The 115,970-nt window shown below is 42.7% G+C and overlaps 1 protein-coding gene and 1 non-coding gene across 6 annotated transcripts; both read right to left on the bottom strand.

Moving 5' to 3' along the window:
- Window positions 1-1,868: 1,868 nt before the first annotated feature.
- On the bottom strand, window positions 1,869-2,086 carry LOC148684535 (small nucleolar RNA U3). The gene has a single exon (XR_015945956.1). It is a non-coding gene; the product is annotated as a small nucleolar RNA U3 (small nucleolar RNA).
- Window positions 2,087-6,027: 3,941 nt separating this feature from the next.
- LRRK2 (leucine rich repeat kinase 2) lies at window positions 6,028-86,896 on the bottom strand. 5 transcript variants are annotated; one of them, XM_088676688.1, is made up of 52 exons: window positions 86,223-86,896; window positions 85,959-86,044; window positions 79,193-79,302; window positions 71,671-71,759; window positions 69,393-69,527; window positions 66,810-66,944; window positions 65,492-65,623; window positions 64,374-64,493; window positions 62,522-62,637; window positions 61,543-61,622; window positions 59,869-59,975; window positions 58,832-58,961; window positions 57,438-57,562; window positions 55,311-55,438; window positions 54,515-54,659; window positions 53,341-53,480; window positions 48,095-48,223; window positions 47,801-47,971; window positions 46,442-46,697; window positions 43,097-43,285; window positions 41,977-42,095; window positions 40,571-40,637; window positions 37,796-37,995; window positions 37,427-37,677; window positions 36,681-36,829; window positions 35,334-35,427; window positions 34,058-34,244; window positions 32,467-32,648; window positions 31,216-31,445; window positions 29,922-30,049; window positions 29,069-29,287; window positions 26,209-26,410; window positions 25,164-25,252; window positions 24,860-25,047; window positions 24,479-24,633; window positions 23,571-23,717; window positions 23,269-23,460; window positions 21,600-21,746; window positions 21,104-21,204; window positions 20,365-20,555; window positions 19,956-20,116; window positions 18,754-18,924; window positions 17,732-17,832; window positions 17,279-17,473; window positions 15,740-15,933; window positions 15,238-15,307; window positions 14,207-14,391; window positions 12,593-12,745; window positions 11,766-11,974; window positions 11,379-11,405; window positions 10,697-10,771; window positions 6,028-9,092 (listed from the first exon to the last, which is right to left on the bottom strand). In XM_088676688.1, exons 1-52 carry the CDS (start codon window positions 86,419-86,421, stop codon window positions 8,971-8,973), a joined length of 7,623 nt encoding a protein of 2,540 aa, XP_088532814.1. In that variant the 5' UTR covers window positions 86,422-86,896; the 3' UTR covers window positions 6,028-8,970. The 5 variants fall into 5 exon arrangements, with proteins under 5 accessions (XP_088532814.1, XP_034982364.3, XP_088532816.1 ...); XM_035126473.3 differs by lacking the exon at window positions 11,379-11,405; XM_088676690.1 differs by lacking the exons at window positions 79,193-79,302; window positions 85,959-86,044; window positions 86,223-86,896 and adding an exon at window positions 74,726-75,656.
- Between the last annotated feature and the right edge of the window lie 29,074 nt (window positions 86,897-115,970).

The following is a 115,970-nucleotide window of genomic DNA, read 5'->3' on the forward strand; positions in this document are numbered from 1 at the left end:
CAGATCACAACCACAAATACTCTCCTCCTCCTCCTCCTCCTCCTCCTCCTCCTCCTCCTCCTCCTCCTCCTCCTCCTCCTCCTCCTCCTCCTCCTCCTCCTCCTCCTCCATGAATAGGTGTGACCCCCTCTTTCCAACCTTGCAAGGCAGTCGTCCTTTGCACATCTTTTGACTGCCAATTTCACAAATCAATTAAGTGTTATGCGAAGAAGTGCCTGTGGCGTTTGCCCATTCCTGGGGAAATAAGACTGTGCAGGAGGGGGAAAAGGGTTAACAGGCTGACCAATAGGAAACAAGAGGCGGAGCTTAGGCGCTTTAAGACACAGCCCAAGGGAGCAGTTTGGCAGTTTAGAGTTGGCAGTGGGAGTTGGTGGTTGTGAGGGTTGGTGTGTGGAAGTTGGTGGTGGTGGGGTAGAGGAGTTATGTTATGAAGTCCTACAGTTCATTCAACTGCAGAAAGAGGGAAGGAATTGGTAGGGATGTGCCGGCAATTCTCTATTAGGCTAGACATATTTCTGTTCTGCATCATCTCTTCTAGGCTCAGCCAACAGACGTTTCGTGCAGCTTGAAAAGAGCAATGAAGTGGCCCCGCTCGAGTGCCAAGAGCAGCCTGTGACACCAAGTGAGGAAGTGACCCCCCCCCCGCACCATTTTTGGAAGGGAAGGGCAGGAATAGGCTAGGGTGGCAGCTCGGGGTATAGGATTTGTGGTGGAGGGGAAGCTAGTAAGAAAAAAAATTAAAAGAGCCAGACTACTGGATCCGACCCAAGGCTCATCTGGTCCAGCATCTGGAAACCCACCCCAGTGGCCAGCCAGTTTTGTGGGGTTGATGAAGATGCTATTGACTGAGAGAGGAGAGGAAGCATTTCTAGTGGAAGCAGGAGGCAGAGACAGCTGATAGGACAGGGCTGGGGACAGTGGGCAGCTAGGGGGCCACATTCTCTTGTGAGCCACATTTGGGGGGCTGCAGGCCAAGATTGCCCCCCAAGGCCTGGGGTTTGCCACCCCTGTAATAGGAGTGTAGAAGCAGGGAAATAAAGGAGATTATTGGAACAATCTTGGAAGCTGCTAAGGGACGAACTAACCCAGGGGTCCCCCAAACTAAGGCCCGGGGGCCGGATGCGGCCCAATCGCCTTCTAAATCTGGCCCGCGGACTGTCCAGGAATCAGTATGTTTTTACATGAGTAGAATGTGTGGTTTTATTTAAAATGCATTCGTTCATATATATTTTTTTCAAAATATAGTCTGGCCCCTCACAAGGTCTGATGAAAAAGTTTGCTGACCCCTGCTCTAGAACATATATCTCTCCCCTAAACAAAGTCCTCTGTATTTGTAACAGAGGCTAACAGCTGTTGAGAAACTGGGATAAAATTATGTGCAAAACGTTTTCTAAGGATATGCAACTTGAGATTGTATCAGTACAGTACTGCTATTTGTGAATATAATTAGAATTTTAAAGAGATTATTTTGTGTGCTATCCCAGTAATCTTCACTCAGAAAGGACAATACTGTGTATACAAATACCCATCCAGCAAACAATGGAAGAATTAACCTGGGTCATTTTGCAAAGCAAAGCAGAATGCTTGCTCTGCCATTGAGCTCCTACACCCCCAGAAATCTGTATTACAGTATATTTATATTTGATGGACCAACACTGGCAGAATGTAGGAATAATAAATATAACCTATAAACAGAAACAAGACCAGAGCCTGGCATGCTCTGGTCAATGGAGTCAAGAAGAGTCAGTCACTAGTAAACAACATAAATAGAAAAAACAGAAATCCTCCTGTACTAGAACATATCAGGTTTAAAAACACAAACAAAGATCTTAAGGCTATTTTTAATACATTCTTTAAAAAGGGAGCGCGCCACTCAGTCCGTGTTCTCTCCCTCCAACCTCCTTAATGAAAAGGAGGCGGAACGGTCATCAATAACAGGCAGCAGCTGCAAAATGCAACACTGCCTGCTCGCTTCGCGCTCAGAAGAGAACACTTCGACTCCTCCTCGTGGTTTGCGCGTCCAATCACTTTCGAGTACACTTCTCTAGTTGCAAACTATAGAAATGATCCCTGAAAGTATAGTCTTAACTTTGCACTCCGCACTTCAAAAGCCAGGCGGCGGCTCTCCGCTTTCCAAGTCACGGTAGCGCAACAGCCTCCGATCGGTTCTTTCCCCCTCCCCGCCCACGTCCCCGACACTCTCCCCCCAAAGTTGCACCCGGAGGCAGCAAGGCTGCTATTCCCGCCCACGTCCGCCGCTCTGGCTCCATTCCGGGCGAAATAACCGAGTTTCAATTATATTCCCAGCAAAACCCATCGGAAGCAGGACGCGGGGCCACGCCTCCTATTTGCATAGTCACCGCCCCTCAGAATAGGGCACGCGTTTTCGTCTCTCCTTTAACCTTGATCCAAGCAAGATTTATTATTCTACTTCATAATTTACGTTATTTACTATTGTTGCTTTTATATACAGTAATGTACAGATGCCCTAGACTAAGAGAAAGCAAGTCCACATATTTCCCAGAGCTCAAGGGGGAAATGCTATCAGGAATCAATTACACTTTTTGTGTTTACATAGATATTTATCTACAGCTGCTCTCTATCCTATACACACTTGCCAAGGAGTAAGTATCATTACAGAGGCATCCTCCTCAGTATGCATATTACAGTATTGCAGCGTGCAAGGGTTTCTCACAGGCTTAGCAAACTAGCTACCCTTCAAAAGGAGCAGGACCATTTGTTTCCTATGCAGCTTACCCATGCGCGTAGCCAGGATTTGGGGGGGGGGCAGGCTTCTGTTAGGGCGGGGCAGAACCTCAGATCTGTATTGATATGTATTGATTTAGGGGGAGTAGCTCCCCCCCCCGCTACACCTGTGAGCTTACCACCAAGTAAGCATGCATTGTGTCACTAACAGCAAGTAGTAAATACTGTAACAAGATTTCCTTCTAAAAGGTACATCATGGAGAGTGAAAACATCATAGCTGCCAAGTTATCCCTTTTTTACAGGGATTTTCCCTTATGCTGAATAGGCTTCCTCGCGAGAAAAGTGAAAACTTGGCAGCTATGGAAAACATTTTCCTCAGAATTGAGTCCAACTGTGTTTAAGGGAAATAAAAAAATTCCTTCAGTAGCACCTTAAAGTGTGTTTAAGGGGATTTTCTTCCCCTGCATAGGATCCCAGCCTTAATCAGACATCCTGTTTCAAAACCTTTCACATCCACAAACTTTGCAAGCATGGAAGGGATTGATCCCCCCGCCCACTTATTTTACCACAATGCATTTAGAAATAGGTAGCTCCTCCATATGAAGGGTGCATTTTGCTACCATAGCTAATGTAAAAATGGTAATAATAATTTATAATAATTTATTATTTATACCCCGCCCATCTGGCCGGGTTCCCCTGACAGTTAAGTTCAGTCACAAACAACTCTGGGGTTGCAGCGCTCCTCTCGCTTTACTGGCCAAGGGACCCGACATTTGTCCGCAGACAGTTTTTCTAGGTCATGTGGCCAGCATGACTAAGCCGCTTCTGCCAAAACCAGAGCAGCGCACAGAAACGCCATTTACCTTCCCGCCGGAATGGTACCGTACGTATTTATCTACTTGCACTTTGATGTGCTTTCGAACTGCTAGGTGGGCAGGAGCTGGGACCGAGCAACGGGAGCTCACCCCGTCGTGGGATTCGAACCACCAACCTTCTGATCGGCAAGCCCTAGGCCAGGCATCCCCAAACTAAGGCCCGGGGGCCAGATGTGGCCCAATCGCCTTTTAAATCCAGGCCACAGATGGTCCAGGAATCAGCATGTTTTTACATGAGCATAATGTGTCCTTTTATTTAAAATGCATCTTTGGGTTATTTGTGGGCATAGGAATTTGTTCATATTTTTTTAAAAAAATATAGTCTGGCCCCCCACAAGGTCTGAGGGACAGTGGACCGGCCCCCTGCTGAAAAAGTTTGCTGACCCCGGAACTAACCTGTCCCCATGTCCTTTTCTTGTTACATTTCTGCAACAGCTGTTCAAGGTTTTACCGGAGCCGGAGGTTAGTTCTGGGGAAAACAAAAGACCCTCTGCCCACTTCCACCCCCACCCTCCAATAGGTTCCCAAAGCAACTAATGCAACTAATGCAGCGTGTGTCCCTGGGGTGTCAGGATGATGCCAGAGGCATGTCCTGCCCTCTCCCCTGGTGCTGCCCTTCCACCTCTGCCCAGGAGGCTGCAGGGCCCATGGAGGTCCTCTGGGGCAAGGGATTGGGCCCAAGCCTGAGGGAGGCCAGTCTTTCCTGGCTTGGGCCTGCTTGTGGGCTCTCTTGCACCCGTAAATTGTGGGTTTTGTAATGTCACAAAAGGCGTCTGTTCCAGCTTTCTCTTTCCTCTGCAAAAGGCATAGCCCAATGACACCGGGCACGAGTAGAATCTCTCATTTGTGAGAACAGGTAAGACTCATGATTGCCTTATACTTTGTAAGCATCAACATCTAAAGGGTGGAAAAAGAAAAATGAAGCACCCTCCCAAAATGCCTTAATGAAATTTCCTTACCTTTGACATACCGGTAAATGTTGAACATCAGAATTTGGTACAACACTGTCAATTTCATAATGGTCATTTATGGTTGCCACTCAAGACTAATATTTCCATCTTCATTTGGCTTTTTATAATCTACTACTTCCCCTTGTTTTTCTATCTTATTTCCTTGATATGCTGATATCCACAATGGTGATAGCTGAATAAACAGCTAATTTGCCTAAAGGAAAAACTGGTATTTTCCCCACAAAGTTCAACTAGAACTTGTAAGGTTGGCGCTGTTACTTCTTGGGATAATCTCAATGAGTGCACAGCTGCTTCTGATTCATCACTGTTCTGTCACAAGTTGGCAAAATACTATTGCCAGTGTCCCTTTGTTCCTGTTCCATTATTTTGAGCATCAACGTTCTAGGAAGTCCAATAAACAAGTACAAAATAAAAATGCCAATCAGAACATGGGTTTGTCACTTTCCAGAACTTGTCCTGGCCAGGAGAGCACTTTTTAAAGCTCTTTTTCAAGTACTGAACCTCTGTGTGACCATATGAAGCTTGCTTGTGGGTAGTTAGATTAATCCACTTTCCATTACTTTCAATGGGAAAGTTCACTTCAGTTAAGTACACTTCAGGTTAAGTACAGACTTCCGGAACCAATTGTGTACTTAAACCGAGGTACCACTGTACTGTCCAGCAACTTCTTTAAATGTTTGATGTAATCATTGCTTGACCTACAACAAAAAATTTAGTGGGAGATGTTGAGAATTAAAGCAAAGACCCTCTGTATCCAATATATACACAGTGCCCTCCAGATATTCTGACTCCAACCCCCATTAGCCCAGCCAGCATGGCCAATGAGGGGTTATATCTGGAGAACCATATTGGCTACCCCTGTAGTCCCTTCCAAATTCCTGAAGCCCTTTCATAGGAGCTCTTGGCAGTTTCAAAGGAACTTGTACGTATTTGCCAAGATAATTAGAATACAGTCAGTAGGCCATTTTGCGTATGCTATTTTCACTAATTTATGTGTTTCAGGCACACTTTACCCTAACATATTTATTTTGTACACATTACTTGACTGGAGTTTAATCTTTTGTATTTCATCTTCCTGTACACCATGCAAGCAGCTTCTAGCTGTAAGGCAGTTTATAAATCTGTAAAAAGAATCTGTGGTGAGAGCAGTTTAGGGGAGAAGCAAGGCTTCCTGTCTGTGCTTCCATCATCAGAGTTCCCCAAAGGAAGCAGCTGTATGTGTGGCTTTGTGGAGGTCCTGATCTTATTTGGGGGAGGGGATTACTGGCATCATAATTTGATAGCTCCAATTCACCTCATTTCAGATACATCATACGTAATGAATAAAAATTTATACGAATTTCAAGTGATATACACACACACAATATCTCATTAATATAACTGATTAATTACTAAGAACAATTTGATTTTGATAGAAAACTTCACTCAACTTACAATTATGTGTGGTATCTGTCAAAAGACTTATAAAATGAAATTTGTGTGAAAGTTTAAAAAATGTTTATTTTTATTACATAAAGGTCATGTACAGTCTGCAAATTATACATTCATATATACACAGAAAATTTGTGGTATATCAACAAGAATGTGTTAAAGCAGAGAATCTGTATGTAGCCATAACATTACAAATAGACAAAAAACAGAAAATGGTAGCACATTATTTTATTTAAAGAGAAAGGCAGTTTTAAAGTATAAGATATGAGAAAGGACAATTGGTCTTACCCGAATTGGCGCTTTAATAGGTTGCTGATGAGTCGAATGGGGAACATCCTGAACTTCTTGTAAACTATCCAGCAATTGGGGAATTTGAAATCCAACACTGGCCTCCTCTTCTTGTGGCTTTTTTTGGGAACCACAAAGATTGAGTAAAGTCCTTGAAATCACTGCTCTGCTGGCCCCCATGTTTAGTAGGTGAGACATGTGAGCCTCAACTGCCTCTCAACTCTCTGGGTGCTTTGGAATTGGAGATGGAATGAAGCTGGACAGGGAACTTGCATTAAGTTTTATGCCGGGGGGGGGGGGACGGGGACGGATGGAGTGACAAACTGCTCCATCAAGGCAGGAGGGAAAAAACTGACGAGATTCAGGCTGCCTCCCACAATTCTTTGCTCCTGCCTCAGTCACGTGGTGAGAAATTACCCAATCCAGTGGCTTCATCATCCACCATAGTAAATTAGTCTTCAGCACCCATGTCATTCTTGCTCAATCCCTAACAAAAACTGGATGGCGTCCCAATCCTCATCCTACTTATTATGCCAATAACCCATCTATCAAAACAACGCACCTACTGCTAGCACCACTATTCCAGATACTATTTTGACTTTTAATCTCAGACACCTTCATTTTAACATGAATTGGTGTTCCAACCCGTAGAACACCAATTCATTATTATTGGCCAATTAGCTTCAACATTCTACTTCACAATCTTTCTTCTCCTCATACCTATAGCCGCTATAATAAAAAACAAACTCCTTAATGATAACCAGCTCAATAGCTTAAATAACCTAAAGCACTGGTCTTGTCAGAAATGAGAACCCACCATCCTAGGACATCAAAAGAGAAGACCACAACCCCTCATCGCCAGCCCTCAAAACTAGCATTTTTATTAAACTATCTTCTGTCCCATTCCACCCAGTCACCCCAAGTGGCTTTTTTGCCTCCACTACCCAAGCAGGAATACATTTTTGCAGTCAACCCCCCACCTGGCTGGCTGTCCCACCATTGGTTATGGTTTTTGGGGGACTTTTTTTTTTGAACCAGCAGCGCTTGGAAAACACTGGGAACCCTGTCTAGCTTAGAATCTAGTAGCTACGTAAGTTTTTCTTTATTTCTTTTCTTATGTAACTGTTTATTCCTAGGTGTCGTTCGAATTAAGGATGGGAAATGTACTTTTATCTTTAGATGCAATAAGCACATGCTTCAGGGACCCATCCCCAAACAAGTGACTCCCCTCAGAAATGGGACAGTGGCCAAATTGACTTCTGATGCTGCATCTGCCTACCAATTTTTAAACCATGTGCCACGACTTGAGCTGACATTGCCCTGGCAGAAAACTGAGTCACACCCAAGGTGGCATGAGTCATAAAGGCTTGTGCCTTTAGTGATTTATTTAAGGTCAGCCTTACAATATCCTGCGGTGGATTTGCAGTAAGTCCTCCAATCAAACCATGCATGCCTTTGCACAAAAGGCAGCTGGGCAAGCCGCCTACATAGACAATGCTGTGGCCTCATGTACCTTATGCAAGGCAAAATCCAAATGCCTATTCATCATATTCTTCAGTTGCGCATCAACTTCCTGAGGCAATAAATTGCAAGAGAAAAGAATGGCAACCGGACAGTCCACAGAGTCTTAATATAAGCCATGAAATCTGTCTCCAGAAAATAAATATTATCTGCCAAATTGGTGCCCTTTCTAAACTGCAGAGGAACATCCAGCTCAGTCTTAGCCACCCTCTTTAATATAAATGGCCTGTGATCGGCTATCAGTCAGTAAAGAAATATCACTAGTAGTTGAGGCCTCAGCAGACTTGTCTTTCTGCAAAGCCAAACCTAAAGTAGACATGACCTTGTGGAACAGAGTTGTAAAGTTAAGATTCTGGACACATTCAAGTGGCAACTTACTCATCCTGTAAGGAGCCATCACTCCATTCATGGAGTTTTTCCTCTCCTGCCTCCGTCGTGTGAAGAGGGTTCTAACCAAACCCATTCGGGTCATCAGCAACCGTCTTATATCCTGACTAAGTTATAGTCAGAGCAGACCCACAGAAATCAGTGGAAGCATCCATCAATTTGAATGAGTGTACTTCGAGTACGACTTACTTGGATTCCACCCTATATATATAGGAAAAGCAAAGAGCTAAGTTCCATTGCAGGATTATACTGCAAGGTACTTAATATCTGAATATTTAACATAATGCCTGAAACAGCAATCAAACAGGACCTGGACCTCAGCATTCAGGTATGCAAATGAATAACAAAACCGTATATTTAGATGAGTAGGGTTTTTTTTAATCAAAAGCAAAGGCAGACTGTTTGACTTCCTATATTTAAATAGATGCATTGTTCTATAACATGCCTTTATTTATATCATAATGCTTCAAAAAGTTACAAAGTATAAAAACATCACTTGATTAAATATACATACATAAATACAGCATGGGATAGTGGAATTACTCTAAACATGGAGTGGTATAAAAGACATTGAAAACCAGATGAAAGGAGTTCAGGTTACATGTTACAGCTGGGCTTCCTACCTACCTTTCACCACTGGAAAATTAAGGCACTGCCCAGTCAATAATATTCTCCGTATTTTCAACAAAACTGACGCTGATGCATTCTGAGAAATATTGACACTGCATATTTCAATGGAGCTAGCACACAACCCTCCCATATGAGCATAGTGAGATAAGTGTTTTCATAGTTAATCCAAAGAAATGCTCTTCATTTTTTCTGCTAACTCTTGTCTCAGCTCAATATGTTTTCTCAGGTTTTGTACTTCATGTGGCAGATTAATGTCCCATACAGTCAGACATGACTGTATTCCTGTGAACAAATTGAGGGAAATATGGTTGAAGATATTAAATAAGAAAAATATCTCAAGCATTTTTTCAGCTGTTGGGCAACTTTTTTTTTTTTATAAAGAAAATAGGAGCGGAAACCATCACTTGGGCGGAAATCCTATGCACACAACTGGGGGAAAAGTGCCATCAAACTCAGTAAGACTTACTCCTGAGTAAACAGGCATAGGATTGCTCTGCTAATGGCTAGCAATATGTGCTTTAAATGTACGGTGTGTACACAGCCTCAGTCTTGTAAACATTCCTGGATACAGTAGTTTGCAAAGGGTGCTGGGAAATGTAGATAGGCAAACCACAGTTCCCAGGATTCTTTGGGAGAATTCATGAGCTTCAAATATATGGTGTATATGTAGCCCAAGTGTGAGAAAGGGACAAGCCAGCCATAATGACAGCAGATTCATGTGGGCAAAATTTATCTCCAAGCTTATTTTTCATCAGTCTGCTTAAGAAAGGAAAACCTTGCATATACAAGACCCACACGTGAGTGTGATTCCTGATCTCAGAGTTCTATGTTATCTGTAAGTGAAATAGTTCTCATGGTTGCCTCACATGAGAAAAGTCCTGTCTTTTAACCAAGAAGATCCAGCCTTTTACGTGGTTGCATGCAGAAGGTAGGAAAGACCTCTGCCTCCTGAGGCCTGGGAGCAGCAATGGGCAAATCTGCATTTCTGGCCTGTATCACTTTTGCGTGCTTTTACCCACAATTCCATTTGATTTTCGCATTAATTTATGAACATTTAAATTAAAATCTTCTCAAAGCAATTATTTAAATGTGCATTTTGCATGCTTACATGAACTGCATCACAATATTCAGACAAGGGCAAGCCAAGTTCTGATCTGCACTAGTCCAAGAGGTGCATAGCCGGTCATTTTGTGAAGGAATTTGCCAAGTTGTGGGCTGGACGGACCTACAGCCTGACGGGAGCTTTATACTGTAGGTGGTTCTTTATTCAAACATAATGGAAAACCACAGTCTCCTTTGTTTATAAACAAAGTCTGAATTTGGACATAATCAAGAACTGAGATAAGTTTCAAAGCAGAATTGAGAGCTTTAGATCCCGTTTTTTTATTCATCGAAGAGCAGGGAAACATGTATGAAGAGCCCTGAACAATTGTGCTTCACAACAGAAAACCAAGGTTTCCCATTACCTCTGAACTGGACCTTGGTCTTTGACTGGTGGACCTAACAATAGCCATCAGTCAGAATGCTTTAGTCAGCAAGTTAAGCAATAAACTGCAATCCTACACACTTATCTGGAAATAAGTCCCATGGAACTTACTTCTGGGTAAGTCTGCAAAGGACTGCACTCCTAGTTAATCAGCATGCTATGTGGCACATTTAAACTTGGGGTAGACGGAAATGGTCCCCGGAAAGACTATGTGGGGCTTTCTATTGTGTATTATAGCATTCTGTTGTGTACGATTGACGCTGTGTAACATAAACCTGCCAAGAGTCAGCAGGAACAGAAGACTGAATAAACAGCGATGAAAATATTATCATGGCATGATCTCATAAAAGCTGTACAGATTCCCTTTAAAATGTTTAATACAGAAGGCACTAATCCTTACCTGTGGAGTATTTGCTGTCTTTGCTTTCACCTTTATGACAGTAGCCCAACACCAGAACTACATTCTTCAGGCTCCCTTTTATCAAACAAACAAAAGAAAGATATAATCCAGTATTCAAAGTTAAACTTTAATTTGGAACGAAACAGTTTCAGTATTAAAAGTACATCGGCTTGGATCCAGCCCCACCCTCTGTGTGCAAATGGAAAGTACCTCAATGCATGCATTGGCGGCAGCAGCAGCAGGCAGGGATTGTCCTATCCCTTTGACTGTAGTCTCTAATGCTACCCCCAAACCTTTGGCAGGGTTTTTGGAGGAAAGCAGGAAAGTTTCTTTGTGTAAGTAGAAGCTAACTGAGGCTTCTTTATATTCAGACCCTGTACTTTGATGATGTATTATAATTTAAGGCTGCACTTGAGGAAGGTTGTCAAGAAAATAAACAATCAGGAAAGTGCAGAGGGCAAAAATAAACTACAGCACATATTATAGAATTATGACAATTAGTACTATTGCTCTAAATTCCATACTCAAATTTTTACAATCAAGAGGAGGAGACTTTGGAGCTCGACTTTCAGCTCATGCAGCAAGCCATAGTAAGCCTTACCAACTGCAGTTAATGTTCAGATTTTTCGTTTTGAATCTAAACACTTACCCGGGAGTAAGTTCCACTGAAAACAATACTTACTTTCGAAGAGACATGTATAGGATGACACTGTAGGAATCATGTGGGTAGAGCAATGAAAAAGGTTTTTATTAATATCTAACTTGGGAACTGAATACTACAGATGTGTTTCCCACAAGCAACGTGGTCTTGCTCAACTAACACATATTAATTTTAATAATAGAGGTTAGTGGAAAAGGTATATCTGAGGGTAGATTTGCTTCGATATTTTTGAAATGGTTCAATATGGTCATGGATCAGATGTTAAAAACTACACACATATGTGTGTAAAGTACAAATGAAAATGGTAAACATGTGTGCTCAGTTCCTTGAAGGGCGCACAGGATAAGCCATACATAAATACATTTCATTCCTGGGACCATGATGATTTCCTGTGAAGCCTTCACTTACCGAATTGGGCTGTCATCATGAATCTAACAGAATCACAGAAATCCCTTATTATTCTTATGGGCCGACGAGTTGAGAGGTCAAGCAGTAAGATATGTCCTCCCCCTGTGCCAATCCAAAGGGCTGTATTCTTCTGCAGGCAGATGCTCTTCACTCTTCCCAAAATAGCAACTTCTTGTTTTGATTCTTTATTCAGGTTTGGCACCTCCTCTCTAAAACAATATGATACCATTGTATGTTAAAGTTGCAATGGATCATGCCTTTCCTTTTGTTTCCCCGTATATTTTCACATAAACATCTCATTAAGTGGCCATTTGTTTAACTGAAGGACAGAAAGAAATGCTTTAAGCTACACCAACTTCCTATTCTCTCTTTGCACTATCTTTTATAATACTAAAAGCAGACACCTAGCAATCTCTGGTCACTTCCTGCCTGTCAGAACAACTGCCCAGTTTGAGTAGTTGCCAACATATGTGCTTCCTGCAATAAAGTGTACCTTCATAATAAACCTACACGAAAAGTTTGTGCATTGTAATACATAGCAAAATCTCTACTGCACTACAAATCCACTTTAAATGGGCAAATATATTACAGTAAAAAAATGATGGGGAAAAGCATAGGAATGTATCAAATAACTACCACACTGTATAACCTCTGTGCAATCAGGACAAACAGGTCATCTAGAAGCCTTTTTATTTATTTATTTATTTATTTATTTATTTATTTCTATTAAAGCTTTGCTTGTGGAATGCATTTTAAAAATCAGCTTAACCACCCATGATATCCCTGATTTCTCTGTGACAGCTGTACACAAAATATCAAACACTTACTTTAGAAAATGCATGCAATCGATTAGTTCACAAAGCTTCTCTGTCTTTTTATCCCAAATTTCCACAAAATAGCTATTTTTCTTTGCCAGGTAGATGGATTTGTCTACTGCTATTGAAATGATATTGGCATCACTGTGAGCCTTATGGCATAATCTGAGGGGTAGAAAAGAAAAATCAGTATGATGTATGATGGTACAGAACATATAACATGTGTTTGCAAAGATGGGAAGTTAACAGTAGACACCTCTGAAAAGCTCAGTGGACTCCTCCCATCCCCGCAATAACCTAGATCCAAAGGCCTACCTGCCTTCAAAAAAATGTGTGCCACAGTGGGAGAGGATCCCAGCAGCAGCTCACACAGGTAAGTACTTTCTGCTCCTACACAGAAATCTCTGGGTACTGGCCAATATTCGCAGTTATCCTCAGTGGCTACATGCTTGAATTTAATCTGTGTCCAAACTAAAAGCCTTCTCTGTGGTGGCACTTCAAATGTGGAATGCCCTCCTCCTACAAGTCTGTCTGGCATCAATATTGTCATCACTCTAGTGCCAAATTAACCCCCCCCCAAAAGTTGATGGTTAAGCTGATGGCTGTTTAGCCTCCTCTGCTTTTTGAGCTGCCTTTGCTCTGAATTTCATTGCTCTGTTGTGGTGTACTTGATGTTCTATGCCAGTGGTTCCCAACCTTTTATTGGCCATGCCACACCTAAGCATTTCTAAAATCCTGATGCCCCCCTGTGACATATAATTACTGTATTATTATTATTCAAAAAGTGAACTCCTATTCACATGAGGGAAGCCTAAAAGGCCATTAACTGTTAATAACTCATTCTCAAATTGCCCCCTTAAAAATCAAATTGCCCCCCTGTGGGGCATGTGCCCCATGTTGGAAACCATGGTTCTATACCCAGCCTAGTATCTGTACGTTGAAGGGTATGCAACTCCTATAATCCTTTCACACTGAAAATGCTGGCTGGGGCCAATGAGAGTTAAGAGTTCAACAACATCTGGAGGGTATCACATGACCACCTCTGATGTAGATAGGTGCAGATAATGTGCAAACATTTATACATGCTCAATGAGGGCTTGGTTTATTGCCAAATGACGTCACTCCATGACATCCAAGGATTTGTTCAGATCAGCTTCTGAGCATCCAAAGATCACAAGGAAAAAGCAGTGGGAGTTCACACCAAGATGTATTCCAGGGCGTTTATAAGAAATACACATGGATCAGCATGATAGAAATAAGTGGAAACAAATACACCTGAAAAAGGTGTGTAGTATTTATGCAAGCGTGAAAGTACTTGGGACTCCCTGACCCTCAGTCATATGAATGTAAGACACTCAGCATTTGTTTGGAAACTGTAAACAGTTTGGTTAACCTTATCACACAATTTATATTTTACAAGTGATAAGGCCAAATAAGGTTTCTCATGATTGGTCGAGGAGAATCTTATTCTCCTCATTCCACCAAAAAGATGCAGATAAGGTAACTGTAAAGAGAAGTACCAGTCAAAAAGAAAAGCAAGATACTTAAAGAATAAATGATGTATTTTAAAGAACACAACCAGAAGAGACAAAGGCATGTAGTTAAAATTAAAACAAATGAACTTACATTTGGCTTGTTTTTGTCTCAATGATTTTTTGGATGCAGAAGTCATTAGAAAATGATATAATCTTTGTTCCACAGCCTCCCCAGATTGTATTTTTTTCACATGAATAAACAGATTCTCTTAAGCACATAAGTGGGGTGCTGCGGTTTCCAAGTTGTAAAATCTTCAAAGGTGCAGCATCTTTGCACTGGAAATATAGCAAAAAACATTGGTGAGAAAATCTCCAGGCATGAATAAAACACCAGTACCTGCTGATATACATAACTTTAAATGTTGTTGCATGGTCATTCAACACTAACAACAATAATAAAATACCCTTTCCCCCTGGTAGTACTCAAAGCAGCTTACAAATAAAATTAAGAACTGCTAAAAATATAGGGGGAACAATCATTAAAAACAATTAAACACTGATAAAATTAAAACTACATACATATATAAAATCTGTTTGAAACCTAAAAATAATTACATTTTAAAAAATACTGGGATACCATTTACATGATATGCAGAATCTAAAATATCTAAGCATAAAAAACTTAAATATAAACCAAGGTGCATTCATAAGCCTTATGGAAAATGAGAAAATATGAGGAGACACAATTGTTGAAGAGGGAAACATGACTAGTGAAGGAATGAAACTCATTGTGTATGATCCACAATTCTTCTGTAATGCTATAAATGAATTTAACATTGTTTATAAAATGGATTTTGATTAAAATGAATCATAAATCCTGTAGAGTTTACTATATTTATAAGCAAAGAGAAGAGCAGGTTGGCCATGATTTGATCATGGTGCACCAGCCCACTGCTCATTTGTGGTAACCCATAATTTGTTTTAGGCTATGGCTTACCATAATGTGTGAAAGGGGCCTTTATGTAGCTTCCCTGTTCAGTGATATTTCAATAACATCTACTGTCAGAGAGTTTTAGAAAGACCTCTAACCTTTCAGCACAAATGAAAAGGGGGAAGTGCATCAAAAACTATGTATGTGTTTCATTGCTGCAGAATTATTGGAAGATAGTGCTGCAGATGTACCTTTATTGCTGTGTCTTTAAAAACCGCTAGCTGTCCATCAGCTGTACCAGCACAAAAATAGTTCTGTTTGCTGAAATGAAACAGGGAATTTTGCAAGAATATCATTGAAATAAACTGATCATATATATATATCTTACTAAACCACTGCATGATTCTTATAGAAATAACTGTTCACTGCATACTAAATGAACCATTACACATGCATAATTTTTAGTGAGATGCACCAATATACGTGTGCAGTATTATGATTGGAAGCACAAATCAAAATGCATTCAACTTCATTTTTTAAAAGTCTACCCTTCAAGTAATATTGCAATTAGACACCTGCACAAAGGCGATAATAATTCTCACAACACCCATTTAAGCCATTTGAATATGTAGGTATGAGTTGCACAGGTATGTAAAATTATTTCCGGGTGGATTTTTTTTTCCTAACAGACTGTCCTAAAACTATAAATCAATTATGAAATTTCATCTATACTTAGATACAACCATACTGTACTTTTGCTTTGCATGAGAGTAGCAGTAAAGACATGTGACAGAATCCGACATCTTCTGAAGTTGGTGCCTGGGCTTCTCCTCTTCTGCGTGAAAGACCCACAAACAACCAGAATGAGTTCCTGCTACTATCCAGTTCTCCTCCTCTGCAGAAAGTGTTACCAAGGCCATATACAATACTCTGTTATCTGCAATTTCCTGATGGGGAACAATATATATAGTAAACCTCTGGACACAATTCCATAAACACATGTTAATACTATTATGATCTTTTTATTATACCAATTCCCTTGAACTGAAACTTCTAGAAAAAGATCCATCCGACTGACTACTTTATCTTTCCAAAATTAGTAGCTACCATGGGGCTATGGAACATGTAAATGCTTCGTTTTCTCTAAGGACAACTGGTCGGGTGCACTTTCCCTTTCTCTGAACATTACATTTTTGTAAGCAGCAGTACACTAAGGAGCAAAGATTAAGTTACCAGTTCCCTGCTGCCCTTCCTCTACTCATAGTAGTAATGAACCTGGATTCCTGAGTGTCCAAGGGGGAAATGAATCCACTCACTGGGACCATCCTGAGTAAGCCTACAAAGCACCAGATTCTACATACAGCCTTCAGAGGTATAATAATAATAATAATAATAATAATAATAATAATAATAATAATTTGTACCCCACCCATCTGGCTGAGTCTCTCCAGCCACTAAGGGGGGCTCCCAATCGAGTATTAAAACAATACAGCATTAAATATTAAAAACTTCCATAAACAGGGCTGCCTTCAGATGTCTCTTAAAAATAGGATAACTGCTTATTTCCTTGACATCTGATGGAAGGGTCTCCTCTGAGGAGCAAGAGAGCCCTGCACAGCTTCCGCTAGCCAAGTCCCAGCAGCGTGAAAAGGCTACCACCTGAATATAGTACTAGGCTCTCCTGCATGACTGCTGACCGTGGTCCTGAAACACTCCTCCTTTTATTTTGAACCAAAACCCTTGTTCCTGTTCAGGGCCCTGACCTCATTCCAGCGAAAAGCCATATGGGGCCTGCCTCCTATCATCTCATTTGGGCTGCCCTTTTTCTCTCCTCAACAATTAAAAAACACACCCCAAAGGCTGAAGCCTCTTAATGTTGCATTTTATTATTCTTTTTTCTAAAGTCAGGGTTCCTTCCATACATTTTTATTTAATGTTTTATTTACCTGTAAGATTATAGCACTTATTTACACATAAAGAGGTTTAAAAGATAGGACTCACTGTTGCTAGGCTAACATTGAAAACTGTAACAGCTATGGTAACAATTATTGTTCCTCTACCAATTGAGTATGTAATTGAATGCTATTATGAGACTGATAGATCTGAGATGTAAAAGAAATCTCTATTACAAAATGCAAAACAAAACAAACCTTTCTATGGCATGCAGGTATATATACAGGCTGAATTAATTGCCCTTTGGGATTCTACTAATTAAAGCATGAAGTTTATTATATAAGTACTGCATCTACCAGGACTGAAGCATTTGTATTAAGCACCAGCTTTTACACCTACCTGACACCTGTGTCCATCTGTATTTAAATCAATAAATGAGATCTGTGCTGCTTCTAAGTTTCCACTACCTATCCAGATTCCTGTCTTCTTACAACTTGGATTTGTAGCAACCATGCAATCTGCTCCAAAAGGAGAGGGTACTGAGATGTATCTCATCAAGCAGACAAGTTCTGCAGAATTCAAAATATCATAAACCTGCAGAAATACCACATTAGTAGCAACAGTGAGTAATGGCTCCTTCTGAATTCCTTTATACATTAAGTTCCTTACACCACAGAATGTAAAAATTAATCGTATAGTAATAAAATGCACTGCCAATACTGCATATATTGTTTAGAAAGGCATTTAATGACACATTCATTTATGCAGCAGATCAGATGGTCTTTTCCATTAATAATGTAATTGAGAGACAGATGGAAACTTATAAACACATAATCCACAGCAAATGCCTACCTGAGCAGATGTAGGTCTTTCCTGAGGATTTTCTTTCAAACACTTCTTAATTAAATCTTCAACTTCTGGCCAGGGGGTGCAGCTATATTCTTTGACAGGATCTAGAATTTAAGTTTTTGAGTTTCAGATGAAGAAAAAGAACTACATAGACCAGTGTTCAGTATACAGTCCTCTGAGCACTAGAAGTGGTTTAGTCATGCTGGCCACATGACCCGGAAAGCTTTCTGTGGACAAACACCAGCTCTCTCGGCCTGAAAAGCCGTCCAAGGGTCCTTTACCTTTTTAATAGTAAAATCAATTGCTTTTAAATTCTTGCTTACTGCAAGAATTCCTTCAGTCAAAATGGGTTTGAAAAGAATGTCCATCTCTCCCATGTACCATATTTTTCTGTGTATAAGACGAGGTTGTGTTTCTTTTTGCTAAGTCTTGGTTCTTTCACAGAAGAGCCCAAAATTTACTCTCAGCATCAAGACACAGAGAATTAAACCAAATTACAAATTTTAAAATATTGGCCCTGACTCATGAACTCCAAGCAGTGGATGGTACACTGTTATTTAACAGTGTTATGTAACCTTGTTCTCTTCAGTGTAAATATTTGTTGCTAACACAAGTATTTCCTTAACTTTGCTTTAATGTTAAAATGGACCACCCACACCCATGCAGAATTGTGTGCACACATAATACACATAATGTCCTACATACCATCTTATATGAGGAGGACATTAAATAATGAAAAATAAACTACCAGTGAACAACCTGATTATATCAACATAACTAAGGAGGCACTGTGTATTCTGTAAACCTACACGGCAGGGGTTGAGCCAGATAATATTAGCTGCCCTGAATTTCTGTTGGTTTTAATAGAACACTGTGCACTGAATATTTGCAGTGCCTCCAGTTTCCAGGCCACTTGATATCTTTATTCCAAACCTTTCCCCTTCTGCCTTTTTGGCTTTCAGTACTGTCTACTGCTCATGCAACAACCACTGTACAGTACTGAACACTAGGAAAAGTAAACATACCTGGCAATTTTCCATGGATAGCTAAGTCATCAAATTCATTAGGAAATTTCATGCCTTCTGATATTCTCCCACCAGCTGTTAAAATGTCATACAGGAGCAAGCCAAATGAATAAACATCAGCTTGCTGATTGTAAATAACATTTCCTCTTGCAACTTCTGGCGCTCTGAAGCCTAAAAAATAATATCCAAGTCATTAATTGTTATGCTTCTTACCATGCAGTTGCTGTATTTGTTGTTTTAATTTAGAAATCTCATGTTAAGCGGCATAAGAAACTTCACACGAACACCAACTATTTTGGGCCTAAAATGAGCCAAGAGCTTTCAGAAAGCAATCATGAACGTTAATAAGAAAAACCATCTCTTACACTCAGTCCATCTCTCTTTCCACAGAAGCATAATATACAAAGGAGAATAAGAAAGTCACTGAAAGACTTTATACACAGGCTCTCATACCCAGCTGGCTATGGAGTCAACAAGCAACAACCCCAAAAAGGTAAATTGAAACCTTTGGCCACGAGAGGCTGTCCCATACTAATGCAATATGGAAATCTTATACCAAGTCAGACCATTAGTCTATCTAGCTCAGTAGTGTTTACACTGAATGGCTCTCAAGTCAGGGGATTCCCCCAGCCAAATCAGGATATGCATGGGATTAAACATGGGACCTTCTGCATGCAAAGCATATCTTTTTTCAAATTCAATAAAGATTCTGTGCCTGTTTTAAGCTGCAACCCCACCACTACTTACCCGAGAGTAAGCACCACTTAACCCAATGGAACTTATTTATGAGTAGACATGACTAGGATTGTACTCCAAGCAATCTTATTAAAATAACGCATGTTGAAACATCTTATTCTGTATCTCTGTATCCTGACATAGGATACAGAAACATATTCTGACATAGGAAAAGAAGCAATCGTGTATGTTCAAGGAAAGGATTATGAAGATGAAAAATTGCCATCACTACCTGCAGGACCCTGACAGAGTTCTAGGAAGCAGGAGGTAACCCTGTGTTCCCAAATGGAAAAGAGTAATCGTTTACTTTAAAGCCATTTCCCCTTAGGATGGGGAGAGTCAGGCTGGTCACTGGCTTTGGAAAATTTAGTTCTTCTAACTTGCATTTCTCAAATGATGTTAACCTTGTTACACTACAACAGATTCATGCGATACCTTGATTTGATTAAACATGAAGTCCTTCATACCTGGTGTGCCCTCAGACGTTTTTATCCCCATTCTACAGCAATACTGGGCGATACCATAATCGGCAATCTTTGCAATGACTGCTGAATTGGGATACAGTGTAAAGAGAAGCACATTGTGGGGCTTTAGATCACGGTAGATTATCATTGCTGAATGCAGATACCTGTAAAAAAAAATGTATTGGAAATATTGAAAATGAGAGGTAGTGCCAGTCAAGGCAGTTTCAAAACATCTACTCATAGATGTTTTGTCAGAGTGCACAACACTTCAGATTTATCAAATTTAAGAAATCCATTAGAATAAGTGAAAATTATTTAGCAGAAATAGAATATTCAGAAACATGTATTCCAATGGGGAAAAAATCCATTTTGATTTTTTTGTGCTGAAACAAACATTTAAAGATAGTTTTACCTTAAGCCATCGGCTACATGTAGAGCTATCCTGTGCTGGAGTGTTCTAGTTAGACTGGCATTGTCTTGTTGAAGCAATCGATCTAGAGACCCTTTTGGTGCTAATTCCATGACAAGCATTCGGGGACGCACTGCGGCAGCCAGCAAGAGCACTAAACTAGGGTGATGAAGATGGCAAAGCACTGCAAGTTCCTAGAAACAGTAAAATTAAAATGAAACAACAGAAGCACAAGCACTGGTTTTTCAGTGGCAGTTCTATGCTCAGGTGGGTGGGAGGTCAAATAGATTATTGGAGCCAGCTCTATCTTGTATGCACAAAGTGTCAGAAAACAATTTGGGAAGGGCTTCTAAATCTCTACCTTGCCAACATTATATGACAAGTTATTGTGTTAACTTGTAATAACTTCCCCATAAGCCAGAAACACAAATTCTTAAAAGTTAAGATAATTCAAATATTAATAGCCCCCATTTCTTTTACAAAGGAAATCCAATATGGCCAAGCACAAGCAATTAAAATATAAACATAAAAAACACAAAAATAACCCTGGGACACAAAAACCTGGGGATAACCAGTTTCCCCAACTACCAGTACTGTCTTATCTGGATTTAAATTGTTAACCCAGTCCCCCAAAGCATTCAAAAAGTGGTTCACAATATTTAGAAAGTAAGTTTTTCTTCTTTTAAGCTGCTGAAACCTTCGGAATGGGTGCTTCTCCCGAACAAGCTCTTCAAAGACTTACTTGTCTTAGAAGTCTAAGAGATGTGTGCTTATTAAAAATCTTTACAGCTGCCTCATTTCCACTGTAAAAAGCACGGTATACAGATCCAAATCCACCATCACCTTTCCCGAAAGAAAACAGAACACAATGTTAAAAATATATAAACTGTAATCCATCCCTAATTTGCCAGGGCCCGTTCTTTAAAATATACAAAAAAAATCATTTTTGTATTTTCTACAATATAGGTGCTCCCTATACTTTTCGAGAACTGGTCAATGAACAAGTTAAATTAGGCCTCATATAATTTATCAATCAATTTGCACAGTTAATCTATTTTATTCAACTCAGAATAAAATAGGATGTTAATGGATGTTAAAATGTTATGTACAAGGTTACATCAGGGTGTTCAGTGCCAATAGCCCCGCTCTCATAAAAGTTCCTGATTCAAGGAATGTATACCAATTTGGAAAATTATACAAGCTGGCAGTCTCACAGCTATAGCAACAATAATAGTTACCTAGAAGAAATTCTGGTGTTTGGCAAAATACTAGTTCCTCATTTTTCAACATTATATTTCTAGGTAAATCGGCCAGTATCAGGTCTGGAGCGATTTGGGCAATTGCAATGGTACATTTTGGCTGATCTGGATTCACCAAGAGGTCACCTATATGGATAAAGAGAAACAGAAATACAAAAGATTGAACAAAGAGATTGTCACGGTCTGGGTCGTTGGCAGCAGCAGTCCAGACCTGACACGCCGGGACCAGGGTATAAATGGTAACAATGGTAGCAGTTCAATGAAGGGTGGAAACTTGATGGAACAGAAACTGGAGGAGAAGGAACTGGAGCAAGGCCAGGAACGCTGAAGCAGGATCAGGAACTAGATCAGGAAATGAAGCAGGATCAGGAGCAAAAGCAGGAACTGGCAACAGCTGGGAATAAACCACGTTGCTGTGGCAAAGAACCAGGGGAAAATGCAGCTCCTGATCTGGCCACACCTGCCAGGCTGCACCCAACTCCCCCAAATCAAGCACAGCAAGGGCCTGGTTCTGCAACTCCTTGCTGTGCTCAGGGCCTGGCCCCTGCAAATACTCATGGTACTTCTTACAGAAATAAAACAGTGTATCCATTATTCCATGCATCACTACTCCTAATACATATTAAATTCTATGTACCTTTGAATAATAAATGCCATGTATTTAAAGTAAGGTTACCAGACGTCCCCGTTTCCCGGGGACAGTCCCCATATTTACAAATCAGTCCCCTGACAAAATCCATCTATTTAGTAGGAAGTTGAAAAGTGTCCCCGGATTCATTGAAAAAAATCTGGTAACCTTAATTTAAAGAGGTTAAATGGCAGCATTTGTTGTGAAGCATAAAACGAAAACACTGATCTGTTGTTAAAGGTCCTCTGGACAGGTTTCTGTAACTAGAAAGATCAACTCAAACTGCTTATTACCACTGTGAAACTTCTGTTATTTTGGAAGATGCAAAATCTTGGCTTATAGCTGTAGGTATACCGTATGTATTTGTGTAATGCAACACTGTACATCATGGGAGCTGAGAGCTTCTCTGCCAACAGGTATACAGTATACAGAAACCACTGAAGTGATAAATCTAATGATATCCAGAGCTGCAGTACGTATTATATTTGTACTGGCAGTTAACAGAAGCTGTTTGGAGTTTACCATCCAGGATGAAGTTGATCAGGAGTTCCTGAGTGCAGCTGATCTCAGTGGTGTTTGCATTCGGTGCTGAATTTAAATTCAGTACAAAAACGAAGTTGTGCCACTGATGGATTGGCGGCACTTGGGAGGCTCCTGAGTGGAACCAATCGCAGTGTGCCTTGTATTTGGCACCCAATGCAAGTTTTGCTTGCAGAGGAGCAATTGGGAGTGCACTGTTATGTTCACAATAGTTCTTTTGCAGCCATGGCTGCATAAACTCCATGCCTGATATCAAACAATGTCAGGCGTGGGGCATCTGGGTGGGACTTGGGGAAAACAGCCTCATGACCAAATTGGGATCCTTGGTGGTCCTAAATCATGCCTCCCAGGCTGAAGGACCCCCACCTGTGAATTAGGCTATCTGTGTTAAAAATACGAGTATATTGATGAGAACAGATATACATTTATTTGCACACTGAAAAGGTATTTTAGGACAGCTTTGTTAAAGTACTAGGATACCTTCTTCTGCTCTTTTCAGAAGCTCATCAAGTAATATTTGCTGGTGCTCCTCACCATCCTCAAAGCTATACAAAGCCCATTTTTTCAAGAGTGTTTCTCCTTCACCACAAACATCCACTTCTAACAAGCCCGGAAACCATTCTTCCATAAGAGAATCAATGTGATCAACAACTTGCCCCAAGAGGATGCAACCTGAATGAGAGTCAAGAAAATGTTATTCGGACCATGGCGTGCTACAGCTGCAAAGTGCAAACCCAACAGCATTCTCCTCCCCAAAATATTCACTCTGATATAAGTTTAACCTTTTCTGCAAGAAGGCACAGTAATTTTGAGGAAACTGTTTGGGTTGTTTTCAAAAACTGCTGATTCCACCAGGCAATAGGCTTCAGGTGACCAGTTCAGATATATGCCTTGCCTCCAATACATCCTGTTAGGACGAAGAGCTCGTTCTGCAGAGAAAGAAAAAAAGGCTTTGCAAAACTATTTTCCTGCTGTGAGTCTGCACAAGTTATTTTACAAAGCACGCCACCTCTTACCCTATGCATTGCCATGATTTTATATCACTGCATGAAAGTGTAAAGCATAAACACATAAGTAACTGCATATTTGCATGTTAGTATGGCCTCAGAACATGTATAACAACATGTATAACATCTCATGAATCAGTTGAGAAAGCTAAACTGAAATAATGAAATATTGATTCAGCAAAGACTAGGGTTCAACTATAACACAATAAAAATTAGTAAGCAAAAGAAGTAGCTCCACCAGTTATTTCAACCTTTCCTCCCCCGTGTCCACTCCAATTTGTAATTTTTTTAAATAACATACTATCAGGAATCTGATTTATACCAGTTCAGAATACTGATTTATACTGGATCAGACTACCACTTAATTCCTTATTGTTTATTCCTGACAAAGGCATTTCTGTTAAATAGAGATCCTAGGGATTGAACCTGGGGCTTTCTGTATAGGCTTACTTCCCCCTTACTAACGCCATGTTAAAATAATAGAAATCAAACAGAAAATACAAAAACCCCAACAGATTTTTTTAAAGGAAACAAAAAGAAGTCAGCAATTTCAATATTAAGAGTTCTGAGTTACTTTCAACATTGCATTGGGATACTGTCCCCTCTCCCACTCAATACTCTCTATGTTTAATAACGTTTTAGCCAAGGAGAGCAATAATGGAGCCATGTGAAAATTAATGTACCTCTTCCTGAAAGAATAAACGGCGACACTTCAAGCAACCTGTTGATTAGCCTGGACCAGAATCCCATGGGAAAGTAGGGCATTTCATACAGCCTAATGATAATTTCAGAGTTTTCACAGTGTGGTAGCTCTATCACAGGCCTATTATCTGACAAGCTGGAAGAAAAAGTAAAGTTGTTCTTAATATTTCTTATTTTATTTTTTTCCCTATAGTGACAGCAGGAGTTAGAAGTAGCCAGAATGTGCAAAGAGTCTCTTTCTCAGGTGTTCTTCATAGTTCCAATTAATGGGCAAGTCTAAAAACACCAAAGATAAAACAAGTCACGAAGCTCTAACACTACATTTCCTTAACACAGCACCTGCTTTCAAGCATTTTGTTTACCTGCTTGGAACAAGGAGCTGATCTTCTCCTAGTGGCAGTGCTATCTGAAACTTCTCCAGAAGCCTGAAGTATTTACACATGTAAACCTTAGGAAATTTGCTTTTCTTTAGCAGGAAGTTCTCTACATCGGAACGCTTTATGATTCCCTTTGGGTACTTAGGAAAGCCTTCAACCTTCACTGTCAAGATCTAGGGAAAAGAAACAAAACTCAAAGTTCTTGAAAAAAAAGTGGGGCCTGAAGCAGGAAGGCAAAAGGTCGATGTGAACTCAGTTGGTCACAAAAAAAAACCATCTGAAAACTCACCTGTGCCATGATTTTACATAGCCATTTAGGGTCCACAAAATACAAGTCGCTTAGCTGAAGTGCCGGATCTTGAAAATGGAGCAGAACACCTGGGTGAAGAGCAGCACAAATTAATATTTTAATCAACACATATTGTACTTGTAGATATTAGTGCTGCTTGGTTCTTATGGTAGGTTAGACTCAGAATGGCAGGTTAGACTCAGAGAAAAGACTCCACTGAATCTTAAAGGAAGAAGGCAATTTTGATGGAACAGTGCATTTGGATTAGGGATGGGGAAATGTGTCAGTTTGGTTTCTATTTTTTCCAATCTTATGTTCACTTCTTTACATTTCCACATCAGCTTGTGATTTTATTTTCTTCAAAGGATCTTCAATAAGATTCAACAGCATTTTAGTGCAAATTTCTCCTAATATACCCGTTTTTGCAAAACAATTTTCACTAATGCAACAATACTAATCTCAGCAGTTGTCTATTTTTTAAAGAGGAGAATGAAGACATTCTACTTCAGATCAATATCAAAACTTTTATACCTAGAAGTGTGTTGTTCTTAGCAGAAATAAATAAACAGAAAGGTACATAGTACATTTTCATAGTTCTAGTTACAGGTAGGTAGCCGCACTGGAAGGATTTTTTTTGTTTTGTTTTGAGTAAATTTTCAGTCATGGATAGATTGTTTAAAATCTTGGGGCACTACTGCACATTTCCAAGGTAAGCAAGGGGCTTCCAACCATTAAAAAATTGTCTTGAAAAAGTCTCTTGCACCAAAACTATGCTAGAGCAAAGACAGAAATATATATTGTTGCAACAAACACATTTCTACTTGCTAAAATGCAAGGAGAGGCATTTGCAGAGAAGCAGTGATGGGTGGAATCTTTACCTTTTTTCTTGCCTATCTATTCTCCCTACAAATACCTTCCTCAGGGTAGTCTCTCTCCTAGTTAAGGGAATGAGTCTACAGGAATCTAGCTATAAGAAAAAATGGAGGGGGAGGGAGGGTGGAAAGGATGCAAAAGCTAAGAACATTATTATGGTGCTGCATGTTACCTGATTCATTTAGAAAGTGAACAGCATGTGGGAGCTCATTTTCATCCAACTGCAATTGGTTTTCTTGCACCAATTCTAACAACCGCTTGTGGTCAATCACAGGAAATTCAGCTGGAACATTTTTGCATTCCCCTAAAATTCTCTTCTGAAGTTCCAAGTAGCTGTCTGGGATTAGCTGCCCAACAACGGGCTGGTCTCCAATCTGTAGAACGAACACGCTTTAGACCACGGGTGTCAAACACAAGGCCCGGGGGCCTAATCCGGCCCGCCAGACCTCGTCATGTGGCCCGCGTAGCCGCCACCGACATTAGCCGCTGACAGTAGTTCTGGAGCCTGCGATTGGCCGAGGGTCAAAACCGGGGACGGGGCTGCAGGCGGAGGCCGGGGCGCTGTATCCGTGCTGACGGCCTTGGCCAGGGAATTTCAATTTCGAATGAGGCTGAGGGAGGCGGTGGCACAGCGGCCAGACGGGGAAGTGAGATGCAGGAGGAGTAGGAGGAAGCCCGCCGAGGAGGTAGGAAAGCCCTACAGGCACCGCCGGCAAAGTTGGTGCCGGGACGGAGCAGCGCTGGAATTTTTTTTGGCGGGCTTTGCTGTTGTCTCCGAGAGTGAGTGAGGTGGCACTGGGGAGCCGCCGCCCGCCGCTTCCCTTCCTCTCCTCGGCTGCATCCGGGAGGTGGGCGAGCGAGTGGGCGAAAGGGACGCGGAGTGAGCCTGAGGGGGAAGTAGGCGAAGCACAACAGCCGCTCTCTTGATGGAGCCGGGTTTCTCTTCCCTCTTCCCCCGTTTTCTCCTCATAGACACTCGGGAGGGTGCCTGGCTTTTGCTCTGCCCCCCCACCCCCGAGCCGCCCTTTGGCTTCTCAGTTCCGGCGGAGCTGCTCCCCGGGGGGCGGCCGGGAGGGAGGCGGCGACAACGGCACGGGTTCCTGCTCTTCCCGCTCTGCCGCCTCCTCCTCTCAGCCCCTCGTGATGTAGGGCTCCAGATGGAGTCGCCTCGCGGTTTGAGTAGGTGGGAGGGGAATTTTTTTGGGGGGGGAGGTTTTCAAGCCTCCTCTGCCTGCAGTCCTGGTAGGGAGAGGCGGCGGCGAAGACGACAACAGCGCGGGTGGGGGGAAGAGCAGCTCTGAGGCGAAGATGCACGTCCGCTGAGGCTGCCGCCGCCTTCCTCCTCGGGAAATCCGCTGCCCTCCCTCAGCGCGAGGGGAAGGGACTCTGGCGCTGAGGAGGGAGGATGCAAAAGCAAAGCAGGGAGTTGGCGCTGCACCGCATGTTCCTGCCCCTCTCCAAAGCATGGGGTGGGTTGCAGCGTGTGGCATCCTGCCTAGCGGGGTTTGGGTGTGCGCAGGGCGGGAGAGGGAAGCCCTCTTTCCATCTGCAGGTTTTTAATCCCAGCAGTGGCTTTCTCCTTCCTGCCGAAGGTTTAGTTGAGCGCCCCCCCCCGGAAGCCGTCAATCCCCACCTTTTGTTCAAATTTCCCTCGTTTACATCTCCTCCCACACACGCGCCACGACGCAGGAATGTGATCCGCGTGGGGGCGGGAATGAGCTTACATTATTACAAAAAACAGTAATAATTGAATGCAATGACAATAATTTATGATAATAAAGAGTGGACACATAGTCCTACAGACACAACCGGCCCTTTGAGTGTGACCAAACTGCTGATGCGGCCCCCGATGAATTTGAGTTTGACACCCCTGCTTTAGACCTTTTTAATGAATTCTTTAGTGATGGGTCAAACCTCCCTACTCAGGTTTGGAAAACTAAACGATTTATCCTAAGACTTGGGGGACAGTTTGGTCAAGTCTGAGCCCATGTCTAGGCTAAACTGGACCCCATCACAACCATGATGTCATGGGAAATGGAACTCCAAATCCTGACTGGCCGGCCTCCACTCTGCCCATTCAGGAGCCTGGGCAGCTGCTGTGGTGGAAGAAGGAGGGAAGTTTTTCACTCCCTGCTCTTGTGCCCTGTTAAAGCAGGGGGTGGTTTTCCCAATGCTACCTACCTCAGCAGTGCTGGGTCAGTCAAAGTAGTGTGCTAAAACAGTGGAGGAATGAAACCTCCTTCTATTATTCCACAGCCAAAACATATTGTCCTTCTGCTAGCAGGTGAAGACAGTTTTATTCCAACAGGCCATTTGGAACTGACAGCTTTTAAGCAGAGGGCTTTTAATAGTGCTGTGCTATTTTTATTACCAGTATTTTAACAGATTTGTTTTCATATTGTTTAAATTCTATTAGAATTTGATTACTTTTAAACTATTGTCTTTTTTATCTTTTTACCTTTTTGTATTTTTTCATGTTAATTTGTGCAAGCCACCTTGAGTCCCACTCTGGGAAAAAGGCAAGCAAAAACAACTACAACAAATCTTAACAGAAAACAAGAGAGGGTGTTTTAAGACATAGAAATTTAACAATGTATAAATCCATGTGATTTATCTCTACTGCTCTGACAGACAATTCACATGCACAATACTTGGCTCCTAGTTCCAAATCTCTTCTCCCTTCTCCTGATGATTAGATTTATGCCCCACACCTTCCAACAAAGGAGCCCAACGGTGGCTTTCCTGGGATACTTTGCATTACAGTATTTACAATTTCTCTGAAGCCTTTACAGTTACTGTCTATGCAATGAGAATAACTTATGAACTACTTTTTGTTGTAAGGTTATGAGATAAGGATTGGTAAAAATTTTTTTGCACATTAAGGAGACATCACACTGCAGATTGTGTAGTAGTTCCGATTAATGGCACCATAAGCTTTGATACAACTGTGCAAGCCTTAAAGAACAAAGTGCTACAGTAAACTTTCCTGCATGTGAACGTGAATGTGTATCTATATGAATGGCATGGCTTACTTTGAAATTCAGACTCTCCTCTATTATAGTTTTTCTAAGTTTGATCATAGCATCAGACTCTTCAGTAGCATTCACAAAATGGTAATCTCGGATTGCTGGAAATCCCCTCTGATTCATCAGTTCCTTGGTAATTTTGCTGACACAAGTTCTACGCTGTTTGTCATTAGAAATGTCTAAATGAGTACCAATGAGAATCACAGGTGAAGAGGAAGCTCGGGCCTGTAAAGAACATATAATCACAGTGCATGATTAAGATTCTCATCCAGTACAAAATATACAGCTTTTAGGATGGTTTTGCCCCTACACTTTGGAGTAAATTTCCCATAAAGTGCATCACATATAGTTTAGATATTCAACAGTCAATGCACCACTTCAAGGTTTGTTCTAGGTTTATGGTTTCTCTGAACTGAGGCAAACTATGAGCCCAGGATTGGACATAATGCCAAACCAAATGAAGACTTAGCCTCAGGTAGATTAGGAGAAGAGCACTGTGCAACCATGAACTTTGGTCTGGAATCTTGACTGTTTGAGCTAAATCATGGTTTGGCTTAGCATTACATGCAAACTGGGAAACTATGTAATGTTATATGCAGACTTCAAAAACGAATATAGAAAATTTCTCCATCTATGATCTTACATAACATTTTATGAGCATAGCACAAAACATGTTATTGTTACTATATCTATTAAATCTATAATTTAATAAACTCTAAAGAAAATATGAAGAAAAAACAACAATATCTAAGACAGGCCAATAACACTGTCAGGAAAAGCCTGAGCAAACAAATGTGTTTTCAACAAACTTTGGAACCACCTTACTGGGGATACCTCCAGTATGATAAAGTTACAGTACCTTGATATTAAACAGCCACGGCTTCATAGCATCCACTTCAGCCTCTCCTTTGCTAAGGTCATAAACAGTAAGGTATAGAGCTCTCTGGGTCATAAAGTGAGGGTGAGCACTGTAGAATTCCTCCTGGCCTAAATAACAACATCATTTTTGTGTGTGTTATGCGCTTGCTTTTTCTCTCTCCTCTAGGTCACAAAAAACCACAATAACATTCCTATACTGTAATCTGCACAACCTCCAATTCTTACAGAAAAAACCCAGAGTTCAAATCTTTTTAGGCTAAGAAAAAAATAACATTGCACAGCTTGAGAGGCACCTTGTTCTGAAAAGCTCCCCCCCCACACACCAGGAGAGTCCAAATTAGGTAACCACACTCCCAGGAATCCTGAAATTTGGAAGCAGTATTCATATTCTTATGCTTGACAGGATCCAGAGAAGAGTTCCAGTTTCTTTCTTCTCTGCAACAATTTCCACTGCTTTTAATATTGGAAGGATATTATACGTTTTGCAGCAAAACTAACTAAAGGGAAAGGTCCAGAGAGTGGCAACCCCAGAACAGGCTTTTCTGCAGTGGCTTCCTGTTTGTGGAATGCTCTCCCCAGGGAGGCTTGCCTGGTGCCTTCATTAGGTGCCAGGTGAAAACATTCCTTTTCTCTCAGACCTTTGAACAATCTAAGGCCTTTTAAACTATGTGTGTGTGTGTCCAGGGGTGAGGGAGGTATTTTTTTGTTTTTTATTGTGCTATTTATTGTGTTTTTATACTGTAAACAACCCTGTGATCCTTGAATGAAGGGTGGTAAATAAATTGAATAAATAAATAAATAAGCAGGCTGCAGGTTGTGCACAGAGTTCTCTTGCGTCTCTATGCTTAAGTCTTTGAAACCTAGCAATTATCTCTATTTCTATGACTACTAAACCAGACCGAACACCTTACCTATCAAGCCTGACAACACACTTTCATTGCGTATGTTCAATGACCACTTGCATTTTCATACTGCTAAAAAGTTATGAGCCACCCAATATTAACTATGTAACCTAAAATTGTTTTGATGAATCATTGCAAGCTGTTAACTTTCATAGGCTGCCTTGTGCATAGGTCTGAACCAAGTAGACTAAGGCTATGCAATTATTAACCTACATAAAATATAGGAAACAACAACTATGCCATTTGGGACTACACAACTGGACCTTAAAAAAACATGTAATGGGGGCACAACTGATAAGGAAGTAGCTGTGATTCCATTTCCCCACTGTGCATAAGCCAAGCTTGATGTTAAATGTAAATATGACAAGATACCTCCAAAATCCCAGACACTTAATACAAGCTCTTTCTTTGTTTTACTCTTCACTGTAACCCTCCAGTCAATCACATCAATGCCAACTGTCGCATTCGAAATTTCAATGTCTTGTCGCTTGCATTTCATTAATTGTTGTAACAGTGTAGTTTTACCGCTGCCTGTATTGCCAACTATCATGAGCTTCATCCGGTTATAAGGGACAGCTTTCTTTAAACGCTGTTGAAGAAACCTTGAGTAAGGGAAGGAACCTTTGTAAGAAAATTGTAATAATAATAATAAAAAACTCCTTCATATATACAGTAAAGATATATGAACCAGGCAGACCAAGTTAGATATTGCAAAACATTAATGTTAGCATTATGTATAGTTTATTGCTATGAGAAGGAGGCAGGAAAGTCCCAGGCTGGTGTACTCCTTCACTCCCCATCAGAACAGCAGGAGGTTGTGACCAAAAGTTTTCATTTCCGACCAACCACAGCGTAGTGTTTTGTTTGAACGTGGACAACCTGTGGCTAATCTTACCTATAGTTAGTTGAAAAAAGCCAACTTCAAACTAATGGATTCAAGTTACAAGAAAGGAGATTCTGACTAAACATCAGGAATGACTTTCTGAGAGTAAAAGCTCTTTGATAGTGGAACAGTTTCCCTCAGAAAGTTGTGGACTCTCCTTCCTTGGAAAATTTTAGGCAGAGGTTGGATGGCCATCTGTCATGTATGATCTAGTTGAGACTCCTGCATTGTCCCGAGGGGTTGGAGTTGATGACACTCAGGGTCCCAACTCTACAATTCTGTGATTCTATGGCTTGTTTCAATTAACCATTAGTTAAGACTAATTACTTTACGTTACATTACATTACAGCTCAGTTCAGTTATTTCTTTAAAGCCAGTGACCATCATGGGGGTGGGGAGAGCATCAGAAAGCCCATGGTCCCACTTAGTTTTACTTATGTAAAAATTTGTCCTCATTTTTTTCAAGGTCCAATTGCATACAGATTTGTTTTGCAGCTTGGCAGTTTTACCTGTTAAGGCAGATCCTGTTGATACCACCAAATTCTAAAACAGTAACAAAAAAGCAGCCAAATTTATTCTTACAAATTTGCCACTTCAGCCTCCTGTTTTGAACAATTTGTCCATTTTTAAAACATATAAATTAAATTAACTTGATACTGTTGGTATTGTTTTGCTTTGTCTTGTTTTTGCTTTTAAACAGTCAATACATACCCACCCATAAGAATGTTGAGATAACTAACCTTATAATGTCCCTCGCTTTCCATCCCACATACTTGAAGTCAAAGCTAAGATTTAAGCCTTCCAAAGGAAGGTCCCATATTCTGGATAACTTTCCCATTTCATCAGGAAAGCTTCTTAATTCTGGATTGTAACTTACATCAAAAGATGTTAAGTTTTCAAGGAACCCAATTTGAGGAGGAATCTAGAGAGGGAGAGGAAGCATATTAACAAAAATCCTTTTGGGGGGGAGGGATAGAGTATTTATCTGTGCAAGATCAAGCATGTCAACAGCTAAAATGAACAAATCATAATTAATATAGAAAATCCCTTGTTTCATTTACTATTATCTATTTCACCCAGGGCTGTGGGTTAAACCACTGAGCCTAGGGCTTGCCGATCAGAAGGTCGGCGGTTCGAATCCCCGCGACGGGGCGAGCTTCCGTTGCTCAGTCCCAGCTCCTGCCAACCTAGCAGCTCGAAAGCACGTCAAAGTGCAAGTAGATAAATAGGTACTCCTCCAAGCGGGAAGGTAAATGGTGTTTCCGTGCGCTGCTCTGGCTCGTCAGAAGCAGCTTTGTCATGCTGGCCACATGACCTGGAAGCTGTACGCCAGCTCCTTCGGCCAATAATGCGAGATGAGCACCGCAACCCCAGAGTCGGTCACGATTGGACCTAATGGTCAGGGGTCCCTTTATTTCACCCAGTGTTCTACAATATCTGCAATGTAGACAACGTATTTTATCTACAGCGGATAGCTCGCAATTTGGAACAAATGATTAATTTAGAATAAATCATTTTTCTCCAGTAGCAATGCATCCTTCTACAGCAATGCTATATTACTCCTTTGCAAAACTGATTTTAGGCATTTTGATACCCTTGGAGAGCTGTTTAAAAATGGTGTTCTGTTTCTCCTCAGACATCACCCTACAGATCCTAGACCTAGTGACTCATTCTTAGTGATCCTTCTGAAAATATTTATGGACCAAAGAAATATGAATCAAAATTGCACTCCTCACCATTTGAGGATCTTTGAGCAGGTGTCCCTCTCCTTCCCACTTCTTAAGAGTCTCACCAAACTGATTGTGTTCTCTGGCTTGCTAAGCTTAAGCAGAGCTTTCTATAACTCTTTTCTCATAACTAGGCGAGTAAACAGACGCCTTCTAGGACAACTACAGGGTCTTATTAGTGCGCCACTGCCCACCCACCACACACAGCTGTTGGCATAATGAAATACAGCCCGATCCTCTTTAAACTGTTTTTGGGAACTCTTTTGCCTGTTGCTTCAGTCTTCATTGCATACTTATAGTATCAAGTTTATGGCTCTTCTTTTGTCTTCTTGTGGTTATTTAACAGCACAATGTGACATTGGGTTCTGTGGCAGAAGTGCTACCCTATGTAGTTGTTTAGTGATAAGGCCACCTTGCTACTCAGGCATCCAAAGAAATTGGTGTTGAAAGAGTAATTTTGAAAGTAAAGCAACAACGGCAAGAAATCACAGGAAAAACCTTGTCCCTATCAAACAGTTTTTTTTTTATAGAACTGTGTTGTGGTGAAGTAAGAATATCATTCTCAAGAGCAACCACCCTATTAATAGTGAAGCTCACAGCTTACCTCTTTTAAGTTGTTGTGGGAGAGGTGAAGCTTTTCAAGCCGAGACCACAAGAAAGCTTTTGCATTCAGATCCAGGATGCTTATTTGATTATGATTAAACAGCAACTCCCTTAAATTAGACGTTTTCCAATGAAATGGCCCAGGCAGAGTTGTAATCTTATTGTTGCTTAAATCCACTGATCTCAGACTAAAAAGAAAATGAGGAATATGCAAACTTGTTATGAGAGGATTATTTCAAAGAACTAAACATTTTTTTAAAAAAAATTTATCCTCGAACAGGCATATTTATTTTGCCCACCGTGTTGAAGATTAAGCCAATGGATGTCTGTTTATCTCTGTTTCTATACTAATAAGGCCTAAGTGGCATCTGTTAGAACACTCATTGTCATCTCGATCAGATAGATGGACTAGGACTGCTTTGATCCTTGGACATTCTTAAACTAAGAAAGTCATAGGAGAGTCTATGAAAGACTTAATATAGCCGAACTATGACAGAGTTGCTGGACATTCAGCTTCAAGAAAGAGACAGAAAATGCAGTTTTTAAGCAACATACATGCCAAGTCTTTTGAATACAGACAGTTGGATTTCCCAAGTCTATGCATAGGTAGAAGCTGGATGACTGTGGGACAGAGTTTGACTTGGCAGACCACCTTACATTCTCCCAAAAGGGCTTTGCCCCTAAGGAAGCAATGCTAATTAATAGCTACAGTGTAACCAATATGCTGGTGACCCCCCAGCTCTGTCTCTCCATTACATCTGAATCAGGATTGAGACTGTTCAGGTGCTGTACCGGTGTCTGTTGGCAGTGATGAGGCCAATAAAGTGAGCCTGAGTCCTGAAAAGATGCAGATGCTGTGGGTGCATGATTCTGAGGGCTAGACTTTAGAGAAACTGCCTGTTCTGGATGGAATTGTGCTTCTGTTGAAGGAACAGGAGTGTAGCTTGGGGACACTCCTCAATTCCACCCTGTCACTTAGAGATTCAGTCTTGAGGAGTGTCTATGCCCAGCATGGCTGCTTCACCAGCTACATCCACTGCTGGAACAGGATGGTGTGGTTTCAGCAGCCCATGCTGTAACAGCTTCACAATTGAAGTATTGCAATGTGCTCTATGTGGGGCTTAACTTCAAGGACTGTTTGGTTTCTGCAGCTGGTGCAGAAAGCCACTGACAGGCTGTTTTAATGGGGCAGCAACACAGGTTGCTGATCCTTAAATCTCTGCACTGGCTACACGAGCATGTAATTATTCAGAAAGGGAAATACTGTAGAAACTTACTGTGGGAGAAGAAGAATTGCTTCTGGAATACTAGAAAAATTATTCTGAGATAATTTCAATGTAGTTATGTTAGGCGGTAAATCAGGTGTGGCCTCTAAAAACAGCAAAAAGAAAAGCAATTACGTTACCAGTTAGTAAAACTGCTAAATAATACACACAATATAGGAAGGCAGTTATTATAATCTAAATATTTATAGCACAGGACTTTTCTAGATGATAAAGGGAGGAATAATCTAAAGTATTGTTGGCCGAGTGCTCTAGCATTGTAGAGGCACAAAGGGGGAGGGCAGATTTTTTAAAAAGTTCTCTTTCCCCTTCTCTCTGACACACACACACACACACACACACACAGAGAGAGAGAGAGAGAGAGAGAGAGAGAGAGAGAGAGAGAGAGAGAGAGAGAGAGTATAGGCAGGAAACTATGTGACACGCAATCTCAACAGATACCTGTAACACCTTATACCAAATGAACTTTTAAACAGCCTTGGGTGCGTGGGGAAAGTAAATAACTCCAGAGCAGAAGGTGCTCCTGGAAAAGGATGCTTGTTGGTCTCTGCCTGGGGTTCTCAAAGACCCGCCTCTGTGTGCCCTTGTTTTTGGAACCCTGATCCAGAACTAAACTCTGCCTGCTCTCTCCCTCTGTTGCAGACTGAAATGCAGCAACCAAGGCATTGTTTTCTGTTCAGACAGCTGACAGAGGAAAGGCCTAAATTTACTACTACTACTACTACTACTACTACTACTACTACTGTACTACTACTACGTCAGGAATTTGACAAGCAGCTTTGTGCAGGTCATCATCTCTCAACCTCAATTTCCCATCTTGTAATATGGCAACATTAGGGCTACTTCTAACAAGACATTTCTCATTTGGGTATGAGCACAAAACACCATTTATTGTTGTTGTTGTTTGTTTGTTTGTTTGTTTGTTTGTTTATATATACCCCACCCATCTGGGTATAAATTTGCAAAAATTCTCCTTTTAAGAGCAATACTTGAAAGTAAGGCCTTTTACAGTTGCATAGCAATTACTGAAGCTTTCTATTTTTCAGGTTGGTTTTATATTTAATTTATAGTATTTTCCACTCACCTCTCTGCCTAAAGGCATCCAAGGTGATGTACACCTTTAAATATATATACAATACAAAACCCAAGGAATTATATACACTAAAAGTGACTCATGGCAGTACTAGTCTTATAAATACACTGCAATAGACAGCAAATAACAGCACAAATACTGTATTAACTACTGTACCACATTTTCCTTTTCCTCCTACACACCCCACTTCACTTGCTCCCATGCCTCACAGCCATAATATTGTGCCACTTCAAACAGTATACACTCACCAAGTGAATTCATCCCAGCATTGAGTGTTTCCAGCTTCAAACAGTCTTTTAGAAAATTCTCAGCCAAGAAGGATACAGCATTCTTACTAATGTTTAACACTTTCAGTTCCTTCAAACATAATGGTGAACATGCACTTGAAAGCTTGTTACTAGGAAAAAAGGAAAATAAATAGCGTTATAAGTAGCATACACAAAAAAAATGCATATGGAAAGATGCTAGAGGTCTGCAGCCCACACTTTGGGCTGCAGTGCATTGGACACATTTGCATGTCATGCTATATCATAGTTTAACATTATGTGGAGGAATGAGCTACAGGAAACCTCAGGTTCCCATGTTCCCACTCCTCCTTCTGTATGGCTGTGTGGCAGTGGAGGAGTTAATAAGGTTTCATAAAATGATGAACTGGGACATACACAACCACAGAACTTTAGTGTAGGGCAGGGGTGACCCTGTAAATGTTGGTCTCCAATGGTCAGAGATGCAGGGAGTTGTAATCCAGCATCATATAGAGCAGGCATGTCAAACCTGCGGCCCTCCAGATGTTTTGGACTACAATTCCCATCTTCCCCAACCACTGGTCCTGCTAGCTAGGGATCATGGGAGTTGTAGGCCAAAACATCTGGAGGGCCGCAGGTTTGGCATGCCTGATATAGAGGGACCTACAGGTACTTTCCTCATGTTTCAATTCATTGCTGCCAACAACCCTTGAGAACCATATATCAAAATCACCATGACCTGTTCTTACCCTTCTAATATAAGGTGCTCCAGGTTTTGTGCAACATTGGAGAGAAATTCCGGAATGCACGACAATTGGTTGTATGATAAATTCAGTAGCTTTAGAGATGGACAGACAATCTTTGAATCCAAAATTAAGGAAGGACCAATCTCATTGCGGGAGATATCAAGATGTGTTATATGAGGCATTTTGCACAGGTATGGAGGAAATGATTTAAAACGGTTACTGTGCAGATCCAGATAGCTTAAACACTTCAATCTCTGAAAGAAAGAAGGATGAATTGGATTTTTTTAGTGGGCACTTTAAACTATTTTATGATATAGTAAATGCATTGATAGTATGACATAAATATATATTCCAGCACTGTGTTAGACTCACCTCACACAATTGTTCAGAAATGCATGGAAGGACATTTTGATGAAGCTCTAATTTCTCAAGATGTTCCAAATGAGTAGTTAAGCAAGAGCTTTGACTGATGCTATCTATATTCTCCAGCTCATTTGATGAAAGATCAAGTGACTTAATATATTCCCTGTCAGGGATTGACGAAGAGGAACTGTCCAATCGATTTGGGGTGTCTATTTTATAAATGAATGAATGAATGCAGAAACATTAGCTTTATCAAGAAATGCTTGCTACAGTATAAATGACATTTCTTTTTGACCAGCAGGTATGAACACTTAAGAAATTCCTGATTGGTTTGCCACATGGTTGAGAACCTGCCTCAAAATGCTAACCATCGGGATCTACCATTTTGGATGGAAGTAAAGAGGAAAACAAATAGATTTACATGGAATTGTATTTGCAGAGATACGTTTCTCTGCTATAGTGTCACCAAAATGTCAATATAATGAGCATAGGCAAAATACATATTTTGAGCAGGATTCACTGAACATGGCTCATCAAGCAGAAGCCTGAGCAAGGATTCCCTCATGCAACAGGGCTTTCCCCCCCCCTCCCCTTGTGCCCTGCAACCCCTGACTCTGGGGGAGGGGAACCCCCATTACAGTATTCAGGGGGAGAAGGCCTATTGCTCCATCTATCAAGCTGCAATGACTGCACAGCTGGAACATTTGTAATAGTATGACGCTGAATTCTACTTGGAGGGGAAATTAGGTACCTTTATGATGAAAAGGGTAAGAAACCTGAGGCAGACATATCAGAGAATTTCAACAGATGTGAAACAAGATACTACACAGCTTGATATCAAGAGAAAGTTTACTTAAAATTCAGTATCAATGGCATTTAATACCATACAGAGTAAGCAAGATTTATTTGTCAGTAGAGTACTTTTTGGAGGTGTAAAACAGAATGGACATTCTTTTGTATATATTCTGGAAATGCCCTGGAATTCAGACTTTCTGGATTACAATTCAAAGTCTAATTAGGAAAATGACTGGTTACTTATTACCAGTAGATCCAAAGGTATAATTACTGGGATATTTAAAAGACTCAATTCTTTACGTTGACTTGGAAATGGTTATTAATTTTCTTATCAGTGCTAGGATTTGTATAACAGCTAATTGGAAAAAGAGTACAGTCCCAGGGTGTTATCAAATTGCTTTAGCGCAATATGGAAAACAGTTACTGTATATTATTTAAGTTAAGCTTGCAGAAGAATGAATAAGGAACAACAGTCAAATAAATTTATAGAAATATGGTTTTTATTTGTGAGGCTCTGGAATGTTAAGCTTCAGGATAGCCAGGTGTATGTAATTTTTGCTTCACTGTATTTTTTGCTGCAACTGACATTTTTGGAAAACAAATAAACAAATAGATAAATTAATTTTTTAAAATAAGGAAATTTTCCCTCCATCATCAGGGGGTGCAGAGAAATAGAATAGCTCAGTGATAAGCGGCCTTCTGTGCCAACTTTTAAATGCTTGCTGAAAATTTATGTATTGCACCAGCTGTAGACAGGCAATCAAGAACGGTTAATTGATGTCTGATTTTAATTTTCTTATAGTTTTTCTTGTATGATTTTATGTTTCTACTGCTGCAAAGCACTTTGTTTTTTTATGACAAATTGGTATACAAATATTTTATAGATAAACCAGGTACATGTTTTACAACTAGACAGTCCCAGGTTCAAATGCTCCTATCTTCACCTAAAGTATCTCAGGAAGTAGAGTTAGAAATATCACCACCAGAAACCTCAGTTTCTCCCAGTCAGAGAAGACAACACTAGGCTAGCTGGACCAAAAATAACTCAACAGCTTCCACGTATTCAATGCTCATTCTCTTTCCTGCAGCTTTAATAGGTACAAGCTATACTATGGTGTTGTTGTTCAAGGTCTGAGGAAATGCACAAATGTTTTTACATATGCTCAAGGTCTTGGCTGTATTACTTTATTTTGCATGAAGAAGGAATTTTGCTTCAGGCCAGAGATCCGGCTTGTGGTTCTTTACAAGCATAGTTCTTTACAACTACTTTCTCTAGGCATGTAGAAGACTTGGGCATAGAATGTGTTGATGGGACTGTACCCACTGATGTAGCAAGAAATTTGATTAGGTGGATGTCAGGGGAACACCCTAAAGGGAGCCTCCCCCCATCATCCTGACTAGTACCTCGCCTAGCGACAGCACGAGCGAGTCAGGAGGGAGGGAGGAGGAATGGAGCGGGATGGAGGCGTTTGAGCCATGGCAACGCTCTGGAGAGCAGACCGTGGAGGAAGGGGTCTGTGAGGCGTCAGAGCCAGGGCCAACAAAAGGGGGAAGAAAAGGCACCGCTGCTTCCGGCGCCCGAATTGAGGCGCGTGCCCACACACAGGGCTAGGGGGCGGCGTTTTGGGGTGCCCAGGCTTTTATGCTGGTCCAAGAAGCGACGGACGCCATTGCTGGGTTCTGAATCGGACTGGGCGGTCATGTTTTCTGCTATCTCTGCACTGTAAATAGTATGCACAATAAAACTCTTAAAGACAGCACAGACTGGAGCCTCTTTACTCGAGAGTAGCCGCAACAACCCCATGACAGCCGGCATTTTATTTCTCCAATTCCACAATTCTATACCAGTTTGTACTATGTAATCTACTTCTTAGACATTTAAATTTCACACATATTTTTATGAAGCATGGTAACTGTATGTCGAATTTAAGTGAATACAAAATGATGTAAACTTCTTTAATTAAAAACCTACTGTGGGTATACACTTACTGTGCGATTCTTCAGAAGACATTTGCCCTCTTCTTGGATTCTTAAATGGTTCGTGTGACCCTTGTCCCTGGAGAACACCAAAAGCTTAAATGTTGCAGTTAGGAACATTTAGATGCATTTAAAAAGAGTGGATGATCAAATTATTATGCTTTGCTTGCGGTACCAGCATTAACAAAGCAACCTAAGTTTCAGAAACATCCTCATTTGCTCCACCTAGACATGGACTCCACCTAGTTAAATTGGTCAGGAATGGTAACTCTCAAGTGGAGAGGAGAGCACTGGCAAAATGCATGGGCGGCATAGGTGACCATTCTATCAGCACACAGACTTATCCTTGTGCAACGGCACAGTCTCCCCCTCTCCTCCACCAATGGACCCCCTAAATCTGTTCTGAGGGTTCCACCATTGGGGGGTTGGGTTTATGTGCTGCGGAAACTCAGTCAAGCAGGTAAGCTCACCATAGAAAATAGTTGCTTAGCAGAGTTGTCTTTCCTAGGCCAACATAACCATTATCTCTACACACACTATTTACAGATATTACAAGTAATCTTTCTCTGAGCCCAGAGAGGGTTATTTGCTTGCAAACTCCTTGCTGTGTTGAAGTCCACAGCCAAGTCCTTAGTTCAGTTGCTTGCAAAGTCCTACGGTAAGAGTTTTCCAAGTGTTGAAGTCAGGCAATTTAAGTCTTCACATGAATCCACAATTCCAACATATAGCCGTCAACAATTCCTGCAATCTCCTACCATGACCCACACAGTATGCTGTAACCTGAGCCCTTTTATACACAAGGTTACTTGCCAGATAAGAGACTCTCAAGATGCCTGCAGGTGCACTGTGGGAAATGACTACTGTAATCTCTGCTGACTTGTGGAGAATTAACCCATTAACTGACCACCTCCAACCCTCTAGAGAAGATTTGGGGATGGCATAGGGTGGACGTGGGTGAACAGAGAGGTTATTCCTGTGGCGCCAGTGGTGTTCCTTGTGTTCGCACAACTATTTTAGTTGAATACTGCCCTGTGTGCACTTAATGAGCATATAAGAAATCAGCGCAGATTGTTTGATGTGATTAGCATTGTGGACAAAGCTGCTTTAAGAAGGATATGTGGTCCAGGAGCTATTTCTTATACAAATTGCTCAGCTGCAATGCACTGTTATGCTATAGTTACTGCATTTCTTTCTGCTATGTATGTAGATGATATTTGTTTATATTCTGCCTTTTCCCCAGACAAGGACTCAAGAGACAAAAAGCTAAAGAAGACCCTTTACCACTTACAGATACACCTTTTATTATTTATTTAGTTAATTAGTTAGTTAATATACCGCCCTTCATCAAAAGACCGTAGGGTGGTTTACAACATAAATCATCTAATATGACTTTACACCCATTTGATTATTTTTCTTACCACAGACTTGGAATTCCTTTTCAGGGTCAGAGAACACATCTGCAAGGCCCTGTCTTTGTGGACGTCTGCAACAGTCACGGAGTTGGATTTCTTCTTCATGATAATTGAGTTTTCACTCTCTGAGGCAAAAAGGGGGGTTAAATGAGATTGCAAGAATGGCTGCATAAAACTGAAGCCAAGAATTCAAACAAATAGAAGTCTACATGGCAGAAATGTCACCAGCACCACACCAAGAGCAGGAACTGATACTTGCCACCCTGGACTCCTTTGGGAGGAAGGGCAGGATATTTAATAATAAATAATAAATGTTAACATCTATGAAGACTAATTTACACATACAGCAGATACTATTTCTCTGTACAGTCATACCTTGGTTCTCGAACCCTTGGTACTCGTACGTTTTGGCTCCCGAATGCCGAAAACCCAGACGTGTTCCGGTTTTCGAACGTTTTTCAGAAGCTAAATGTCCAACGCAGCTTCTGCTTGAGTGCAGGAAGCTCCTGCAGCCAATCAGAAGCTGCACTTTGGTTTTCAAACGTTTTAGAAGTTGAACGGACTCCTGGAACAGATTACGTTTGAGAACTAAGGTATGACTGTACTGTTTTCCTTTGCAACCTATTCTTCTTTTCCTGTGCCCTTTCTTTGACTACATCCTGCTGACTAGAGTGGTTTCTCTTGCTGTTTTTTTCTTACTGCTTACTGATAACATGGTTGCTCAACAGTAGAATCTACTACCCTTCAGTGTCTCTCAAAAAGCTTCCTTTTAACACAGTCTTTAACTTCGTGATTTACACTGCTGTCACTTTCTAGATACCCTTTCCTACCATCCTTTCCACTCCATCTCATGCAGGGCGATTTGACTTGTAATCACCATTTCAAATACTAAACTTTGGATATGACTTTATATTTTAGCAACTTTTCTCTGATGGGATTCAGTTCTGGGGTTGCAGCGCTAATCCAAGGGAGCCGGCCTTTGTCTGCAGTTTTTCCGGGTCCTGTGGCCAGCATGACTAAGCCGCTTCTGGCGCAACTGAACACCGAAACCATGAAAACCAATAAAAATACTTGGATAAAAGATGTAACGGAGTGGCAAATCCTTCATTTAATCTAGCAACTATACCTTCACTATCTATACCATCACTCAAGCAGAAAACACTGTCGACTAAATGGTCAGGAAGAAGTTCCCAGTCATCAAGCTGCTCCTTTATATTTTCATCAGTATTTTCTTCAATACTAGAACTTGACTGGTCCTCATAGCTGCTTTTCTTTTGGTATCTAAGCACCATTCTGGCCAGCGCAGAGCCTGCATCTAATGGGCAGGAAACAAAAAAACTCACATTTTTAAAGAAACATTGGACAGAGTATATATACAATAGTTGCATTTGGACAATTGTATCTCAGCTTAATAGGCAGAGATATGCACAGGTCTTTTGCCCTCTGTGTGAACTGTGATTAAACCAAGAAGAATCTAATTAACCAAAGTTCCCCATTTAATACAAAACAAGAAATTATGGTTACTACTTGTCAGGGGCTGGTCTGAGGAGGAATGGTGGAGACTGCCCCCCCCCGGCAGTTCCCAGAGAAGAGGGAGACAATATAGATTTACAACAGTGGTTTGCAGAAGGTCATAGTTCAGAGGCTGCAGAGGGGAGAAGCTGGGAAATATTGGGAGAGAAGCAGGAAGAAGAAAAAGCACCAGTGGAGGACTTCCGCTCGTGCTCGTGGGAGTTATGGCTGACCCGTACCATCGCTCTCGACTCCCATGAGGAATTTTGGCGGCTGCCAGGGGAGTAAGGCAGTCCCCTGACCCCCCCGGGGGTGACGGGGGGGGGCCGCTGGCCCGCGGGTGCCCCTTAACCCACCCCGATTCCTGAAGGGGTGGGGGGGACTGGGCTAAGCACTCATGGGAGCCGAAACTCCTGGAGGCCCCCCATGCGAGCACGAACGCCATGATTAAGAAGAATAATTAGATTTAAAACCATGGACATGCTTCAAAGGAAAGGGAAGAAGATACTGCCAGGACTTTATCAGCTTCTGAGTGAGAAGAGCCGAGACAGTATTTTATCAAGAGAAAAGAATGACTGGGGCGGAACGAAAAGGGAAGTGAACTTTCTATTTTCATATTTTAAGACGTACATATAACTTTCCTGGACGGACTGCCTGACTATTTTAGACAAATGAGAAATGGAAATGAACTGTGTGGCATTGGATCTTATTTAAATAGAGGATTATCATTTTAGAAAATGTTTTTTTTAACTGGAAACCCCCCCTCCTCCCCGGAACGTTTATCAGTACTGCCTGAATGCCGCTGACGAGTGGGATTTACGAGCTGTGGCGTCTTTGGAATCTGAGAGCTAATTGTGGTTTAATCGGAGTCTCGGACTGCAGAGTTCAGCAGAAAGGTGAGGAAAGCTATAAATCAATTACGGCCCCTCGCTAAAAAGCTGTTCTCTCGCTAAGTTCATAATCAGTTTGGAAGAAGAAGGTACATCCCGAGGCACTCAAGATGGCGCTGAGTTGTGGCGTATGTGAAAATTGATGGATAGTAGCAGCCAAACGGGAGTCTCGGAGTGCGGTGACCAGCTGAAGGACGAGGAAGGCTGTAAGTCAATCATAAGAGGTTATACATAATGTGAAACAGCTGTTCCACGCCAAAAGCTGGACTCGTGCAAAATCTATAAGAAGTTTGGAAGAAGAGTGCATAGAATCCGAGATTCCTAAAATGGCGCTGGTTTGTGTCGGACTGTTGACGTGGCAAGAAAGGCATACTGGACTAAGAGAGATTTATGGGGAGGTTGGACTGGATAAAAATCCCACACAGGAAAAATGGACAGTGTTAAATCTTGTTTGATGCTTATCTCAGAAGCTGCGACGAAAGATAAAAGAGAGAGGAAAACATCTAGAAGGATTATTGAAAAGATTGGGACTATGATGGATAACAGCAAGATTTTGACAATAGGATTAGGATGGCAATGTTAACAGCTGCTTAAAATCCCAGGACTTTGGAGCATGGGGAGTCGAAAAAAAAATTGTTTTAAGGATTTGGCATAATATTTGGCTTAATTGATATGTATATGTATAATTGGATATAATTGAAATAATTGAATTGTTGTTTTTTTAATTGGAAAATTTAATAAAAAGTATTTATGAAAAAGCACCAGTGGAGAGACAGCTGACAGACTCAGTGTCTTTAGAAAGCATTCCAGATCCCCCTTCTCCCAGGACCTGGCGGGCATGGAAAGTAGAAGAACAGAAAGTGCAGAGGCAGAAAGCAAAGATCAGCCAATGTAGGGATGACGTATAATACATAGGAGAGACGGAGGGGGTGGGGCTTTACTCGGAGCAATGCCATTACTGCAAGAGAGGCACTTTTCAAAGCCTCTTTGTGAATATTGAATAAAAGACTTGGTAACAACTCTTGTTTATCTTATTCTTGGCTTCCCACCATGGGAGGGATCGGATTTCCTGAAACCTGACCCTACTCCAGCTTCAGAACAAGTCATACAGGAATATAGTGGTACCTCGGGTTACAAACGCTTCAGGTTACATACTCCGCTAACCCAGAAATAGTACCTCAGGTTAAGAACTTTGCTTCAGGGTGAGAACAGAAATCGTGCTCCGGCAGCGCGGTGGCAGCAGGAGGCCCCATTAGCTAAAGTGGTGCTTCAGGTTAAAAACAGTTTCAGGTTAAGAATGGTCCTCCAGAACTAATTAAGTTCTTAACCAGAGGCACCACTGTATAGGAAGCTGGTTCAAACCGACTCAGACCAGCAGTTCAGTGTTGTCTACATCAACTGGGAGCAACTCTCCAGGGTTTCAGGCAGGCGTCTCTCCCAGTCCTTCCCAGAGATGCTGAGAACTGAACCTGGGGCCTTTAACAAAGCAGATGTTCTGCCACTCAGCTGTCACCCTTTCCCAAACATTAAACCACAATTTGAACTTGAGTCAATATTCTGGTTTGTTCCAGACTTGATAACCACCGTTTCCCAGTCTTATGGGCAAAAGGCTCATTCATCTATTGGCTTACTAAGTCAAGTTACGATTGTCTGAATCAGCGCAATACAGTGAATAAAGAACATACCTGGAACTATTAACCTCCTACATAAAAAGCCAGGAAACTTGGGTTGGGCAGAACTTTGAAAGCAGATTTTTAAAAAAAGATTAAGCTATTACTGCTTCATATTGACAACACTGGCCTGTTACAAATCATATGGCTAACAGCCACAATACTATTCTTCTTTTTCACATGAAAAATGGTGCCAATCACCCAAACTATCTAATCAGCCATGTTTGAGTTCCAGCAATATGTACAGATGAAATCAATGGCAAAGAAAAATCAGGGGCCTATACTGCTTATTGAAGGAACTAGCTTTAAACAAGCTGAAAATTACATGTACCGTAGTTGGGCCATGCAGGTATCAACAGCACAATATATATTTTAACATGAACATCTACAGCCACTTACTTTGTTTCTTAAAGGATCCTTGTTTACTTGGAAACAAGGGGCTCAGCCAGGAAGGTTCAATTCTACCAATGCAGAAACCACCAAGACATATGCTGCTGTTGGCCAAATCCAGACTAAGCTTTTTTAAGAGCACGCTAATGACCTGGCTATCTCCTTTCTTGATGCTGATTGTGAGAGCACTCCGAACATCCTGCTCTCGAGCACCGCCGTTTAATAGCAGTTCTACCAATTTAGGATTGCTCCCTTTCTCACAAATCTATGAAAGAGAAATAGATGATTAATGCAAATGGCACGTGATTTTGCCGAACTACTGGGAGTGTCTCCTGTTCCTACAATTCTTTCTTTCTTTCTTTCTTTCTTTCTTTCTTTCTTTCTTTCTTTCTTTCTTTCTTTCTTTCCCTCCCTCTCCCTCTTTCTAGCAGCAGCACCAGGTGTATGGGGTGAAGGGGGCTTCAGCTCCCCCAATATCTTTTGGCAGGGGGTAGTGCCCCCAAAATTGAGGGGGCCACTATCCCCTACCGCCGCCAGGTGCCCTCCACGTGCCCTGGCCCCAGCCTCCACCCGGCAGCCCAGGAGCCAGCCGGCAGCTGGGACAAACGTGGAGGGAGACCTCCACGCTTGCTCACCCCAGCTGCCGCCTGGCTCCTGAGCTGAGGCTGGGATGAGCAAGTGCAGAGATCGCCCTCCGTGCAGCCTGTCTCTGCCTGGCGCATGCTAGGTGGCATCATGTGACACATCACATGACCGTGCCTCCTCAATATGGGGGGCAAATTTACTGTAATTTTCCAGAAAACCCACATGACTGTGCAGCAGTAAGGTTTTTTTTTACTGTTCAAGAGCCTCTGGGGAACCCTTCTGGCCATGGCTGAGCCAGCCATCATGCATTTAAGAGTAATCCAATGATGTTCCTCTATAAAAATGAAAGGCAGTCACTCAAATAGGTGAATGAACTGGCATGTAAACCAGAACATTATGCAGTTGGCAGCTATGCTTGTTCATTGTCTCTAGTATTTCTCTAGATTTTTCAAGCTTGTTGCTGCCTGTACAGTAGCACCATTCTGAGTTCTAGTCAATGGTCACACTAAAGTGTGACAGAAGGTTTGAGGAACAGGATGCAATGTTGGAAACTGACTTTTATGCAATTCATGCATGCTTATGATGTTTGACATGACTGGAGTCAAGTGATGGGTTTTTCAAAGGGCAGCCTCTAAATTAACTATTAAGAATTTTTCTCTTGTGTACTCAGTATAGTGTCAGATGCATCTCTGTTTCAGGTCTTTCTGCAGGATGTTTTTCTTAAAAAGGCCATGCATACATATTTCAAACTGATGCAAAAAAAAAATATTTTAACATACGTACTTGATAGATTAAAGAGTTTTTCTTTGTCTCCTTATTCACATCAGCTCCCAGCAATAGTAAGCATTCAACCATAATGCTGTTATACTCAGCACAGGCTTTCTCCAACATCAGGTTTTTTAAATCATCATTGTCAGCTATTTTAGCAAAGCATTTACAACAAAGATTCTGAAACTAAATTGAGAAGACATGCAATTGAAACTGGGTGAACATCTTCCAGAGTATGTCGTATTGAATGTCCTGGGGACGGAGCAGGGAGAAGGTCAGAGGAAAAGAGAAGACTGAAAGATGAGATACCTGCTGGTCTCTTTGCTCAGTGAAACACATGGACATCTGATAAAAAATGGCTGTATCAAATGACTCCTGTATTAACAGCTTTGCAAAACAAGGTGACAGGTCAAGTATTTTTATAATCACATTAAATCCCTACAGATAAAATGAAATCAAAATGGTTAGGACAACAGTCAATAATATATTGCTAAACACATTCAAGAAAACAACAAACCTCCAAACCGAGTAACAAATAGGACCAAAAATATTTTGGTACAAAAACGTAGGGCTCATCCACAATTCCTTTAGTGCCACATTTCTAGGCACAAGTCTGTGGTTTCCAAGTCCATGTCAGAGTTTATTTACTGCTGAATTGGAGCAAATGGCAATAACCACTTGGACACAGATCAGGAAATCCCAGCCCTGTGCTTGAAAGCGCAGCACAAAGGGAAATGTTAGATAAGCCCTTAATCATATTGTTCGATTTTGCCACAGGGCAGAACTGAACAGTAAGCCTTGGTGCACATGAGCAGAAGATTCCTACACTGACAAGACAGAATAATACCATGGTACGTCAAAGATGTTGTTATCTTTCACATCAGAATTCTAGCAAATTAAAAGTGAAACAGCAGCTTCCATAAACCGGGGGGGGGGGGGGGAGTTTTTACACGTTAAAAAAAATCATGTGTATGATTACTCTTTCTACAGGAGAATAAATATTTTCCAGCTAGGTATCTTCTCTACACTGAACAGTAAACAGGCAGCATAGGAGGAAAAATTAAAGCTGGGTAAAATGGCCTCTCAAAATCCTCTACCTCTTTTATGGGCAGAGAAACTGGAGGGACTATTTCACCAGAGTTCAAAGTGGGCTGCTGCTGAGGCATAGAAGAAGGAAGAGCTGGGTTATAAGTAAAATCTCTTCCCTCCTCGGGGGGGAGGAGATGTTGTGGGCCCACGAGGCCTTCACGTGGTGGGGGGATGGCTAGCATCCCCCCTCAGCCCATTGGTTGCTTCCCCGCCGCGGCGCAGCCAATCTGGTCGCTCCATGGGGGCGTGGCTCGGGCATTTAACCGAGCGCGCGACGGGGAATCGGCCTCTTTTTTCTGGACCCAATCCTGCTTTTCCCGCCCACCCTCCCTCTTGTTAGGCAGGTTTCTTCAATGACGTTGCTGCGCACGTTTATTGGTCGCCTACGCGACCTGGTAGGATTTTTCCCGCTTGGCAAATTGGCTCTGGCCTTGTGGTTTTTGCCTGCCGCATATGCAAATCGTCACAACTTGGTGGTATTTGGGGTAGGCATTGGATTATCTTGAGAAGGTACAGGTGCGGGGGGGAGGTCGCTGCCACCACCTCCCCAAAATGTGGAAAGGTACTCCCTTAAGGAGTCCGGGGGGCGTTGCCAGTCCGAAGCCGTGGTAGGTGAGGGCAGAGGGCACGCCCCTGATGGTGGCCCCAGGATGAGTTCCTAGTAGATGTGCATCGCAGAACTCAACCAATGGTGGTTAACCTTTCACAGACTGCCAGCAGAGCGGGCTGGAGTCGGATATAGTCTGGTAGATCCAATGCCTATGCCAATACCCCTCTTCATCCGTAACCAATAAAGTTGTGGCCTTCTACCCTGTTTCTCATATTTTAAGACATACCCATAAAATAAGCCATAGCAGGATTTTTAAGCATTCAAGGAATATAAGCCATACCCCGAAAATAAGACATAGTGATAGGCGCAGCAGCAATGCCGGCCGCGGCAGGAGGAGGAAAAAAATAAGACATCCCTTGAATATAAGCCATAGTGTGTTTTTTTGAGGAAAAAATAAATATAAGACGTGTCTTATAATATGAGAAACACGGTATGCCCATTAACCTTATACATTGTGTCCGTGTCTTTATTTTTCGCGGGAGGGACTCGGGGATCGCCACACAACAAACAGCCAGTGTAGGAATCAGAGAAAGATAAGAAGCCAGCTCTGTGGCTAAATCTGACAGGAAAACCTCCTTAAGCCAGAAGTTTTCAACCTTTATGAGTCCACAGCTCCCTTGACCAACTGCATTCTTTCTGAGGCAGCCCTGTGGAGCTCAGGAGCCCAGTTATGTCACCCCTTGTCTGCAGAGCTGGCAGCCTCTCACCCTTTCTCAAACACCCTCCCTTGTGGAACGTTCCCTCAGCCTCCTCTCCTCTCCCCTCTCATTGGGAGTCCGGGCAGCCGCTGCTGCTGCCCTGGTCTCTGAGATTCAGCCCCTGCCCCAAAGAGAGCTGCCTCCTCACACTGCCCCACAAAGGCCTGGGACTTGTCTGTCCATTCCCAACAGCAATGGCTGGCAAACTGGCTGGCTGCACTCTCTCACCCACTTGCTTGCTTACTCCAAGGCAACCTCAGCTCCTGGCAACCAGCACCCTCTGGCCAGCCCCTGAGGCACCATTCGCCTGGGAAGCTTGTAGCCAGGGCTACTGCAACAAACAGCTGTGCAAGCCTTTGGGAGGCAAGATGCAAGAGGGCATCAGAGGAGGGATGGAAGGAAAGAGGGACAGAGGCCAGTGTTGCCCGCAGCATCCCTGTGTTAGCATAAATCCTATGCAAGGAGAAAAGCTGCATGTGACTGATTGTTTACATTATAAGACTGCTGTAACTTCCCCACACACAGGAGACAGTGTAACTTGATCTCCTGTCATGTGATGTTCTTTGTTCTGTTTCTACTTTCACTTCTGATTGAATGAGAGTGATGGCGAATACACTTAACCATCGCTCCCTAATAAACGTAGTTAAAAGCTACGATTGTTTGCTGTCTTCTTTACCGAAGCCAGTGGCAAGAGAAAGAATATAGGGCTTTACACCCCAATATTCTAACACCCTGACCATCATTTAAGGCACCCCAGGGTGCCACAGCACACTGGTTGAAAACCACTGCCTTAAGCTGTTGCAGCAAGGGAAAGGTTAGGAGCTGGTGAGCAAAGGGCAGGGCCTGTATTGGAAGCTGGGAGGTAGTGGTCAGGGTAGTAGTAATTGAGCAAGTCGGGATAGGAATCTGAAGTGCTCTGACCCTCTGAGCCCCCTGGAAGCCGGAAAAATTCTCAGAAAAGGTTTGGGCAGTAAAAATAGTCCTCAGTCCTTTTAGGGGATATCCCCCTTCATCCTTCTTGAGCCACCTGAGGTATGTGCTAGACAATGAGAGGATTCCTTGCCTTGTGAGATGGGGCTGGAGCCCCCTTTCTCCTCCATCTCTTCCTCCTACCCGCATTTCAGGGAAGCTGAATTTTAAGAAGCCCAGCACACTGGAGGTGGTCCATCTGGTAAAAGGTAAAGGTAAAGGGACCCCTGACCATTAGGTCCAGTCGTGACCGACTCTGGGGTTGCGCGCTCATCTCGCATTATTGGCCGAGGGAGCCGGCGTATAGCTTCCAGGTCATGTGGCAAACCAGAGCAGCACATGGAAACGCCGTTTACCTTCCCGCTGTAGTGGTTCCTATTTATCTACTTGCATTTTGACGTGCTTTCGAACTGCTAGGTTGGCAGGAGCTGGGACCAAGCAACGGGAGCTCACCCCGTCACAGGGATTCGAACCGCCGACCTTCTGATCAGCAAGCCCTAGGCTCAGTGGTTTAACCACAGCGCCACCTGGGTCCCAGTCCATTTGGTAGCTGAGCCCAAAAGAAGTGAAGGGCTAGAGGGGTCCTCTGAAGTGCCACTATTTCCAGCCCCTCCTGCAGCTGACGTTGAGGCCCTATCCTGACACTAACGCTGCATTACAGTAGTTGCTCTTGCAGTTTCCCCACCTTTTTATTTGCAATGAAAGCTTGTGATGTTGGCAAGGGAGACAATAACTCTTGGGACCTGTGGGAAATGGAGGAATCTTGTGTTACCTTCCTCATGGCTGAGCAGCTGTAGGTTTTTTGTTTTTTCAATAGGATGGATATTCACAGCTCATGGAGTAGAATGATGGGAAGCATTAGCAGTTTGAAGGAGCAATGCTGAGCAAAGAGCAGAGGAAGAAGGGCCTCTTTTTTATTAAGGAACAACAGAGGACAAAACAGCTAACAAACACACAAACAAGGGAAACAAGCATGTAAGAAGTGGAGACACAGATTATTGAAAATCAATTATAATGGTGAAGACAAAATCAAAACGGAGAGCTCATGAGAGGTTGGAAGCTTTCCTGTGAACAGCAATTTTGCCTTCAACCACCAGGTGTCATTCAACACCAACAATGATGGCAGATTAACACTCACAAGAGAAACCACAACCACAACCAAACAACAATGGCTTTGGGGGGATGAGAGGGGGGTGGGAATAAGAAATATCAACAAAATGTTTTCTGAGATATTTCAGCTCAGATATATATATATATAGTCTTAATAAGCCAAGACATACGACCTCTCCTCCATTTCACTTCGCAGTACCACTTGCCATCCACCAGAGGGCAATTTTTAGGAAATTCCTCATGGAGAAGAGCTAAATCCTGGTACATACATGCATGGACAACACTTGGAATCTATGCACTGGTATACTGGCAGCTGGACAGCAACTACAAAGTGGCAATCCTAAGCATTCTTACTTGGAAGTGAATGTAGAATGTATGCAACCTGTTCTGAAGCAAACATGCTTGTGGTGTACATCCACTTCCACAAAAGTAATTTAGTTTGGCTAATGAATTTTCTGCATTTGCACAAAATTCTCATGATGCAGTTTTCATGCTCTTGGAAATGCCATACATATCAGTGAATGAGAGGCTATATACCCCAGGAAAAGAGCCATGTATAAACATGCTTCTCTGTGGTACAGTAATGGGAAATTGCAGATCACCAAGATACTGTAAATTTAAACCAACTTTTGAAGCAACAATCATTTGTGTGGCATGTAACATATGAAACTGCCTTAGCTGTTTCACGGTCACAACTGAAAGCCTTTCAGGAGAAATGATATTCTCAGAGACACAAGAATATGGCCAAAAAAGAGTTTTGAGGGAAAGGGGCAATGGGTGGTGACCACAAAAAGAGGTGGGTTCAACTTGTGCATGAAACAACTATAGAGCATGTTATAATGAAAAGGGCTACAACAGGGATTTGAGATGTAGCTGTAAGATCTAAAACAAATTAAGATTGAGTTGATATGACCTAGTGCCATGAGTAAACCAGCCGTGAGGCACAGAACTACAGCCCACTAAAAGTGGTTATATTCAAAACCTAGTATGAAAATACATCTCTGAATTTAACCTTCCCCAAAGAAGCCTCACAACCAAATAGAAAAGTGCTGGATTTTTATACCAGATGCATTACATACATGTGCCTGTATTTCAACAACCTCCTTAAAGCGCCGTAAAGTAGAAACCAAGATTGCCGCCAGAACTTGTATAATTGCAATGCACAATATCTTTCTTGTAACCAAGGATCCCAGAAGACTTAAGCCTAAGCACTGTATTTCTGGAAAGAGAAAAGGGAAAGGAAGGTCAGGAATATTGAAATAAATGCATGGTATTGAACACAGAATAGCGTCTTTCTTATTTGCTCCTATTGCACAGAGGGTGGTACACAACATTCTACAAGTGGAACTCTGCACACACAAGAGAGTTCCCCTTCCTCTCTTCCCACATTCATCCCATATCTGCTCCAGAGGGTCTCCAACCCTCCAGAGGATGTGCAGGTGGCTGCAGGGTAGAGGTGCAGCTTTGAAAACACAGGAGTCCCTTTCAGAAGAAAGTGGGAGGGAGATTTTTGGGCCAACCATGTGGCTCTGTGTGTGTCTCATCTGCTGAATGTCAATTCTTTTCTTCTAAATGGTGTGTGATTTCTTATTAATAAATATATTTCTTCCTCTCTTGCTCCATTCTCTCTTCTTTTAAAAAAGGATAATTAAATCTGATTAGCGGAAAAACTTTTGATTAAGCATATTAAGGCTCCATTCAAACTCCAAAGTGCCAGGAAATCACAGCTGTTAAGGGCCACTTGTAATGTGGAATGGTACTTTCAGTTTGCATAGAATTCATGTTTCTATCCCAGAAAAACAGACATATTTGGGATTGGAGTCCATCACTCTGACATTGAGAGCAATCCACCTCCAAAGTGGATCTAACCATGTAATAGAATACCATGCCATATAAATATTGCCTAAGCAACACAGCTGTTTAGGGCATGGTCCTTAACAGCTGCAATTTCCCAACATTTAGGAGCTTGATGGAACATGAAAAGCCCTTAACACAACATGGTAAAACTAAAACTTGTTTTTTGTTGTTGTTAAAAACATGCTTCTAGAGTCTGTTTCGGGTGGCTTTTGTTTCATTTGTCTCATTGCAGCTGATAAAACAGGCCTTAAATTGCCCTTCAAGCAAGGCTGAACAAGCAAATATCAGAGATGCTTCAGACACTGGGTGACCAGCATAGTGCAGGATGATTGGGTTAGATGCAGTTAAGTTATGCAAGATGCAATTAAGTGCAATTAGCCCCGTCTTGCTTTGTACCTTGATCATCAGGATACATCTGTAGCGTATGGAGTACAGTATCTGTCATTCCTTGCTGTGTCAACATTTCTAGAGCACCTGAACATTCCACAACAGAAGAAAGTACCTGAAATCCACATTTCTGAATACCAGGATTTCCAATAAACTAGAAACAAAAACATGCATGTAAAGTAAGGTTATCTTATATGGAAAATGCAAAAACAAACTGTTAAGTTATTTCTACTAAATTTTGTAATTCATGCAGGACCAGTTGTTACATTTAAAAACATCTATTATTCTGGAAGACTTCTTCAAGGCTCACTGAGATTCATAACCACTGCATCACTGCGATAATGCCCTTCAGCACGAGCACAGGAAGCCAAGCACTGGCAAAATCTAGACATGCCTAAGAGATGGAATACTGCTTGGGACAACTGCCCAGCAGCATCCAGTCTCCTTGCGGAGGTCGGGGTGTGTTGGTGATATGCTGCTTGCACTGCCAGAAATGCGTGCATTAGTACATTAAAGCTCTAGATCATGTCCTCAGAGAGCTTCAAGTGACAGATGAGCATTACGAACTTTAAATAACCCGGGCAAATAAGTGAGTGATATCATTAAATGACAATTATGCTGTGTAGTTGAATAAATCTACATTTCAATACACAAGGAGGCCACGATTTATGTTTTACACTTTTAATATGGATGGAACATTCCAACTTGCGTAGAGAGAAACAGAAGAAATCTCGATATGAAAGGAAAACGAGACTGAAATTATGTAGAGGGAATTTGCCCTGGAAGGAAAAAAATTGAGTCATACCGTGTTGAGAGCATCAAGGACTAATGAGTGAACACCTTGCAACAAACATTGGTTTTTAATCACTTTCAGCATTAGCGCCAACTCAGTATCTCCCAAGTCAGAATTATTTGGTTGCTTTTTCAGCATGCCTGTAACATAAAAAAACCCCAAAATATTTTCCTTGTAAAAAGAAATACTTAGTTAAAATGAGTCAAGGATATCAATATATATATGAATCTAAAGCCCAATATTTTCACTTTAAATTTCTCTGGGTATGACTACAGACCAAGTAATCAGCTGCTTGTTTCTCCCTCTTTCTTTTTATATAACAATTTTTGCAATTTGTTATTTTATTTTGCTGATATCTTCAAAAGTAAAAAAAGAAGATTAATCTATCAGTGCATTATGGTATGCTGGGGAAGACAATACACAAGTATTATTAATAATCTATATATATAAAAATGTAAACTGGCCATGTCTGTTAGTATCCACGTTTCACCAAAACTGCTTGATCGATTGTGTTCAAATTTTGACACAATGCCAAATGTGACTATGAGAGCAAGCCCGTACCGTTTTCAAAGACAGATGTCACACCTGGGCCATGTAAAACCCCCAAAACCACGTGTTCCAGAACTCACAAATCAGACCAAAGTGCATGCTGGGAAATAGAACAGAGAAGCAGCGTCTCCATTGGCTGCAGACAATCGGTGACATCACAAAATTCCACGGCAACCAACTGAAAACAGGCCTTTTGCAGCAAAAGGCCCAGCATCGCCCAGCCGAATGAATAGGCCGCAGCATTGCCCAACTGACTTGGCTGCAGCGGATGAGCCCGGGGTGGGGTGGGGGGAGGAGTCAAAAGGGGGACTCTGAGGGCCCATTTAACAGACTAAGCCACAACAACGTGTGGCAGGGCCAGCTAGTAATTATTATAATTCTAATAACCTGCCCTACATCCTAAGGTCCCAGGGAGGTTTACAACAAGTGAAACACAGTATTAAAAACAATTCAAAGTAACTTAAATCACAGAAATAAGAAGGGTCCTAAAACATACACCTCAAGTGTCAAAAGCTGGAATAAAGAGGTACATTTTCAGCACGTACCAAAAGCTGCACAGTCAACTTGAAACTTGCATTTAACTTATGTTTAATGTTTTATGTGCATGGTGGCTGGCCGACATGCAACCACAAATTAAACACACACAAGGTGGAGAGCTTAAAAGCTCTATACTGGACTCTGGGAAGGTCTTTTTCGAGAGCCTGCATGAGACCTTCCAGAGCCCAGGAAGCAAGACAGAGAACTTAAAGGCTCTTTGCCTGTTCGGCATGCCAGCTTCAGAAATTCAGGTAGGTAGCTGTGCTGGTCTGACACAGTCAAAATATATATTAAAAATATAAAAAAATTGTCCAGTAGCGCCTTAGAGACCAACTAAGTTTATTCTGGGTATAAGCTTTCGTGTGCATGCACACTTCTTCAGATACTTTGCAACTTGAACTAAAAGAGGTATGTGACACATTATGAATTAATTTGCATTTGTGAATTAATATGTATTGGTCTGATGTTTTCACCTTGAATAAGTACAAATTACAACCCAGAATCCATCTAAACTCAAAACACCTATAACTTCCGTTAATTTCAATGGGAAAGTTAAGTACATACTTAAACCTTTCTCCCATAAACCAATGGGACATAAACATATAAAACTTTGTTTACAGTCATACCTCATGTTGCATCTACTGCAGGTTGCATTTTTTCATCATACGAACGCGGTGGACCCGGAAGTGTTTACTTCTGGGTTTCTCCGTGCGCGCATGTGCAGAAGCATTTTGTGTGTTTCACGCATGCAGACGCACTCTATCATGCTTGCACGCATGCGTCACTCGGGTTGCAGACTTTTCGGGGTGCAAACGGCACCCCAGAACGGATCAGGTCCACAACCTGAGGTACCACTGTATTTCCTACATCAACAAGTCCCCCTCCTCCCCATAAAATCACTTGGCTTCCTATTAGCAGAAACTGATTAAGTTTTCATTTCCATCACTATTTCATGAGAAGCCATACAGCAAAATGACTAGACAGCAGGCTCATTAACTCCTTATTTCTAGTTGCTCATTTAGATTATGATGTATTCTTCATGCATTTTCTTACCTGAAGTCATAAAATGTAAAATAACTCTTAGTGCCTCCAGCTGTACAGATGGGGATGATTTATGCTTTCTCATAGCCATTACAACTCTCGATGCCACTTCTGTCATTATATCCGGAGGGGGAAAACTGCAGGATCAACGAACCACATTATCAATTACACACAATACCGCTGTATTGTTTTAATATTTGATTGGAAGCTGCCCAGAGTGGCTGGGGAGACTCAGCCAGATGGGCGGGGTACAAATAATAAATTATTAATTATTATTATCTGATTATTAAATACCCCTTATTTTTCACATTATGAAATATTGCATATTTTTGTATATTATTTATGTGTCCTGGCCAGGATCCAATATAATACACACCTATTTCCTCATACTGAAAAGGGCTGTGATCTTGTCTTTCTTGAACACCAGCCCCTCCACACTCCAAAGCAGATGGAAAAGCAGTGGCTCACATGGTGAGATTGTCCAGTAATGTGGGGGAGAGTGCCCAAGACGAACAGGTAGCTACTAAATATGATAAAATCCAGCATCAACCTGGGTGAGTGGTGGGAGGCCCCTTGACTGAGATCAGCAACTGAGGCCCTCTTGACTGTGTTTCAGGCATAAGAGATCTGTTATGATGCAACATGGGAGATGCCTTCTCAGTGGTGGCACCTGCTAATGGAATGCCTTTCCCCATGAGATGTGTGGTAGTATCTGCCCTATGTTTGAAAGAAAAAAATTTCCACAGACATTTGTAGAGTATTAGTACTAGGATCTGGTTATTTGCTATTGTTTTGCTGTACAGTACTAGTTGTTGTGTTGATTTGGTATTTGCTCATGTTTTTGTATTGTGGAGAACTATTTCGTTTTGTTGTGCCTCTCTCTGTGATTGCGTTGTTAGTGGAGGGTGGGTTAAAAGCAAGCAGAGTGTCTGTGAGTAACATCAAGGGTTTGAGTGTTTCCAGCCACCACATACCTTGCCCTTGGAAGCCTTATAAGAAGCTGCAGAAGGAGAGGGACACCAAGCATCATCATGGGAGGGTGTTTCTAGGACTAAGGTGAAACTGTGAAGCTCCCTTGTTATGTTTGCTATGGGATGCTGCATGTTTAAGTGAGCTTCTTATATTTATAGTATAAAATGTGTTTTTTGTGTATTATTATATTTGCTACTGTTTTGCTGTATTAATGTGAAATTGATTTTGTAGCATCTGTTTGAAATGCATCCCCGTTTCTTTGTTTTAAGCTGCCTTGAGCATGATCCCACCCCCACAGAAAACTAGCATACAAATCACATGAATGAAGTGCAAAATTTAAACTTGCTCTAGGATATAATGCATGAATACTGATATATTTGCAAAATCGTGGTTCTGATTTTGGGTGTACCTATCACAGAACTACATTTCGTTACCTTCCTTCAAAAGCACGGTTCAGCAGCTTGCAAGCACTTTCTGCAACTTCAGGGGAGTTGGAGTGTTTCTTCATAATCTCCAGCACATTCATGTGTATTCCTTTTGCCAGCAGAACTGTTCTAATATTTACTACAATAAGAATAGGGTACTATATGAAAAAGAGCATGAATATTGAATGCAAGCACCTACCTTTTTCATTTTTACCCAAAAGGTAGGAGACACGTTTAACAATCTACTTCAGGTTGGATGCAGACTAAACGAGCATTCTGATTTAAGTCTACTCAGATCTGTGTCCAACTGAATTCAATCCAACTGATTCTCTGTTAAGTATGTAAGGGATGTGCAGTATAAGTTAGGTGCACTACTGAAATCAACATGACTTTGGTGCCATTGATATAAATGGCATAACGTGCAACTAATTTAGGCTGCAATCCCAACATCACTTACCTGGGAGTATCTGAAGAAGTGTGCATGCACACGAAAGCTCATACCAAAATAAAAACTTAGTTGGTCTTTAAGGTGCTACTGAAGGAATTTTTTTCTATTTTACCTGGGAGTAACCCTGTTGAATTTAATGGGATTTACTCCAGAGTAGATGTGATTTGGATTGCAGCCTTAGTGCAGATCTAGCCCACAAATTGCCTGAGATTTGGAATGGGTTTGTAGAGCTGTTTGCAGGCTAACACCTGGAGACCAACAAAACTGATGACATATCATGCCGTGGAACATTTTTAAATACTTTTTTGTTCTTTTTACTTTCCTTTTTTCTCCTTACTTTTTTGTTACTGGTGTTTATTTATAATCGGAGGGAGCAATGTGTCTGGTTGAGAGCAGAGGATATTGGGGAACTGCATCTCTAAAAGAATTTGTGAAAAAATCAAACCAACTATTATATTCACAGCCCTAAATTGTTAATTGTTTGTCATTCTAGTTAAATCTTAAATTATCCCTGAAATTTATATCTGACAAATTCAGTGTCAAGGACAGGTTTTGTGCTCCACTCCATCCTCTGGTTTAGTGTTACACAATCCCTTACCACTTTGCTCCAGTAGAGTTGCCAACGCATTTGCAGCAGCTTGAAACAATTCTTTTGAAGAATTATGCATCAACATGGATAGCATCATTTGTCTGTGGGCTGGGAATCTAATGCAAACAGGAAAGGATATGATAACAATCAAACATTGTTATAGCAAAAAGAGATACCAATAAATGTTATTATTCTGGTTACAGGTAGGTAGCCGTGTTGGTCTGGATCGAAGTAAAATAAAAAAATTCCTTCAGTAGCACCTTAAAGACCAACTAAGTTTTTATTTTGGTATGAGCTTTCGTGTGCATGCACACTTCTTCAGATACAGTGAAATGGAAGTTTCCAGGCACTTATGTAGAGAAGGGGTGGGGAGGGGTGGGGATGGGGAGGGGGGATCACTCAGAAGGGTGGTGGAAATGGGTGATTGACTGACTGATAGCTGTTGATGACCGCAAACGACTGCAAATGGTTTTGCATGAAAAAGCAAGGGTCTTCAGCCATCTCAACCCTTGCTTTTTCATGCAAAACCATTTGCAGTCGTTTGCGGTCATCAACAGCTATCAGTCAGTCAATCACCCATTTCCACCACCCTTCTGAGTGATCCCCCCTCCCCATCCCCACCCCTCCCCACCCCTTCTCTACATAAGTGCCTGGAAACTTCCATTTCACTGTATCTGAAGAAGTGTGCATGCACACGAAAGCTCATACCAAAATAAAAACTTAGTTGGTCTTTAAGGTGCTACTGAAGGAATTTTTTTATGTTATTATTCTGTTCTAGCATCAAGTTGTCACTATGCATCTTGGGCCAAAGTGCCATTCCAAAGCAGTCAGGAACTAAAAGCAACATAAGGGTAATTTTTATTTTTGATTTAACAAAGTCAGATTTTCATCTACGTAACTTGTCAGTGTTATCACCAGTTCTACCCCTGCTCCAAAGGTTAACAATGAACAAACTGTGCCAGAAAAAATAGAAACCGTAAGGTTTAAGTTGTTGTTGTTGTTGTTGTTGTTAATTCAATTTATATACTGTCCTTCATCATAAGATCTCAGGGTAGTTCACAGAATAAAAAATAAAAACAAGTAAATAAGTAAACCAAAACAGCAAAACAATACCGCCCCTTCCCACAGACACATTAAAAAGACTGTGAAATATTAGCCAAAGGCCTGGTTAAAGAGGAATGTTTTTGCCTGGCACCTAAAAATATTTAATGAAGGCACCAAACAAACCTCCCTGGTGAGAACATTCCAAACAGGGAGTTCTACACACAAACCCTAGTCCAAGGATTTCCCTTATGTTCTTTCGTGTTTTACCACTACGGTAATACTGGCCACGGCTGGTTCTGGGAGGCTGTCGTCTTCCTGCACGGCCGGGGGAAGGGCTACCTCTGGCCGCACTGGACCTTATAGGTGAGGTGGGCCTCACCCACAAGATCAACCGGGGGCAGGGGCATGACAGCTGCACCCAGTCCGGCCCTGGTGTATTTAAGGGAGTGGCTAGGTGCAGGCTGTCCTCTTTGCCATGCAAGACAGATATGTGGGAAGCAACAATACCAGTGTCACTAGAAGGCAGTCTCCTTCTCCCAATTTACTCTTAAGACAAATGATATTGAAGAGGAAAAAAACAGATCTTGGGCTGTAAATCTAGTGGTTCACATTTCCATGCATTCAATTTAGGCTACTAACTTTTTGTCTCCATCTCCAATCTTCTCATGAAGATTACGTTGGTACATAAGCAGATTGTTCAAAGCCCAACATGCAGCCTCCTAGTGAAGGAAGGAACAAGAAAAGAAACTATTTGGTCAATAAATTCAATCAAACCTTTCCAAACTATTCCAAGAAGAATCATCAATATAATTCATGGCCACAGCATGTACTTCAATCTAAAGTGCTAAAACAATTTCTCCATAGTGGCTGCTGTAACTGAGACGGAAGGGAGATTACTGTACTGTTGTTAATAAACGATGTGAACTTAATCTGTAATGTAAAAAATTTTCCAAGTTAGTTTTGATGTCGTGTGAATCACAGCATACAATGCTTCACATGAACAGAGAAGTTAAATAAAATATGGCTTGTGGCTAAATTAGAAGGAATGACATCATATATTAGAATAAGACAAGCAGATACAATGGATATAATGGCCTTTTGTATTATCCTGGTTTAGTCTGGGAAGTACAAATCGTATCTGCTTGCTTAAAAATCTGGACCAAACAAGACTGTCAAGAAGCAATAGGTGAGGGATCAAGGAAGTCGTAGCATTTAAGCTCCTCCATCCCAAGCCCAAGACTTCAAGCCCTTGGACCCTGCTTTCTGGACCACAGTAAAGCCAAGTCCAACTATGCTAACTATTGTCCCCGAGCTTCAGTTCCTCACCAGTAAGATGATAACAGAGAAATGAGAACAGAGAAATAAGAAATGAAACAGAGAAACGGTGAAAAAAATCAACCACTTCTGAGAACAAAACACACTGAAGATTGTAAGGTATAATTTGAAAATTAAGAATGCAATACATTAAAAGAATGCAATACATTACTGGCAGCAAATAAATGCTTAAGAAAAAAATTCTACCCAATTTGATTGTTGTTTCTTATGGTTGCAATTTATATAAAGAACATCATTTAGGACTCTTCTCAAGTTTCCCAATTCTTTACCTGCAGTTTCTTACCTGCACATCTATATTCTTCTGATGCAATTTTAATGCTTTATAACAGGCTTCCAGCCAACACAATTCTTTTTCTTCCTCCTCCTCTTCCAAGTCTCTGCTTAAAAATATTGTTTCCGCTTGAGGAAAAAGTTTATTCGCATTTTGAATATATGAATATTCCCTTGTTTTTACACTCTAGAACAGACTACCGAAGGTGAAACACAAGGATCAAGATTGCTTATTAGGAAAACTGAAAGCACAATGACATATTTACAGCAGAAGCCTTTTAACAGAAGTTTCAGCAAGCTACCAATTGACTCAAGAATTTAAGACAACAACTGAATTCTGTTAAAGCTGAAACCCAATCACTGGTATCAATGGGCATTTTGATACAGAATGGTGTTAATTAAAACTTTGGACTGTGTGCTCCATGCACATAGCCAGGATTTGGGGTGGGGGCAGGCTCCATGTTAGGAGGGGCAGACTTCATGTTAGAGTGGGAGCAGAACCTCAGTTAGTTAAGTGTTTTTATTGATTTACTTGATCTAGGTGAGGCAGCTGCCCACCCCCGCTACACCCATGGTGTGTTCCTATTGTCTACAATTTGCTTTTATTTCAGCCAGAATAAGATGCTTTGAAATTAAAAGCAAGCTTATGACTGCTAAGACTGTGTGTTAGGACTGTCTTCCATTCCAAGTATTTAGCTGCTTGACTGTCTTGGTCTTAACTGATTAAAACTATTACACTCAAACAAAGATATTTTGAGGTTATTTCCTCATATTTTAAAAAAGAAAACTTTTCTAAGAATTCTGGAGATATACCATTTACTAAGCCTTCTCAGGTTTTCTGCTACAGGTCTTAAGCTACATGTGTTGCTTTAGGCCAGAATGGGAATGGTTGCCCTCTTGCCAGGGTAAGCAGAAGACGGCCATTCTCCTCCCCCTTTTTAAAAGTCCCAAACACAGTGTGGCTTCTCTGTGTCTCACCAGCAAGAAAGCACACACAGAGTGGTAGAAAAATAAATACAAGAACAGAAACTCTATGGCACATGATGGGTGTACATAGAAATGTTGTAAGATGCAAAGGTTGAGGAAAATTTCAGGGAGAAAGGAAAGCCCCTGTGCTGTTGACAGACTTGCATAAGAAGTCAGGTGGCCTGGTAACCTGATTGGAGATGAGGAAGCTATCAGGAGTCTGAATAGAGAAGAAGGGAAACAAAGAACTGGAATATCTGTTATGAGGTGCCAAAGCAACATTGCCCAAAGCATCCTCCTCATGGTCAATACCTGCTCCATCCATAACTTGTGGGATAATTACATGGATTACAGCTGTCATGTTGGAAGTCTCCATTAGCTTCAAACATGGGGACCTCAACAATATTTTGTGAGGAACAGGGTCAGGAGCCCCTCCATCCTTTAGGAAGAACACGGATGATTCAACAGGAGGGAGGCTGCTTTCAGCAGCAAGCAAGAACCTTATGCTGATCAGCTCTAACAAGAAGTAATGAATGCGCTGCTAAGGGGATACAAAGAAAGCAGCCATCGGTTCAGAAAAGTGGAAAACACAATAGTGATCTGGGGCAGGGGGGTTCCAGCAAAGTGTTTATAAAGTCCTTTAGGAGTCTCTCCCAATCTGCTACTGTACAAATATTTTGGATTCCAACTATTTGCTTGGCCAAATGTCAGGGATTATGGGAGTTTTAGTCCAACAAAATCTAAAGGGCAGCATATTGGGGAAGACTGGTCTAGCTTTTTCCTTACTGAAGGTGGCTATTGTTCATACAATTTTGCAGTCACATATGACAAAACTATTCTATCAGCAAGTTGTAGGAGCATTGAGAAACATAATTTCTTTAACTTATATAGCTACTTACTGAGAAGAGCCAAGCAACTGAGGCCTGCAGCCTGCAGCTTTGCACTAGCAGGGTATTTTCCGACAGCTGTTACAATGAATTGATGTACATGATTCAATACCAGGATATTGAAAAAGTTTTCTGTATACAAGAGATGAAAAAAAGCTGAGTCGCATGCAAACACTGGATGCATGCATTTTACGCACATACTGTGCAGCAATGGCCATCATATGAAGAAGAAAATAGATATTCATAAAAAGTAAATTCAATTTTTCAATCAATGACCCCCAAATTCCCCTCTCGAAAAAACTGTGAGTTGTTTTTATCTCTACATGGTTGCAAAAGTGGGGGTACACGAACTGGGGTGATTGTGGCTGCTGTGGGGAAACTTTGTTGCTTTAGGGAAGGTCAAATAGATGGAAGCTCTGTCCAATCCCTTGCCTGCTTTCTGTTCCTTCTGAGGAATCACAACTATTCAAAGGCGTTTAAGATTGGTTTTGCAATTGTGGCTCTGTAGCCCTCCAGATGTGGCTGGACTATATTTCTGAACACCCTGACCATTGATCATGTTGGCTGGGACTAACAGGAGCCACAGGTTCCATATCCCTGATTTAAAAAGGAAACAGTCCCAAGGAGTCAAATTCAAATCTTGAAACCAAAAGCTATGTTTCTACCGGGAAAATCCCTCCCAAGCAGTACCAATCTGACACATTAAATAATGTGGCGTTTTGTTTTGTTTTTCTGGTGAGGCAGCAAATCTAAACACACAACTTTTCACACAAAAGGGGATTCTTCCTTCGATTATGGCAGCTACACCCAGATGAGAAAAGGCCTGAACAAATGAGACTTTTTTAAATTATGTAAGTGCCCAAGAGCCAAAGAACTCCTTGGATCTTTAGCAAGTGCTTCTGTGCATTGACTGGGGTTTCACAGCTTTATTTTTCAACTGCAGCTTCTCTTGCTTCCCCTGAGCTTCAGGAAATATTGTCAGGCAGCATAACTTGCTCTCATAGAAAGAAGGGCTTCAGAAGCTCCTCTATATTCATGGAGCTCTTTATGCACTATTTTTACTACTAATTTTCTCTCCAGTGTACTCTAGAAATATCCCCCATGTTAAATAAAGGGGATCATGTTCTCACCCAATGCAAGTTTGTGCAACAAGCAGCAGCTCACTTCCTGAATTGGTTCATTGTCGGAGAAATCTTTCATCATTTCAACGATGACATTGTAACACCTCACATTTCCAGACATGAGAATTTCTGCATTGCTAGCTGAACACAACAGAAGGAATAAACTTACTTGAGATGATAATAATAATAATAATAATAATAATAATAATAATAATAATGAAGATTTATGCACAAGTGTTCTTTTAAAATTGACTGACGGAAATATTAATTCATTGTAAGACTGAAGTGTGCACAACAGAATCACCTTGTGTATTTCTACTGCTAGTCCAAGCATGGTTTTTTTCTGCATTCTGAACAGAACATTCCCATTATCTTAGGCAAACACACGTAGTTTCAATGTACTGTTATAATGTTCAAAACAAAATTCTGAGAAACCTTTATTTTCAAATGTTTTCCACTTTAGCTTTGGCATGCCAGCTGTAGGTTGAGCAGAAAGAGTGCCAGCAGCCACCATTTCAAAGGCTGACACCCACCCAAAAAAGAATCTCAGTGTGTTGTGTTGAACCTTCCAGTTGTGCTTAGCTCCGTTTCATGCACAGCTTTGCTATACTTCCAAATTTCCACTCCATATCTCCAGGCCAGGAGAAGCTTTGCCTGCTTAATCTCTACATTAGGAACATAGGTAAAAGGTAAAGGTAAAGGACCCCAGGACGGTTAAGTCCAGTCGTTAATTATGGGATGTGATGCTCATCTCCACTTTCAGGCTGACGGAACCAGCATTTGTCCGCAGACAACTTTCCAGGTCATATGGCGAGCATGATTAAACCTATTAAGTATTATGCCCATGGGTGTTATGGTGCAGGAAACATGGCTAGGAGGCTGTGGAGAACCTTGCCACTGCTACAAGCAGCAGTTAACCTTTTAAAATTATTTTTAAGAAAGTGAAAATATGAATGAGAAGAAACCGCCTATAAACCTCATGCAAAGCAAGTCAAGTCACTCCCAATAAGTTTTATGAAAGTTTTATGAAATTTGCACACAGTCAATCCCTACTCACTCCTGTTTTCATGGAGTAAAAATGGTTTAACAAAGGGGATGTGAATTTCAGTACAGCTCTTATACTGAGGAACTGAGCCAAAACAAAGGTAGCACCCACCTTTCAGTTCAGAAATAATTTTCAGACATCAAATACAGATCAGAGCACACCCATGATCTCTCTTTGAAAACTGCCCTTTGTTTGCAAGTCCAGACAGGAACTGCTGATTAATTCTTAAGGGCACACCCTCACCGCATGCACACTCTAAATATTAAAAACTACAATACTTACGTGGTCCTGCCAATGAATGTAAAGACAACAGGGCAAGGAGTACTAGGTTTTCTTTTTTGGGGAATTTTTTGAGCACATTCAGTATGATCATGTGATCTCTGTCCTCAACAAATTCAATCAGCTGCTCCTCTGGAACTGAAATTTAAAAACAAAGACATAAGGACATAAGCTCTTTGATACATGTATCCATTTTCATTCACTGAAGGCAAACTAAGGATATGCCTGGGACAACACAAGAGCAGTCTGCCAACACCAGACCAGACCACTATCCGTGCTTTCTTCTTCATACCAAAGCAAACCTGAGTGTTCTAAAGTATAAAGAGTAAATGAGAGAATGAATTCTGATTCAGGTGAGTTAACAATAGGGAAGAAAAGTTAAGAGTGAAGCTAGGGAGACATGAACCTATTTTTAAAAAAGGCTCCCAAGCCACTTCACCCACTTCTTCTCTGTTGCAGCTTGGATCCATCCTTGGATCCATCCTGATCCTCCACATCTGAACTGGTAAAGATATCTCCTCTTTTATGAACAGAAGATAGCGACTTGTGATTTCTCTGTTCAGCTGTGTCATTTCAGTCTTCTAATGTTGCACAGCTAACATGAGCAGACCACTTGTGTAAGCACGTATTTTTATTTGATTACTTACCCACTCTTTATCCTAAGGTGGGGAGTGTGTGAGCTGGTTGTTGCTAACTCCTTCACTGGTTCTCTGTTTTAGCAAAAAAGACTTCAACATCTCCTCCACCTAAGCATAGCTGTCAAGTTCACCCCTTTTTTTTAAGGGAAATTCCCTTATGCTGAATAGGCTTCCTCGCGAGAAAAGGGAAAACTTGACAGCTATGCACCTAAGAGATGTGCCAACTCCAGACAGGAGGGCAGTCTGCACATCTCCTCTTTGACTGGAAGTCAAAGGTGTTTTTTGGGGGGGGGGTTGGATCAGCAGGGAGAGAATTATTTCCCCTTGTTTAGAATGTATGCTGGTTGTCTGCACAATAGGAATTTTGTACAGGATTGAGAGGAAAAGGAATAGGAAGTGTGACACATTTCCATTTCCTGTCTGATCCAAAATATAGTTTTCATGACTGCTTGATTCTTCCTGTACACACCAAACTCCACTGTATTCCAACTCCCCTCCCTAGGAAATTATTTCTAGCTATTGCCTTGATACTAACAACAGTTGTTGGGTATGAGCTCTGGTGAACAAAAACAAGACCATTAACTACAAATGTGTTTTATTTTATTTACTTTCCATATAGCAGCATGCAGGAGGATTTTGAACACAGGAAACTGCCATCTACTGAGTCAGACCACTGGTCCATCTAGCCCAGTATTGTCCGTGCTGATTAGAAGCAGTTTTCCAGGGTTTCAGACCAGTCTCTCCCAGACCTACCTGAAGATTCTGGATATTGTACCTGGGGCCTTGTGTGTGTTAAGCACACACTCTACCGCTAAGTTGCAGTCCTTACCGATGAACCAACTTAATACAGTTTTCTTTTTATTATCATCTTCCAAACAAAACACAAGTCAGACACAAAGGTATTTACTGTTGTATAATTAAAGGATAGTAGATAGACATCTCCAAAGAAAATTAGATTTTAAAAATAAAAGTCTACCAGGAAGTTCTGAAATTCCTACTGTACGTGGCAAATTGTAGAAAGAATAATGTGTAACACCTTTTTGGCATCAAACAAGTTTGTCGACTTTGATCTGCTTATAGAAAATGATTTTTTAAAAAAACAAAACAAAACACTGTACCATTTTCAGAAGAGGATTTCTAAGGTTAAAATAGATTTTTCGGCATGAACTGGTCAGTTTTTTGTGCTATTAACTAAATGTTAAATTCACAAAAACTGTGAGTGGATGCTTAACAGGCCAAGCTCTGGCACAAGATCTAAGAGATGTCCGTGATCCAGATACAGCATTTGTGTATTGACCGTATGCCATTACCACTCCTGCTGCTGTGTCACAGAAGATTTGCAGCTGGCCACAGCAGTCACAAAACTTCCCAGAAACAAGCAAAGGAGCACTAAGGGCAACTGCATAGCACCTCTTTTATGCCTTGGGTTTTCCAGTGCTTGGCAGGTCAAGGAATGTATTGAAAGGAATGAAGGGTGGGATCTGCTTTGACACCAATCAGTAGACAGACAGGTTAATTAAAGACTATAAAGGTACCAATTCAACATCAAGTGATCTGGGATATGTGTCCTTATTTACTGGACAGTCTGTAGTTCCCTGCCCCAGTGATGATGCAGATATCCACACACTCCTGCAGCTGTCAATCTTAGGAATAGGTGGTTTCTTTAATCAATATCACCTAGGCTAATCAATTCTTCTCTCCTGGAACATGCAGCAGCAGCTGCAGCAGCAGCTTACAATTGCAGGTTATCATTGCTACCCACCCAGAACTACTGTTGTCACTTTATTTTCCAAAATAGTGCTTGGAAAATGAGTAATTTAAATGATTCAGTTGAGAATTTAACCAATTTTTTTTTCTTCTGGAACACCTTATTTCACAAACATATTTCCTGTTTCATCAGGCAACACCAAGAACATCAAGAGCAAAAATACCTGTTCTCACGATTTACCTTTTTCAAGAAGCACGTGCAAAGCTTTACATCCATATTTCTGAATCTCCTCATTATCAGAAAATGTGTCCATGGCATCAAATACCAGTAAAAATACGTCTGTTCCTTCCTCCAAGAGAAGAAGTGTTATTGCATCTACAAATAGGGGAGGGAAGTTGCAGGTTTACCAAAATATTTCTTTTTTTCTGCAGTCACAAACCACTTTAAAATACATTATCTCAGAACTGGATTGTCAAAAATAAGCCACAAAGATTCAGTGGGACTTACTCCCCGGTATGCATGTAGATTGCACGCCTAAATTACACAACAATCTGATGCATGTTTATGTAGAATAGAAGTACAACCCACTGCATTTGATGGGACTTCCTACTAAGAATGGGCAAATTTGTCAGATTCTTCTTAAATTCAGTCCTCCACATTTCTACATCAGTTTGTTATTAAAAACAAAAACTCACCAGCATAATTTATCACCATTTTTGTGTGCAATTTTGCCTTTGTACATATTTTTGTAAAGGAATTTCCCCTATTACAATGCATTTTGTATGTTATTTTCACTAACATATGCAATTATACACACACTTTAACCTAATATACACTTTTGTACACAATGCTTGGCATTGGAAAATTCTGAGAAGTGTGAATTATTTTACAGGGCTGTATATGGATTACAAAAATTCACCTTTACATGCAAACTGAATTGAATTTCTTTCCCACCCCTACTTACTACCAAATAAATATTGTACTAGAACAACATTAATCCTTGATCCTACTGTCAATCCATTACCAATATCATAAAAAATGGCAATGTTCTCAAAAGTAAAAGTGTTAGCAGCCATTTTACACATATTCTGCATCTATATAATTTGATAATGGGCAATGCAGGATTCATGTGTTAAAGGTAAAGGTAAAGGTACCCCTGACCTTTAGGTCCAGTTGCGGACGACTCTGGGGTTGCGGCGTTCATCTCGCTTTACTGACCGAGGGAGCCGGGGTACAGCTTCTGGGTCATGTGGCCAGCATGACTAAGCCGCTTCTGGCAAACCAGAGTAGTGCGTGGAGACAGTGTTTACCTTCCTGCCAGAGCGGTACCTATTTATCTACTTGCACTCTGATGTGCTTTCAAACTGCTAGGTTGGCAGGAGCAGGACCAAGCAACAGAAGCTCACCCTGTCACGGGGATTAGAACCTCCGACCTTCTGATTGGCAAGCCCTAGGCTCTGTGGTTTAGACCACAGTGCCAACCACTCACTTTGTTGCTGGTGTGCAAAAGCTTGTGTCCCTCAGAAAAGCAACAGGTAACATGCTTGCTTTGAAGTACCTAGGACCAGAATCATGATGCAAAATAATTTAAATCCTTTTACTAGGAAGGGTGACACCTTCGTCTCATGCCGAAATGTGATTTAACAATCTATCTCTCCCACCCTCTTAAGAGCATAAAGTGGGTGGCTGATTACCTCCTTGCTTCCACAGATAAATGTTGGAGAATGATGGGTGGGTTTTGTGCCATTTTCAATTATGCTTCTGGCTCTATGTTTGAACAGCTTTGGCCACACTACAACAGTTGCCTGCTCAATCCAGGAATAGGATACTGATGGCACACATACAGTCATACCTCGGTTTAAGTACGCTTCGGTTTCAGTACTTTCAGTTTAAGTACTCCGCGGACCCGGAAGTGTTTTATTTCCAGGTTCTGCCGCACGTGCATGCGTAGAAGCGATCTACGCACTTCGCGCATGCGCAGAAGCGCTCTATCAGCGCTTCGCGCACACACACTATCACCATTCAGATTCAGTACTTTTTGGGGTGTGAATGGCACCCCGGAACCAATTAAGTACTTAACCCGAGGTACCACTGTAAATGTTAAATTTTTTTCATCTAAAATACTGTCTTATTTATTTTACAGTACAGTACACTGATTATTGCCTTCATTTTATGGATCAATGGTCTCATTAGACAGTAAAATTTGTGTTAAATTGCTGTTTTAGGGGGTGTTTTTCATCATCTGGAACAGATTAATCCACTTTCCATTACTTTCAATGGGAAAGTTCGCTTCAGGTTAAGTACAGACTACCGGAACCAATTAAGTACTTACCCTGAGGTACCACTGTACACACTTTTTTTATCCTGGGATAGGAAGTACTAAGCATTAACTAATGCAATATAGATTGAACAGCCACCAGGTAAGGTAAAGGTAACAGGTTAAGGTAAATGCAAGACTGGCAGCATTCTGTACAATATTCTAACCCTAAGTAATTGTAACATTTGGAAAAGGCGGTACCTGAAGCGAGAAGCATATTTAATGCTTTGAGGCCAACTGTTGAAAGGTGTACGTTCACATTGTGGTTTTTAAGCATCTTAAGAATGAGCCTGAAGTGAAAACAGAAAAAATGAACTTGATACCAGAACAAAACACTCAAATTACGGTAAGTTTCAAGAAAGCTAGTACTTTCCTTCCACATCAGAGTTAATAAAAATCACAACATGACATACATAGTTGCTCTAGTTGAGTGCAACAACGAATAACTACCAATTGAGATGGACATATGCTTCAAAAGACACAACTAGCTAATGGAATCTGAATGAATATCACAACATGGATGAATATCCAGATGTATATCCATGCACCTCTGAACACAAATCTCACTATCTATATCAGGTGGCTGTAATCAAATATCTGCCTGTATACTGAGCATTCAGACCTCTAGGGACCCTCTCACATCACCTAAATAATCAAAGAGAGCCAAATTGATTAGAGCAGGGCAGCCCAACTTTTCAGACCAAATGGGATCCAAAAGTACTTTGACAGAGACCCACAGGCTGCACACTGCCTTGTTGTGCAGAGGTGGGGGGGAGCAAAGCCAAAATTTGACACACTGACACACACACTCATGCTGCCTTTCCAAAGCTGGATAAGTGAGGAGCCAGGCTTTGGGAAGGAGATGCAAGGCTCTCAGGGGTCCTAGAACCCTCCCACTTCCTTCCCAAAGCTGAGAAAGCATGAACTAGGCTTGGGGAAGGAGGATAGAGGACTCTAGGACCCTGTCAGAGCCCTCACACCTCCTTGCCAAAGTCCAGCACTTCACACAAGGGGCATCAAATGTTGCCAAGAGCTTCTAAAAAAGGGCTTGAGGACTGCATGTTGAACTGCCCTGAGTTAGAGAGTTAGATTGGGGAGACTAAAGTTCAAATACCCACTCAGCCATTAATTTCAAAAGCCCTAGGCCAGTCACTATTGAATCAGCCTAACCTACCTCAAAGCGTTCCAAGAATGAAAGGGGGATAGAACTGCCCTAAGGTCCTTGGTGGGGTGGGGTGGGGGTATAAATGGGATCCAAGTGTAATAAAATAAATAAGGATCTCCTGGATTATCAGAGGAAGATGTTATGCATTCTCCCCACTTCTCCACATACACACAGACGTGCATACACTTGAACCAAAATGAGTTCTTGCTGAAGGGACTGGCATTGTTGCTGGGGCTATAGCAAGGCTCAAAGGCAAACAACGACAAAATGACCTTGACCACTATCACTTTGCATAAAAATGCATGGAGGTGCTCATATAGCAAAATATTCATAAGATATTTATGGTACACTGGTGAAATGCAATGCAGCTGAAAGTTTCAACATGATACATACATGGTTCTGCAATGAGTTATAATCACTGTTGAACTTCTGCCAATAAGACAGAGCATCCTCAGAGTTCCGGCTGCTTTTTGCACTAAGAGTGATTTAGCTGTTGTTGAAGAGGTTTGAGACATTTAGAAAGGAAGATTCAGCTAATACACCAATTAAGCATGATACTTGTTAAGCTGCCACGGTGCCTTGTCAATATTTATTATGCTGCACAGGGTACTCCAAGGCACAACTGTCTCCTGTGCAACCGCCTTGTATCATTAAACTCGGCACTGACTCCAAGGAAAGATTCAAATCAGCTTAAAACCTTGTCACATACCAGGGTAATAGTTCCCCAAAGGGTCTGTTTCCCCTATTTTAAGACGTAGTCATAAAGGAATTAGCTTAGCATTCAGTGCATGTAAATAAGCTTCAAAGTAAAGATATGCAGAAATGAAGGGATAGGGCAAATTTCCTCCAAACTTTTAGAGTGGCTCCACAGGCTATGGAATACGTCATCTTAGGCAGCAGTGCTGTGCACCTTCAACTCATCCCACATTCAATTGTGTACAGCAATAAAAAATAAGACAGTATAGTCAGATATGGAGTTCTTTCATGTACTTTTATAGTAGTGAAAGAAGCAGCACTGTCAGTCTCAAAAGAGAAAAAATGGATTGCTCTCAGAATATAATCCAGGGAGGGCAGGCAGTGCTTAATCTCTAACAAGAAAGACAGCTCAGATCTATGTGACATCCTTTCTGTCTGCCCTGGGGATAATTAATTTTAAGAGTATGACAACAGCAACCTATTCTTAGTGATGAAAGTTACTCTGCATATGCTCAGTGGAACTGAAACAAAAATATTTTTAGCAGGCAGCAAGGCAACTGCCTGGTGTCCATTTATACGTGGCTTTGCTGTCAATCTTAAAGGTAAAGGTAAAGGGACACCTGACCATTAGGTCCAGTCATGACTGACTCTGGGGCTGTGGTGCTCATCTCGCATTATCGGCCGAGGGAGCTGGCGTATAGCTTCCGGGTCATGTGGCCAGCATGACAAAGCTGCTTCTGGCGAACCAGAGCAGCACATGGAAACGCCGTTTACCTTCCCACTTGAAGTGGTGCCTATTTATCTACTTGCACTTTGATATGCTTTAGAACTGCTAGGTTGGCAGGAGCTGGGACAGAGCAACGGGAGCTCACCCCGTCGCAGGGATTCGAACCGCCGACCTTCTGATTGGCAAGCCCTAGGCTCTGTGGTTTAACCCACAGTGCCACCTGCGTCCCTGCTATCAATCTTATTCTTCCCTTAATGTGTCAGGTGGGTTTCCCACTTTCCTTAATGTGGCACATCTGCATTAAATTATATATTGTATTGTCATTCCTCAAGATCAACAGATTTTCAGAAAATTTTATCTTCCCAGTTGCACATGCTGTGTTCAAGTACTGCAATTTAACTTAAATGCTAATGCCACATGTGCAGCTTAGAGCTGTATATTATTTAGAGTCAAAGGTGAGCATTGAGATAGCCAAGTTTGCTAACAATACTAAATCATGCAGGGTGGTTAAAACAAAGAGAGATTGTGAAGGGTTCCAAAAGGATATCTCCAAACTGGGTTTATGGACAGTAAAATGGCAAATGCAATTCAATGTGATGGGACACTGGGTCAAAAAAATAACAATTGTAATTTCAGACAAACACTCATGAGGTCTGAACTAGTGAAACCTTAGAGTTGTAGTGGATAGCTCCATGAAGGTGTTGAGCCATGTGTGGCAGCTGTGAAGAACACAAGTGTCATGGTAGGAATCATTACGAAAGGAACTGAAAATAAAAACATCAGTATCATAAAGCCATCATACAAATCTATGGTGTAAACACATTTTGAATACTGTGCACGGTTTTCATCGCCCCACCTCAAAAAGGGTATTGTAGAGCTGGAAAAAGTTTGGGAAAAGGAAACCAAAATGATCAAGAGAATGGAGCAACTCCCTTACAAGGAAAGGTTACAACATCTGGGGCTTTTTAGTTTAGAGAAAAGATGAGTAAAGGGAGAGTTGTATGAAATGATGCATGGTGTGGAGAAAATGGATTGAGAAAAGTTTTCCTCCCTCACATTAACACTTAAACTCAGGGCTATCCAGGGAAACTGAGTGTTGGAAGAATCAGATTTCACTCCCAAAAATAGTAGTGTTTGATTTTTTTTAAGGATTAGGAAGGATTAGGAAAATTCGTGGAGGATAAGTCTATCAGTGGCTACCAGCCGCAATGGGCAGAGCTAGTGTGCATCTGAATAGCATTTGCTGGAAACAGCAGGAGGGGACAGGAGCTAACCTGCTACAGTTTGGCAGGTCTATCAATTGATGGATTTTCTTTTCGATTTCTGGAGAAGTATACATTTATGTGACCTTACAAAACATTTTTGGCTGGATCCAAAAGTGTCCTCCTGCCAATGAAAGGGCTTGAGCCCAGAAGAGGCCCCTGTGAACAGAAGGGGGGATTTTTGCCAAACCCCCCTCATCACCAAGTATAATTTCACTTTCTGCTATGGTTATCCACCTACCTGAGGCAGATTGTTTAAGAGTACGGGCAGAAGGTAGAATCGAGATGCTGCAGCACCCCATTTAATAGGCAGAACTCCACACATGTAACTCCAACTCTGTGTTTATCAAGGGACAAACATCATGAAAAACGTCAGGAAATATGAGCTGTGTAAACCTATGAACTAATACAGTAAGAAGCAGCTACCAATATGAAAGTGGGGTAAAAAAATGCAGAATTTTTTTAGGATCAACAGGAAAACATAATGCAGAAACCTCTCTCCCAGTGTTCACAACCTCAAAAGCTGTTTAAAGAGAGAAGTGAAATGTTTTCACTTCCCCTACTTCCTGAAAGCTCTGTGACAAAACAGATGTTGAAATATTCAGAAAGTAACTTTTTTTCCTCCTTGAAAATGGTTACTATTTACTACAACATTAGTCATCAGACCCAAGGGACAAGGTAGGCTGTCTGGGCAGATTTAGCTTAGTTCTACAACAGAAACATCCAAGAGTCCTGTGGCATCTTAAAGACTACCGGTAACTCATTCCTTAAGGCAAAAGCTTTCACGAAAAATTCATCAGTTACAGAAGTTTCTGTTCTCTAAAAAGGGACAGATATTTTTCTGAAAGTTTTAATCATCTTATAGCACTGCTGTTGTGTGTACATTTTAAAGATTTCCTTCAGCATATCCAGGTCATACCGTACGTTTGATACTAATATACAAATATACACAATAGACAAAATAAGCTTTAATATCACATTTCCGTGATTTTTTACTCAGCTCATAGGAAAGAGAGATGGACTTATTACCACCCTAAAAACTCGTTAAAAGCTAGAGACACTTAGGTAAAACTAAGAATGTAATGAGAAAAAGCCCATCTTCTCCAAACCTTTCACCACAGCCCCTTCTGTGCTATAGAAGTTGTTGCCTAAATGAGCTCTACTCAACCTCACACAATTGTAATCAATTTCCTCTGCAAGGAACTTTATAACACTACCACTACTACTACTACTACTAACTTATTTTAATGTATTTTTAATCTTTGTTGGAAGCCGCCCAGAGTGGCTGGGGAAACTCAGTCAGATAGATGGGGTACAAATAATAAATTACCTGTATTATTATTATTATTATTATTATTATTATTATTATTATTCCCTGCCCATTTCTTTGAAGCTTATGCACAGATCCTAGAAGCAGTACAATGGCTTGTTGGAAGGAAAATGATGTAAACTGGAAGGGAAATAATCTGAACAGTGGTGCCATCTAGGCAGGACCCCTTTTGTTATGATGTCACAGTCTTGTGTAGCAGTAGTTTTGGGTGACTGATTATAACAGAGGAGAGAGAGAGCCAAACAATTTCAGATTTTATTAAGTGGGTCCTGAATCAGGTAAATTTAGGCTCCCTCGGGCCTGAAGAGCACCACAGTCACCTTTGACTGGAATTAACCATGCAGGGGTCCTTTACCTTCTTTACCTTTTTAGTCTGGCTGGTGTGGTTAAGAGCAGAATCTGATTGGCTGAAGGTCCAGTCAGGTGGGAGTTATATGTCACAGGGAAGTCAACTGTCAGTTAAGGAAAAGACGTTGAGAAGGTGGAAGAGAAAGGAGTTGATGAGGAAGGAGTGACCAATTCCCTTTTGGGATTATAGGGACAGAACTGCCCAAACTGTATAGAAATTTATTTATGTATGCTACTACAACGACAAGAATATTACTTGCCCAGATATGGAAAGATGAAGTCCCAGCAAAGGAAGAATGGATACAAAAACTTATGGAATATGCAAAAATGGCGAAACTTACCAGAAGAATAATAAATCAAGATAACCTGCTTTTTATAAAGGAATGGAAATGGTTTCTTGAATATTTACAAATAAATTGTAAACAGATAAGAACATTGGCAGGATTATTGTAATAACCTGCAGTTTTATAAGAGTATATATTTAAAGTAGATGAACAAATGAGTAAATTAAGTTAATTTGGATATGCAGAAAATATAAAAATAAATTTAAGGAACTGCAGAAAGAGGGAGAAGGAAGTCAAGTTTTGAAATGTTAAAATCATTATAAAATTATTGAAATGTATAAAATTGAAAATCATAAATAATAAAAAAGGAAGGAGTGAGCAAAGGACCAGAGAGAAAAGCTGAGGAGAATGGCTAAGGCCTGGATATTAATACTTCAGTGTGTTGTTAATACCCTGTTTCTCATATTTTAAGACATACCCATAAAATAAGCCATAGCAGGATTTTTAAGCATTCAAGGAATATAAGCCATACCCCGAAAATAAGACATAGTGATAGGCACAGCAGCAATACCGGCCATGGCAGGAGGAGGAGGAGGAAAAATATAAGACATCCCCTGAAAATAAGCCATAGTGTGTTTTTTTGCAGAAAAAATAAATATAAGACATGTCTTATAATATGAGAAACACGGTACTTGTCTGGTAAAGACTGAAAAGGACCTGGTGATTGAGTTGGGCTGAGAAGCTCTCCTGAGATTGCACAAGTGGCCTAACCTGTCCAAGAAGCCAGTACAAGCAGAGGAGGAAATTTGGGAGGCAGACTGTGTCCAGCAGCTGGACTGGGTTGCTGGAGTAATTGGCTAGGGTGGAAGTTTAGGGAATTTGGCCTGAGGTACAAGCCACTAAAAGGCTGGTGTCAGCAACGTGGTCTCGAGGCTACAGCAACTCTTGTCAAGCACCTTTAAGACCTTAATGTAAATAATGCTGCTTCCTTATGTACATAGTTTCCACTCAATAAAACAAATAATCTTAGTTAAGTGTCCTTTGTCTAGTTCTGGCATCCACTTCACACCTAAGCTTAATACACTAGCTACCAGGAGATTTTGTAAGCATTCTGAGAGAACTGTTGGCAGTGGAAAATTAAAAAGCACAGGTGTCTAAACCTGTGTTTTTCACATAGTGAGGCTGAAAGAATCAGGTATACCTGACATCAGATATTATATTCTGGTCCACAGCAGCAACATGCAGAATTAAACACCAGCTTATTATATTTACAACTGTTCTTCTCTTCTGAGCACCATTCATACATTTGTTTATTAAGTCAAAGGAGAAGCAGCAAGTCTACTTCTTTTGTGACAATTTATTATTCACTTGTTTTTAGTGTAAGTTAGCAATATTCTTGCAGGGAACTCTGTCAAAACACAATACTTTAAAACAATACAAATTCACCAGGTAATAAACAGCTTTTAAACATAACAACAGTAAACGTTTACACTAAAGTCACCGCGCCACAAAACAATACCAAACACAACAATTCATTTATACATTAGAAAAGCTAAAGTGGTACACCATTCTCGGAATTTCTTTCCCTATTTTGTTTCTTTCCAAACCTAGAGAACAACCTCACAAATTCAAATGGGAAATTATTATTAGGTCAAAAAATTAAAAAGATCCCACACATAAGTAACTGTTAATCTGAGCTGTTTCCATGTCATATTCTGTTCTAAACAACCCTTGCCCCAAAACTGTGATAAAAGTAAGCACTGCTTGGTTTTGCCCAGAAACTGAAATAGTTAGCAAAGGTTTAGAGGAGAATATCACATTTCTCCAGTAACAACAGTAATTTCTATTTCCATTTTGTGGAAACACTGAATTGTACACATTATACTATTTTTAAAACATTAATGTACTTACTGGTGAACACCAAGCACTTCCCAATCCTTCCCAACACCTTGAGGAGCTGCTAAGTTATGAAGCGTGTCTGGGCAAACTTCGATAAGTTTGCAAAGAAGCGACCATCCCACCTTAAAGGAAAAAACACAACTAGTTTTCAAAGCACACATCAAGCTCTTTTTTGCACAATCACAAGACTTTACAACTACAAAGTTCTTAGGATGGACTGTTACAATGGCAGATTTAGTCCAACTTTCAAAACATGTTATTACACTATTCAGATTGAGATACTAGTTTACAACTTTTTAACTTGTATATTGGTTTGAGGGGATTTTTAATTGATTTTTTTGCTTCAAAAATATTGTAACACACACACACACACACACCATAGCTGCCAAGTTTTCACTTTTCTCGCGAGGAAGCCTATTCAGCATAAGGGAAAATCCCTGTAAAAAAGGGATAACTTGGCAGCTATCACACACACACACACACAATTGCTATTTAAATACACATATACATAAACACTTCCTCCTATGGCACAATTTGGGTATTTTCATTATGCATTTGATTCCAACTGCCAGTCAAAAAAATGTTGACAGCTACTGCTATTGTCACAAGACACCTTTGGACTAGCCTCTTTCACATGCCTAGGGATTTCCCAACATTACTCAAGCTTCCATAAAAGAGACTTCAGGTTGGTAATTCACTGATAATGTATGCGTAATACATAGTGAGATAGGCAGTCTATTAATGTGTTATCAACGCACTGCATGTCCAGACGATGTGGAAGCAATGCCCACATCACTCCAGTTCAAAGAATATCCATTTAAATGGCAAACTACATGGAATATACTTTCAACTGTGAACAATACACACTTAAAAGGTCAGAGCTCTGCAGAATAAACATTGAAGTGGTAATTTGAAAGGATTCCAGACATTTCTGTCTTTAGGGCATCCTGCCAATTTATGCATGCCATGTGACTAATTCGCAACACAAGTACATACGGTATTTGCATTTTAACTGAATTACTTATTTAGTCAAATTCAGAATCTGAGGTCTGAAATATAAACTTTGTTGTTGTTGTTTAGTCCTGTCCGACTCTTCGTGATCCCATGGACCAGAGCATGCCAGGCACTCCTGTCTTCCACTGCCTCCTGTAGTTTGGTCAAACTCATGATGGTAGCTTTGAGAACACTGTCCAACCATCTCGTCCTCTGTCATCCCCTTCTCCTTGTGCCCTCAATCTTTCCCAACATCAGGGTCTTTTCCAGGGAGTCTTCTCTTGAAGTATAGCATATATTTAACACAAAAAACAGTGACAATTTGTTGTTCACAAAGGACAGCTGGACATATAAAGGGCCCCATAACCATTAGTATATAGTTATTGTTCTGTTTGTTTGGTTTTTGTTGTTGTTTAGTCGTTTAGTCGTGTCCGACCCTTCGTGATCCCATGGGCGAGAGCACACCACACACTCCTGTCTTCCACTGCCTCCCAATTTGCTCAGACTCATGTTCGTAGCTTCGAGAACACTGTCCAACCATCTCATCCTCTGTCGTCCCCTTCTCCTTGTTTGATCTTCTTGTAGTCCATGGCACTCTCTCGAGTCTCCTCCAGCACCATAATTCAAAGGCATCAATTCTTCGGTGATCAGCCTTCTTTATGATCCAGCTCTCACGTCCATACATCACTACTGGGAAAACCATAGCTTTAACTATACGGACCTTTATTGGCAAGGTGATGTCTCTGCTTTTTAAGATGCTGTCTAGGCTTGTCTTTGCTTTCCTCCCAAGAAGCAGGTGTCTTTTAATTTCATGACTGCTGTCACCATCTGCAGTGATCATGGAATCCAAGAAAGTAAAATCTCTCACTGCCTCCATTTCTTCCCCGTCTATTTACCAGGAGGTGATGGGACCAGTGGCCATGATGTTAGTTTTTTTGATGTTGAGTTTCAGACCACATTTTGCCTTGTCGTATCGAAGGGGCTTGAATAACTCAGAGAAGCTAGGAGCTATGCCGTGCAGGGCCGCCCAAGACGGACAGGTCATAGTGGAGAGTTCTGACTAAACATGATCCACCTGGAGCAGGAACCGGCAAGCCACTCCAGTATCCCTGCCAAGAAAACTCTATGGACGAAGACAATAGGCATAAACTTCTAGTTTACCCTAAAGGCATTAAGATTGTAAAGGCAAATCACCTAAGCACATTACTTCTCCTTCTGTCAATTTCAAGAGATAAAACACACTGTCGTGAGGATCTGAAATTGGTTTTCACTTCCTAGAATAATAGAATTGTAGAATCGGAAAGGATCCCAAGGGTCATCTAGTCCAACAAATTAATAGGATGCAACATACAAGTTAACAAGGCAGAAATATGATGAGGTTGTTATTTCTCTCCTGCTCCAATCCTTTGCAGTGACATCAGCATCAGGTGCTTTGCTACCCAGCAACAGTCCAAACTTTGAACATGGAACTACTAGCAAGTAGGGGGAAAGTCATTGAGTCTCTTAGGAGTGTTGCTTCAAGGGCTTTGGGAGAGTGGCATGAAAGTGAAAAGACAACAAGAGAAATGCCTTGCGCTTGTGCATAAGGGCCCTCAGGGCAGCCCTGTTCCTCAAGTGACAACACAACTAAAAGCCACTTCAAATAATCAGCAGAATCAAAAGGGAGGAAATTATCATGGAATCTACCATTTCAGGCTGCTGGTAGGTGGTGTTCATGTTGAATGCTTCCCTACAAAAATTAATTCCTGCACATAAAAACTAGCATTTCTGACCCTCGCCTGTCTCCCTCACATACTATTCTACTCCCCCCCCCCAATGAGTTCAGTGATCAAATATTTCCTCATCCACATTCCTTCAAACTCCTCCCCTCACACTTTGAAGGAAAAGCTTTAACCACTTGATTTGGTAGATTTTATAAAACTATAGCAAATCGCTTATTTCCAGAAATGCATAATGTAGGATGCACATTTGGCTTTATGGCACAAACCATTGCTTGTATTGCAGCCATGAAGCCAATAATAAACTAGCCCAGATGAAAAAAACGCTACAGCAGTGCAAAGAGTCCATAATCACCAGCTTTGTCCAAAGCATCCATCTCTTTGACTATGCACAAGGATCAAACCCCGAACAGAACGGGGGGGGGGGAGATCTCTTCTTATTTAATTTGAGTGTACGATAATGGAGAGGTTTTCACAGGTACCCCCCACCCTGCCCCACAAAAAGCAGAACTAGACTTGATAGGACATAGAGGCTGCCAGCTGCCTTCTTGTTCATTTCTGCCTGAAAAACACTCATGTTATTATGATAACTAAACAGACCCACATAATTTCCTTTTTGAAATGTATTTTTTCGCATTCCAACAGTTTCCTTTATTTAAAATTACTGCTTGAGGTGTGATATTCTCTGCTCATTATACAATATGTCGTGCACTTAAAGCAGAAACCATTTATATCATCCGTATGGAACAGATATGCAAATTTCTTGACATTTAGTCTCTAACTACTTTGTATTCATGTTTTCTAAGAACGTTGTTTGAAAATACTTATAGATCAGGGGTGTCAAACTCAAATTCATCGGGGGCCGCATCAGCAGTTTGGTCACCCTCAAAGGGCCGGTTGTATCTGTAGGACTATGTGTCCACTCTTTATTATCATAAATTATTGTCACTGCATTCAATTATTACTGTTTTTGTAATAATGTAAGTAATAACTAGCTCTGAAAGCAGAAACATAGTCAGAATAATGGCAAGTAGATATTCAAATGTACAATTATTGTACAATTTATTGAAAAATGATTTTTGGCAACTGCACTGGGTGGTGGAGGCTCGCTAGGGTTTCATGCAGGACCTTTGCAGAGCTACTAGTACCTGGAGATGCTGGGGTCCTTCTGCATGCAGGACAGATGTTCTGCCAGTGAGCCACCACCCTTCACCAAAGGGATTGGCTGAGGTTGACTCACTGGAGCTGCTCTCCTGGTTCCAGGGTTTAAGGGCCAGAAGTATAAAGCAGCATCCTATGTTTCTGAGGAGAGGGAGAGGGAGGGGAGGGGAGGGAGGGAGGGAGGGATGGAGGGAGGAAGAAAAGAGGGAGTGGGAGGGAGAGAGGAAGGAAGGAAAGAGGGGAGAGAAAGAAGAGTAGGAAATAAGGAAGGGAATAAAGAAGGAAAGAAAAAGAAAGAGGGAGAGAAGACGGAAAGGGAGAAATAAGGAAGGAAGTAGAGGGAAAGAAAGAATAAGAATGAGGGAGAGGAAGAAAGATGGGAAGGACAGAAGGAAGAAAGGAAGAAAGGAAGGAAGGAAGGAAGGAAAGAGGGAGCAGGAGGGAGAGAGGAAGGAAAGAGGTGAGAGAAAGAAGAGTAGGAAAGAAGGAATAAAGAAGGAAAGAAAAAGAAAGAGGGAGAGAAGACAGAGATAAAGAAGGAAGGAAGGAGAGGGAAAGAAAGAATAAGAACGAGAGAGAGGAAGAAAGAAAGGGAAGGGGGGTCGCCGCCTTGATTCAGCGCCAGAAAAGAGAGCGAAGGGACCCAGGGGCAAAAAGCATTTCCAGTGGAGCGTGAGGCAGCGGGTGTCCGTTTTAGGAGAAGTGCGTAAAGCCTCAGTTGCACGTTCGTGAGGCTGAGCCGCGGCAGGATGAGGAGGAGGTGAGGCAAGAGGAGGAGAAGGAGGAGGAGGAGGCTTGCCGGGTCGGTGCCCGGCAGCGCCGTGCGGAGAGTCCCAAGCCTCTGGGACGCAGCAGTGCTCTGTAGCACTTTGAATCCTCCTCCTCCTCCACGCGGCGCTGCTGGGTGCTTTGTCTGTGCTTCAGCAGCAGCAGCAGCCGTTTCCAGGCGCTGAGCCGTGGCAGGAGGAGGATTCAAAGTGCTACAGAGCACTGCTGCGTCGCAGAGGCTCGGGACTCTCCGTGCGGCGCTGCTCCGGCCGCCTTTCTACCCCCCCCCCGGCGCCAGCTGTTTGTCGGCGCTTTGTCGGCGCCGCGCTTCAGCAGCAAGGTCCCGCTGCTGGGTCCCGCTGGCTGGGGCGCTTGGCGGGCCACATGACGAGGTCTGGCGGGCCGGATTTGGCCCCCGGGCCTTGTGTTTGACACCCGTGTTATAGATACATATCTCAATTAAAATTATACATGTAAATCAAGCAAAGTTGAATAACTCCCTTAAAAAATACTTTTCACATTGTTGTTTGAAAGTGGGCTAGCCTGTTATAACATCCAGGGCAAATCTTAAGACATATTAAAGATGGGTTCATTTCCTTTCAACTTGCACTGTTTTAAAACTTAACCAAAATGAGACAGCAGTTGTGATATGAGAACACCACGCTGAAGTCTATACCTGCAGCACATATTTTACAGTTAACATTTTTTTCGACATGAAAATAAACTAATGGCAATAATTTCATGGGTTACACCATTGCCCGTCATCAAATTCGTAAAATTTATTATTTTTATTTATTAAATTTCTATATTGCCCTTCATTCAAGGATCAAAGGGTGGTTTACAAAAGGTACAAATGCCCCAGGGGAAGAGCTTCAATACAAGGTCAATTGGATTTACGGAACTGGAATGATGGCTGAACTTGAACATTCAAGTCACTTATTTTTGCAGTACAGTACTCCCATTTTCAAGGGGTAGATGTAATAGCCTCATGCACTAGCAGCGGAAACATCAAGTCTTAGGGCACCTTAAGGATGAATGCATAGCATATGTCATGAGCCTAATAGTTTGTCTTCAGGTTACAGGTAGGTAGCCGTGTTGGTCTGGGTCGTAATAAAATTAAAAAATTCCTTCAGTAGCACCTTAAAGACCAACTAAGTTTTTATTTTGGTATGAGCTTTCGTGTGCATGCACATGCATGCACACGAAAGCTCATACCAAAATAAAAACTTAGTTGGTCTTTAAGGTGCTACTGAAGGAATTTTTTTAGTTTGTCTTCAGAATGTCACGTTTTTTCTTGCTTCCCCATTTTCAAGTACGGTAACTCACACAAATACGCCTTTCAGAGAGATATGAACTGAACCCGAATTTGCTTCAGAAATGGGTACAAATTGAGTTGAGACATCCCCAATCACCACAAAGAGCATCTTCGGACCTAGGATTTCCGTTTGGGCATCCCCTTCTATATCCCTACATCATATAAAACTTTTCAGTAGACATCACCCTGCAATAAAGTTGGGATGGAGAAAACAAAGTCGAATCGTTCCTCATCTGCTGGGATAGCTCAGTGAGTAAATCATGAGTCTCTTAATCTCAGGGTTCTGGGTTCGAGCAAAAGATTCCTGCATCGCAGGGGGTTGAACTAGACGACCCTTGTGGTTCCGACTCTACAATTCTCTATGCGCTGGGCTAAAAAGTGGGGAGCAGGGGTGGGATAAGTAAAAAAAGAGAGAGGAGACGATAGCTCAGTGGGTTAGTTAGAGCATGTCACTCTCATGGGTCCGATTCCTATTTGGGCCACCTGCTTCTTCCTGCCTTGCAGGGGGTTGGACTATATGACTCTGGGGGTCCCGTCCAAGTGCTCAATTCTACGACTCAACGAAGAGTTCTTTATTTTTATTTTACATTTTAGAATATTCTTTTAAACAACATTAAATCAATGGCTTCCCTTCTTCTCTTTCTCATTTTACATATCACAAATCCCTGCATATATTACATAAGTGAAATCATTCAGTATTGCACCCATCAAAACTGATCTACACCGTTGAATTTATCTCAGTGCTGCCAGGTTTTTTTTAAAATCAACACATTTTTCACCTATGCAAGCATATTCCGTTCTTCCCGTTCTGTTATTTATTTACCTGCTGCACGCTCGCCACCCTCATGTAAGAGGCCAGCACCAACAACAGAGGCACGTGGACGTTTTTGCCGACGAGCAAGGGAGGACCTGATCGAAACCAAAAAGGGAGGGAGGGAGAAAGGAAATAAAAAGGAAAAGCGAAATAGGAAAATGCGGGGGGGGGAGAGAGAAAAAGTTTTTGCCACGTTACTCAACAGCTCGGAAAGAGGCTTAAAACGTCAAGCAAGAATAAAACCCCGAAACGCGAAGGCTCTCCGGAGTTTACCGCTCGGCGACGAGGCGAAGGCGAGGAGATCCCTCAGGATCTGGACGAGGGTCTCGATCTGCTTCCCTTCCTGGACATTCTTCAGGCGGACGATGAGCTTCTTGAGAGCCGCTTCCCTCTCCTCCTCCTCTTCGCCGCCGCCGCCGCCGCCGCCCCGGCAGCTCCTGCTGCTTCCCCCCCTCCGGCCGCCGCTGCTCATGTCTCCCTCGGCGGCCACGAGCTTTCCCTCACAGAGAGCAGCTCAGAGGGATTTCCCCCTCACAGACCCCGCAGACCCACTGCAGGCTCCCTCCTGCCCGCTCGGCCGCGACGAGGGAATCAGGAGGAGGAGGAGGGGTGGCGGCGAAGGGAGCCAGCAGTGCGCACCACATGCCCGTAGATGGCGCTTTCGTTGCGGCCTGTTTGCCCCGCCGGGCTCGAGGCGGGGAGGAAAAAGAGGCGGGAAATCAGTTCGGCCGGCCTGCCTGGCGGCTTCGCTTTCCAGATCCTCGTCAAGGGCGGCGGAAGCGGGAGGAGCCGCAGGCGCCCCGCCTAAAACGAAACCGAGGGAACGGGGAAAGGGATTTGCGCAAAAAGCGGCTCTCCTCCTGAGGGCAGGATACCGGGGGGGGGGAGGAATGGCGACCTCTTGGCGTTCTCGAGGAGCCGAGGGTTGCGTGTTCGTGGTTGTGTGTGAAGGCGGGAGGAAAAGGGCTGTTTCGAGGCGCCCTCCCGCCTCAGAGTTGTCAAAGCGAGGGGGGAAATATCCCATCATAGCGGGTACCCCTGCCTTCATTGTTCTTTGTATATTATTACTGTTATTACTAATTTCCTTTCCTCCCAAAGGCTGTTGCTTTTGCGCCAAATTGTCTTTTTAATATACATATTATATATATATATTTAATACACACACACACACTTTTCAGATTTATACATTTCATTCATTTTACAATCCTAACATTTCAAAGCTTGACTTCCTTCCCCCTCTTTCTGCAGTCCCTTAAATTTATTTTTAATACCTTCTGCATATCCAAATTCATTTAATTTGCTCGTTTAGTTATCTGCCTTACATATATACTCTTATGAAACGGCAGGTTGTTACAATAATCCTGCCAGTGTTCTTATCTGTTTGCAATTTATATGTACATACAGTATTCAATAAACCATTTCCATTCTTTTATAAAAAGTTTGTTATCTTGATTTCTTATTTATCCAGTAGGTTTTGCCATTTCTTTATATTCCATAAGTTTTTGTATCCACTCTTCCTTTGCTGGGACTTCTTTCCATTCTGCGCCAAATTGTCAGCAACTGCCTATCTTATCTGAGGAGAAGGCGGCCATTGGGATGCCCAGCTTAAAATGATTTCAGGCTGTTGCCAAAACTTGACGGGAATGAAGCTGGGGAAAGTGGGGTATTTTGCTCGATAGTACAAAAAGGAGGGCATGGCCAGTTCAACACTACTACTACTACTACTACTACTACTAATAATAATAATAATAATAATAATTTTATTATTTATTCCTCGCCCATCTGACTGGGCTTTCCCCAGCCACTCTGGGTGGCATACAGCACCTAAAAAATCGTAAAACATTAGACATAAAAAACTTCCCTAAACATTGTTGCCTTCAGATGTCTTCTAAAAGTCAGATAGTTGGTTATTTCCTTGACATCTGATGGGAGGGCGTTCTACAGGGCGGGTGCCAACACCGAGAAGGCCCTCTGCCTGGTTCCCTGTAACCTCACTTCTCGCAGTGAGGGAACCGCCAGAAGGCCCTACCATATCTTCCAACATTTTCCCGGTGAAAATAGGGATTTCCATAATAATTATTTTACTATTTATACCCCATGCATCTAACTGACTTAGCCCAGCCACTTTGGGCGGCTTCCAACGTATAAAAATAAAAAAAACATTTTTTTAAAAAAACCCCGTATACAAGGCTGCCTTCAGATGGCTGCAGCGGTCAGATAACCCCATACCGTCCAACATTTCTCCTGTGAAAATAGGGATGTCTTAAGGAAAAGTGGGACATTCCAGGATCAAATCAGAAACTGGGATGGCTTCTGTAAATCCAGGGCTGTCCCTGAAAAATAGGGACACTTGGAGGGTCTGACATACATCTTTCCTGAGTGTTAGGTGGATAAATATCTATTTTGCACTTTGATATCAGATTACATATCATTCCATGAGAGAGTTGCTTGCATTACTCTTTTCCATTTTCTGATGTCATTATGCAAGAACTATCCCAGAAAAGGGACTGAGTTCAGTCTTCAGTGGACAGTGTCTACCCATCTCAGGATTTCTTTTTTATCCTTGCTCTAAGGTCGGCATATCATCAGTAGAATAAATACTTCACATTAAACACCCAGCAGTAGCAGTTACCAGGAGTTTCCTGGTAAATATATCAGAGGGCTCATGACACAGTAAAATGTGACTCATAGCAATCCCTGTAAACCCATAGCTTGTTCAGCTATTCCCCACCCATGTATATACAGAATGAGGAAACAGAATTACATCAGCTCCTCTTCCCTACCATCTGCAAATTTTAGTATAAAATTTGTACAAACAACTGTTTTAAGAGTAGCCAGGTGTCCTGCTGTACAGAGGACAATCCTCTTTTTAAAGATGTTCTCGGTTTAAAGGCCTTTCCAGTCCCAGCTTAAGACCAAAAAGAGAGCAGAGATATTGAAGTTGCCAATCAATACCCAGACAACAGATAGAAATGCAAGACATGTACATGACTATTTAAATTATAGCATTTACTGTATTTCTAAATGTGCATACATGTATGTATGCTAGCAAATGCACATTTTTGGCAAATCTGTGTTCCCCTTGTTTTTTTTTAAGCCATTGTTGATAACAAATGGGAGGGAATGTGGTCCTGCTCCTCTCCCCCCAAAAACTATCCTCTGCCTTCCTTCAGGTGATGGTCTTAACAACAACAACAACAACAACAACAACAACAACTTATTATTTCCACCCCGCCCATCTGACTGGGTTTCCCCAGCCACTCTGGGTGGCTTCCAGCAGAATGTTAAAATACAATGATTCATCAAATATTAAAAGCTTCCCTATTTGTTCTTTGGAAATGCCCCCTGCCTGCCTCTGGCATGCGACCATTCAAATGTGTGTGCTATCCTGCACTCTAATAACAACATATTCTGAAGTGAATATCACATTCACATGTACAGAGGCCATGTATTTTCCTGCTACTACCCTAGTCTTCTATCCTGCCAGTCACACTTAATTTTACTTTATTTAATTATATGTAATTATGAGAAGCCAAGTTATGCTGGACAAAGGGTGCATTCAGGAAAGAAGACAAGGAACACATTATGTAGATGTTGCTGAGCTTCTCTGCTTATCCAGAATCGTAGGGTAATATTTAAATGCAGTATACCTTTCTCCTGTGCCTTTTAACAGTTACAATGTATTTCAGTGCATAATTCTAGTCTCCTATTCCCAGGGGTTGGTGAACCTACTAATTATACATGGGGCGACTTTTGAAAAGCCTTTGGAAATCTCAGCAGGTTCAGAACGTGCTATCCAGTCTACTGACAAAGCCTTGTTCATGTTCAAAGTTATGATTTCGTATCTTTAAGCTGAAATCATTTATGCATACTTGCCTGGTAGTAAACTCCATTGAACAAAGTGGAACTTACAAGTAAACATTTATTTTGTACTAGCTGACCCGGCCACACGTTGCTGTGGTTCTTTCCTGTGATCCCCCCCCACCCTGTCCCAATCCATGACGTATCCTGCCCTCTTCCCTCCACCCCGGCTCATCCCTGTGTTTCGGTAGGATACCCTTCCCTCTGTTGTCCCTGGGGAGTGTTGGCCCCTCCCCCTGTATCTCCATACCTTGGCCCCCACCCTTCGAAAACGAACTGTCAGCTTATAGGTTCTATTTCCCAGCATGCAATTCTGTCTGAGCCTTTTGTTGTCCCTGGGGAGTGTTGGCCCCTACCCCTGGTATCTTCCTACATAGGCTCCCACCCTTGGAGAAGGAAATGTCAGTTTCTGGGTTCCATTTCCCAGTATTTACTTTTGTCTGAGCCCTCTGTTGTCCCTTCCCCCTGTAGCTCCATACATTGGCCCAGGCGCACGCATCGTGAACATTTCTATATATTTAGATTAAGGATCAGGGGTGATGATGCGCCCCGGGACGCAGAGAACTACTTTAAAAATCCCGACTGGGGGGAGGGGGTGTCAAATAGCATGTGACACAACGCCCACTAAATTATAAAGTGAAAACCCCTCGCTGTGCCCCCAAGTGCGTGTTAGGAGAAATGATGAACAACTGCCTAATGCTACCAGGCGTTTATTAATACACCCGCCGGGAGAGGCTTTGGGCTTGGGCTTTGGGGGTGGAATGGCTGTTTTGGTGGTTGTTGGACAGTTGCTCCCCCCCACCCTACGTCAGCCCATGACCTATTTGGGCTCCTCCTCCCCCCACCTCCCACCCAGGGCTCCATTCCGGATAGTATTTAAAGGGCTGTAGATCTGAGGCCTAGTATGTAAAATGGAGCCAAGGCCTAGTCTTTAGGCTGTAAAGTAGAGGCGAGGCCTTGGCTTGGGCTAGTATTTAAATGTGACCCGAGGCCTCTGCCCTGTATCTCCATTCCTTGGCCCTGGCCTGACTCTGTGGTTTGTCTGGTAATAGCCCCCCTTCAGATCCCCCTGAGCCTCAGAACTGCTAGGTTGGCAGGAGCTGGAACCAAGCAACGGGAGCTCACCCCGTCACAGGGATTCGAACCGCCGACCTTCTGATCAGCAAGCCCTAGGCTCAGTGGTTTAGCCCACAGCGCCACCTGGGTCCCCCCAGGGCGGGTTACAACAATTTAAATTTCAGAATTAAAAACAGTTGAAACATTACAACCACAGGATTAGGGTGGCCCCTGGAAACACACATCTCAGGTGTCAAAAGGCAGGATATAGTATGCATGTGATTGCAAAAGCTGGGAGTAATGTAACACTTTGGTCACAAAGTGATCTACATTTAGCAGCATAAAATATGAGCTAGGAGGAAATCACCTGCCAAAAATACATATACAGGTATGGTCATTTACAAACATCCACTATTTTTCCTGCTTTGGTTTCCTGAAAAGAGCAAAGTACATGATGTATGTAAAGTTCTGGATTATTTCTTTACAATGCAGTTTTAGCCCAAGTCATGAATCTGCTCTTTAAAGACATCTGATTCCGAGAAATCTGGACTTAAAAGCTTGGGATTCCTTTTCAACTGAAAATATGGCTAATGACTGGTTAAATGCGCAAACATTGTTGCAAAAGCGGCGTCCTCTAATTTCTGAAAAGTGGGACACTTTGCTTCTGTCATCATCACATATTTTATAAGGCTTCCTCCACAAAGAAACTCTTGTCTTCGTTTCACAATTTGCTTCACAATTAGAGGCCATAAACTGTGGCTAAATTTGTGACATATTTTTAATTGTTGAAGAAGTTAGTTGTCCAAGCACTGGAAGAGAAACATGACTATACAACGCTTAAGTCCATGATTCATATAAAGATGCTAGTTTAAGTACTTCTTGCAGAATGTTTGGGCAGAAGTATTGCAAGGTTTTATTTTGCGGGCAAAATAAATTGTACTGTACAATGTGCTGCAATTAGGTCACTTCAGCAAGCAAGCACAAATATGTTTGCCCTCAAAAATTAAACCAGGATATATCAGACTGTAGTTTGAACTAAGTGCTTTTATACTATATATATATTGTGTGTGTGAGAGAGAGAGAGAGAGAGAGAGAATACCATGTGTTTTAGCTGCAAAAGAATTAATTTTGAAAAGGTAATTAAATATATTGTCTTTTTAATTTTAATAAAAGCTACTGCTAACACATTTGCCCTCTCTTCATTGTGTCTATGAATATGTCTTACTTTAGAGTGACATCTAGTGTTTTATCTGTGCAATATTTTTAATGTGGAATCTATACGTCATGATGCTTGTCTGTTAATATTGGAACAGAATATGTTGAGTTTATATAAGAAAATCCAGTTTATGTTCTATTCTCTGAAACTCCCTCCCACAAGAGATCTGACTGGCGCCTTTTTTATTTTGCCTGAAGCACTATGAAAAGTCCACCCTAATTATTTGGCTTTGGGGGTGTTTAGTATAAAGTAGGACATCCCTATACTCTAATAGTATTTAGAACCTACCAGCACAATATACCTGTATTGTCCCCCCCCCTCAACTTTATCTTCATTGAAGTTTACCCTATTTGAAGGCTTAATATTATTCTAAGTGAATAACTTTAGATCAATTCCTTACATAGAAACAGAAGAAGAAAGTCTATTTTGCTATGCATTGAATACTCTGGAATTACTAGAAGATTAGAAGTAATAAACATTAGAAGTCGTGAATAATGACTTCATTAGATAAGTTCACCCCAGCTTGGGAAATCAATTGCAATAAGAAAAGCACATAATCCAATGCTCATAAGGAAACAAGCAGTGTTGTCTTTTTGAAGCAATGCAAGAGAAATCTCAGACTGAGCACCATGCAGTGCTCCATGGAATTTTTCTGCATCCAGAATTGTGCCCTGCTCAGCTCACCCTCCACCATCAACCTCCCTATTTTGAGGTTCTGGGTATGTGTGCAGCTCCTCTGTGGTAAACTACAAATTATTTACTGTTGTTATTTATTACATTTGTATACCGCCCTTCATCTGCATATCTCTTCCCCTCACACAGCTATAGAGTGGTGTAATCCCTTTCATCAGGGTACTTGGGGCATTGTAGTTTTGGGAGGGGACAAGGGGCCTCGTAGTAGCAACTCTCAGCACTCTTAACAAACTACAGTTCCTAGGATCCTTTGGGGGAAGCTATATCTATTTCAAGCAGCAAGTTTAAATGTGTAGTGCAGTTAGGGCCTAAATCAGACTACCCCTAAATAACATTGAATAATCCATCCGCTATCTGAAATGATAGATAACACTATTAAAGATTGCAGCCTTGTGAGTTATTCGTTTACTATGACTGTGAGCTTACAATAACATCTTACAGTACATGCAATATTGTGATCTAGTGCCTGACTAGTTCACTATCTTTGTATAGCTGCAGACCAACAGAAGTATGCAGATATGATTTGACTTTTGTAATCCCTTCTTTGTGCCCATATCCCATTCGCTCCTTCACATGCACAACCCACACATTCACACTGGGGGTGGAACAAATGGCAATTTTCCCATATTGAGACTGTCTCCGAGGAAGTTATCCTTCCCAAAGGAAACAGTTTTGTAAGCTGAAACAAGTGCCTCGATAACAAGAGTCAATAGAATTATCACAATTTGTGGGGCACAAGCTAGTCAGTTTACTAAGACTGCATTTTTTATTTGTTTATTTATTTATTGCAAAGAAATAAACCTAGTGATGCTAGTAGTGCTATAGTGCAATCTTAGCAAACTAAGCGTAATCCTTGTTCTGCACATTACAGCAATTGGATTATTTTATTACAGTATTGAGGTTGCTTAGAAGTTTCAGCACCACAGAGAGCTCCAGGTGAGCAACTTGTTTCAAGAAAGGTTGAGCGCAGACTTAGCCTCTTTTCCTCATAAAACATCTCCCTGTTTCCACCCTTTTGTAACTACAGTGCCTGAAGCTGGGGACTTCTCTATTCCTGAACCTCCTGCCTGTGCCTGTGAGGGTTCAGGCTCTGGCTCTACAGATCCAGGAGGTTCCTCTAGGGCAGGGGTCAGCAAACGTTTTCAGCAGGGAGGCTGGTCCACTGTCCCTTAGACCTTGTGGGGGGCGGACTATATTTTGGAGGAGAAAAAATGAATGAATTCCTATGCCCCACAAACAACCCAGAGATGCATTTTAAACAAAAAGGACACATTCTACTCATGTAAAAACAAGCTGATTCCTGGACTGTCCGCGGGCTGCATTGAGAAGGCGATTGAGCTGGATCCAGGCCCCAGGCCTTAGTTTGCCTACCCATGTTCTAGGGCAGGCATCCCCAAACTGCGGCCCTCCAGATGTTTTGGCCTACAACTCCCATGATCCCTACCTAAGAGGACCAGTGGTCAGGGATGATGGGAATTGTAGTCCAAAACATATGGAGGGCCAAAGTTTGGGGATGCCTGTTCTAGGGCCTTGTATTCCTCAGTTGTTTCCTCATCTCCAGCAGCAGGCCTAAAAGGTAAAGGTAAAGGGACCCCTGACCATTAGGTCCAGTCGTGACCGACTCTGGGGTTGCGCGCTCATCTCGCATTATTGGCCGAGGGAGCCGGCGTATAATTTGCAGGTCATGTGGCCAGCATGACAAAGCCACTTCTGGCGAACCAGAGCAGCACACGGAAACACCGTATACCTTCCCGCTGTAGCAGTTCCTATTTATCTACTTGCATTTTGATGTGCTTTCGAACTGCTAGATTGGCAGGAGCTGGGACCGAGCAACGGGAGCTCACCCCGCCACAGGGATTCGAACCGCTGACCTTCCGATCAGCAAGCCCTAGGCTCAGTGGTTTAACCCACAGAGCCATCTGGGTCCCACCCAGCAGCAGGCCTAGAGCTCTGTAACTCTCCTTAGCTGAGCCCCTGAATCAGAATTTTAACTGCTGCTAGACACTGGGGCCATGACACCCATCGAAGTACATTTAATAGCTGGTATTTGTACTTCAGGGGGGAAAAGGTTTGGCACACAACCTCCCAAACCCCCAATTTAGAAATGTCTTGGAGAATGACACCACTGAAATTCTGATTCAGCAGATAGTCACAAATCCAATTTCAGTGCTACACATTTATGAAAGCCTGAGTGAGGGGGTGCTGCGCTCTCTAGCCCCATTTTGGAGCAGCGTAGGAATTATGATTCAGCAGAATCTTATTCAGTGGGATCCCCCATGGCACTGTATTTCCTACAAGCATCTGGTTGGCCACTGGGAGAACAGCTGGGCTGTTTGGGCCACTGGCCTGACTCAGGAGTTCTTCTTATATTCAGAGCTGTTGATACAAACAAGCTAAGAAGGTTTCAGAGACTGAAACATTTTTCTCCACTTTTTATCGTTTCTCTTCTGTGCTATACAGTGGTACCGTGGTTTGCAACCGTTTTAGATTACAACTGTTTTGCATTACAACCACGTCAAACCCTGAAGTGTGTGTCCCTTTTTTTGGATTACAACCCATTTGGGGGGGGATTACAACCCTTTTTTGTGTGTGTGGAGACCCCATTGGCGAAAGCGCGCCTTGGGTTACAACCTGTTTTGGTTTACAACCAGACCTCCGGAACAGATTATGGTTGTAAACCAAGGTTTCACTGTATTAGGAAATCATATTTGTAGTGTTTGCTTGAAATGGATCCCTGTTTCTTTGTTGTAAGCCTCTTTGAGCACAATTAACTGCCAACCCATGCCACTTGGAGCATTGTTATTGGTGTGTGTGGAAAAGCGGCATACAAATAAAATGAATGAATGAATGAATGAATGCCAGTAACCTCCAAGTCTTACTTAGCATCCCATGGGCTGGAGCAGGATGTTAGTTCCATTATTAAGAAATGTTAGAAAAACAGAAATTTCTACCAAATGTGTAATTAGTGTTTATTGATATTTAAAACCCCCACTTTCCTTTCACTCTCTCTAATATGCCATCTAAAATATCCTCCTATTCGGTCCTTGGCTATTTCCCCCCTTTTTGTTACTGCATATCCATTTTTATTTCATTTTCCCCTCCTTTTTGAATTATAGGCATTTAGCCTGATTTCTGAGGAGAGAAAGTTATCCTTAGTCTCTGTACCAGATTGAAAGAGTGGGTGTTTGGCAGAGTTCACTCTCATAGTGAGCAGTGATATCTTTACATGTGAGAATCATCTGACTTCCTTTTTTCTTCTTCAAATAAAGTGAAAGTTTATTTAGCACCTACCCACTTAAGCAAATTGTTCTTTTTTGACATGTGAAAAGATGTCACTGCATTTATCCAACATAATGGAGTAAAAGGTAAAGAACCCTTGGACGGTTAAGTCCAGTCGAATTTGCTTTTGTGTGCAGTGCTCATCTCCACTTTTAGGTTGAGCTAGCCGGCGTAATAATAATAATAATAATAATAATAATAATAATAATAACAACAACAATAATAAATTTTTATTTATACCCCGCCCTCCCCGGTCAGAACCGGGCTCAGGGTGGCTCACACCAATAAAATTACAATAAAACATAAAAATCAATTCATTAAAATACAGATTAAAATACAATATTGAAATTTAAAATGCACCCTCATTTTAAGTAGTCCATAAATCCAGCCATGAGGGAGGAAAACATAGGGGTCAGACTAAGTCAGACTAAGGGGTCTGACCAACCCAAAGGTCAGGCGGAACAGCTCTGTCTTGCAGGCCCTGCGGAAAGATGGCAAATCCTGCAGGGCCCTGGTCTCCTGTGAAAGAGTGTTCCACCAAGTTGGGGCCAATACTGAAAAGGCCCTGGCCCTAGTAGAGGCCAATCTAGCTACCTTATGGCTCGGGATCTCCAGAATATTGTTGTTTGTGGACCTTAAGGTCCTCCGCGGGGCATACCAGGAGAGGCGGTCCTGTAGGTACGGGGGTCCCAAGCCGCATAGGGCTTTAAAGGTCAAACCAGCACCTTAAACCTGATCCTGTACTCCACCGGGAGCCAGTGCAGCTGGTGAAGCACTGGATGAATGTGATCCCGTGGCCAGGACCCCATAAGGAGCCTCGCCGTGGCATTCTGCACCTGCTGGAGTTTCTGGGTCAGCTTCAAGGGCAGCCCTGCGTAGAGCGAGTTACAATAATCAAGCCTGGAGGTGACCGTCGCATGGATCACTGTGGCCAGATCAGGGTGAGAGAGGTAAGGGACCAACTGCTTCCTGGGTCATGTGCCCAGCATGACTAAACCACTTCTGGCACAATGGAACACTGTGACGAGTGCCAGAGCACATGGAAACGTCATTTACCTTCCCGTCGCAGTGGTACCTATTTATCTACTCGCACTGGTATGCATTTGAACTGCTAGGTTGGCAGGAGTAGCCAAAGTGATCTGTTCTAGACATGGTTGGATTCCAGTTCTCATCAACCCCAGGCAACATTGCCAATGGCCAGGGATGATGTAACCCAACAATAGTAGGGAAACGGGTGATAATGTAGTCTAAACTACTGAGCCTCTTGGGCTTGCCAATCAGGTCGGCGGTTCGAATCCCCGCGATGGGGTGAGCTCCTGTTGGTCTGTCCTAGCTCCTGCCAACCTAGCAGTTCGAAAGCACGGCAGTGCACGTAGATAAATAGGTATCACTGCAACGGGAAGGTAAACAGCGTTTCCGCATGCTCTGGCTTCTGTCATAGTGTTCCGTCGCGCCAGAAGCGGTTCGGTCACACTGGCCACATGACCCAGAAAGCTGTCTGTGAACAAACGCTGGCTCCCTCAGCCTGAAAGCAAGATGAGTGCTGCAACCCCATTGTCGCCTTTGACTGTCCCTTTACCTTTTTACGTAACCCAACAATATCAGAAAGGCACTATATTGGCTACCCTTGCAGTTGAGGTTCCATCCAGTACAAATAAATATGTCCCCCTCAAGACATAGATAACCCCTTCTTGGAATCGGAGGCCGACGTCAAGCAGCCACCAAGCCCTAGGAAGAGCAAATGACTAAAGCTAATGGCTCAGTCTGCCACCAGATGCCCAAGTACCCTCCTGAGGAACAAGGACTCCTGAGGATTAAAGGGATCTTCATAAATAATCTACTGCACATTAGCAGACCAAAACTTCCAGCAGCACAGATGGCCTGCAGTTGTGTTCTGTGTGGGTCTATGAAGGCTTAGATTTACAAGCCTTCCGTTCCAGTCGGAGAGGTGGAGCCATGTCTTTTCAACCAGTGTCATTATTTCTTAAGCCGTCTACTTGTGGACGTCAAAATGCTGCTGGACAACGACTCCCATGATCCCTCACCATACTGGCTAGGACTGTTGGGAGCTGGAGTCCATAAAATCTGGAGCGCCACAAGTTCCCCATCCCTGGCCTGTGTTTGAACTTTGAACTGCCTTTAGACCTTGCCTCATTGGTCATTTTCCAAGGAGGAAAGTAATGATAGTTCCGTTGGTTAGAGTGTGGTGCTGATCATGTCAAGGTTGCAGGTTCGATCCCCACGTGGGACAACTGCATATTACTGATTTAATAAAAGGCAAAGGTCCATAACCAAAAACGCCCAATATTTTCCTCCTCCTTATAAACCAACATGGCAGTCTTTGTTCCTAACATTCTAGCTGTCGGCAAGCTGTAAATGTTAAATAAAGCAGTACAGATAATGCTTCCCTCTTCATTTCTGTTTCGCTGTTCTTTTGTAAGTGTCTTCGTAGACCATGTCTGAAAACTGTTGGCTTGTTTACCGGGAAGATTTGTAGGCATGTAGTGTCGGCTGTTGGGTTCCAGATCTTCCCGACAAGATTTGTGGCGTTCATTATAACTTTCTGCAAACTGGATTGGTTTGGCAGCTCTTGCAGGCACTGAAGCAAGGTTTCCCCGTTGGAACTTGGAGGAACATTTTGAAGTTCGAAGCCGCCATCCTGACATCTACCCCTCAAACCCTGCCAGCAGCAGCGTTTGAAAAATGATCTGTAGGGGAGTTGACTGACACATGACTCTTTTTTTGCCATTATCTTTGTTTCTTACCTGCTTAACTGTCAGCCTATGATTCATGAACTCATCCACTACCTTGCAGATCTGTCTTTCGACAAAGACAATAGGTTGTTTTTAAAAGCAGGAATAACAAACTATTTTAACATCTGTCAGAGCATAGTTTCTTCTCCGGCAGTTGGGGGCAAAAGTGGACAGAAACGGAGAGCTATGGAGCACTAGGGAAACAATTATGAAGCTTCCAAAAACAAAACATTTGATTGCTGAGCTTAGAATTAAAGCACAGTGGTATGGGTTTGCAGGGGGGAAATGTTAATCAAAAATTAAATGGAATGGGGATACGCCATAGCTCAGTGGTACAGCATCTGTTTTGCGCACAAAAGGTCTCAATTTCAGCCCCCAACATCTCCAGGGAGGGCTGGGAAAGGCCCCTGTGTCCCAAACCCCTAAAACTCAGACCTTGGTGATTTGTCTACCATATAATGTCCAGGGTCTAGCACCAACCTTGCCCCTTCTTCTCAAATCCAAGCAGCCTAGGCCAGGAGACTCCCAGGCCTTACCAAACACCCTTAAGATTCCAGAAAAGAGCTAGTGTCTCCCTGAAATATTCAGGTAAATAACTTACGCAGTAACAAATAATAAAGAAGTTAGAGGAAGTGGGTCCAGTACCAAGGCTTGACCCAAAATGGAAGCCAGATTTAAATGAGATACGGTAGATTTATTTTTAAAGAAAGGAATACTGTAAAATCGTACAAAGATAGCCGCATGTAAGGCAACAAAAAGGCCCACAAAAACGACAGGTCTAAAGTACAGTTGACATTTATGGTTGGGCGTTAGAATCGGTCCATGACACACAAAAATATAATCTCCCAGGGGTTGCATAGAAACAGGTAAGAGAGACAAAGGAGACAAGGGTGAAAACTAGCTTTATAGTAAAAAGCACTTTCTGGCACTTGGGCAGACTGTTCTTCTGCAGAAATGAGTCCCCAATTAGTAGGCTTCCTCCCTGGCCTTGAAGCCTAGAGAACACAGGTGCTTCAACTTGATGAGATCATCCAGATTAGTGGGAAGTAGCTTCTTTCCAAAAGGCCAGCTTTTTACCCAGAGACCCAATCTAGGGAACAATTTTATTGACAGTTTCCAAATGCATAGTGAACAAACAAACAACATTCCGGAATACATAGTAGATTCTGACTGGCAGTAACACTTCAAGGTCACTACAGGTGGGCACACGATCTTAGTGGGAAGGCTACTTGGTGCGTTATAATCATTGTTATGTACTGAGCTGAATCCTAGAACAATAGGATTCAGAATCAGCGGGAGCTACCCAATCCAACTCCAGGTGGAAGTGAATCCGCAACCTGATTGGCCTGCTGGAGCAGCCAATCAGGCGGCTGGCAGAAGTGAATCTGCTACCTGATTGGCCTGTAGGAGCAGCCAATCAGGCTGCAGGCAGAAGTCAATCCACAATATAATTGGCCCACAGGTGTAGCCCTGAAGTAGCCAATCACGCAAGGCCCATTGTGTAAATAATGTATATAAGCAGATGGTTTTGGGAAAAGAGCCATTCGTCTTCTCTTCTTCTCCTTGATGAATATGAGCTGAATAAAGAGCATGAAATTCACTCTCGACTCCGAGTATATTTCACTGGCGACGAAGGTGGGATCCTGCTGAGCTGACCGCCACCACGCACTGCACCGCAGCACCGCCACCTGCTGCACCGCTGCATCGCACCGTGCATCCAGGCTTCAGCTCCAGGACCCAAGGAACCCAGAATGGCAACCGACAGCAGCTTCTTGCCATTCAAACCAGCATCAGGAGACTGGGAAGGGTACGCCGCCCGTTTCAACTTCCTCCTGCAAGCAAAAGAAGTCACCAACGATGCCATGAAGAGGGCGACATTCTTCAGCGTCTGTGGAGAGGAGACGTTTGAAATCGCCCGGGCTCTCCTTGCACCTAGAGATGTCGCTACCGTCTCTTACAAAACAATAATGGAACGGCTGAAGGAGCACTTTTCACCACAGCCCTCGGTGGTAGCTTGCCGAAATGCCTTCTACGCAAAGCGGCAAGCCCCGGGGGAAACCATAACTGGGTTTGTGACCTCCCTCCGCCAAGCCGCCCGGTTATGCAACTTCTCAGAGTTGGAGAACATGCTTCGTGACCGCCTCGTCGGTGGCCTGAGGGACGAGATGTTGCAACGACGCCTCTACGCCAAAAAAGACCTCACGTTCCAGATTGCTCTGGAGGAAGCCCTGGCAACCGAAGCCGCCGAGAGGTCAACGCAAGAGGCACGACCGGCCCCGCCATCCCAACCGAGGGTCTACCACGAAGACCTCACCGACGAATCCGAATCTGACAGGGAGGAAGTACACCGAGTACAGCGGCGCACTCAAGCAGCACACACACCACAGCAGCCTCGACGAGAAGGAGGGAACTGTGCAAGCTGCGGGGAGAACCACGAGAGGAGGACCTGTCGTTTCCGCAACGCAGAGTGCAGGCAGTGCAGAAAATTGGGACACATCGCCCGGGTGTGTCGGGCTCGACTCACCCGTCGACAAGCATCAGATGACCGACCCAGGAGCCCCAGGTCACACGGCACCATGCACCAAGGCAACTCGACGGAGATCACGGACTACCAGGTATTCCAGTTGCCCCATCCCAGCACAGAGAAAATTTATATAGAGGTACAGATAGAGGGAGCCCCATGCCGCATGGAGCTGGACACGGGTTCAACTCTATCCATAATCTCGGCCCGAACATTAAGGGAACTGTGCCCTAATGGGGGTCCCAAACTAAGGCCGGCCCCATTCACCCTCCGGGACTTCCAGAAACGTAAGGTCCCTACAATGGGGGTGGGGACCTTCAGGGTGCAATATCGAGGGCGAAAGCAACAATTGGACTTGCTGGTAGTTAAGGGCCCCTACGTTAGCTTACTGGGACTGGCATGGTTTGGACCTCTGGGGCTAGCCGTTACCGGGGTGAACCGCACTAGCTTACTAGTGGACGTGGACGCCATATGCAAAGAGTTTCCAGGGGTTTTCGATGGGGCATTGGGACGATATACAGGACCCCCCCATTGTCCTACAGCTAGACCCCGCTGTACGACCCATCAGGCACAAGGCCCGCCGGGTCCCGTTCGCCCTGAAACCCCGCATAGACGAGGAATTGGACCGGCTCGTGGAGCAAGGAGTGCTGGAGCCGGTGCCCAACGCCCCCTGGGAAACTCCAATTGTCACACCCGTCAAGCCTAACGGTTCGGTCCGCATCTGTGCAGACTACAAATGCACCATAAACAAGGCTCTCACGGCCCATGCATACCCAGTGCCAGTGGTCAGCCATGTCCTCGCCACCCTGGCTGGGTCAAAAATCTTTGGCAAACTGGACTTGGCCCAAGCGTATCAACAGTTGCCTGTGGACGAAGCCACAGCAGAGGCTCAGACGATTGTGACGCACAGAGGGGCATTCAGAGTAAAGCGGCTGCAATTTGGCGTTAGCGTGGCACCAGGCATATTCCAGAATCTAATGGACTCTCTCCTTAAAGGGATTCCTGGCGTCACCCCCTTCTTCGATGATGTACTGATCGCCGGGCCCACACCAGAGGAATTTGAGGACAGCCTCCGCTCCGTCCTGCACCGTTTCCAGACGGCGGGCCTCAAGGTGAAGCGGGAAAAGTGTTTACTGGGAGTGCCGCAGGTGGACTTTCTGGGATTTAAGGTGGACGCAGAAGGGGTCCATCCAACCGGTGACAAGGTACGGGCCATTTGTGAGGCCCCAGCGCCCAAGAGCAAGCCCGAACTTCAGTCATTCTTGGGACTATTGAACTTTTACCATGCCTTCCTTCCCCATAAGGCAGCGGTAGCGGAGCCCCTACACAGACTCCTAGATAAAAGGGCCCCTTGGGTGTGGGGCCAGCGACAAAGGGCCGCATTCCAGGCAGTCAAGGACTTGCTCGTCTCGAACTCGGTCTTGGCACACTTCGACGAGAGGCTGCCAGTGGTGCTGGCATGCGACGCCTCTCCCTATGGCATCGGCGCTGTCCTGGGACACCAACTCCCGGATGGAAGAGAGGTGCCGGTGGCATACTTCTCCCAGACGCTTGCTGCAGCCGAACGAAACTACTCACAGATTGACAAGGAGGGTCTGGCAATCGTGAAGGGCGTAAAAAAATTCCATGATTTCTTGTACGGGCGGCCCTTTACCATAGTGACTGACCACAAGCCGTTGCTTGGCCTGTTTGCCCCCGAGAAGCAGACCCCCCAAGTGTTGTCTCCACGTGTCCTCAGGTGGTCAATTTTCCTTGCCGGCTACCAGTATGCACTAATCCACCGCCCTGGGAAGGCGATGGGCCACGCAGACGCACTCAGCAGGCTACCACTACCAGAAACAGGCCCCGACCCAGCGCCTGCGCAAGAGGTTATGACCCTGGAGCTGCTTCCCGACCGACCCATTCAGGCACAAGAAGTTGCGCACCATTCCACAAAAGATAGGGTCATCTCCCGGGTCCTGGACTGGGTGTGGCGAGGATGGCCCAGCAGCAGCCCCGGGCCAGAATTCGCTGGCTACACAAACCGCAAACATGAACTGTCGGCCCACAAGGGGTGCCTGTTATGGGGAAGCAGGGTTGTTGTTCCCCAGCCCCTCCGCAAAAGGGTCCTCACAGCCCTACACGAGACACACCCAGGGGTAGTGAGGATGAAGGCCCTTGCCAGGAGTTATGTGTGGTGGCCGGGGATTGACAGAGAGATAGAGGCCTGGGTCCAACACTGCCAGACCTGCCAAGAATCCCGCCCGGATCCCCCAAGGGCCCCAGTCCAGCCCTGGGAGTCCGCCCGACATCCATGGTCACGCTTGCACGTGGACTTCGCTGGCCCCTTCCAGGGAAAAACATTCTTCATAGTGGTGGATTCCTACACCAAATGGCTGGAGGTCGCACTGGTACCGTCCACTTCTACGGCGGCAGCCATCCGGGTACTACGTAAGCTGTTTGCAACCCACGGGCTCCCTGACACCCTCGTCTCGGACAATGGAACCGCATTCACGTCAGAGGAGTTCCAGACCTTCACAGCGCAGAACGCCATCCGCCACATCCGCTCAGCACCATTCCACCCTGCCACCAATGGCCAAGCGGAGCGCATGGTGCGAACCACCAAGGACAGCCTCCGCCGCATAACACAAGGGGACTGGGAATACCGCCTTGCCGCATTTCTTCTAGCACAGCACAGCACCCCAAGCACAACGACGGGCCGGAGTCCAGCTGAACTACTCATGGGCCGGCGCCTTGCAACTAGACTGGACCGACTTCACCCCGACAGAGCTCAGGATGAGGTAGTGGTGGGGAAAGGCAGGAACCCCCGGACATTTGTGGCCCAGGACCCAGTGTATGCAAAGAATTTTGGGGCAGGCCCAGCATGGGTACCCGCCACAGTCACCAAGGTGACCGGTCCCGTGTCGTACGAGGTACTAACGGAAGGGGGGCAATGTTGGCGCCGCCACTGCGACCAGCTACGGCGACGATTCCCAGGAGGAACCCAGGAGGAGAGCGGGATAGAGGGGTCCCAAGGGGACAGCAGGGCAGTGAGGCCTGTAGAGCGAGAGGGGTGGGCAGGGGAAGCAGAAGCAGTAGGCACAGAGGGGCGCCCCAAGGCTGGAAGGACACCGGAACCAGAGTCACAACCTAGTGGTTCAGTGGCGCCAGACCAGACAGCCCCGGCACAGCCAGCAGCCTCGGAACACGAGCCAGAACCAGAACCCCTGACCAAGGAACACCCCAGGCCACAACGCACACGGAGGCGGCCAGCAGACCTTGGGGACTACGAATGCAACTTCCCGGGCAGGACTGGAACTTAGAGGGGAGGGGTGTTATGTACTGAGCTGAATCCTAGAACAATAGGATTCAGAATCAGCGGGAGCTACCCAATCCAACTCCAGGTGGAAGTGAATCCGCAACCTGATTGGCCTGCTGGAGCAGCCAATCAGGCGGCTGGCAGAAGTGAATCTGCTACCTGATTGGCCTGTAGGAGCAGCCAATCAGGCTGCAGGCAGAAGTCAATCCACAATATAATTGGCCCACAGGTGTAGCCCTGAAGTAGCCAATCACGCAAGGCCCATTGTGTAAATAATGTATATAAGCAGATGGTTTTGGGAAAAGAGCCATTCGTCTTCTCTTCTTCTCCTTGATGAATATGAGCTGAATAAAGAGCATGAAATTCACTCTCGACTCCGAGTATATTTCAATCATAATCATATTATTATTATTATTTATACCTAGCCCATCTGGCTGGGTTTCCCCAACCACTCTGAGGGGCTTAGAGAATATATAAAACATAATAAAGCAACAAACATTAATAACTTCCCTTTACAGGGCTGCCTTCAGGTGTCTATGTAGTTCTTAATGTCCTTGACATCTGAAGGGAGGGCAAACTTGGAAGCATTAGCACAGGCATCCCCAAACTGCGGCCCTCCAGATGTTTTGGCCTACAACTCCCATGATCCCTAGCTAACAGGACCAGTGGTCAGGGGTGATGGGAATTGTAGTCCAAAACATCTGGAGGGCCGAAGTTTGGGGATTAGCACATCTGTAAAGTTCTAGCATTTTTCAGATGCTTTTCCCCCCTTTGACTGTTAGTACATGCTTAATTTTTTTTTTAAAAAAAAACTTAATACAAAGTAAACATATACTAAAACTACCCATACATACCAGAAGAAAAGTACATTCACATTTCTATTATCCTATATTCTCTTTGGTTTGTCTCTCTGGAAAAGTAGTTTTATCCAGCGAAGCCAAGAACTGGAATCCCGTATGGTACTTAGAGGTCCCACACTTCTTCTGCATAATGTGAAGACGCTCCTCTGTTGTATTCTTTGTTATTTATACAGTATGTGCACTAAAGTCATACCAGTCCACTTGAAAGATGTCAAAGTGTTTTTGTTGTTCTAATAAGCAAAGCCTCTGAGTAAATTTTTCTCTTAAGGCAATGTGCCACATTTTGTTATACCACTAATCCAGGGTGGCTCCTTTCATATCCTTCCAATACAGTGGTACCTTGGTTTGCAAACAGTCTGGTTTGCATACGTTTTGGATTACAAACACGTCAAACCCGGAAGTGCGTGTCCTGGTTTGCAAACTTTTCTTGGATTACAACCGCTTTTTTTATGATGAAGAAAAATTTTTGGAGGCCCCATTGGCAAAAGCATGCCTTGGGTTACAACCTGTTTTGGTTTACAAATGGACCTCTGGAACAGATTCTAATTGTAAACCAAGGTACCACTGTATTGGATAATTGTCAGTCATCAAGATTTTACTATGTACATCAGTATTACATGTTAAAGAAGTAGTTAATTTTCCATAAGTTGGTATAAAAATGTTCCGTCCCTCCGGATGCAGTTGCAGAGTATTGTGACTGTCTCATCTTGGCACAGACTGTCATATATCGCTGGCTTATATCAGAAGCTCTCATTATGGCTTTCTCTGAAGTGTGGAAAATGGTGGATTGTGGAGAATTGTTGCAGACAGAACTGGAAAGACTTTGTTAAGATGAGACAGAAGAATGAAGCTGCAGGATTTTGGCAACTCTGGACTTTGGACTTGCTGATAACTTTAAGCAAGGACTCTGAAAGCTGAAAGCCCTCTCTGGGCTCAAATAGAGAGGAGCCTTCCTGAAACAACTGTGTATAGTGTGTGTATAATGTGTTGTATGTTTACTATCACAACACAAACTCTGCTACACTTTGTCAGCTGTGGGAAGTTTAATTGCTTTGCTTAACCTCTGATTGTGCACAGTCACCCAACTATTGGACACGAACGTTCAACAATACCATCTGTGAACAGATTTAGTAAGGTTTTTGGATACTTTGGGCAGAATCAAACTAAACAGCTCTGCTAGTGCGATGAGTTTTAGCTGCTCAAAGGAACATTCTCACCTTCTCTTGTTCCTATGAACCCACTGTGCCTTCTGTAAATCTGCTCCTGAGGATTGGGGAAAACCCCACAACAGAGTTATGGGCCACACAGAGGGAGAACATGGGGAGAGAAGAGGTTTCCTTGCACAGCTAAAACTCCTTGCGCTAGCGGAACAATTTAGGTGGGTACCTCCCTTTAACTTTGTGTTTTATCTGTTGTTTTCCAGTTGTTGATCCTGTTGTTTTCTTAGTTTTATATTTATTGTTCTTAGCCAGCCACCTTGAGGCTGTAGTGAAAAAGCAGAAAGCAAAAGAGAGCAAGCGAGCGAGCAGAGTAGCAGTCTTTAAATCTCTCTCTATATATATAAATGTAAAAATCGTTTTAAACTTTTCTCCGTAACCGCTTGACCGATCGTCCTGAAATTTTGACGCAACGATCCAGGCCACTCCCCGAGCGTTGTTGGGGACAAAAATCCCTCAAATCACACACCTGGGCAGGTATAGACCTGGTTTTCCACCAAGTCAAACAGCGCCCTCAAGTGGCGTAATACCCTCCTCCACCCCCTCCCTTCCTGTGAAATCTAAGCCACACCCACAAACCAAATGACACCATCAACCAAGCAACTGAAACCACCAAGGCGGCCATTATCAGACCCCTAGGCCCCCACCAAATAACCAACATTGCCAAGTGGAGGTAGGGGCCTGCCTGGAGGGGATGCGGGGGGGGGGTTGAATAGGGAGCAGGTCAGAACAAGGTGGGGGGGAGACACAGGGATGAAACCTGCCCTCTCCACAGTATCTCACCTCGGCTTTGCAGACTAGGCCGCTTTCCAGACTAGGCCAAGTGGAGGTAGGGGCCTGCCTGGGGGGGATGGGGTGTCCAAATAGAGGGCAGGGATACGTAATGGGTCAGAACAGGGTGGGAGGAGACACAGGGATGAAACCTGCCCTATCCACAGTATCTCGCCTCGACTCGGGGACTCTGAGGCTCAGGGGGATCTGAAGGGGGGCTATTACCCTCCATTTCACAGACTAACGCACAGCAACGCGTGCAGGGCCAGCTAGTATTAAATAAATTCATATCTGTGCCTAAAGTTAATGGAAGCAATCCTTTCGGTTAACAGATCTGCTGCTGCTTCAACAGAGGACAAAAGAAATATCACAAGTGCAACAAATGGCAGTGTCATATGGTACATTTTCCCTCTTGCCCCGTCCCTCAAAGCTGGAGAGAGAAGAAAGCATTGCTCATTCCTGCTCAAGGCTACAGAGGTGACTATTTGTTTTGGAACATGAAGAAGAGTTCTTTTCACTATTCTCCTTTAAGTCGTACCCTGGATGCAATAAGGGAACTCATCTGGGTTTATTTAATCTTCACAGACAGTAATGGGGGAAAGAGGTTTCCTTTACTCTCAGTTTTGCTACGAAAGCTTCCATAATTCAGAGATATTAATTGGCCAGCCAGCTGGATGAGTAACTGACACAGTGGCAGCCTGACTGGTCACACTGCCATCATCTTTCTCCTGCAAAGGTCTTTTCAATTATCACTTCGATTAATAGTTTTTCAAGAACGCAATAGTGAATCACTGCCGGAAAGGAGGCAAACTTTTTGCAACCTGAATATTTTGTGAAAATTTGCTCAAGGTTATTAGGGATAACTTCCAGTCTCCAGGGTTTACATGCGACATCGGCACCTCACAGGGGATGGAATGGCCTGTTTTCTGTTTCTTACCATCACCCCCACCCCATTGTAGCGGGAAACACGTATAGGATTGCCCCAGACAAGACCCAGAGGTTTGAAATATATTGAAAAGAAACTCATCTGATTTTCCAATTATCACTTTTTTTTAATGTGTGTGAAAATAACTTTTTAAGGATTTTTCTGTTTGTAATCTAATCGAGCACATCTTATTAGATCCTTCCGTGCACAATCTTTTCCCCAGTGCAGCTGCATGATGAACAAGTCTGGTCTTGGGAGTAATGATTTTTAATAACATCTTGTTCCAGAAGAAGCCAACTGTAGCAGTCACTATCATGTGATGCTTGCAGATGTAGCCTGCCCTACTGATTAGCTTTCTTTTCTATATCATCTTCCACAAACTTTGCAGCGCACAAGGCTTAAAAGAGTAAGAAATGAAAGAGCTGGTCTTCTGCCAAATAAAAGCCTCTCCTTAATCAACAGTCACAAGGCTGGAGTAGATTTTAAATACATTGCATGTCAGTAGATTATTTGATACATCCTTACAAAAGAATATATTGTGCTTGCTCTAGCAAAGCAAAATGTGCAGTAGAGGGCTTGGTGTAATTATTTGCCTGTACATAGACTAGCAGTGCAAACCCATTGCTGGATTTTTGGTTAATTTAGACAGAATTTTCTACTGAAGCTGTTCCACAAAAGCATTTAGTGCACACATTGCTGAAGAAACTGGGGCTCTTCCGCTAGTATTCTGGAGTAATGTACTCAAAACCCCGCTTTTTCTTATAACACCCGAAATCTGACTTTGCAAAAGATCTGGCATGGATCCTTGATATTTTGTAGTGTGGCACGTGCACAAACATCACCCCACTTTTTATAGGGAAGGGTTGGGGGTGCGGTTTGGGAGAGACAACTCTCTCTGTGCAAGGTATCTGCTTGCAAGCAGGAGAGAGATGGCTGAGAAATACAGTTGTACTGAACTGCAGACAAAACTTCACCACGATAAGCAGGTTTGCCATAGCTCAGGAAGACATGTAGTTCCTCTTCTAAAGGTAAAGGTAAAGGGACCCCTGACCATTAGGCCCAGTCGTGACCGACTCTGGGGTTGCGCGCTCATCTCGCATTATTGGCCGAGGGAGCCGGCGTATAGTTTCCAGGTCATGTGGCCAGCATGACAAAGCCGCTTCTGGCAAACCAGAGCAGCACATGGAAACGCCGTTTACCTTCCCGCTGTAGCGGTTCCTATTTATCTACTTGCATTTTGACATGCTTTCGAACTGCTAGGTTGGCAGGAGCTGGGACCGAGCAACGGGAGCTCACCCGCCACAGGGATTCGAACCGCTGACCTTCTGATCAGCAAGCCTCAGGCTCAGTGGCTTAACCCACAGAGCCACCTGGGTCCCAGTTCCTCTTCTATGCTCCTATAAAATCAGCAGACGGTATACTGGGCATTAAATAGGGGGAAGGGAGAGAGAGGACTGTCACTGTGCCCATACCCATAACTCCCAACATTTACAGAGTGGGGGAACAAGAGGGTACATTAAAAGTGTGAACACTGGAACAACTGGAAATGGAACATTTCTCAATTCAGGCACAACCCACTATTAATGTGGAAAGGAAACACAGTGGCATACAAGTAAATGGCTTATGTGTAAATGATAAGGAACTACAGTATATGTGTCCACTCCAGTCTGGAGGAGCTGAGAGATTCAATCAATTTGCTCTATCCCGTGTTCTCTTTCATCTACAAACCCAGCTCAAATGATTTCATTTACCCATGTGTCACTCACGGGACATCTATTTGACAGAAAGAATGTGAGACAACCTTTGTTGTTGTTTAGTCGTTTAGTCGTGTCCGACTCTTTGTGACCCCATGGGACAACCTTTAGCTTGCTGCTAAAATGATCCGTTGGTTGATTTTGCTTAATGAGATTTTAATTTGAAGATCGCAGTATGCTTCATTTCACAGAAGGCGCTGGAAGTTATTTATACAGCACAGACATGCATACTTACACACCGCCTGCAACCCAAAGGTTTCCAGAGTGTTGCACACCAGCATGCAAAAGGTCAAACATAACTATTCACAATAAATAAAAACATTAAAAACAAACACATTTGCCAACATATTGAAACTATAAAAGCAATTTATAATGCAAAACAGCACCTCAGCAGAAAGAGACACCAGTTCTTTAACTGCCCCCCATAAGTCAGAAAAGAAATATCTTTATGTCAAGCTGCTAAGGTAAGGGAGAAGCATAGCTCTCATGGCAAAGAGATCCAGGGTGCCACAGCAGAGAAGTCCCTGCTTCACATTATTGGACAGTGAACTGCAGTGGTCAGTGGAACGACAAGCATGGCTTCCACCCCCAGAACTTAAGGCACAGGTTGGTAGCTATAGGGAGAGGTGCCCTTTCACATGTTTGGGTCACAAATAATTTAGGGTATATATATGACTTAGTCAGCACCTTAAACTGGGCTTGGGAGCCCACAGGCATCTAGAGCAGCTCTTGTAAGACTTGTGAAATATTTCCCCATTTTGTAGTGACAGTCAACACCTTCGCAGCTGCATTTAGTACCAGCTGCAGCTTTCAGACCTGTCTTCAAGGGAAGTCCCATGCTGAATGCACTGCAACAGACTAAACATGAGGTTGCCGTAGTGTTTGCTACTGTAGCCAGGCTGTCCTGGCCCAGAAAGGACCATAGCTGGCAAAAACAGCTGGAGCTGGAAATAGGTGAAGTGCCTGAGCCTCAAGTAACAATTGTGACTCGAGGTATACCCTAAAGGTATAAAAGTACAAAGGACCCCTGGATGGTTAAGTCCAGTCAAAGGCAACGATGGGGTTGTGGCGCTCATCTTGCTTTTCAGGCCGAGGGAGCTGGCATTTGTCCACAGGCAGCTTTCCAGATCATGTCGCCAGCATGACTAAACCGCTTCTGGCGCAACGGGACACCGTGACGGAAACCACAGCGCACGGAAACACCGTTTACCTTCCCGCCGCAGTGGTACGTATTTATCTACTTGCACTGGCATGCATTCAAACTGTTAGGTTGGCAGGAGCGCAACGAACCTCACCCCATCGCAGGGATTCAAACCGCCAATCTTGGCAATTGTCAAGCCCAAGAGGCTCAGTGGTTTAGACCACAGCACCACCCGTGTCCCATGACCAGGGCCGTCTCTAGGCCTGGGCTGGGTGGCGCAATGCGCCAGGGCGCTTGACCACCAGGGGCACTGCTGCACCCGCCAGACAGCTGATGTCTGAGCCCTATGGCTCTGCCGCCGCCGCCGCCTCTCCTTTGGCTGTGGGAATCCCCTCAGCTGCTGCCCGCCAAGCCGCTGTCGCCTGCAGGAGCAGCGGTGGTGGGAGTGGCTCCCGAGGGGCCTCCTCCACATCTGGTGCCCGCCGCCCCACCACCACCACTCCCAGGGCACAGGCGGCGGCGTGGCAACCGCCTCCTGCTCCTCGGGCCGCTGGGAGCGCAGCGAGAGAGCGCAGGTGGAGGCAGCGGTGGGCCGGCCAGCCGGCCGGGGAACAAGTGGCGCACTGTGGGACCCGGAATTCACCGCTCACACTTGTTTCCTCCGGTGCGGATGGCGGCTGCTGGGCCACGCAGCCTCCGGGCCAGGGAGGTGGCAGGAGCTGGGGAGCTGCCCGCGCCCTGGCTGGGGCGGAGAGGGGTCAGCGGCATGACCTGGCAGCGGGACACCGCACAGCAGGTGAGGGGTGGCGGGAAGCCTGGGCTGGTAGCGCTGGGGACCCTGAGCCAGGGCGAGAGAGAGCAGCTTGGGGAAAGGGAGGGGGCGCCGAAGGGATCTTGGAGCCATGGCGCTAGATTTGCTTAAGAAGGCCCAGCCCATGACACCCTAAGCCATGAGCCTTCTCCTTTAGGGGCAGCCCATCACCTCCAGAACAGGCGGTCAACCCAACTCTTGGACTTGAGAACTGCCTACCATCAACAGGGCCTCCATTTTGGGTGAATTCATCTTCTGTTTCTTGACTCTCATTCAACCACTTGCTGCCTCCAGATACTGTTCTAGCAACCTAAACAGCCTCTCATGGGACTTTCTTTGGAACGTTCATAATAGGATTAAGTGATTATTAAATGACAGGCTTTTGAATTAGGTGATTCTTTTTGCATTCAATTATCTTGTTGTTGCATTTACGCTTCTCATACAGACTGGTTTGCTGCACATTTTATGAGTTCTTGGCGTTATTGAAACGATAACTTTACCAATAACTGTTTTTCAGACTGCGGAGGTCACTGAGGAATACCATGTTCTTTCGGCTAAGCCTATTTGCAGTGCAGACGGGAGTTTCTGTTTGACACATAAGAACATAAAAGGTCATTCTGACATATGCTCGTTCTCTGGTATTTCCAAGCAGAAGTGGTATTTCTCTGGAGACTCTTGTCTGCAGCCCAGTTCCATCTCCTGCTGTTGCAATTCTGGAGCAAGCAGAAGATTGTGCCTCAGAGTGAAAGTGGCAACTTAAGCAAGTAGAGCAGAAGCTATCTAGCTCCCTCACAGCTCCCCTTCAATGGGATTTTACACAGCTGAATGCGTGATGTTACTACTCTGCTAGGAGCCACCCAGAGGGGCTGGGGAAACCCAGCCACAGGGGTGGGGTATAAATAATAAAATTATTATTATTGTAAGATGGAAAGAAGCAAGAGGGGCTACAGATTGGTTTGGTTTCACACTGCAGGGCAGACAAAAATGTGTTTACCTCACAGCAATGCTATGAAATGAATAATTCTTATAATGTTGATGTTCGCAAACAAGATCAATGGGGGAAGTGGTTGAATGGTGGTCAAGGCTATGGAAAAGAGATTTGAAATTTAGGGCATGTTGTTCATTGAAAGAAGACTACATGAAAATCATGTACCGGTGGTATTTAACCCTGGTCAAATTAGCAAAGATGTATAGAAGGAGCTCAAGTACTTGCAGGAATTGTAAAGAAAAAGAAGGTACCTTTTACCATATGTGGTGGACGTGAAATTAAAAATTTATGGGAAATGAAATGAAAAATAAAATAAAATAACTTTTGTTTTAAAAAAGAGAAGCTTTCTTATTAGGGATTATAGGTACTGAGATTCCAAAGGATCAGAAAAGACTGTTCATGTATGTGACAACAGCCGCACAGATACTTTTAGCCCAGAGATGGAAGGAAGAAACAACCCCGACCGGAGAAGAATGGCAAACCAAGTTGATGGACTATGCCAAAATGGCAAAATTAACTGGGAAGCTCAGAAATCAAGAAGTCAAGAACTTTTAAAAAAAGAATGGGAAAAAGTTTTATAATTTATATACAGGATCATTGTAAGCAAGTTAAAACATTGGCAGAATTTTAACCACACTTGTAATGTAATGGGATGTATGGATAATTTAGACAGAAAAAAAATTGGAGACGTATTGATATGCAGTTGAAAATATAATCAATAGGACCCATGGAAGGGATGGATGGAAGTCAGGAGATTCAAAGTAATCTCGATATTTGGATTCTGAATTGGATTTTGGTGTAAGTTTATATTTTTGAAAATCAAATAACAATTTATTACTCTTTTAAAAAAAGTAGTTGAATGGTAGCATACGGCTGCCATGAACTTATTATTGTGTCAAAAATAAAGGAAATTTCCTATAAACATATTCTCTCTCTTCGCTCATGCATTCATATATCATTGGTTTAACCACTGACACCATGTCCCGTACTTGGTTTAACCAGCCCATTATTGATGGGGTATATTTTAAAGAGGTATTCTTGCACCCATCTTACATAGGTGGCACTGAGCCTAATTGTGTGTCACCAAAACCAAGGGAGGTGGAGAAATGTCTTGTTACGGCCTTAACTACTGAAGCTAGCGAGCTCTTCTTTACTCATCCTGCTTGTTCCTGTGACTTGCTGAATCCCATAAAAGTCTCCTTCATTGCATGCTTTAATTCCCAGGGACAGATCACCCGAGAAAAGGACACTGTTAGTCCAGCCTTGTGCATTCTTACTCCCAGGTAAGTGGATACAGGATTGCAGCCTCTAGACAGGCAAAACTTGTCATTCATTCATTCATTTGATGGCACTGCTCTTATGCCTTCAACAGTATCTTACACAAATTTAAACTAGGACAAAATTTTCCCACTTCTTTCATCCGTGTCAGGAAAAGCTTTACCAATTTTTTTCAGGCTGCTGCAAAAAGTACAGTGGAAGGGCCAGTAAAAGTGGGATGTCCACGTAAATTAGAGTGCTGTTCTACTATGATTTCTCATGATATAAACTTTAAAAAAACAACAACTCCAGTCTTAACTTTTTATTTCCCTTTCAATTCTTTCCATCAGATACAGTTTGCTTTTAAAAAAAACCCACAGCCCAATCAAAATGTTCTCAAAACCTAAAATCCAACAAAATAATTCTTTCTAGAAATACAGGGCTAGGTTTGTATCAACACCACAGGGGAGAATGTCTCCCCCCCCCCTTCTCCTTAAAGGCTGGTTGAAAAGCAATGTGCTAAAAGGTTTCCTTTGAAAAATCAGTGTTCCATCAAATTCTATTATGCAGATCTGTTTTACCTTTACAGTATTGTACATCATCACCATAATCCATGGCTCTGAAATGCAATCCACTCTGTTTTCCACATGTACAGACGAAAAGCTCTCTGTGGGTATCCATAAAATGTTTTTCATATTTATTACATTATCATTTTAGAGATGTTAAGTATAATAACAGCAATAAATTATTTGCTAATCCTGTGGTGCCAGCTGAATAGAATAAACATTACTATTTTTACCTTCATAGGAATGATATGCTTTAATCCTTTTGAAAGACTGTGCTTAAAAAAATATGGAACTGAAATTTTCGGAATAGAGGCAGAGGGCCTTCCAGAGATTAAAATAATGGTCTCTCAGCGTTAGACCTAAAACCTAAATTGTTTCATGGGATCTACTTTAGATTAATTTCTTATGGTCTTTCTAAGTCAATTATCCTGCTATAATGATAACTGGTAGACTATTTCTTCACAAGTGGGGGGGGGAACCTTGTAAGTATCTACTTTTTTATTGGTTGAAATGCTGAAAGAGTAGTAAACAAAAACTACATGGAGACATTGCCTCTGGAGACATTTGCACTCCATAAAAACCTCCAATCCAGAGAGAAGGAGAAGGAGAAGGAGAAGAAGAGGAGGAGGAGGAGGAGGAGGCAGCGGCGTTTGGATTTGATATCCCACTTTATCACTACCCGAAGGAGTCTCAAAGCAGCTAACATTCTCCTTTCCCTTCCTCCCCCACAACAAACACTCTGTGAGGTGAGTGGGGCTGAGAGACTTCAGAGAAGTGTGACTAGCCCAAGCAGCTGCAAGTGGAGGAGCGGAGACGCGAACCTGGTTCCCCAGATTACAAGTCTACCGCTCTTAACCACTACACCACACTGGCTCTCGAGAGGAGCTTTGGAGATAAAACAGTCAACAGATTCTGTTGTTTCCTTCCCAAAGAAGGAGCCAATTAGCACCATTTATTTACCTATTTATTTTCTGCCATTTGTATCTGGTCTTTCTTCCATTATGGAACCCATGGAATACACGTGGTTCCCAGGAAAGACATCTATACATCTGTG

This window comes from Zootoca vivipara, chromosome 9, assembly GCF_965207765.1.
Source record: "Zootoca vivipara chromosome 9, rZooViv2.hap1.1, whole genome shotgun sequence".
NCBI lineage: Eukaryota > Metazoa > Chordata > Lepidosauria > Squamata > Lacertidae > Zootoca > Zootoca vivipara.

Coding starts and splice junctions, on each gene's coding strand:
- LRRK2 (XM_088676688.1), bottom strand. CDS start 86,421: ATGAGCAGCGGCGGCCGGAGGGGGGGAAGCAGCAGGAGCTGCCGGGGC. Junction 30,050..31,215: donor AAGTGTCTGGGATTTTGGAG/GTATCTTGTCAT, acceptor GTTGTTATTTAG/GCCAGGAGGAATTCTACAGT. Junction 17,474..17,731: donor AAAGACCTACATCTGCTCAG/GTAGGCATTTGC, acceptor GTATTTCTGCAG/GTTTATGATATTTTGAATTC.